Here is a 143,295-nt window from a genome sequence, read left to right on the forward strand (position 1 = left end):
TGATGATGATCTTAAGGTCCGGGCAGGCACATATGGGAGGAGGCGATCCTTCAGGTAACCTGGCCCCAAGCCGTTAAGGGCTTTAAATGTTAACACCAGCACTTTGAATCGGGCCTGGAAATGGACTGGCAGCCTGTGCAGCATGTCTGATGCACTTGCCTCCCAGGTGCGATTGGGTGCAGCTGGGAGTCAGGGTGAGAGGAATGCGACCCACTGGAAGGAAACAAGGAAATGGGTACTCACCAAAGCCTCTTCTGGTTCAGGATCTTTTCCAGGAACATCACATCTTTGGAAGCTTTTTCAGTTTCAGCTTTCTTCCACTTCACTGTGGGGCATGCAGAGACACTTGGCACCTTTTGTAGAGACATCGTTGCCCAAACTTGGGCTTGAGTTCCTCCAAACCTCCCCGACAGTAAATGGAGGGGAAATTTACACACCTGCAGGCACACAGATGCCCCCTCCGCAGGTGTGCAACGTAGCCCCGGTTACTGCAAAAGGGAGCGGCTTGTAGATCTCTATGAAAAAGACATGCTGGAGACCAGAGCAAGAGGGGATTCGAAACAGGGCACCTCCAAGGGTCGGAGCAATACGTAAAACCCTGGGGATCACCCAGCTATGGGGGTGATCTGCACCCTTTCTCCCCACCTCTCGACTATCAAAGGCTGTGAAATGGGCCCATAGACAGTCTCCTCTTTGGACAGTTACCTGGTATGTTCAACAGCTCAAATGTAAAAAGGTATCGGACAAGGCAAACCTATCTGTTTGAGACAGTAGGAGTTGCACACTTACGCAACTCTGAAAATATGACAAAAATAATTTTAAAGCCCCCCAGGACATTTGCGCACATTACTGGGGCCATTTAAAAAAATCGGTCCCTGTTTGTGCAAATGTGGGGTGCAATTTTTTTTAAAGGGGGTTACTGAATGGGTGACACCCCCTCCAAAGTGCTGCTTGCCAAAAGGCTTGCTGGCCAATGCCCGCACCCCATGATGGATTGGCAATTCAACAACTGCTACAACAAGCTATTGGGTGGTTAGGGTGGCTTCTTGCCCACGAACAAGCCACCCTGTGGGAATAGGTCTGGGCTTGCACGACATGACAACCTACCATGGCTCGTCACCCACGATGGGTTATGTCATGCAAACCCAGTCAATAATTAAAAGAATCATGACCCCATTTCTGCATTTTTGAGTCACCAAAAATTTTAAAAAGCCGGGGAACAAAAAGGGGGTAGTGATTGGAGTAGGAAGGGAGCCAGGGAGAGGAGACAAGGCAGGTTCTGCTGCAAAGGTGCTGGGCATATGTGCCAGAGCCGGCTGGAGGACTGAGGGGGGAAGAAAGGGAGAACAAGCCGTGGCACGCCCCATCATCTCTCAGGCATTCCATGGGTTGTTCCGTGAACAACCACCCACTGTGGCTCATTCACAGGGTGGCTTAGTGTGACGTACAAACTTGCCCAATATCTTGGCATCCACATTCATCAAGGAAATAGGCCTATATTGAGAACACAATGCAGGAACTTTTCCCAACTTGGAGAGAACTGTGATTTAACCTTGTTAAAAGGTTTCTCGCCAGGCACCACGTATTATTGCTGTAAGCTGGAGGTCGTCTGCCCTGGAAGGTGGCCAAGAAACATTTTAAAAAATAAATGGTGCCTGCGTGCCCTGCGTTGGGGACCCCTGTTTTAGGGGTGCCGCTATTATTACATTTCTAGACTGCCCCACAGCCAAAGCTCTCTGGCCGGCTTACAAAGGTTAGAAACAGGAGAAAATGCAATATGCAGAATTTTAAAAACGTATAAAACAGACAGTATACACCGAGACAACATCCTTCTAAAAACAATTTTGAGCAAGCCGCCAGACCCAAAGTCTCTTCGTCGTTTTTGCTGCAGCTACGCAGGCAACCCTCTGGGAATTGCCCCCATTGCACACAGCGGAGCTTATTCCGGAATACACGTGCAGACTGGAGATCGCGGTGTAAAAACTCTGCCGGGTTTGCAGTGGAGAGCGGGGGGGGAGAGAAAGAGCACGACATGGAGGGAAGAGCCCGCTGGGGGCGCGCGTCGGCCGCCCAGCGCGGCTGTTCCTCTGCTCCGCCGATCCTCCCTCCGCCGGAAAGGAGAGCGCCTCGCCTGAAGCCCCGCCTTTGCAGGGAGCGCGATGACGTAAGCGCGCACGAGCGCCTGCCCTTGCTGCCCAGGCGAGGAGACCCCGCAGCGAGCTGCCAACGCCCGGCGGAGGAGCCCTGTGAGGCGGAGGTGAGGCTGCTGGGGCGAGAGCGGCCGCGCCGGGCCGGCCCGGGGGTGGGGCGGCGGGCGGCGGGCGAGGGGGCGGCCGTGGGGGGCGCTCCCCGCCGGGCGACCCCGTCCTCCCCGCCCGCCGGGGCGGCGCTCCGCGTCTCTCCGGGCCTCGTTGGGGGCGGGGAGGGAAGCGGTTTCCTGGGGGTGGGGGAGGGGCGGCGGTCTCGCGGCCGGAAGCGCCGCCAGCAGGAAGAGCGCCGCCGCCGCGCCCCCCCGCCGCGCCCCGCCCCGCCCCGCCCGTGGCCCGCCGCGCTCGGGGTGCGTGTGTGCGAGGAGGTGCTCCGGAACCCCCCCACGCCGCCGCCTCTGGGCGGACACCCGGCCGCGTTTCCGCGCCAGCCTAGCCAGCCCCGCCCGCCGCTTTCCTCCTCAGCCCCCCTCTTTGCTCTTCACCCCCATCCACTTCACCCCCCATCTCTCTCTTTGCTCTTCACCCCACCTACCTCTCTTTGCTCTTCTTAACCCCCCATCCACTTCACCCCCCTCTCCCTCTCTTTGCTCTTCTTCACCCCCATCCACTTCACCCCCATCTCTCTCTTTGCTCTTCACCCCACCTACCTCTCTTTGCTCTTCTTCACCCCCATCCATTTCACCCCCCTCTCCCTCTCTTTGCTCTTCTTCACCCCCATCCATTTCACCCCCCTCTCCCTCTCTTTGCTCTTCTTCACCCCCATCCACTTCACCCCCATCTCCCTCTCTTTGCTCTTCTTCACCCCCATCCACTTCACCCCCATCTCTCTCTTTGCTCCTCACCCCACCTACCTCTCTTTGCTCTTCTTAACCCCCCATCCACTTCACCCCCCATCTCTCTCTTTGCTCTTCTTAACCCCCTTCCATTTCATCCTCATCTCCCTGTCTTTGCTCCTCACCCCACCTACCTCTCTTTGCTCTTCTTCACCCCCATCCATTTCACCCCCCTCTCCCTCTCTTTGCTCTTCTTAACCCCCCATCCACTTCACCCCCCATCTCTCTCTTTGCTCCTCACCCCACCTACCTTTCTTTGCTCTTCTTAACCCCCCATCCACTTCACCCCTATCTCTCTCTTTGCTCTTCTTAACCCCCCATCCACTTCACCCCTATCTCTCTCTTTGCTCTTCTTAACCCCCCATCCACTTCACCCCCATCTCCCTGTCTTTGCTCTTCTTAACCCCCCATCCACTTCACCCCTATCTCTCTCTTTGCTCTTCTTCACCCCCCATCTCCCTGTCTTTGCTCTTCTTAACCCCCCATCCACTTCACCCCCATCTCCCTGTCTTTGCTCTTCTTAACCCCCCATCCACTTCACCCCCCATCTCCCTCTCTTTGCTCTTCACCCCCTCACCTCGCCCTCCTTGCTCTTCTTCACCCCCCTCACCTCGCCCTCCTTGCTCTTCTTCACCCCCCTCACCTCGCCCTCCTTGCTCTTCTTCACCCCCCTCACCTCGCCCTCCTTGCTCTTCTTCACCCCCCTCACCTCGCCCTCCTTGCTCTTCTTCACCCCCCTCACCTCGCCCTCCTTGCTCTTCTTCAACTCCCCCTCCCCCATCTCTGCTTCTATCTTTAGCTGCCGCCCTAGTCTTCCTCCCTGCTGGGCGTAGACTGGCCCTTGTGCGCTGGCTGTTGCCTATTACTTCTTGGTGCAGAGTTGGGGGCGGAAAGGGAGAGAAAAGTGGTGACTCTCATGGACAGGGCCTTGCATCCCCTCTCCACCCCCCCCCCCCGTGAAGAGGGCAGGAAGAAGTGGGGGTTCCAGGGCACAGGTCCCTGCCCCTGGGAGGCTTCCAGTGTAGAAATACAAAACTGAAGCAGGAAGATAAAAGGAGGAGGCTCCCATAGACAGGGCCTTGTATCTCTTCCTTCCCCCAGAAGACAGCAGGAAGAAGTGGGGGTTCCCGGGGGCAGGTCCCTGTGCTGGGGAGGGGGGCGGGGAGGCTTACAGTGTAGGAAGACGAAAGGGAAACAGGAGGAGAAACAGATGAAAAGAAAAGGGATTCTCATGGACTGGTCTGTTCCTCGCCCTCCACCCCAGGGGCTTACAGTGTGAGAGGCAGGTCTTTGCCCGAATGTAGTTTACAACGTAGAAAATAGATCTGAGCAAGACAGCAGTAGGGGAGGAAGAGTTGGGGTTCCCATGGACAAGTTCCCTGCCCTGAAGAGGCTTACCATGTAAGGAAGAGATGGGGACCAGCGTGGACAGGTCCTTGTCCTTGAGGGGCTTAAAGTGGATGAGAAGCGCTTCTAATCTAGAAAATGGACATGAAGGAAACTGAAGGCGGGGAGAGGGCTTCCATGGACAGGTCCCTGCTTGGCAGAGGCTTACAATCTAGAAAACAGACGGGAGAAAGACAACTGGCAGATGGAAATGGAGGCCAGGATAAAATGTGCAATTATTTTAGTTACACATACTTTGGCTTAGCTACAGTAGGGGATGATGGTAATAATTCTGCCCTCTCAATTAGGATTGCAACAGTTTCAAATGTGTGTGAAGTGTTGTGGATGCTCAGGGGTGGACAATTTGTGGCCCTCCAGATGTTTTGGCCTCCAACTTGCATCAGCCCTTACTGTTGGCTAACCTGGCTAGGGCTGGTTGATGTTGTAGGCCAAAACATTTGGAAGGCCATAGGTTGCTCACCCCTGCTCTAAAAGCTAGGTGTTGGATCTAGGCAAAAGTAGTTGCATGGAAATCCATGGGACGCTAGTCACAATGTGACTTAGGATGGGGCTTAGGCGTAACTAATTTAGTCTGGACCCAACTCAAATGTTTATCCAACCGAACTGTAGTAGAATAATAATAATAATAATGGCCTAGCTTATGGGACATTCTCTGACTTGAGATTTATTAGTTTTTTGTGAGACCTGGTGGGGCAGCAGAGAAGCTGATCTACTGTTCTGGAAGCCTCCTCTTGCCTCTCCCATTCTGATATTGGCTCTGCTGCCAGGAACTCTTTAGGTGGCCTTTAGTGAGGCTGCTCCAGCTTCTGAGCTCCCCCATTTGTGAAATGTAGGGTTGATACTGTTGGCCTACTTTTTAGGGTTTGGATTGTACTGTGTGTGTGATGGACTACCTGAGTGCCTTAAATATCTTAGATGGTATTCTCCCCCCCCCCCCCCAATATCTGTAGTATGGGAATTGTAATACAACCCTAGTGCAGTGACTACTTGGGATGTCCCTTGTTCAAGTTACACCTCAGTCATGAACTTAATAGGTGGCATTTAGGCAAGCCTCTCTCTTTGTGACATTCCCCCAGTCAGGATTGTTATTACTAGCTGTCCATGTATGTGTTTGTTAACAAAGAATGAGGAGACAGGTGACTGCCCTGATGGGATGCAAGGGGGACAGCCGGGACGGGTGGGTGGGAGTGATTATTTCACTTGCTCTACTATACTAAGCCCAGGTATGTGTATTAGGATTATACTGCTCTGTTAAAATTGCAACAAGTTAATGTAAGTTCTTCGAACATAAAATGCTAAGTATTTTCCTATCTGCGATGTGGGAATAGTAATACTGGCCTACCTTACAGGAATGATGTAGTGTCAGGGCTAAGAGACTCTGCTACAGATCAGGGTATGCGTAATTTGAATTTTATCTCTGCCATAAACTCAAAGGGGCTTCAACTCTCCACCCCATTCACAATATGGCATATTGAATATCCATCTTGATGATTGTTGAGATAGTGCATGTAAAATATATTAAATGCTATAAAGGTATGTTTATAAATGTTAAATACTCATATTATTATTTAGAGAGCTGGCATAGTGTAGTGATTCTTGGTATCCTATGACAATAGTAAGTAGAGGGAATTCGGTACCTCTTAGATCAATATCTTCATTATGCCAATATCTGTTGTTTACATTGTTCTTTTTTTAAGTTAAGAATCCAAAAATCATATCACATGGCATGGAATGTATATCTTACACTAAAGGACTTGGGCATTGCAAATAATTTGCATATGAAGTTGTCTTGATATGCTCAGTCAGTTCTCTGTTCTATGTACAGCTGATGTAGCTTTATTAATGTTTTACTTGCTTTAGAACAGGGGTGCCCAACTTGTGGCCCTCCAGATGTTTTGGCCTACATCTTCCATCCCTCACCATTGGCTATACTGGCTAGGATTGATAAGAGTTGTAAGCCAAAACATCTTGAAGGCCACGAGTTGACCACTCCTGCTTTAGAGGGATGTTTTTAAGGATTACTGAAATACTGTATGTGAAATAACTTGAGCATTCTGAAAGCACTATATAAATGTTTAGCTTTTATTACTTATCCAGAATGGAGGCCCTGGATTCTGTGAGGGAATGGTTATATATGAGCATGATCAGACATTGAGATGATGCAAAGGAGAGGCTGATATCTCCCATGGCTTGAATGCAGGCTCTCAGGTCTCAAACAGGTGGATGATGTAGGCGTGAAGCCCCAGAAAAAAGTCAAATTGAAAAACAAACAAACTCACCACACTATTTTTTCAGGGACTTTTTCTGTCCTGTCAGGGACTTGTTTCTGTCTGAAATGAGTATTTTTAAATGTCTCCATTTTTTTTTCTGGGCCTCCACATCTCTAGAAATGTGTGTGTGTGCATGCCCAGAGTACCATCGTCTCTTGCATCACAGCCATTTATGCATCTGTATACATCTGGGGGTGGGCAAAGTGCCTGTGCCCCCCAGTGCCTCTCCAGTTTTTTAAAAAACAATTTATTCCCCCCAAAATGGCACCTGTATCAGTTTTAGAGTGCCAAAATGGCAAAATTTAGCTTGCTACAGAGCACCAAAGGGGTTAAGTTTAGCTTGTAAATAAGCAAAAATGTAATCATTATAGTGCTCTGTAGCGCTACGGAGTGGTTTGCTACTGAATTTCAGATCTTTTTGTGTGTGGGGGCGGGAACCCATGGACTGTGCAGCCTGTAGCAGGGGCCCAGGGGGCAAAAATGGCTCCCAGAAGTTGTCCACCTCTGGTATACATGGTTACCTGGCAAACGTGAGCGATGTCTTACAATGTGCAGTCTTTTACACAACTTTTTTGAAACCCTGTAAATTCAGGGTTTGTTGTTTTGGCAAAGTGTGCTGGTAATTCCTTCCCATCAGGTACTACTTTGTGATAGTGAGTGGAGGATCAGCATATTGACTTATCCCCAGATTTACTCCTGTGTATTGAGTGATTAGTCTCCAGACCAATTCCTTTGGAAGCATATACTACTGGTGCTCTCTAGGTGCACAGCCAGAAGTATGCCTCCTTTTAAATGCATGTTCTATTGAAATAATGACATCTCCACAGAAATGTTGTTATAGAATCCTTTTAGAGTTTTGTTCTAGCCTGTATGTATGTGGTGAGCAGTTATTTATTCCCGTCATGGATAGATGAGCCATATAAATCATTTTATTTACATTTTATTTTGTAATCTAATTTTGCTGCATATGGCAGATTATAGTATATTTTGTTTTGTTTTTTCTGACATTGGGCTTGTTAAACATTAGCTAGTACTTATTATATATGTTGTGTAGCATCTAGCACAGATTGAATCCCATAATACTCTGTTTTGGTATAGAAAGCATCTTGGGTAGCTTCCTTCATAGTAATTAAGGAGGAAGTGGTGATATCCTTGTTCAAGATCTATCTTTCTATGGTGGCTCACTGTTTGTAGTCTTCCTCCTTGGCTAGGAACTGAAGCACTTAGTCTAACCTTGAAAGTATGTACTGACTCTCAACCATAAATCAAGTCTGTTAATGTATGTGGCCAAGAAAGTTCACCTAGATATTTGGGGTGCATTTATGCTGACAGATGATAGCGTTAGAAAAATTACATCCTGGGGTAGTCAGAAGGTAGATTGTTATTTACTAATAGATTGTGGGTAAAGTGCAGTAGATAAGCAAGTGTTTCCAACTCTCACTTGTTCAACAATAGCAATACCATTTTTCCCATCTAAATGAGGCTGCTGAAATGAAGAAAGGTTCGGATAACCAGGAGTGGATTTTTGTGTAAAAACATGGTGAGCACAGATCAGTTTGGGTACTGAAAAAAAATCCTCAGCTCAGAATGTGCTCAGAGCCATCCTTTTATTCTAAGTGTATGTTTTTGTACCTGGCTCTGGTTGGTGGATCTTGGGATTCTATTTAAAAAAAAAAAGTAGATCCAACAAGCCTGATGTCTGCCCACCGTTGATGTAAGCCATGTCCACACAGAGCAATTATCACTTACTACAGTAGGGCATTTGGAGAACGTTCTGTGGCTCAACTTAGTTGACCTCCTGAAAAACATCCTGCAGACAACACGCTAAGCCATCATCGATTGTTCCGGAAAATAATCCATCATGGGTTAGCGTGTTGTGTGAACCCAGTGCCTGAGTAGGGCAACAAACCATGGGTTAAATAAACCATTGGATAATATTGTGTGTGAACCAGGTCAAGGAGTAAAATATATTGTGGGCTTGATACTGGGTACAGGGGACTGGCAGTCCATCACTGGTGTCTAAACCCTGGTTCCAGGACATGCCATCTTGTTTTTCACCGTTCATCTGCGGAGCCTACTTTCGTGAGCTCATATTCCTGTTTTATGCCCTATACCTCTCTGATTTCAGCAAGCATGCGGACCCTGGCCTGGTCGCATGTAGCGCTAACCCCATGGTTTATTACGGTGTGTCTGGCAGATGATTGAACAACATGTTTTGTTTTCTCAGTCCTTGGGTTGTTTGTTTCCCTCCTTCAGTCTCTCCCTCCCTGAATCCCAACTGCTTTTGCAGTACTGGCATATAAAGTAGCTGTTGTTTTTTACCACTCTTGTCCTCTGCCTCTGTAGTCTGGCAAAACAACTCACAATACTGCGTTTGCGCATAATGAGAACGCATGGTTCAAACCCACAGTTCATGTGGGTTGTTCGTGTTTAACAACCTGTAGTTAACCCATAGTTCTGGATTTGCACATAATGACAACCCAGTATGGTTTGTCGTCATGTGCGAACAAGGTCTCTGTGTGCTAGCTGTTTTTCTGAAATGTGGTTTTTAGTAAATGGTTTTACTTCATGCATTTACACATAGCAAAGGGGGCAAACTGAACTCCGCTAATTTGTTGTTCCATTTTTTTCTAAATAGAATACTGCTGCCTTCAGAGGATAGCAAATGTGGGCTCACCTTGGTAGCCAGTTAAAATTTGTTCATGTCCTGACTCTGTACTAGGGATGTACGAAAGTCACCTTTTCGAAGGGTGACATCCGTGGTGGGGGGGGAGGCGCTCTGTCCCTCCTCCTGAAATTCTCTCCGGCCAGCTCCGCTCTGCAGCAATTCCGCAAAGCCGCCAGCTGGGGCCGCCCGCAGCTGGACATCTGGCCGCTGGGCATCCTGCAGGGATGCAAATGGCGGCTGCCGTAGCTGCCACCATTTGTGTCCCTGTATTTTGCTGTGATAGGCTACAGAAATATTTATGTAGCCTATCACGGCAAACCCCCCCCCCCCCAAAAAAAAAAACAGTGAACGCAAATGGTGGCGGCTATGGCAGTCGCAATTTGCATTCCCTTTTTTTTTTTGGCCGTGATAGGCTACGTAAATATTTATGTAGCCTATTACGGCAAAAGAGATGGGCGCTAAGGTTGGAAAAACTAACAAAGTTCACTTGGTGCTAGGTGTGGTGACGTCTGAGTATTGAAGTACTCAACTCTTGCAGAAACACCTTACGAATTAGGTGAAATGTGACAGTTGTGAGGGAAGGAAAGTCTGCTGATACTATACCACATAGTGGGGTGCATAGCTTGTGCTGGAAGGGATGAAGCTGCATCAGAATGCCCAGTGTAGCTGCTGTTGTGCTGCCATAGCGGAACTACTACGGAAAGACTCAATCTAACAAGGTATATACCTTGATGAGAGGGTGGTGACAAGTGTTAGCAAGGCTTTTTTTTATTGCTGGTTGACTGCTAAAAGGCAAATTAGATGATTGCCATCTTACTTTATCCTGCAGTAGTCCATAATACTTTTCCAGCACTACTTCCTTGTTGGTGTCTCTCTGCAAAACATTTTGGAAAGCACAGAGAGAAAAGGAGCAAGGCAAAGTACAGTGACTCACAGGAGAACACACCCCAACAGTAGGAGGGAGCTGTGACCTCACCAGTCAGTGTATATCTGTGCTGACAAAAGTAAGAACAATGCATTTAGATAAAGGAAGCATGCAGCTGTAAGAAACTCAGTGTTTCTTAAGGGAGGTAGATGCGGAGTGTGTGTGATGTGTCAAAATGCTTCAACGAAACGACTTTTAACCTTTCATCACAGAAATAGCAAGAAGATCTGAATCTGGTTTGTCTTCTTTCATACCTGGAAACTGATGAAGAGCAATGTAGAGTGGAACTGAATGTTAGACCAGTCCATATTGGGGGGCGGGGGATTTTAAATGCGTGTAAGGTTTCAGCACTCTTAACAGGCAAAAAAGAGCTGCTGTGAAATGCATGTTCTTTGTTATGTTGTAGAAATGGTTTCAGGTTTGAAAAATCTTAGTTAATTTGTACATCCAATAGCTTAGGGTTCTTTTTTCTTGGCTGGGATGTGATTGTAAGTTCTGAATGCCTACTTGCAAAACAGGAAGGAAAAGGCTTGTGGTTAGAAGTCTGCCTCTAGCCTTGGTACATGGTATATAGGCTTAAGGTCCCAAGCTCAACAAGAATTAGTAGTTTAGGGCTTATTATGACCTTTGAATTTCTGATTAGATAAACATTATTGATGTGGGTAGAGCTGTATATCGCATCACTGCTTCAGAAACAAAACTGTATAAAATCAAGATACCTGTGCGAATACTAGTTTCCCTGGTCCTGAACTTTGTCTAATCATAAGGAGGTATTAAGGAGTGAATACTTGCTAATCATGCATTAGTACCTTTTGAGTAATGCTTCCTCCACCAAGAGGATCCCTTGTGTTCGCAAGAAACTTCCCTGAGTCTCCAAGCAATGAGGACACAAAGCTAGAACATGACTTGGAAACCTTTATTCAATTGGCTTTTTTTGTAGCAGATACATGGATGAAAATCATTTCTTTTGAAAATCTCTGGTCTCTTTCACCTTCTACTTCAACTGTCATTTGGCCAAAATTCTTGGGGTGCTTGTATTCAAGTTGTGAAAATAGTGGTGAAAAATATTTTCCACTGTTCAAACAGAAATATGACTTGCTATTGTTTCTTTTCTAGATTAATCTTGGACCTGACACATTAGAAGGCTTGAGCTATGCAGACAATTAAGTGCGTAGTTGTGGGAGATGGAGCTGTTGGTAAAACATGTCTTCTCATTTCTTACACAACTAACAAATTCCCATCTGAATATGTACCAACGGTGAGTAAAGGGTGAAATCCCCCCCCCTTTTTTTACTGTTTAATATGAGAAGAGAAATGTCCCTATTAGACACTATGGTGGTACACACATTTCTGATGTTGGGTTGGCACTGTGTTCTGTATGTTCTACCACCCTTTTGTATCAATATTACCGTAACTCTTTGGGGGAACAGTATTCCTCCTAGCTTGCTGCAAGGACAGTCTGTAAGGGAGCAATCCTATGGCTGCCAGCTGGTGGCTAGACAGCCATAGGATATGTCGGTTTCTGGGAACTGACCTTGAAGCCCGCGCTCCGAGGTTGGCTCCCGGAGAATTCACCTTCCCTCCCCTCCTGCGCTGCCTTGCAGGCAGCTCGGAACAGCTCTGCGCTTGGAAGAGGAGCATGGAGCGGTGAAAACGGGGCGCTCCTGGGGGAATTTCGGGGTGGGGAAGGCTGAAATGCTGGTATGACTCATCCTATGTGTCATCTGGCAGCTGCCTCCCCTGCTCCACCTTCCCACAGCTAGACAGCTGAAATTGGCTGTCAGACTGCAAATGCAGAGTGGCTGAAGCATGGAGGGGACGATTCCCTCTGCGCTTCTCCTGCCCTGCATTGGATCCGTGGTTGCCTCCGAGTTCGGAGGCAGCTGCCTATCCCAATAGGATTGTTCCCTAAGCCCCTTTCTGAGACCATTGTTTCTCAGTTTGTATGGATGGGATCTCCAGTTTGCTCTCCCTTGTTGCCATTCAGACACTACGAAGATGTAAAACTTCTGGAAACTTCAAAGCCATAGGGAAACTGTTCAGAGAAAATTTGAAATGTGTTCAATACCCACTTTCATATCAGATCTAAACTTTACTTCCAAAAGAAAATGCATGATGTACACACTAATCTGTAGTTCTTGGTAACTGGTATTTATGAAATTTAAAAGTATAAATGCCTTAGTTTTGTTCAGACAATAAATACAAATGTACCCAGTATTAGAGATGGAGCAGCAAGCTACAGTGCCCAAAGATACCTGAACATACCTTAGTTTTTGCTAGAAACTATCAATATCATGGCAGGTATCTGGAGTGAGAAAAAGCCTACTCTCCATACAGCCAGTTTTACCCCAAAACAATACAAAGATCTGTAACACCAGTATATCAGAGGCAGCTGTGGGAGGAGCATACACATCAAAAGCTATGATCCCTTTTGATACTGATCCCAATTCTCTGGAACAAAAAAACGCAAAACTAGTGACTGCTTCCAGTCACAACTGGTATTCAAGAATATAAGTAAATATGGATGTTGAGTTAAATTTTATAATAACACTGAACTAATTAGTGACTTACCACCACCACACACAGTGAATGTCATAGTAACTGTGGTAAAAAATAGCCACATGAGACTCAGATGTGACTTAAAAATAAACAATATCCTTGAGAATATTGAACTCAAGTCTCTTTCTAATCTGAACCAGTTTCTGAAAGATCAGTAACTTCCAGTTTTGAACTTCCATCTGTATTTCCATAAATTTCAGAGAACTGAAGGCTTTCATAGATTGAAATACACTTAAAAAAAAATTCTAAAGAGTTAGCTGGCTTCTTGAGCTCTTGTGTGTTAATACCATTTTTTCACATGTGAAAGATAATAGACAGAGCTGAATTAGGCAAGATGATATGAGAGATGTACATGGTTACAGAATATTGGAACTGTAATTATCTATCTGTGATTAACTTATTCTGCTGGAGCCCTGCACTATGGGTGGGAAACCTCTTTCAGACTGAAGAACAAACTAAATTTTGGAGATCCTGTTGGGGGCCGCATTCTAGTTGTGAACAGTGCGGAAGGTAAAGAGGGCGGTGCCAAAGACAAACGGGGTGAGGCCAAAAATACAAAAAATACCAGTAATGTTGTGGCTTAAAGCTCTTACTGCCAGTAGCCAAGGTTTACACATGGCATTTTAACCTTTTAGAATGGGGAAAATACACAAAAGCTGGGACACCACCAAATGACTGGTGGCTGGGGAAAGGTGGCATGGCCATCTAGGGAAACCCCAGTGGGCTGGATTTGGCTCCCAGCGGGCTGGATTCAGTCCATGGGCCTGAGGTTCCCCACCCCTGCCCTTCTCCATGTGTGTGTCTTGTCAGATGTGTGCTTGTCTGACAATCACAAAGAAGGGGGCTTTCTCAGTGGTAGCACCCCAGCTTTGGAATGCCCCCCATCCCCCTAAAGTGGTACGTCTGGCACAATCTTTTCAGTGCCAAGTTAAGATGTATCTGTTTATTGAAGCATCTTCACTGGTGTAATCCCCCTGGCTACCTTGTAATTTTTATTTGCTGACTTTTATGATGGTTGTCTGATGTTACTGTGTTATTGTATTAAGTTTTAAATAGTGTATTATCTCTGTCGTTGTACACCACCGTGAAATCTGATTTGATGGAAAGCGCTACAGAAATGCTTTAAGTAAATAAATACAGTAAATACTGAAAACTATCCGAATTGCAAATCTTTGTTTGTGTTAGATTGTGGAAGGCAGTAGCTACTGCTGAACCAAGGAATCATGGCAAGGATACTGGGAATGGAAGGTGGAGGCTAAAGTGTTGTATGATCTGCTCAAATTTGAAAGTTTCACGTTAATTTAGGCAATTGGGAACAATTATATCCTTTAACTGTGTATGTGTGTATGGACACACATGGTGTAGTAGGTAAGTATTGAGCATTGACCGTTGAGAGCTGGATGCTTAGCCGTGACCTAGCTCGTGTTGACCAAAGTTTGTGGATGATCTTGGGCAAATCACAGTCTTTTGGCTCAGCCTACCTCACAAGTTGTTAGTGAAGATAAAATGGGGTGGTTATCCATGTACTCCAGCCTTCCCTAGCCTGGTGCCATCTAGATGTTTTGGACTACAACTCCTATAGTCTCAGACCGGTGGCCATGCTGGCTAGGGACGATGGGAGTTCTAGTACAAAACGTCTGCAGGAAACCAGCTGATGCATGCTGTCCTGAGCTCCTTCAAATGACAGTATACGAACATGTTATAAATGTTTGAAATGTACTGTGCGTCACTACACTGATATATATTGTTGGAGTACTGAGCAAGGAAGATTAATAGTGGCTAAGGATGATGTGAAGTCTGACCAGGCATTGTTTCTCTCCCTGCCTTGTAACTGCCCATTGAGGAACTTGATTCCATTATGCTGTTTATCCTGAAAAATAGAACAACTTTGCAGTTGTTGGCGCTTGTTTTCCGATGAGATCAAAATGACCATGTGTGGCAATAAAAAATACTTGGTTAGTCAAACTGAGCTTGGATGGGCAGCACATGTTGTCAGCATACATTTCCATAGTTTGGTCATTGTATTCATTTCCACATTTTGGGAGCCAAGAAGCCACAGTTCTGCTCACCATGTTGAATGTGCTATTGCCCCCTTCATGAAGGCCTGCCTCTCTAGCTTGGGGCGGGGCAGGAGCTGGGGATTGTCCATGCAGTTATGCTGTACCTGGGGAAAGACACCCACCTTCATCCTCAAGCTGAAGAGGAAGGCTGGGGTTGTTGTTTTGACCCTGGGCAACGAAGATGCTCTGAGCACCAACTGTGGGGAGGGTCCTCATCCTTCTGCTCAAATCAGTGAAGTGGGGATTGTCTTTGGCCTGTGTGCCAAGGTCAGAGACAAGGGGAGGAACAGGGTCCTGGTAATCACAAGGTTTTGCTTGTCTACCAGGACCAGTCAGACATTTTGGAGTTCTCTCAGGAAATGTAGTACTGCAAGTTAAATTTAATCTCTGTGCTTTAGGAATATTTTATCCTTTTGTAACCATCTTATGGATTAAATTTTAAGAAACTACAAACTTAAAAGCAGCTGGTAACTGTTTCACATCTACTCACCTGGTTTAGGGGTTTTTTTCCTTCATTTTTTAATGTATTTTGCCTTGGAGAAGGCTTTTTTTTTTTTTTTTTTTTAAGGTGAACAACTAATGTTTAGTCATTGTTCTTAACTGAGATATCAACGTTTTCCATGATAGGCAGCTATTTATTTTAAGCATTTATCTACCTCTTTCTAGGCATAAAACCTCCCAAAGTGGCTTACAATTTGTTAAAACAAATATTGCGTCAATAAAAATTAGTGCAGTTAAACAGAAGACAGCAGAAGAACGTCTAGAAAGCCAAAGAAACTCATCAGTCAAAATCTCTAAATCTCCTAAATAAAAAGTTAGATGATGAAAATATAAGAGATGGTGTCTGGCAAGTTCCAAAGGCCAGGCACCACAGCAGAAAAGCCCTGTCATGAGTCAACCCACCTCCCCCTTGCTCACTCGGTGCAGGGACCCTGAGAAGGCCTTTGAGGACCTTAATACCTGGATTGTTTTGGCCATGTTGGCATTTTAACTTTCTTTGCCTATAGATTGCATTATTTTGCATGTTGGTTCAGTAGCAGTGGCAGCAGCAACTGCAAACTTTGAGGGAGATAGTTGTTTTTCGCAAGTTTCCCTTCGCTGGCTGGTGTGCTGGTTTAAATGTCACTGCATCCAGAAGTGATCAATGGACTCATCCAGCTGCTTTGCTCCTGAACACAGATTCACATTGTATGGATCATGCTTGGAAGGTTATTTCTTGTTTTTTGCCTCCCAGGTGTTCGATAACTATGCTGTAACAGTGATGATTGGTGGAGAGCCTTATACCTTGGGCCTGTTTGATACAGCAGGTACGTTCTTTTTTCTGTTAATTCAGCCTTGGAGAAAGCAGGTGATAGGCTTGTAGATGCTTATATAAACTCCCAAGACACTGTGGGCCGGTTACATAATGGTAAGCCACTCTGGGTTAATTAATCTGTGGGGCTTCATGGTGTGTGCCGGCCACCATTTTGAATATGCAAGCTGGAGTGGGTGTGCAACGTGGCTTGTCATGTGAACCTGGGTGACATGGGTTATGCAAGGGTTAAACAACCCTCAGATAACCCTAGAACAACCTGTGAGTTAACTCTAGAACAACCTGTGAGTTAACTCTAGAACAACCTGTGAGTTAACTCTAGAACAACCTGTGAGTTAACCCTAGAACAACCTGTGAGTTAACCCATGGTGACTTAGCTTTACGTATGTAACAATTTGACTGGCTTTTGAGGTTTAAATCAAATTCCAGCTGTCAAATGTACCAAAAAAATGCAGAATGTTACTGCATTTACCCAAAACAATATTTTCCAATATTGCTGGAGACCAATCTCTAATTATCCTACATCCTTTCCTTAGGTACTATTTTCCTTAGCCTCTCCTTAGGTGCTATTTGAGGTCAGACCATTCTGTGACTATGTGAAATGGGTTGATAATGTAGGAATGAGACACACATTTTGTACAGGAAGGGATGCTGCTAGGAGTGAGGTGGAACCAATATAGAAAGCACTTCCTTGTGGGGAAATGGGGAGAAAGTGTGATGGACATAGGACAAGACAACGTAGGGAAGTAAGAAAGGAAAGGTAGAGGCTAGGGCATCAGTGTAATGGCAAGAGTAGAAGAGTGGATTTGAATTGTTTGTGTACATGGGGGAAGGCTTATCGTATTGGAGGCATATATCTTTTTTATACACCTCATATTTCACAGCTAGTCAGTGGATATTCTAATCTATTAGTATGTTGATGTCGTCGCCATTTCTTATAAAGAACATATGTCAACTTATCAAGGCGGAAATATTAAATGTGCATACTTCTGTTTCCATCCCAGGAACACCATACTGGTTGCACTCAGTGCACTATTTCTCCTTTTCTGCATTTAGGCAGGGGGAAATACCTGGCCTCCATGATGCTTTACAATATTTCTTGGTTGAAAGATGAAGCACAGGCTGGTTAATGTTACTGGTCCCTGTTTTAAACTACTGGGATGAACACTGAGGATTGGTGCAATACCGGTGGTGCACATGAATAAGCTGCTGTGACCAATAAACAGACATGAAGGGAGGTTATAGTGGAGTTGTGGTTTGCCATGTTCTGCTTGGCAGGGAGCAGTTGCTGTTTGTCACAGGTTGGTTAGCAACTTGTATGGCAGCATCACTTGTACAGTAAGAGGCTCCTTTGTCTCTGGAGGAAGTGGAGAATTGCTGTTGCTTATCTGTTTGGTGTTAGAGCAAGTCAGACTCTTGCCAGTTATGAAATCGGTATTGCAGCTTCATCCTGCCTTGATATGAAAATCTGAAACTTTAGGCTGTATTTTATTCTAGGATTTTTATCCCACAGGTCTATAAAATAATAAAGGCAGCCCCTGGTGTGGTTTCCAGTTGGGACTCAGTGTCCTGGATGGAAAGAGGTTCTCTTCTCTGGTCAGTCCATAGTTGTGAGAGTTGGGGCAGATGAAAGGAAGGAAGATAACTGCGGGCGGGGAGGAGGTGGGTTCTCATCAGTAGTATTATTTTCCTTAAAACTCTCTGCTTATGCAGCACAGGTGTTAGATGTTTAGCCCTTTACATATACTTTTGGCTGCATAGTTATCTGAAAAGATGACATGATTGTAGACACACTGTCCCCATAAAAGGCAACTGATGCTAGTGCTTTCTTTTTTATAGGACAGGAAGACTATGACAGATTACGACCCCTCAGCTATCCACAGACAGATGTGTTTCTGGTCTGTTTCTCTGTGGTCTCACCATCTTCGTTTGAAAATGTGAAAGAAAAGGTGGGTATGTTCTGATCCCAAATTCAGTTCCTTTGGTCTGGTTCACATAACATGACAGCCTGTTGTGGATTAATTTACCTGCAGGGGTTGTTGCATCATGCCATGTCCCATGGGTGCCATTTTTGCATGGTGCCCATGGGTGCCTGGCTTGCTGTGGCATGCCATGTCATGTGAACCCAGGTGGCAGGGGTTGTTTGAGGGTTAAGCCACCCTCAAATAACCCTAAAACAAGCCATTTGTTATTTGAGCATTGTCTAACCCTCAAACAGTCTCTGCCGCCTGAGTTCATACAATAAGCCATGGCAAACGAGGTGCCTGTTGGGGGCTGTGCAAAAATGGCACCCAAGAGTGCCTGGCATAATGTGACAGCCCCCGCAGGTAAATTAACCCATGGTGGGCTGTTGTGATGTGTGAGCAGGCTTGTTAAGTCTTTACAGAATATCTTCTGCTATTCGATCTTACGAATTTTGCATTTTGACCAGTACATTCTATCTTCTCTTCAGTGGGTACCTGAAATCACTCATCATTGTCCAAAGACTCCCTTTTTGCTCGTTGGGACCCAGATTGATCTCAGAGATGACCCCTCAACAATTGAGAAACTTGCCAAGAATAAGCAGAAGCCTATAACTCCTGAGACTGCTGAAAAGCTGGCACGGGACTTGAAGGCTGTCAAATATGTGGAATGCTCTGCACTCACACAGGTAAGGTTTCTCATTTATGGTGTTCTGGACTACTGTTCCTTCCTTTTTTAGCAGTGGGAAGTAGGTGAGTTCTTTCTGTAAGGATCTTATTCCGATTGTCTGCATAGGAAGAATTAAACTGCTAATGACTATGTAGGTTCTAGAAATAACTTTCTGAAAGCTAGCAAGTATTCTGCAGTTACTGTCTTACACAAACCAACATAGGTTTATCATTGAGCAAATGGGACAAACAAGGATCTTGCAAGGAGAGTTATATCTGTTGTCATATACTAATTAGAAATCTAATAACAAATAAGTCTGGCTCATCTCAACATCACAGGGTCTTGGTATTCCATAGATGTTAGAATGAGTAATTCAAATACAAGAGTTACACAGACTAGTTGAAACAAGTGGCTGGTAACATTTGACAACTCAAGAGTGTCCCACATAATCCACATATAAGCATGGCTAGAATTGGATGGGTTTCTCCACCTCAGCTTAAACATTTTAACTTGTTTTCTTAATATAGTATTTGGGCACAGCAGACCCCATTAGTTAAGGTAAACTGACATCTAAAGATGTATAGTTGACCACTTAATAGTTACTCTCTTTTAGTGCATGTTTACTAGTGAAGTATTAATGATAGTATGGAAGTCGGATGGTACTTAATTGCTTGATGGTATATGTGAGCCATAATAGTGAACCTACACAAATAATTAACTGCTTTAAGGTTCTGAGTAGCCCTTTCTGCCTGTTGCAAGGTACTACACCAAAACTATGAAACATTTTCAGAAAATGGGAACACTCAGGGATTTAAGTAGTTACGCATGGTTTATTTTCATGGGGCATACAGGGTTTTTTGCTAGTACTTAAGGAGCAAGGACTGCAGTGGTATAAGGGAAACATGGCTGAAAGACTGAATAATTTGTGTGCCTTGGATAGCACTTTGGGCTTAGAACTGAGATGCTACCAAGAAGAGGATTAGAAATATTTCTGGTTATAATTCTGTGAACAGCATTAGGGTTTGGCATTGACTTTCTTTATCACTTGGTCATGATGATACATAATATAGCTTTGAGCTGTGGCCACCAGGTACTCCCATCCATTGCTGGGTAAGACATTTCTTTGTGAGGATCCTTGCTTGAAGTTTTGGTCGAACCACCTTTCACTACACATTCTAATGGGAATTTTGTGCATAATTCTTCAAGTGGGACTCTTCTTTCACTTGCACTTGGAAATGTTTTGGAGAGGGATGTTGGCATTTTGAAGTGCAAAATATAAAGTAAAGCATGGAAATCTATATTAAGATCGAGATTCTATATGTACATATACTATGATCTTATTCTTTAATTTGGGATTGAAAGGAAAGCCTTAAGGGCTGCGTTTATTGTTCTCTTATGGATAACTAACTTTCCATTGACCTGTATTTCTTGACTGCAGTCATTTTGTCCTTTGACATGACTTTATGCTAGAGGTGGGCAACTTGTGGCCGTCCATATGTTTTGGCCTACAACTCCCAGCATTGGCGATGCTGGCTAGGGCTCATGGGAGTTCTAGGCCAAAACATCTGGAGGGCCACAAGTTGTCCAACCCTGCAGAGTTTATACCATAGCCTGGAGGAAGTTTTAGTGTTAACATCAGTATTGGCCCTTTAAACGTTCTTAACTGTGTTCTTGGGAAAGCCCCTGTACGAAACAGGATGGATGAAAACCTTTTTGTTTTTATTTTAGTTAAATTTGGATTTTTTTTTCAAAGTTTACTTGTAGCAGTCTTCTGTTTAAAAATAACTGGGTCTAAATGGAAGTTTAAAAAAGCACATTAAAGCAGATCTCATGCTTAGAAGTGAATCCTTGTTCCTTTAACACACATGACCCAGGATCAAATAAATTGCATGGGGGAAATAGCTGCCTGCTGGTGCAATAGATTTACTATATTATTATAGTCATGATATGTCATGGGACTGGCAAAAGATTGCAGCAGGCATTAGGATGTACTTTTGGTTGTAGGAAATCTTCTGTGTGTCCCTAGAGGATAATCAGCTAAATTGACCTGGATGATTTTGTAAACCTGTTCCATGACATCTAACCACTTAAACCTCTGCAACTTGCTCAACTCTAAAGTTATGAATATTTGACTGTATGCACCAAACAGTGTAAAATTTACTTCCTATCATGTCAAGGAGTATTAGTTCTCTATTCACTAAGCAATGTTTCATACTGCTTACTGAAAAGAGAACTATTCAGTCTATTTTCTGAAATGATGAAAATACTCAAATATTTAAGAAATCACAGTTAAAATATAGCATAATTTCAGTTATAAATCATATTTTGATGGCTACAGTGAGCAACTACTATGCATTTCTGTTTAGGGGCTATCTGAAATCTAAATGCAACATCTTATTTAAGCTGGTCTTTTCTTTTTTGGTGGTTTAAATTGCTTTGGCTTAAGTCAATTCACCTTGATAAAAATGGGGAGGGGGCAGTTGGATATTTCACATTGTCGTAGGAAATCAGCTTTGTCCCTGGTCTAATTATGAATTTAAAGTACTTTAAAACATACTTGAAAGCTTTCCCTAAAACCACTGTTCAAAGCAAGATGAATGTCTAAAGTAGATAATGGAAGATTCTCTCTTCTGGGGGGGCGGGGATGTCATTCGGTAAGATGCATACTTGCAGGATCTGTGTCTCAGTATTGGCGACTGCATATATCACAGTAGATTTAGGTGAGTCCAATCAGTGCCTCCACTTTCAGTTACAAATATTTATCTTGTCAGTTTGCAGCAGTAGCAATCTGTTAGAATTGCTGTTTCTTTTCTTAGAAGTCCCTCTTGTCATTGCGGATCAGTACTTTGTGCGCTGTTGTAGACAGAAGCATTTGTTTGCTTGATGTTTAGTGCACACAGTCATCTAGAGATTCCATTTCTAATTTCTCACCTTTGTAATCACTTCAGTGGCTATAATTGCTGTAGTTGACATGATAACCAGAATGTACAATTTCATAAGTTGGTGTGCTCATGTGGAAACCAGGGTTTGCAAACTACAGTAATTCTTGCTTCTCTAGACTCAGTAACAATCTCAGAAAACATGTGAGGAGCTGTCTTAACCATGAACATAGACAACATAGTACTGGGGAAATGGTCTCTTGGATGTGAATTACTGAACAGACCTACTGATAGCCAGTCTTCCAACTATGCATGAACACCTCTTAGAAGAATCATCTCTTTCTGCAGCTAAACTTGCATGAATTAGGTGTCTATAGCTGGCAGGACATGCTACTAAACTGTGAGCCGTTTCACATGTGCTGGTGGGAGATTGTGGGTTAATGACCCAAGATTTGCCGGGGTTGTGTGCCTTTGCCATTTTGAATATGCAACCTCCGATTAGAGGTTGCTCTGTGACATGTGAAGCTGGACACTATGGGTTAATCCTGGATTAAACAATCCAAAGTTAACCTACAGTTTGTTGTGAAGTTAATGTTCAGTTGTTTAACCCACAATTAACCCTTACTGTCTGGGTTCGTATGTCACGGAGCGACTCCCAATTGGGTTGATTGGAGGTTGCATATTCAAAATGGTGGTGTTACTTGTGAACGGGGCCTGTGAGTGGAGAGAGATTACCTTGCTGCTCATAAACTGGAGAAATTGGAGCAGTGAGTGAAGAGTTGGGCCATGCTGCACTGTGGCCTGGCTCTATCCATCTCCATCCTTTCCTGAGATGCCAGTGTTGCGAAATACCAACGTTTACATCAGCAGTAAATCTTGCCCAGGGTCTCCTCCATGCTGCATGGACAGGGTCTACTGCTGAAACTAGCCCAGCTGACTTGCAGCAGTAGTTGCTGCCAAATGACAGTGCTGTCATGATGTGAAGGGGCTGCAGCTGAGCTGGCAGGGCGTGGCTTCAGTCAAGAAACTGCCAGGTGGCTTGCTTGGCAGTGGTAGTGTCGGGGGTACGCTCTCCTGAGTGGATAATGCCTCATTTGGAGCAGGGCATGCAGTTTTGAGACGTAACACAAAAGGAGGGAACTCCTTCCCAAGTCTGTCCTAACTTAAGAAGCTTCCTTTGGAAAGAGAGGCAGTATAATATTTCATTCACAGAAATGAGGATCTCAGTTCATGTAGCACTCTTGCTAACTTGCTGCTGTGCCTGTTTCCTCTTTCCCTCAAAATCTACTTTGTAACAAAGTAAATTTGCTTTGCTGACCACTTTTATCCTGAATGCTCTCTCTCTTTCTCTCTTTCTCTCTTTCTCTCTCTAATCCTCTAACCTTGCTGCTATTTTTTTCTCCTCCCCTCTGTCTTATAGAGAGGTCTGAAGAATGTGTTTGATGAGGCTATCCTAGCTGCGCTCGAGCCTCCGGAAACTCAACCCAAACGGAAATGCTGTATATTCTAAACAGTTTCCTCTTTTTCCTTTCTTGTTGCTGCTTCCTCTGTCCTGCTGCTGTAGAAAGTTGGTTGAAAATCAAATAAAACCATCCTGACTGAAAGAAGCTGTGTCTTTACTTAATGTCTTAGAGCAAACTCTGTATTAGCTTTTGAATTGGAAACTGCTTATACAATTTGTTATGGCTATGGAACATGAACTGGACTCACGTAAACCTTTTGCCTCTTGGGTTGCTGGATCTTTAGTAGCTTTCTGAGTTAGGTTATTAAGGGACTAAGGGTCTCATTTAAAAATAAACTTGAACAGAATAAGTGAAGATCTGGTAAGATTTTTCAATATCCAAATGAGAAGTAATGTGCAGTTCACTTTTTCTCTCTTGTGGCTCTGTTAATTGTATTTGCATGATGATTGTACATGACATGGTGACCTGCAAGTGATGCTGAAATGGTGAAGGATTCTCTGGTTTTCCTCTGTGCAGTGGGGCTTGCTGTTGCTTTGGCTTTTTGTGCTGTAGTGGAGTATTTGTTGGTCCTCTGGGGGTGGGGAAGGAACTTCGGTGTACCTGCTACTGCTTGACAGATGTCCAACTTCTGTTTTCAGTGACCTAGTAGCACACATTTTTATTCATTCTCAAAGCTTGCAACTGTACAATGTAAAGCTTTCTTTTAAAACAGTCATACTTTTTGACTTCTGTTGTCTGAAGGAAGGAAAAGACACACAATTGTAGTACCGTACATTTCAAAAATTAAAATTAGTTGTTTATATAAATGCCTGATGAAGCATTATTCCTGTTTGCATTCATTTGCTTCAATTTAACATTGATACACTCTAGTATCTACTTGTTCATTTTCTCATTATTGGACTCTACTACCGTTCACTGCTTCAGAGTCCTCCTTTGCTAGTTCAGTAACATGTGGTATGTCACAGGAGCTTGACTGAATTGTGCTGAAGGGTTCTTCATTCTTGTTTGCTTGCTGATCTAACCTGGGTGTCACTTGTTCCCTTTCTTTGAACCATTTCTTCTTTTTTTTTTCAACATGGTGCATATGCATTTCCATTGGCATATGAAATGTTATATCAGACTAGCACGCACATATGCAGTGGTACATGTGTTTTATCTCTTGATACCCAGGCTGAAAGTGTTATTGAATTATTTTATGGTTTTAAATGTCAGGTGTTCTACATTTTTTTTTTAAAAAACCCAATAAATATGTCAACATAGTTCAGCAATTAAATATCTAGAACACTCAGAAGGGAATGTTGCTTTACTGCAGGAACCTGCTCATCGCTGCTTGATTTGAATTTGTCTTTGTGGGATTTTTTAAAACACGGATTGCTTTTAATAACCCAGAAAATGAGACAGCCCCTTTCTCTTTGCCCCTTTTCAGAAAGGCCTAAAGAATGTATTTGACGAGGCGATATTGGCTGCCTTGGAGCCTCCGGAGCCGAAGAAGAGCCGCAGGTGTGTGCTGCTATGAACATCCCTTCACGGCCCCTTCTGCAAAGCTGGTGTTGATGTCATACTAAAAGCAATGTTGAAATCAAACTAAAGATTCAGATTTTCCAGTTTGTTTTTGCAATAATGACAAATGCCGTGCACCCTCTTCCATACGCTCCCTGTGTGAGATGCAAATGTTAGTGCTCTTCTCCAGTGCCCTTCAGTTAGACTAATTTTTTTTTAAAAAAAATAATGTTGTATTTCAACAAACACTGATCAGTACTAGGATTTTTTTTGTTTACTGTTTAAATTTTTGTTTTTAAAATTCAGGCATGCTTGTGGTGACTTTTTCTCTGTAACAGACTAATTGTTAGGCTGTAGCCTTCAGGCCCTGTCCCATCATGTTAGCTGGCACTACTTGGATTCTGTGATCTTCTGTGGCCAGCTTGCAGTCTGGGGGCGAGCAGGTTTCAGTCCTTGGAACAGATTCGGGAAATGAAAATGTCCCAAACTGGTGCTCCTTTGAAGAGGGATGTAGTGCATCCTTCTAATCTGCATCTCCTCTGAAGTTGCCTTGGATCCATTTACCTTTCTTTCCTCCAAGCAGGTCAGAAATTTCTATCTTTCCCTTTCAAGACACGAAATGTAAATGAGCCCTTTGTTTATGTATTCAGCCAAAAGCTTTTGTGTGTAACACACACCCATGCAAACCCAACTCTGCCAATTACTAATTTTTTGTAGGTAATTTTCAAAACTTGAAAAACATTAGGCATTCATTGAAAGGAGAGAACTGCATAATGTAATGTCAACTCAGTTCGATGGATTTGCTTAACACCCAGCTGCTCGATTGGCAAGCAGAGGTTTCTGATGTTCAGCAACATGAGTGATATATTTGAAACCCATCCTCATGGCCTTTGCCTGTTGCAATGGAAGTCAGAAGCTAATAAGCTGACTGTGCCACAAGACGGTTCAGCATTCTCTTTGAAGAAAAGGGGAATGAGACATGCCTCATCCGGGAAAAAAATATGGAGGGGGAAAGATGTTCAGTATGGCACCTTGGGAACCAGTAGAGAAAGTATCCTAAATGTGCCAGCAGCTCTGGCCTCCCAGGTTGTTGCTCAGTATAACAGATCATGTTAGGGTCTCTGACTCCAGTGTTAGTAGGGATCTTACCAGAACTATACTCCGGCTTAATACTTCTCAATTTTCCCAGACTCTAATTCTTGTAGACTCGTTAGTGTTGAACTGATGCTTTTTTTCCATGTCTAAGTTCTTTGTATATGCATTTTTTCAGATGTATTAAACATAAAAGTATCTTCACAAGTCCGGCTGAGAAAAAATTATTTCCCTTGACTGATGCCTTAGTTTCCATATCTTTTAAAATAAGCACATGCCCACTTAGAAATCATCTTCAGCTGTGACGAGTTCAGGATCTCCTTCCCACAGCCAGTTTAAAACTCTCCTCCTTTCCCTGCTGACAAGAGGATCCTTGGACAGTTTTTTCATGCTCAGAAAGTAGCTGACTGAAATCTTTCCAGTCACTGCCACCAAGGCTCTATAGATAGAGCGGGTTTTTTGCCTTAGTGAACTTGGGGCATTTTATTATTTGTGCATTCCAGAATTCTTCAGCTTAGAAAAAGAAACAATCCCTTGTTTAGTTTTTGCTTGTAGTTTGGATTTAAGAGACTAAATGTGGCATCCTTTCCTCAAAAGAGAAGTTTGGGTTGTCTTGTTGTAAAATACACAGTACAAACAAACCTTTTGGAATGCCCATGAAAAGCCTTTTGCACTCTGGGCTTGAAGGAGACCATTAAAGCATTTTTTAAAGCTTAGTTTGAAGTAACACATCTCGAATGAATTCTGAGAGGAATAGTACATGAGGAAGGCATTCAAAATATAAAATGAGAGGTCTTCTGGCTCTTGTTTCCTACTCTACTGTAATTTTGTGGTAGCATTTTTAAAGTGATTACTTACTGTGATGTCTTTGTATCTTACACCAGTGTTGGTTGCAGTTTGGCCAATTCCTGTATACTAATTCAGCCAAATAGCTAATCATACTCTGGTATTCCAAGCCAACACTGGATTTTTCAGTTAAATATGTTCTAGTAAGGACCTTAGTTTAGCTGATGCTCTATTCAGTGCAGAATACTGACAGCATTACTAGAGAAGTCCAGTTTTGGAGTTTGTAACTGGCACTCCTAAGACCCAACGTTTTCTGACATTTGGAGGCTTTTTTTTTTTTTTTTAGCAAGCAGAGCGACAAACTAGAATTTGTTATTAAATAAGCAGACCTCCTATCTGATTATGCCCTTGCTCCCTTTGGATTTTTGAGTCTTCACTGGGCACTGTCCATACGGTGTATTTTGCTATTTCAAAGTCTGTAAATGCTTGAAAGTCAAGAACTGAGAAAGAGCAGTCTGTCAGATTCTGTGCTTGCACAATTCCCAGATAGCTATATAGACTCTGCTGTGGAAAATGTGTTGTGCTTCTTGAACCCCTCACACGTGATGGGGAACTGTAATCATGTTGGCCAGCAATCATTACATTTCAGAAAACTGGCTTAACTAGAGGAACTGCTACCTGTTCATGCTACCTGTACTGTGACCAGGCTTCAGGTGAATCAGAAGTCGCTGCTTCTGAACGAAGAAGGCACCGTAGCTGTGCTTAGGAGGACCACTGTTTGCTACTGAGCCTGCCTGAGGAACTGATTGCTGCTGACCCTCCTGCGGCCTGAGGAACTGTCACAGGAAAACCTCTGTCCAAAGTGTGGCTATCAAACTAATCCTGGGCTATGATGTCTGCTCTTTAAGAGAACAGGAGGCTGTATAATGGTGCAACCCCCCCCCCCTTTGTTCAACTTCAATAATTGGATAATCACTTAGTCTGGGGATGAAAAACAGAAATGGGGGCTACTACCTCTATGAAATTCCCTCTGTTCCATGGCAAGCATCCCATTCTAGATTGGTTCTGAGTGGCATAGCAGCCACCCTCTGTTAATGGACGCTCAAGTAGAGCTGATTAGAGTCCTGTTTATCCTACAGAAACAGAATGGGGAATGGGAGTTCTGCTTGCTGTGGCTGTCTTCCCACACCTTCCGCTGTTATCACAGAAGGAGTCTCTGAATTTCTGAATCACATTTCAGTTACAAAATTCGCTTCTGATGCTTTTAAGTACATTTATCTAAAAAAACACACACACCCTAACAAACCCTTGCGTGTTGAGGTGTTTTTGTTTTTGGCGTTGAGAGTTGCAGGTGAGTATATTACCAAACCATACACTTTGTGGATTTGAATGGATTTGTGGGTGTGGGCTGATGAGCCTTCTTAAGTAACATGCTTTCAATCCAGATCGAACAGAAGCTAGATATGTTTTCTCTAACCAGCACTCAACAGAAAAAAATATGAAAAGGTGAAGAAAAATGCCAAACATGCTTTATTTGTAAATATTTGCAGTAAGGGTGTGCCTCGGATTCAGCCAAATCCTGAACTGAATTCGGCTGATTTGGGAGTTGTCCGAATCAAAGCAGGACTCCTCTGAAGCAGCCCAAATCTGAACACTCCTGAAGATTCGGATGAGAAGGGACACAAACTGTCCAAAACCTGGTACATTTCTCCCCAAACTCTCCAAATAAGGAAAATGCCAGGGTTGGAATGTAGTTTTATGACAGGCAGCTCTACCGTCCAATCTCAGTGCTCTGGGAGAGTGAAGTTGAAGTCCTGTGTTCAGTGTGCTTTGTAAGTTCTCTATCCTTGGAGCAGGGACGTTTGCAGGTTTGGTGGCGTCTGCGGGGCCTGGTGGGAGGGTTGTAGCATTGGGTGCTTGGTTGGAAAATGCTGGATGTTCAAGCCTTTCATCAACCACCTCTGTGCTGTTTCACTTTCTGGTCCCAATTGAGCAGAAAACACAAAAAGTCCTAAGCTCTTTTTATTCATCATAACTCCCACACCCCTGCATCTATCTTTCTGAAAGTTTACATGTATCTTGCCTAGGGAGAGAACTCTGCGAGAAATGCCATTGTCATACAAATTCCCCCCAAAACATGAAGGGGGGGGGGATAAGGGAAAGTGAATAACCCCCCCCAAATCTTAACATTCCCACAAAAAACACTACTTCTTTCTGAAACTTTGCAGCTGTCTTAACTAGAGCCACCTCTATGCTCTGTCATTTTCAGAACATAGGGGAGTAAGTGGGTTTTTTTTGTTTTTGTTTTGGAAACCTCCAAACTGTAAATGCTGCTCTTGCCAAATCTCCCTGTATTTGGCAGGGTTGCTCCCCTCAGAAGGGGCAACCATCACTGAAAAAGTCATCCAGTTCTGCCAAGAAATAAGAACGTTATTGGTGATTTCCTTTTTTCTCTGAAAGAAATATATTTTAAAAGGTGCATAGCACAGCCCCCCTGCAGCTATTTGTCTGAAATTTGGCACGCACGTTCCCCTCATAAAGAACGGCAGTGCCTGCAAAATTCATCCAGTTCTGACAAAAAGAAAAAAGGTTATAGCTGGGTTTTGTTTTTTTTTTACTTCTAATGATAGTTAATGGGAGGCGTGTAGACTTGGATTTCTGAATTGCACCCAAGTCAAAGCAGGTGGCTTTTGAATTGGTCCGAGCAGAACTGAGCTGTTTTCCAAATCGCTGAATGTTGTGGTTGCAGTAAGGAAACGTGGGCATTTTTTTCAGTACTAGTAATCATTAGTAAAAGTTCCTATAAGTAAAGTTGTACATTGTCCTTCAGCTGTGTGGGTGATTTGGGGGTTACCTTGTGATGCATGTCCTTGGATCCTAATCTTTTTCCTCTACATCTCCCCCCCCCCCCCCAATTGCTCTCTTCCCTTTTCCGGGAACTTCGTTATTTACATCTGTCTGTGAATTCCCTTAAACTGGCTTACAATTTACAATACTAAAATGGAGACAGAACAGTAATAAAGATAATTTCTGTTCCTTGTCTGTCTTTTGTCTGCTTCACAGTAATTGAACAAAGACAATGAATATCAAGGCAGTTGTCTAGTTTTCTTATGCATACTTTCTCCCCCTGTAATGTAAATGGGCAATACCTGTTCCCAGGACACTGTGCTCTGATACGTAGATTTCATTGGTCACAACTTTGGGGAAAGGCCTAGTTGTTAGGTGTGTGGAACTAAACACCCTCTACTTAACTACATAGTATATCATTGTGCTTATTGATGCCTGAAAAGCATATCTTTGGCCTTAGCATGAGCAGTGTACTTCAAACTTGATTGAAAGCACTTCCCCTTGGAGTCCATGTACGGAACCGATGGCCAACACTTCCTACAATTGTTGCATTTTAGCATTAAAATGTGTTGTTTGCTTGGCTTAATAGGTGAGGAGCTGCTCTTGCTTAAATTGCACTGCCTGAATTATGAGCTATTTTTGTACTGAGAGAATTGGAAGGTGGCAAATCAATACGTTGAGCTCTCTCTGGCTTGGTAAACCTTTGGTAATTGATAAGAGGCAGGCTACTGCTGTATACACCAGGTGAAGCCTCCAAAGGTCACCCCATGTAAGGTGCCCATATGAAGCACCACATTGGCAAGTTCATGTAAGAGCTTCTCATGATCTACGGTCTGGCACACAAGTGCTGTTTTCCACCAGTGAAATCAATGCCCTCAAGTGTCTTTAAGCGCTCTGCTTTGGATTGTATTCAATGTCTAAGGTTGTGCAGGTAGGAAGAACTCACGTATAGTGAGTGGATAGCCAGAGAGCAACCTGAGAACCAATTTTATGTGCCCCAACAAATTGGGATGAAGATGTGTTAACCTTCTGCTCACAGTTTTGCTCATAAGGAAAATTTCAAAACATTAAGAGGGATTCTGTGCTTGCCCCTTTGGTGTTTTTTTTTTAGATGCAGCGCTTCATTTGAATCTGGCTTCTCAAATATGGAGTGCACTATTCCTAGGTATTTGATTGTGTGGATCACAACAAACTGGCAAATTCTGAAAGAGATGGGAGTAGCAGACCACCTTACCTGTCTCCTGAGAAACCTGTACGAGGGTCAAGAAGCAACAGTAAGAACCGGACATGGAACAACTGAGTGGTTCAAAATTGGGAAAGGAGTATGACAAGGCTGCATATTGTTGCCCTGCTTATTTAACTTATATGCAGAGTACATCATGAGAAACGCCGGGTTGGATGAATCACAGGTCGGAATTAAGATTGCCGGGAGAATTACCAACAACCTCAGATATGCAGACGATACCACCCTAATGGCAGAAAGCGAAAGGAGCTAAAGAGCCTCTTGTTGAGGGTGAAAGTGGAGAGTGCAAAAGCTGGTTTGAAACTCAACACTAAAAAAAACTAAGATCATGGCATCTGGCCCCATCACTTCCTGGCATATAGAAGGGGAAGAAATGGAAGCAGTGACAGATTTTATTTTCTTGGGCTCCAAGATCACCACAGACGGTGACTGTAGCCATGAAATTAAAAGATGCTTGCTCCTTGGGAGGAAAGCGATAGCAAACCTAGACAGCATAGTAAGAAGCAGAGTCATCACTTGCCGACAAAGGTTTGTATAATCAAAGCTATGGTTTTCCCAGTAGCAATGTATGGCTGTGAGAGCTGGACTATAAGGAAGGCGGAGCGCCGAAGAATCGATGCCTTCAAACTGTGGTGCTGGAGAAGACTCTTACGAGTGCCCTGGACTGCAAGGAGGTCAAATCAGTCCATCCTAAAGGTAATCAACCCTGAGTGCTCATTGGAAGGACAGATACTGAAGCTGAAGCTCAAATATTTTGGCTACCTAATGCGAAGAGAAAACTCTCTGGAAAAGACCCTGATGCTGGGAAAGACTGAAGGCACAAAAGGAGAAAGGGATGGCAGAGGATGAGATGGCTAGATAGCATCACCGATGCAATGAATATGAACTTGAGCACATTCCGGGAGAGAGCGGAGGACAGGAAGGCCTGGCGTGCTATGGTCCATGGTGTCACGAAGAGTCAGACACAACTTAACAACTGAGCAACAACAATTCCTAGGTAAGGCCAGCTTTAGTTAGAGTTGGCCTTACCAACTAATGAACATCGTGTTCTTCAAGGTGAAAGGACTTCTGGCCACTGGACCAGTTTCTGGAAAATACTGTGCACCCCTTGAATATACAAGTTAACCGTCCCTGTTGTGTTAACAACCCATACTACATCTTCAGTGGCAAAACCTTCCAGAGCTTGCTGCAGGGAGCTAGGATCATAGAATCCTAGAAGAGTAGGGTTGGAAGGGGGCTATAAGACCATCGAGTCCAACCCCCTGCTCAATGCTAGGAGCCAATCTCTGCACTTCTGAAAGAGACCACTAGATGGTGAGGTTGTACCAGCTTTGCTAACTCTTCTCCATCCCGCCCCCCCCCCCCCACGCTTCTGTTGCAGGATATTGAGGGGAGGTGTGGCTTGTCTAGAAGTTTCTGGCTGTAGTAATTTACGTTTCCAACATCTTTGTATAACCTTGATGCCAGCTGCATAGAGTGGACAGACTGCTAAGCTGTTTACAAATGTGCTCCAAAGAGCTAAACAGAGGTTCACTGGAAAAGCTGAACAGCTGGGCCCAGGTTGATGCTTCAACCAGTTGCCCTGCTATTCTTGCAGAATCTAAGCGGAGTTGAGCCCTCTGCTGATAAAGGCTCTGTATTGCAGAGACATCAGTGTGTCAAGAGTTGCAGCCTCCTTCTCTTGCCCACTTCTTCACACTGGGACTGGTTCGCACACAGCCCACTGTGGTGCGTGCTGGGTGGCAGTGGTGTGTGCTGGGTGGCGGTGGTGCATTGTGGGTGTTCTTTGAATATTCAAGCCACAGTCGTGGTTTGTCTTGTTGTCCAAACCCAGGCAGCATGGGTTGCACAAAGGTTAAGCAACCCTTGCGTAACTCTAGAACAGGCCATGGCTTATGCAAGGGTTGTTTAACCTTGCACAAACCACATTGCCCGGGTTTGGATGACACGACAAGTCATGGCTGTGGCTTGAATATTGAAAATGACTGCCTGCACATACCCGTATGCTCCACATCCCACCCTGGCTTAAAAAAGCTTTGTTTTCATGATCAAATAAGCCACGGTGGCATAAATAAGCTACCGTGGCTTATTTGAATGTACAAACCAGCCCTCATAGATCTCATAGAATCATAGGGTGGGATGGGGCCTACAAGATCATCGAGTCAAACCCCTGCTCATTGCAGGAAGCCCAATTCCCAGGCGGTCTCCCATCCAGGTACTAACCAGGGCTGACCCTGCTTAGCTTCCGAGATCAGAGGAGGTCAGGCGCATGGTAAAGCACTACTAACCCAGTGTGAGTGTATCTGGTGTGGTGCCCTGGACAGCTGCCCTCGCCACAGTTTAGCATTCCAAGTTTTACCTTATCTGTTCTGTTTCTGGAGTAAGTATAACATTAACTCCTTCACATCTGCCCTTTCTAGTCTTCGTTTTGCCACTAGGAAAAGTAAATAAAGTAAAGGCAAACTTTTGCACAATCTGGGCTTGTAAATGGCCTCTTACTCGTTTACCTGTGCTGAGTAAGGTTTGCTTCCAGGTGACATAGGCCATGAGGGCTAGTAATTTGTTGGTTCATTTGCAAGACTGACTTAATGCCACCATAGGGAGGAAGTTGTTTGCGACTTGCCTTCCTTTTTTCAGACAAAGAATGGAGTGAATGGAAAAGAGCTTTTCTCCTTGAAACCACAAGATTTTTACTTTGATGGTGGGGAGGTTGAGCTGTTCAAGATTCTGAATTCTGTGCACAGTAGTAGAATAAAGCCAAAATTAAGTGAGGGAGGGGGGCAGTGTTCAGGAATGATAGGAGTTGGACTCCATCAAATTTTGGAAGGCCGCAGGCTCCCCACCTCTGCTTTAGTATCAGTAAAAATGCAGTATATATTTGGGAAAAAGACACTTGAAATAGATTGGTCTTTAAAGTCCACTGAATGGCCTGAAAGGAAGGGGCCCATATGCACCTTACTGGGAAGAGAATTCCACAACTGGGGCCACTGCCAAAAAGGCCGCATAATGCCTGTCAGCCAGACGTATCTCACTGGTGGGCATACGAGAAGGGCCTGTGCTGATTTTAAAGCACGGACAGGCTGCTAATTCTGTCTAGAACTTTTTATTGTTTCCCATCTCCGTATTTCAAGTTCATCAGTGTGATCCATTGGAACTGGACTGTCATCCTCTAAATTTGTATTTGGAGGCTATCAAATCAAGAGCTGGATATTTGTATCCTCAAGCCTGCTTGAGCCATTTGGTTAAGCTCTGGGCATCAGAATAAATCCACCTGATTATTATAGCTGAGGGGGTTCCTTTTGAATCCTAACAATGTTAGAAGCAGAACAGAATGTAATAAAGTACATGCATCCATTCCCTTACCGCTTCTCCCAGCAGGTGCAGTCCAGTCTCTTTAGAAATAGTTATTCTACACAGCCCACCTTGGTCTTCATTTGTGCCCTGTGCAGTATTCGATGGGGTGGGGTGGGAGGAAATTTCTAAAGAATGAGAAACTAAAGGGCCAGTTAGAGCAGTGCAGGGTCTTAGATGAGCAATTTTGCAGAAGCAACTTCCTCCTTAGATTTCCATCCCCCTTGACCCCAAAACAACGTCTTGCACTAATGGAGTCATCGTGGAAGCCACAGCAAACCCAAATCTTAGTATGTGCAGTTAGAAGTGTGGTGGGAAAGGTGGTTCTTCGTGCTGAATACGGTTTCGGCAAGTCGTGGGCTCTGCCTATGAAATGGTCCTAAGCATGGCCATGCCCTACTTTGGCCTCAGGGCACCTTGCTTTGGTTGGGGCAGCACAGGGAGAGCTGGTGGTTTCTCACTCCCGAAGCACTTCCTGGCGTTGGGTCCCCGTGGTGCGCTGCTCCGCTGCTCCATCCAGGTTTAGAGACTGGAAACGCCCTTGAGCTTGCTCCCTCCCCCTGTTGTTGTTTCAGCTGTAGGAGCTGAAGCAGCGTTGGCCGGCATGCATGGGTCTTTTGCCACGCAGGTGCTGTTTGCAGAGTATTTATATCATCTCAATGGAGCTCTTCGAAAGCCGGAGCTGTTCTGAAACCACAGCCTGGGACTTCATTGCTTCTTCCCTTCCACCTTAGTCATGATTGGAGGGAGGATGTATGTTTGGAGGGGGGATGCTTCATACACAGGGCCTTGTTGCCTGTTTCTTCCCCTCCCCGCCCTCTTCTTTCTTGACCCCAGGACTTTGAACACAGGCTGCCTTTCTGCCGGCCACTGAGTGGACTCCAGTGTGTGTGTGTGTGAGAGAGAGAGAGAGAGAGAGAGAGAGACTGCCAGGCAGGCAGTTCTGTGCCTCCAAGGCTGCCTCTTAACCTGAAGAAGCCCTGGGTTGTTTGTGTTGTTCTTGGCAGGGGCGGCCTGGCCCTTTTCAAACACAGAGGTGAGTGTGCATGGAGGTGCCGAGTGGAAGCCAGTGCACGCTGTTTGTGTTGGAGCCGCTGCAGAGGGAATTAGTTCAACCCTGCTGCTAATTGCTCCTGAAGTGCAAGGGCTTTGTGAAACACACACAGTAACGTGCTAAAGGAGAGAACAGCCCACTTTCCCAAGCAAGTGACTGTGGAGCTCCTTGCTGCCCTAGACCCTGAGCCAGGAAGACGACAAAGTACTCTGTGCCCCGCCAGACGGCCGTCTTGCTCCTTTTAGCTTGGAGGTGTTCTGGAGCTCGGTTCTGGCTGTACAGACTGGGGAGTGAGGTCTGTTTTCCCATGCTCGGTCACAGCAAAAGCAGGATTCCCTCTGGCCCAGACTGTAGCCTGGGTGAGGGCTGCAGGACTGGCTACTGAACCAAGAGGAGTTCCACCCCAAACTTCAGTAGTTGTGTTGGATGCTGCAGGCCTCTAGGTGTATCCCCATCCCACCCTCTTTCAAGGAACCATCAAAGCCCTTTATTACTTCGAATTCTTCTATCAAGAACGAAGAACCCAGATTTGGCCTAGGAAGCAAGGAGAATTATCCTTTAACATGTCATTTCTTGGGATGGGGGAAGTGGTCTTCCCATTTTGCCCGTTTGGGTGGGGTGGTGCTGTAGTGTGTGTAGGACAGGGATCCTTTCCCAGTACTCTATTCCCTTTCCCAGTACTCTATTCCCTTTCCCTTGATTCAGTTCACAAGCAGCAGCTAACCTTGTAGATTCATATGGGAGGTGTAGTCCAATATGTTTGGAGAGCCCCAGTTGGGTAAGCCTGGGTTTCTGGGCCACTTCTGCTACCTATTCCAGAAGACTTTAATCCAAGTACATAAGAAGAGCCTCGTTGGATCAGACCAAGGGACCATCTAGTCCAGCATTCCGTTCACACAGTGGCCCACCAGCTGTCGACGGGAACCCATAAGCAGGACACAAGTGCAACACACCCTCCCACCCATGTTCCCCAGAAACTGGTGCACATAGGCTCACTGCCTCTGGTATTGGAGGTAGCACATAGCCATTAAGACTAGTAGCCATTAAGGGAGCAATCCTATCTGGGTTGATGGTCATCTCCGAGGCTGGGGGAGACTGCCTATCCAGTGCAGGACAGGAGGAGTGGTGAGGAGCGGATCTCCTCGCTCCCCCCGCCCAGTTTTCGTGGCTAGACAGCCGATTTCAGTTGTCCAGCCGTGGGACCTCGGAGTGCAGGAAGTGGCAGCCGGACGACACGTAGGATGTGTTGTGCCAGCATTTCCGACTTCCCTGCCCCAGGAATGGGGGGTTTATACAAACCCCCACAAACCACAAATTATGCAGTCGAGTTTCCTGTATTTGGGGATACAAATTTGGGGAAATTGGCGGGGTTTTTGCTGTTCCGCACTCCTCTTCCGAGTGCGGAATGCGAGGCCGATCTGCGCTGGAGGGGGTGGAGCCACTGACTAGCAGCCATAGGATTGCTCCCTAATAGCCTTTTTCTCCAGTAGGAAACAATTCTTGATTTCCATGGGGTTGGAAGTGGGAGGAGAAGCCAAGAGATACACCAGCGAGGAGATGACGATGCATGGCAGAGATTAATTTAGTTTGAATGTCGTGAACCTGCTGGTTTTCCCCCCTCTGTGCCCGCCTCCACTGGTGTATGCTGCGAATGGGATCTTCATCGCCTGGCTGTCAAAGGCATTGTTTGTAGATTCCTGAAAGGCATCGCCCTGTGAGTAAAATCCAACATAAATCCTACTTGGAGTAGACCCATTGGACTAACTTGAGCCCCATCCACTTTAATGGGTCTACTCTAAGTAGGTCTTATGTTGGATTTTACCCTGTGAGTGGCCACATACTCTTAAAAAGCAGCTGTTTCCCCTCCCATTTGAAAAGGCAGCTGCTACACGTACCAGTTTTTGTAGTGGGACAAACGTTTGTTGATGGACAAATGTTTGTCCATTTTTGTTGATGGAGGACGATGTATTCTTACACCAAAGCTCAATTCAAAGGTCAGTTCTTACACCAAAGCTCTTGCAGTTTCATAGCCTTGGCCAGGCTGCTGGCTGGTGATGCACCTGTAACGTCTGGCGGAAGGGGGAAGAACGATGTTTGTGTAAATATGCATAGCCCTCGCCTCTGTTCTATTGCTGCAACCCTGTATTAGACCCTTGTGACCTAAGCTGCAGCTACGTTGCTGGGCCTAATAGGAACAAGAGGATAATCTCAGCAGAGAGAGAGAGAGAGAGTTGGAGCAGGAAATAAGGAGGACTTAGAGAAACAATACATGCTTGTCAGGGCGCTGCTGATTAATATAGCTTTACATGCGGTAATCGCCAAAGCTGGGCGATTATAATGCTTCTTGAGGTGGAGAAATGATTAAGGCAGCACTCAAGTAAGATGATCTGAGGCCTTCTCCATCAAGAAAGAAGAGGTAGAGAAAAAGCTTAGTGTGCTTCAACATGGTGAAAAAACAAAGAGTTAAAATGTCACAGAGGGAGTTGGGGTGTTTTTTTTTTAATCTGAAAACAGAGAGGTAGGTGAAAGGGATAAAATAACATCATTTTCAGCGCAATGCAATATGTTAGAATTATCCAAGGATCAGAGGTGGAATTTGGAAGGTAATATTGGAGAGAGAGAAATGGCATATGTAAGACGAATGGAATAGAGAAAGTGGCTTTCAGCGGCTCTACTAATTTTTATAGAGACATTTGTTGAAAGCCCTTTACTGAGTTAGCTTCATGAAAGGGGTGGAGGCTTCCTTGATGCTTGGAGAGATGGATACCGATTGTAAATTTTGGCCACCTCAGCTATGGAAAGTAGGCAGTTTCAGTCTCCATCAGCCACAGAGGAAAAAGCTCTTGCTTCTTGTGGAAGCATTTTCCTTTTTCAACACAGACCTTCAGGCTCCTGAAGTGGGAGAGTAGTAAGCCCCCAGCCCCTCGTAGAAATACACTGAGCTTATTTTTAAAAGATTAGGGGGAAATGACCTAGCACCATGTTGGAAACCCTTTATTTCAAAAACAAAATTGGCTGCAAAAGATGTAATATGCTGTTCTTTCAAGAGTATCTGCCCAGAGCCAGTATTGATGGGAATATTGAGGAACATGCAAGAAGACTATTAACAGCTGTCAAAATGTACATAAAATGTTTGGTTGCCATTGAATTGGCCCTGGGCTCCTTTGGAACAAATGCCTTTTTAGCTATTCTAACATCAATATTAAAATAGCTAGCCCTTTTCTGCAGCCCATTCACAATTTCTGCAATTTTCAGAGACCAATTGTTTTGAAGATGTCCTTATCCCATACCTCTGAGCTGCCGATAAATGTGGCTTGGGTACAATTCAAACTGAGAAAGACACGCATTGTTATACACCAGCACTGGTTGCTAAATACTTTTGCTTTATGGGAAAAAGTTTAGGAATTGCCCTCATTGAAGAATAAATTGCTTTCACAGATATCCCAAAGCTGGTAGATCTGTCCGCTGCAAATCACAGCTTGTGCATCTCTGCCTGGTACAACTGGACAGGCGCGTTGTCATCTCACATACCTCTAGGATTGTGCATGGAGGCATTGGGGGCAGTGGACTGGCTGGCCAGGCTGCCAAGATAGCAACCACTGTGCTTTTAAACATAACAAAAGTTAAGAACATAAGAGCCATGCTGGATCAGACCAAGGGTCCACCTAGTCCAGCAGTCTGTTCAGACAGTGTCCAACCAGCTCTCGACCAGATCCCACAAGCAGGACATGAGTGCAAGAGCACCCTCCTGCCCATGTTCCCCAGCAACTGGTGTATATAAGGTTACTCCCTCTGGTACTGGAGGTAGCACATAGCCATCAGGACTAGTAACCACTGATAGCCTTCACCTCCAAGTATTTAACCCCCTTTTAAAGCCTTGTGATACGTTCCATGGGGTTTTCTTGGCAAGAATACTGGAGTGGGTTGCCATTTCCTTCTCCACTGGACCACATTTTGTCAGAACTCTCTGCCATGACCTGTCCGTCTTGGGTGGCCCTGCACAGCATAGCTTATGGCTTCATTGAGTTACGCAAGCCCCTTCGCCACAACAAGGCAGTGATCCATGAATCCGATGCTGTAAAGAACAATATTGTTTAGGAACCTGGAATGTAAGATCAATGAATCAAGGTAAGCTGGAGGTGGTCAAACATGAGATGGCAAGATTGAACATTGACATCTTGGGAATCAGCGAACTAAAATGGACAAGCATGGGCGAATTTAATTCAGGTGACCATCATATCTATTACTGTGGGCAAGAATTCCTTAGAAGAAATGGAGTAGCACTCATAGTCAACAAAAGGGTGGGAAAAGCAGTACTGGGGTACAATCTCAAAAACGACAGAATGATCTCAGTACGAATCCAAGGCAAACCATTCAACATCACAGGAATTCAAGTCAGTGCCCCAACCACTGATGCCAAAGAAGCTGAGGTTGATCGGTTCTATGAAGACCTACAACACCTTCTAGAACTAACACCAACAAAAGATGTCCTCTTCATCACAGGGGATTGGAATGCTAAAGTAGGAAGTCAAGAAATAGCCAGGATAACAGGCAAGCATGGTCTTGGTGTACAAAATGAAGCAGGACAAAGGCTAATAGAGTTTTGCCAAGAGAACACGCTGATTATAGCAAACACTCTTTTCCAACAGCACAAGAGGTGACTCTACACATGGACATCACCACATGGTCAATATCGAAATCAGATTGATTATGTCCTTTGCAGCCAAAGATGGAGAAGCTCTATACAGTCAGTAAAAACAAGACCTGGAGCTGACTGTGGCTCAGATCATGAGCTGCTTCTTGCAAAATTTCGACTGAAATTGAAGAATGCAGGGAAAACCACTAAACCATTCAGGTATGACCTAAATCATATCCCTTATGAATATACAGTGGAGGTGAGGAATAGATTTCAGGGATTAGACCTGATAGAGTGCCTGAGGAACTATGGACGGAGGTCCGTAACATTGTTCAGGAGGCAGCAACTAAATTCATCCCAAAGAAAAAGAAATGCAAGAAAGCCAAGTCGCTGTTTGATGAGGCTTTACAAGTAGCTGAGGAAAGAAGGGAAGCGAAAAGCAAGGGAGAAAGGGGAAGATATATCTAACTGAATGCAGAGTTCCAGAGAATAGCAAGGAGAGACGAGAAGGCCTTCTTAAATGAACAGTGCAAAGAAATCGAGGAAAACAACAGAATGGGAAAGACTACTACGCTAAAGCCTTTGATTGTGTGGATCACAACAAACTGTGGCAAATTCTTAAAGTGATGGGAGTACCAGACCACCTTACCTGTCTCCTGAGAAACCTGTACGAGGGTCAAGAAGCAACAGTAAGAACTGGACATGGAACAACCAAGTGATTCAAAATTGGGAAAGGAGTACGACAAGGCTGCATATTGTCACCCTGCTTATTTAACTTATATGCAGAGTACATCATGAGAAATGCCGGGTTGGATGAATCAGAGGTCGGAATTAAGATTGCTGGGAGAATTATCAACAACCTCCGATATGCAGACGATACCACCCTAATGGCAGAAAGCGAAGAGGATCTAAAGAGCCTCTTGTTGAGGGTGAAAGAGGAGAGTGCAAAAGCTGGTTTGAAACTCAACATTAAAAAAATGAAGATCATGGCATCTGGCCCCATCACTTCCTGGCAAGTAGAAGGGGAAGAAATGGAAGCAGTGACAGATTTTATTTTCTTGGGCTCCAAGATCACCGCAGACGGTGACTGTAGCCATGAAATTAAAAGACGCTTGCTCCTTGGGAAGAAAGCTATGGCAAACCTAGACAGCATAGTAAGAAGCAGAGACATCACCTTGCCGACAAAGGTCCGTCTAATCAAAGCTATGGTTTTCCCAGTAGTAACGTATGGCTGTGAGAGCTGGACTATAAGGAAGGCTGAGCGCCGAAGAATTGATGCTTTCGAACTGTGGTGCTGGAGAAGACTCTTACGAGTGCCCTGGACTGCAAGGAGGTCCAGTCAGTCAATCCTAAAGGAAATCAACCCTGACTGCTCATTGGAAGGACAGATACTGAAGCTGAAGCTCAAATATTTTGGCCGCCTAATGCGAAGAGAAAACTCTCTGGAAAAGACCGTGATGCTGGGGAAGACTGAAGGCAAAAGGAGAAGGGGACGGCAGAGGATGAGATGGCTAGATAGCATCACCGATGCAATGAATATGGACTGGAGCACGCTCCGGGAGAGAGCGCAGGACAGGGAGGCCTGGCGTGCTCTGGCCCATTGGGTCACGAAGAGTCGGACACGACTGAACGACTGAACAACAACAACTTTTAAAGCCATCCAAATTTGTGGCCATCACTACATCTTGAGGTAAGGAATTCCATAGTTTAACTATGCACTGTGTGAAGAAGTCCTTTCATCTGTCCTGAATCTTCCACCAATCAGCTTCATGTGATGACCCTGGGCTTTAGTATCATGAGAGGAAGAAAAATGTCTCCTTATCCCCATTCTCCACACTGTGCTTAATTTTGTACACCTTTGTCATGTCTCCCCTTACCCTCACTTTATCCAAGCTAAACAAGCCCAGCTGGTGTAACCTTCCTTCATAGGGGAACTGCTCCAGCCCTTTGAACCTTTTAGTTGCCCTTTTCTGCACTCTGTTCAACTTTAAAATATCTTTTTTTTAGGTGTGGTGACAAGACCTGTACACAGTAATTCTTAAGTGTGGTCACACCATAGATTTGTATGAGGGCAGTATGATATTGGCAGTTTTATTCTCAGTTCCTTTGAGAGTCATTCAAGTGACTTCACCCCTATCTTGCAATCCAAGCTGAGGGGCCGATGGCAAGAGCTGTATGAAAGCCAGGCTAACAGTAAACTTCTTGAGTTGAAACCAACACTTTGACTGATGTCAAATGTGTCACTTAAGTGCCAATGGAAGGAATCATACAATAGTAGGGTTGGAAGGGGCCTACAAGACCATCGAGTCCAACCCCCTGCTCAATGCAGAATGCACTGGGCATACAAGGAAGTTATGCTCGCGAAGGATTTAGCACAAGACCCCACAATCAGAATGTGTTTAATTTGGGAACCCCCACTCATTTGCACGCCTTGTATGTCCAGTGTTTCTCTCATGGCGAAATACATGTTTGCTGCAGCACCCATGATTCTCCAGTGTGCAGCAGCAGCCCTTTCTGCGTACCCCGTTCCATGCTCTGAACTTAGTCTCCATTTGGGTGATACGTTGGGCCATGAATCTTATTCAGGTACCTGAGCTCTGTTTGACTAGCTGACCTCTCATTAAAATTGATTGCATTACTGGGAACAAATCGCTGACAAAAGAACTCTCCTGCATTTTCAAGAAGACATGGCGTCATGTCCCAACTGGAGGAGTCCTCAGAGGAGGACCTAGAGGCCCCAGACACCCTGGGTACCTCACACCAGGGACTGTCACCAGGCCCACAGGAGCCTGAACCTTCAGGGGAAGTGGTTGCAGGGCCATCCCTATCAGGAGAAATGGACTCTGCCACTGAGGCAGAGGCTAAGCCACCCCCTGATGTCCAGGAGCGTTGTCACCTCAAGTGACAGGCTAGTAGGAGTCCTGTGCGAAGGAGTGCTTGCCTCCAGAAAAGGCCTCCTTAGTAGACTCTTCAGGAGTAGGATCTGGAAAGGGAGCTCTGATTGCCGCAGCTGAGCTCTGGGTGGGGTCTGGCTGGCTTGGGCTGAAAAGCCTTCATTAGAAACCCAGCCAGTGTTGGCATAACTTGGTCCATCCAGCCTGTGCCATGTACCTTGCTTCCTGAGTCGTGTCCTGTGATGGATACTCTGCTTACTGACCGTCTGGACTGCCTAACAACCCTGCTTCTGGACTACGTAATGTACCTGATTTACTGTGTTGGACCTCTTGCTTGTTACCTTGGCTACTCCTGCTGCTGCCTGGTCCTCATTGACTGACCGACTGACTGTGTCCTGACCTCTGCCTGGATTTTGACCTCTCCTGCTTTAGCCTAAATCTCCCTGGACTGAAACCTGTGTGCATGACCCTTTGCTTGCCCACTTGACTACTCTATTGCATTGCTCCCTGTACTTAGGATCATAAAATCATAGAATAGTAGGGTTGGAAGGGGCCTACAAGACCATCGGGTCCAACTCCCTGCTCAGTGTAGGAATCCAAGTCAAAGCATCCCTGACAGACGGCTGTCCAGCCTCATCTTGAATGCCTCCAGCATGGGAGAGCCCGCCACCTCCCTAGGAAATCGGTTCCACTGTCGTATTGCTCTAACAGTCAGGAAGTTTTCCCTGATGTTCAACGGGAATCTGGCTTCCTATCACTGGAGCCCATTCTTCCGTGTCCTGCACTCTGGGATGATGGAGAAGCGATCCTGGCCTTCCTCTCTATGACAACCTTTCAAGTACTTGAAGAGCGCTATCCTATCTCCCCTCAGTCTTCTCACTTGCTTGCAAACAGCCAAGGCTCGATCTAGAGTAGGACACATGGTGTGTGGAACGGTACGGCCTAGCTGTCACAAGCCTCACTATACTTGCCCAGGGATATCATCTAAGAATATGTATTCTAGACCGCGAAAGTTGTTGGTCTGTGCAGGTAAGGAAGCCTTCCTATGAGATGGAGAGCAATTGCCTTTATGATGGACTCTGGGGGAGCAGGATGAAGAAGTGCCTTACACTTTGAGTAAATTCCCTGCGCATCCTTGGTGGGCGCTTCTGACCCTCTGCTGAAGTAGAAACATTCATCCATATGTTCCATGTCTTTTCATCAAAGATTTTCAAATCAGCGTACATGGTTCTCCCCCCACCCTGCCCTTGCATTTTATCCTGACAACCCTGTGAGGTAGGTCAGGCTGAGAGACAGTGGCTGGCCTCAGACTTCATTTAACAGCTTGTGAGATGCTGAAACTGCTGCCCCACTGCCACATTTCACACCCCTCTGCAAGGGAAAGCAGAAATTCTATTTTGAACGAGGAGGAGAAGCACACCAGCAGAAGCTCAGGACACTTGGTGTCTTCTGATTCCCCTCCATCTGTGCAGTGTTCAAAGGCAAACTCTATGTGCTGCTGGAATAACTGATTAGTAAAGGAGTGGCTCAGAGTGAGACAGTTTACTGTTTATATTTTGTTATGAGCTACATAAAGCTGTTCTTTAGGCTGAGTCAGAGGCCAGGTTCACACAGCACGCCAACCCACCCAGTGTGGCTTGTTGTCGAACCATGAGTGATCTTATTGTCTGAATGCAGCACATTTTCCGCAGGGTGGTTATCGTGTTGTCTGAACACAGTGCTTTTTCTGAAGGGTGGGTTATCGTGTTGTCTGAATGAAGCATGTTTTCTGTGAGGTTGCTCATTAACCATGCGGTGTGGCTCGTTAACTACCCTGAACAACCCAACATCAACCCCGGGTTCTCAAGGTGGCTTGTTTGAGAAAAATAAACCACACTGCATGGTTAACAAGCCACCCTGTGGAAGGTATGCTGCGTTCAGACAACACGATAACACATCCTGAGGAAAGCACAGTGCATTCAGACAAGACAATAACCCATGGTTGGTGAGCATCTTGTGTCAGCTTAGCCGGACTACTGGTCTGTTTAGCTCAGTATTGTCAGCACTGACTGGCAGCATCTCTTCAGGCTCTGATAAGAGCCTTTCTCAGCCCTTCTGGGAGATGCTGGGGACTGAAGACCTTTTGCATGCAGGGTATGTGCTCTACCGTTGAGGTAGCACCCTTCCTCTTAAACTTGGCGGTAGTTCTTAGAAAGAAGAAAAGTGGTGGAAACTACAAACACTGTGATGCAAAAGAAGGCTTCTTGAATATGCTCCCTGCCAGGCCTCCAGGGAGCATCTTCCTGTTCTTATTTGGAGTCGAGAAGCAGCATTAGATCAGGCCAAAGGTCCATTGATTCCAGCTTTCCAACAGGGCCAAGGTTTGGATGTTTTTAGAACTGCACAAGACTGGACTGCCTAGGGACATGCAGGCAAATGCCAAGAGTGGAGTGAGCACCTTCCGGACTGCTCCCAAGTGCATGCCTTGGTAAGGCCAAGAGGCCGACTTTATTTGCCTTACGCTTTATGTTGAGTGGTCCATGCTGAGGAGGAATAGTCTCTCCTCTAGCCCCCTCTCTTCTCAGTTTTATATGTTTGTTCTGCTTTCCGAAGGTTATTTCCCCTGGAAGCTTAGAACGTGCTGGGGGCTCCATGTGGCTTTGTTCCTTGTTCCCTTTGATCTGCTTGTTGCCAGGCTGAGAACATCCTTGGAGAGGCGTAAAGACGCACATGTTTTTGTTTTGCTTTTCGTGCTCAGCCAGCACTCAGTCTTACTCCTGCACTGCAGATGTCCTTCTTGTCTGCCCTGTGAGATGTCCACCCAGGAGCCTTATTACAGATTCCTGTAGCTGTTCACACGTTAAATGAGACACCATATCAACGATGGCACTCTGGATGCCCGTAGTGACTGGCAGGCATTCCAGGAGGCCTCTGTTTGGAGATTTCCTCCTCAAACCCTTGCCTAGTTTTGCTCCCGGGCCAGGAGTGAGCCACCGTCGCCCACTTGCCTTGCTGCCAGCATGTAGCTTTTTCTTGAGCAGCTAGTAAGCAAGTCAAAATGTACACATGAATGAGTAATGGCTTGTGAGAGATCACCCACAAACATTCCATTGTATTTTTGTATTCATAAGGGCTAGAAACCTGTCCTTTTTTTTTTCTTAAAAAATTAAGCTGAGAGTTTCAGGCAGCTGAATTTGATGCCCAGTCCCACATCCTAAGCTTTTCTGTCCTCCAGGAGAATAATCCCCTCTACTCATTACTGATTAGGCCTCATCTGGAGTATGGTGTCCAGTTCTGGGCACCGCACTTTAAGAAGGATGCGGACAAACTGGAGAGGGTTCAGAGGAGGGCGACAAAGATGATCAGGGGACTCAAAACAAAGTCCTATGAAGAGAGACTGAAAGAACTGGGCATGTTTAGCCTTGAGAAGAGTGAGGGGAGATATGATAGGGCTCTTCAAGTACCTGAAAGGCTGTCACAGAGAGGAAGGCCAGGATCTCTTCTTGACATTCAAGATGAAACTGGACAGCCATCTGTCAGGGATGCTTTGACTCGGATTCCTGCCTTGAGCAGGGGGTTGGACTCAAAGGTCTTGTAGGCCCCTTCCAACCCTACTCTTCTAGGATTCTATGAAGTAGGAAGCCAGTGGTGCTGGACACATTTCAGAAAATTAGAGCCTTGCTGGATCAGAACAAAGTCCTATCTAATTCAGCATCTTGCTTCTCACAGGAGGCAGCTCAACGCACAAGCAGGGCATGAGGGTAATATCACTTTCCTGCTGCCTGACCCTAATGCCTAGTAGTTAGGGGTATAGGGCTGACATATGCGGAGGCTGCATACAGCTGTTATGACCAGTAGCCATGGATTGCCTTATCCATCATGAATGTGTCTAATTCCCTTTTAAAACCATTGGAGCCAGTAGCTGGTGATACATCCTATGGCAGAGAATTCCACACTTTATGCGCTGTGTGACAAAGTCCTTCCTTTTGTCTGCCCTGAATCTCCCAACAGTCAGTTTCATCGGATGACCCCAGATTTAGGGGAGATATTTTTTCTTCCTCTCTGCCTTCTCCATGTCATGCATAATAGTATAACCCTCTGTCCTCCATTTTTGGTGAGGGGAGGGGGGTTGCCTTCTTTCTAAACTCAGAAGCCCCAAATCTTGTGGCTTTTCCTCATAGAAGATTTGTTCCAGCCCCCTGATAGTTTTGATTGCCCCTTTTTCCTGCACCTTTTCCAGTATTGTTTCTGGAGATGTGACCAGAATTATGCACTGTATTCCAAATATGGTTGCACCATGCATTTGTATAAAGGTGCAATGACACTGGCAATTTTATGTTCAATCTTTCCACTAATGATTCCTAGCAGAGATGCTTTCATCAAGCTGTTCACCATGATCTCAAGATCCCTTTCCTGGTTAGCTGTATAAGTATCTGTGAAATTAGGATTTAAGTTAGCTGTATCTGTGAAGTATCTGTGTAAGTATCTGAATTTGTGTATGTATCTGTTAGGATTTAGGTTAGCTGTATATGTATGTATCTTTGAAGTATCTGTGTCTGTATCTGTGAAGTATCTGTATCTGTTAGGATTTAGGTTAGCTGTATATGTATCTGTGAAGTTAGGATTTAGGTTAGCTGTATATGTATCTGTGAAGTTAGGATTTTTTGGCCCAATGTGCATCACTTTACACTTAACTTAAATTGAACTACATTTGCCGTTTTGTTGCCCATTCACCCAGTGTGGAGAGAACCTTTTGGAGTGCTCCTGTTTCTCTTTGGCTGGGCTGGTTTCCCCCGTCTTCCCTTTCCAGAAGCAGGGGAAAGCAGCCAAAGTCAATCACAGGAAATGACTCCATTTGGAGAGGGATGTGCATACCCTTTCTTGCTGCATCAATCCTTGCAATCCTTGGATCTGCTACATCACAAGTGGGGAACCTGTGGCCCTCCAGATGCTGGATTCCACCTCCCATCCTCCCTTATCATTGGGGCTGATAGCAGTTGGAACCCTACAATATCTGGGGGGTGGGGCGGGCAGGGAACAGGTTCCCCAGTCATGCACTACATGGATCCAAAGTGCTGCCTCTCACACTGGTACAGTGGTGCTACCTTGTTTAGCTCTTAATTTTGCTGCCTTTTCTAGTCACTCAAGACTCAAGAAGCCACTTCTAGAGACTCAAGTCTGCACAAGTGCATTCTGAGCCATTCCCATGCTTTTTGCCTACAGCCACAAGGGCTAGGCCCATACTTTCAGTTAAATACTTAGATCATAGAATCATAGAATAGTAAGGTTGGAAGGGGCCTACAAGACCATCGAGTCCAGCCCCCAAGATTCAGCGCCCCTGGTCACATAACATGTTATACGAAGTGCAGCACTTACTGAGCATCCCTAATGCAGAACCCGTCTCTGTCCTCCTCCTTGGCTTACGAGAAGCAGAAGGGTTATGCACTTAGCAAGGAATATAAGCTTAAATGAGCAGAACACATAATTGCCAGAACTACAGAATCCCCCCTTTTTTTAATAGGAAAGACCACTAAAATGTGAGTCAGAATACATGGTGGAAATATTGTAGCCAATTGTACAGTATAAAACAAACACAGCAAGGTTCAAAAATGAGAGTCAAAGTACCATGTGGTTTGGAATAGCAGCATCTGAAATCTAAACTGACCCAGCTTCCAAGCAAGAATTTTGTGCCACAAGGAAACATACGAGGGAAGTGGTCAGCCTTGGCCTGCTCCCCTCCTCAACTGCCAACAGAGCTGAAAGCTGTGACAGCCAAAAGCTGATTCAGAGAAATGTATAAGTACGTCTTTGCAACAATTTGATGTTGCTTCCTCCTCCATGGGGTGGAACACTGTAGACCAGGGGACAACAGGGCCAGCACAGTTGCTGCTCTACTGTACAGTTAGTTTTGGAAGGGGATGTTGACTATATGACAGCCTCCGACTCCAGCAAGAAGCTGCCAGTGTGGGTGAAGACTGGTGTGCGAAGGCAATGAAGAGCCAACTACATGAAGAGCAAAAGTTCCTTTCAGGGGATGTTGTCCAGTCGCATGTCTTAAGTGTTAGGATGGAATTTCTTTTGGATTTTTTTGACAATGGAAGACATTTCATGGATTTTTTTTTGACAATGGAAGACATTTCATGGATTTTTTTTGACAATGGAAGACATTTAATGGGACTGATCTGTTATGTCTGAGTGAATAGCTGCACACGGACTTGCCCCTTTTACGAGGAAGACAAATTAAACAAAGGAGGTGTATTGCATCACGTCCACCGCCTCTGTGAGTTAGGTTACTCAATGTTCTTCTTTTTCTGCAACAGGGGCACTGACAGAGTATTACAGGTAGCTGCTTTATACCAAGTCAGATTATTTGTCCCTCTAGCCTGGTATTGCCTACTCTTAATTGGCAGTAGCCCTTCAGTATCTCAGGCAGAGATCTTTCCCGTCACCTGCTCCCTGTTCTTTGTACTGCAGAGGCTGGAGACTGAACCTGGGATGTCCCACGCTCTGCCAGTGAACTATGCTCCCTCCACAACTGGGGCAGTGGAAGGATGTGTACCTCTCTGTGTTATATCATTGTTATCTACATTGTCTTCACAAGTGTGAAAGTCAAGAACGTGCTGTATATGCCACCGGGCACAATACTGCTGAACTCTGCACTTCGCAAACCCACAGCAGCAAATATATGTAGATGTGCCAATGACTCAACCCTGGCGCAAGCTCTCTTGCTGCCCAAGGTGGGGAGAACACGTGATGCTGCCGCTGCATCATCCCTCTTCCTGCCGTGTCACCTCAGAACTCTCCATAGAGCTGATGCCATGGTGGCAGCAAAAGTAAGGCAGGGTGTGTGACAAGGGAAACAGAGGGCGGGTGGCTGCTCCACAGAGCGGCTGGGGGGCCTCTCTGGAGCAGCCACTAGAGGTGGCAGGGCAGTGAGAGTGGGGTGGAGTGGCGCAATTTGCTGCTCCTCCCACTCCATCACCTGACACAGGTGCCTCACCCTACTTCCTGGGAGGGACGGCCCTGCAATAACTCCCTTGTCATGGAAGCTCCCAGGCTGCTTGAGAAGGACACTGGGCTTTTCTGAATTGCTCTGGGCTCTCTACCTGGGTATGTTGTGAACCTTTGACTAGAAGCGCTTCATGTGGGCTGGACTCCAGTTTTCAGTTTTGTTTGTACTTAAGCTGGGATCCTTGCTGGGCCTGGAGTAAGAGGAAATGAACCATGTTTGAATCAGCAGCCTCTGTCTCAAGTGCACCTAGAATCCTAGAATCATAGGGTTGGAAGGGGCCTACAAGGCCATCGAGTCCAATCTCCTGCTCAGTGCAGGAATCCAAGTCAGAGCATCCCTGACAGATGGGCTGTCCAGCTTCATAGAATCATAGCATAGTGGGATTGGAAGGGGCCTACAAGGCCATCGAGTCCAGCCCCCTGCTCAGTGCAGGAATCCAAGTCAGAGCATCCCTGACAGGTGGCCGTCCAGCCTCGTCTTGGATGCCTCCAGTGTGCGAGAGCCCACCTGACTACACCGTGGCTTCAGGGAAATGTTAGATGGTTCTTTTCTCTTAAGAACATAGGTTGCTGTTTATGCCGAGTCAGACCCTTGGTCCATCTAGCTCAGTATTGACTGCCAGTGGCTCCCGGGGGTTTTAGACAGAGGGTTTTCCCCAACTCTAGCGGGAGAGGCCAAGAACGGAACTTGTGATCTTCTGCATGCAATACAGGTGCTCCAACACTGAGCTGTGGCTGCCCCTAGTGAACACAGGAACCTGCATCACATCAAATCAGACTGTTGTCTACACTGACTGGCAGGTTCAGAAAGGGGCCCTACCTGGAGATCGAAGCTGAGACCTTCTGCGTGCAAAGCATGTGTTCTCCCCCTGAGTGCACGTCCCTTCCCCAGGCATTCCACTCCCTCTCTGCGCACAGAGCAAGGGAAGGCTTCTCCATTGAAGCGGCTGTGACAGCCGTTGAAAATTCCAAGGCCATGGCAGGTCCTGCCAGGGTGAAGGAGCCTGCAAATGATGGATGGCTTTGTTTATTTGCAGGCTAGGCCAGCTTTGTTCTAGACCAGAAGGGAAACTGAAATTTAGCTCATTGCTCCCTGTTCCTGGCAAGGTACAACACCATAGAGGCTCTTCCAGTTAGCACCAACCAGCTGGAGCAGCAGAGTGCAGTGTGAACTGCCCAGATCTTTCTCACCTTCCCCTTCCATGTTGCCAGACAGTGCTCCTCTGTGTGGCTTGTGCACATCAAGGGGGCAGGCAGCATTTTTTCACCTCTTGCATTGCGGAACAGCACGAACAGCTGGCCAGGAAATCTATCCCACAGTGACAGCGATGTTTTCCTGGCTCTGTGTGCCCAAGAAACTGCTTCCCTACCCTGCGTTATTTTGCCACCCACCACCAAGACGAATCAGCCAGTGAAGATGTGTGGCTCAAGTCTGGTTCCTGCAGCAGTTTTCCTTTCCTTTTTCAGTTGCTCTTATATGGCAGTGTCACAGCAAACTAGACTCACGAGTGTTGTGACATGATTAGGGCCAGCCCTCTGCTTTCTGCAGCTGGAGGACACACATACAGAATTCACCCCATGAGAGCGGAGTTTGTCTGGAACAGGAAAGTTCCTTGGCCATGTGACAGTAATGAGGAAAGAGTGCAGGCCATACCTTCTGCCATCTCTGCTTCGTGTCCTCAGAAAGATATGATTCATAGATTCATAGGGTGGGAAGGGGCCTACAAGACCATCGAGTCCAACCCCCTGCTCCATGCAGGAAGCCTGATTCCCAGGCGGTCTCCCATCCAAGGACTAACCAGGGCTGACCTTGCTTAGCTTCCGAGATCAGACGAGATCGGGCACATACAGTCCTTTGCTCAAGGTCAAAGAATCCTAGGGTGGAAAGGGGCCTAGAAGACCATCAAGTCCAACCCCCTGCTCCATGCAGGAAGCCTGATTCCGAGGCGGTCTCCCATCTAAGGACTAACCAGGGCTGACCCTGCTTAACTTCCAAGATCAGACGAGGTCGGGCACATCCAGCCCTTTGCTCAAGGTCATAGAATCATAGGGTGGAAAGGGGCCTAGAAGACCATCGAGTCCAACCCCCTGCTCCATGCAGGAAGCCTGATTCTCAGGCGGTCTCCCATCCAAGGACTAACCAGGGCTGACCCTGCTTAGCTTCCGAGATCAGGCACATTTTCTCTGTCCCCTGCCCTGCCGCTCCGTGCTTTTCTTCCACTCTAAGAGCACAAACATGGCCTCGCTGTATTGGAGGCACCTGACTTGGGCGGCAGATTTTAGGCACCACTTAATAGTAGAGCGTGAAACAGAGCTGATCCCTTGAGTTACAATCCACCCAGTGTTCTCCTGCCCAAGCTCCGTCAGAATGAATGAGAGTTGTGCAAGAGCACTACTGTTCTTGGAGGGCAGCTCCTATTCATTTCTGCGGAATGTGGGTGAGAAAACATCTGTGTGGATTGTGCCCATGTGTATTATTGCCTATATGGATGCCAGTTGGAAGGTCTTTCTCACATACCACCTTAAGCTAGCCCTGCCCCAGCGAGCAACCACAGCCATCTCAAGGAGGTTCAGAAGCAGGGTATGGGTGGCTAATCCATAGCATTTAGTACTTTAAAGAGATGCTGGGTAAAATCCAGACACAATTTAGAAGGCTTAAGTCCCCTTGAAAGCAATGCAAGCTGATCATCTAGCTATGCACTGCTTTAAGGCACTAGAATGTTATGCCTCATGTCTTTCAGATTGCTCCTATTCTAAACAATCTGAAAAACGAAGTTATGCTCCTGGTTGGCAGAGCCATGAGCAACCTGCAGGCCCATTATCTCTGTGGATCAGGGTGGGGAACATGTGGCCCTCTGGATCATGATGGATTACAACTCCCAACATCCCTGGTCATTGGCCATGCTGGCTAGGACTGATGAAAGCTGATGTCCAATGCTGTCCTGAAGGCCACAGGTTCCCTACACCTGGTATAGATATTTAATCCCCCTTTTTAAACATCTATTTACACCGGAGGGTATTGTGTTATCTGTATCGATGAGTGTCCTAAGATCTGGGCTTTTAAAAGAGATGAAGAAAGCAAATCAAAGATCCCTGGTTCAGGCATCATTCCTGAGATTGCGGAAAACCTCTTCTGCTTCTTATTGAACTAGCCGAGCTATTGGTCTGACTCCGGATGTTGTTGTTGTGCCTCAAAGATGATGAGTGCAAGGCTCAGTGTCTATTCTGTTTCATGGCAAGAAAAATAAAACCCTGAGTTAATGTAGCTTGGAACTCTGAACGGTCAACATAAATAAAAGCACAAGCAAATCTGGATCGGGCTGACATTTACAAGGGCCAGTCTTCAAGCACTGTGTTTAGGAATTCTAAACTTACATGCTGTTTGTTCTTGGTCGCCTTCTTGGCCCTTGTCCTAGATGGACGCGCGCAGGAAGCCCAACAAGTGTCCTGCTGGCGGATACATCTGTTGGCCTAATATCTGAAAGCCGGAGAAAGTGCCTCAACAAGGCTTAACTTGAGAAGCTGCTGTCTCATCCATGGGCTTGGTAATGAGGGTTCAAACAGGAAGCTGAAGTACAGACCCAGAGTGTGGAACTGTACATGATCCAAAAAGAGATGTCATTCCAAGTGTGGGTGGGAAGGATGCAGGAAAATGGGTTGTATCCTGATGAAAACTATGAGATATGAAGCTGCCTTGTCTCGGAGCACTGTTCCTTCTAGCGAAATATCATCTACAATGACTGGCAATGGCTCTCCAAGGTCTCAAACTGGGTCTTTCCCAGCTCTGCGGTGTGCTTCACATGGAGCTTTTATCCTGAGATTGAGATTGCTCCTCCATGGAAGTTTGCGAGCTCTTTACATGACGCCGTGACCCTCCAGGGCATCTCCTGCACTAAATGCCCTTTGTTCTGTTTTTAAATAGATTGCAGATACTGAGCTATCAAATTGCCCCATTGTGTTCTACTTCAGTTTCCTCCGTGAAAAGAGTTAAAGCGATAAGAAGAGGAGCGAGATCAGTGATAGATAATGGAAGACTCAGATACAGGGAGAAGGAGGGAAGGGGAGGGGGGAAAGGAAGCACATGTAAATGGAGTCCGTTGTGATCCTGCATTTAAAACGGAAGCAGAAAGCCCCATTTTAAATGCAGGATTTTAGGCTGGTGTAGAGATGCCCTGTATGGAGGAGTAAACCTGGGAGTGTCTGCATGCAAAGCATGTGCTCTCCTAATGAACTAGGGTGAAGGAGGGCTAAAATGCAATGAAGGGGCACTGTCCCAGGTTGCAAGGGCGTTGTTGCTAAGGATGTGTCCTCCTCATGGGAGCGGCCAGCCAGGTTTTGGGGTTGGTGCTTTAGCACCAAACTGGGGATGCTCAGAATGTGGGGTTAAAACACACACACACACACACACACACACACACACACACTGACAGCTTCTCCCCAGTTCTGTGAATCTGATGGGATGAATTGCATAGCCTCAGTTCGCTGTCCTTTGGTCATCCTCTTTGATGGTACAGCTGGGCAGAGGTGGAGAGTGTCCAAACTGCCATGAATGGGTAGGCCGCCTTAAAAAGTACATGGGTGCCCTGTTAAGAGATTTGCCTTTCAAAAGGGATACAAGTGCACTCATGCATCCAGGCCATCTTCAGGCACCCGTGGACAGAATTAGAAGTGGCTGTTGCTGCAAAACAGGAGGCTACAGGGAAGAGTGTGGACGGGACGTTGGGTCCAAGCATGCGTCTGCCTCCTTCTGCTGGCAGAGAGCACAGAGGGGCCCATTCTACGCAAACAGCTCAGCTCCCACAGTAGAGATTTTGCTGCTGTATTGCTCAGCAGCCAAAAAGTTCCAGCCGGATCTCATCTGAAGCCTCTTCCAGGGACCACAGCACTCCCCCATCCCATCACTGCCACAGCAGAGACAGCCTTGAATGCATGCCTGCAACCCCCCCCCCCCACCTTTCCCCTCTCGCTCTGTTAGAAAGAAGAAAAACGTGAGGCCTTTGGAACAAAAATATGCTCTGCTGATCCACCAGTCCCAAAAGACACCCTACAGCGAGCAGCAGAAAATAGGAATCCGTGTCCTACTGAGCCCCATCTAAGTCAGTGCTCTGTACATTGACTGGCAACATTTTATAGCTGGTGAGATGCTGGAACTGCTCCCCCGCCCCCTTGCACACCTCTCTGCAAGGGGCAGCAGAAATCCTATTTTGAACAAGGAGAAGCACACCAGCAAGAAGCTCAGGACAGTTGGTGTCTTCTGATTCCCCTCCATCTGTGCAGTGTTCAAAGGCAGACTCTATGTGCTGCTGGAATAACTGATTAGTAGAGGAGGGGCTTGGAGTGAGACGGGCTGTTGTTTATATTTTGCTCTGAGTTACATAAGGCTGTTCTTTAGGCTGAGTCAGAGGCCGGGTTCACACAGCACGCTAACCCACCCAGTGCGGCTTGTTGCTGAACCACAGGTGATCGTATTGTCGGAATGTGGTGCGTTTTTCATAGGGTTGCTTGTTAACCATGGAGTGTGGCTTTTGCATCACAATATGCCAGACATACTGCGATGCAAAAGAAGGCTTCTTGAATATACTCCCTGCCAGGCCATCAGGGAGCATCTTCATGTTCTTATTTGGAGTTCAGAAGCAGCGTTAGATCGTCAGACCAGCTCTTCATGGTTTTGGACAGGAGTCGTTCCCAGTCCTACCTGAAGATGGGAAGGATCGAACCTGGAATGTTCTACATGCAACGTTTGTGCTCCACTGCAGAGCTACGTCAAGACGCTTGGGGTATGTGCATGTGCTGGGGGGTTGTTTTAATGGTACCTTTGGTGGCAAATTTAATAAGGCACGTGCATGTCCCTTATCCAAATGTTCTGTGCACATGTGTGGCAGGTGGGAGATTTAGTGCAATTCTGTGCCTGTCTATTCAGCTGTAGGCCCCATTGGGTTCAGTGGGGTGCACTCCCAGGTGAGTGCATATAGGATTGCAGCCTTAATTGCCCTTTGCCATGGGCTGCCATGTAGCAGTTTGCAGAGAGGCAGATTTCCTGCTTGTGGGGTGTGTGTGACTTCGATGTAGATGCTGACTCCTCCATCTATGCCTGAATCTTCAGCCTGGTGAGAGATTTTCCTGCCTTCACCTGTTCCTCTCCTCCCTGTACCACCATCCACCTATTTAAGTGTTTCCACACTGGTAGCACACTACTTGGCAATAACTGGCCTGCCTCTGGCATCTTTTGTTCGCTGCAAGGGAATACATCAAGGATGGATGGCGATTCTATGGTTCACTGCTGGAAGGCAAATCTTTGCAACTAAGAACCGGATGCCCATGAAGACTAAAACTGGACCAGTGCACCTAGATATACTTTGGGGGTGGCACCACCGGGAGTCAGCCCCAGAGATACTACCTTCAGTGTGATTCTTCTTTTAACACACTCCAGCGTGAATGCAGATTTAGGGGGCTCCCAGACAGACGCTCCTAGCGCTACCAGTCAAAAGGCATCCTGCATCTATTCCATCTTTTCCTCAATTTTTTTTCCCCCCGGAAAGAAAAAAGACGGAAGATGTGGCGGGAGCACACAGGAGGGTTACAAGGGGAAGTTGCAAAATCCTGTGAATGAGGCAGGGTGATGACTGTGGACAGAAAAGGCTGGAATAGAAGCTCTGTTACTCCAAGACCCAATAGGGTACCACGGGAAAGGACAACACCTCTTGTGAGGAAGACCAGCTGCTAAGGGCAAATGGTTTCCTGTCTATATTGAACAAAAGGGTTGAGAAGACAAGAGTGCATTGGAGGTATTCTCTTTCCACTGCAGGGTTTGAAAGAGGCCTGCTCAGAAAAGGCTGATAGATGGAGAAGGAGGCAGGAACTGAAAACAGGGGCAACCCTAAGGCAGGAGTGGGGAAGCTGTAGCCTTGCAGCTGTTGTTGGTCTCCAACTCCCATCAGCCCCTGCCAGGGACTGAATGCCAACAACATTGGGTGGCCCCTCAATTCTGCCCTAAGGCAGGAGCAACCCTCCCTGATTCCAGCACATGTCCCTCAATTCTGCCCTAAGGGCCTGTGCAGGAATCAGGGAGGGAAATCATGTGATTCAGGGACATCCATTTAGGATGGAGGGGAAAGAAAAACCTTGCCTTGTTGCTGCTGCTGCCATTTCAAATGCACAGCACTCAGGGACTGCAATCCAAGTTTGTTTGTTTGAAGACAAATCGGTTTTATCAGCAGTAAAACCTGTGTGGTCCTATACTGTGTTGCACCCGAGTGGAAAATAATGCGGAGACAGTGGATAAGGAGATTAGATTGTAATGCTTAGAACTGGGAATGATCAGTGAGAAATCCAGGACAGACAAAAGGACAGACTTCTTCATACAGCGCGCATTTAAGTTACGAAACTCACTGCCACACGATGCGGTGATGGCCTAGTGGCTTTCAAAGGGGATCTGACAAATTCATGGGAGAGGTGAGGTCTTTCAATGGTTACTAGCCATGATGGCTCTATAGAACCTCCATCTACAGAAGCAGTATACCCCAGAATATAGGGTAAACAGCAGGAAAGGTCTGTTGCCTTTCTGCTCTGCTTATAGGCTTTCAGAGGCATCTGGTTGGCCACTGTGGGAAAACAGGATGCTGGATTAGTTCAGCCTTTGGTCCGATTAGCAGGGCTGTTCTTACGTTTACACTGGCAGCAGCTATGTCAACGGCAAGGCCGCAACGAAGGCCAGTGCTGCTCCTTTTCTTTTGTTGTCTGCGACACCATCTTCTTGGCATTGGGCCCTCAGACTCACTAAATGCATGACTAATTAGAGCGCAACCCTATCGGGATAGCCGGCTGCTTCTGAACTCGGAGGCGGAGCACAGACGGATCCTCTCCTTCACACTCCAGCCACCCTGCCTTTGTGGCTAGATTTTGGCTGTCTAGGTGGGGACATCGGAGCGGGAGGGGGGGAAGATGGCGCTGCGCATAGGAAGCGTAATGACGCTTCGTCCGTCTCATCCCTGCCCTTGGGAATGCCCCCCTTTCACCTGCTCCATGCTGCGTTTACGAGTGCAGAGATGGGGAAGAACTGCGCTGCCTATGAGGCGGCAGGGAGCGTGGTTTCTGTGAATCGAAAAATCCTATGGCCATCTAGACTCGATGGTCTTATAGGCCCCTTCCAACCCTACTATCCTATGATTCTATGACACCCTTTAGCAGCCATAGGATTGCTCTCTAAATGCATTTTAGACTTTCTAAACTGTGGCAGCAGTTATGACCCTGGCTAAGCCACATGAGTTTGTTAGGTTGCCTTGAGATGGATCGCAGCACAAAGCGAGAACAGGAGGAGGGCTACACCAGCAGAGAGGAGAGGACCAGATCCAACTGGAAGGCACTAGAAGACTCTCCACTAACCTTTCCTCCAATTGACTCCAGCTTTCTTACAGGTCCCCTCCTCTTTGCTACTGCTCTCCGAGTTTCTCTTCCCCTCGCAGAATCCGCCTTCTCCTCTTCCAAACCTCTTTTCTTCATTCCCATCCTTCGCCCAGGGAAAGTTCTCTTTGATTTTCTGGGATCGTGCTCACCAGTTCCTCCCCAAACTCATCTCCACAGTGCTAGGGGCTAGAATAGCCTTCCCCAACGTAGTTCCATCTAGACATTTTGGACTACAGCTCCCAACAGCCTCAGCCAGCATGTCCACTGGCCAGGGATGATGGGAGCTGTAGTCCAAAGTATGTGGAGGGCATCATCTTAGGGAAGACAGGGCTAGCAATCGGTAAGGTGGCGGTGCTCGTTCCTATGCGCAGCGGCATTCAAAGACGTACAGAATAGACGCAATGCGACCAAGCTGTCCCCCGCCTCTCCATCGCATTTGCACTTGTTTCCTTGCAAAATTTGGTCTCAGGCCTGGCCACCACTTGGGACGGCACCCCTCAAATGCCCTGTGGTTTCTCTGTAGCCTCCCTGCATGTTGCCATTCAGGACTGGGGCGGCAGGGGGCACTGCTGAGCTATCCCAATTCCAGCACCAGTCTTGACACCCACAGGAAGAGGGACAAACTGGAACGAGGGAGTCCTGGATTGTTTCTGAGTGTTTTTCTTGTTCACCCCCAGTTCCTAGCCAGCCAAAGCTCCCGCTGTGCCTGTGCCACAAAGCACCCCAGCTGCTGGCCTGTAGAGAGAGTTTTAAGACTCTCCATAAGTAAGGCATGCCCATGGCGAACCCCCTGAAAGCACTAGAGGGTTACATATACAGTGAGTGAGTGAGTACATATATAAAGGAAGCTTTGGGAATTCGCACGCTGGCAGAAGTTGGATGTGTCTGCCCAAGGCTGAAGGGAAAGTGTTCTGTATATGGCCAGAGGTGCTTTTCCCATGTTCCAGGGCTGATCCTTGGTGACATCGCTGCTCACTGTGAGAAGCTGGTGAGCTTAGCTGGTCTGAGAGTTAGGGTCCTTTGACATAAAGAGCACAGCAATAGTAGCTATGCGGGGACAACCATGGTTATGTGGTGCCTCTGAGCATGCGTTGAGTGCCCTTCCTTCACCATTCCCCTCTTGATAACTGTTGAGCACAGGACTGCGATCTGCCTCAGCACTGAAAACTACAGCAAATGGTCTCTCGAAACCCTCCACCCTGTTTCTGGTAGAAAAAATGAGGGGTGTGTGGGGAGGTGGAGACACACACCATTTCGGCTAATTTCTCCAGGTAGAGGAAATCAGTTCCTCGAGGGCAGGGCTGAGCAGTAGCAGGAGCACAGGTTATTTTTCTTCTCTCTCCCCCCACCTTCGGGGTATTTTTCTGCTGCTGTGATAGGAGTGTCAGCATCAGCAGCTGTTTTAGCAGCCTGGACACAATTCTGCATCTTCCACAGCGTTGCTCTGGGGCATTGCGGGGAGAGAAATAATGTCCCACCCCCAATGGTGAAGAACATCAGGAGAACGTTCTCTAAAACAGTGGTGGTGGTGGATGAGAAAACGAAGAAAACCGCAGAAATTCTCTCAGAAAAATGTCTATGAAATTTCAGTTCAGCTCTATTGAAAGCATGGTGTGGGGTCTAAATCCAGAGCCCTACTTGACATTAGAAATGGATTTTGGGCAATAAAGCCTCTCTATCTGGGCCTAGTAAGCTCTGGATACAAGTCCTGCCTCACTTGAGGTTTTTCGGAAGGGAATTACACTGGCATTCCAAGCATAACGTGGCAGAGAAATTGGATTCATGGGGCACAATCCGTCAGGATGTTTTCCTGCTCAAGCCCCATGGAAGTAACCCAAAGCTATGTGGGAGCCTGTTCATTTCATTGTGTCTTGTCCTGTAAAACTCCTGATAGATCACAGCCTGTGTTTATAGTGTGAGAGATGCAGGAAGGGAGGGGAAGTTGCCATTTGGATAATCGACCTCAGATTTCCCCAGTGTCTTGTCACATCCAGATAGCCCCTTAATACATCTGTCTGTCTGTCTGTCTGTCTATGTATCTAGGAAACAAAATACCCTCCCCCCATTTCCAGGTTCAGCACTAGATTCAAAGATCTGTCGCTGGCACGGGTTTTGCTGCCAGGCGCGACCTTCCCTGTCCATTTCACGTCTGCAAGGGGAGCCACGAGGGCCTCCGGGACCACCCTTTCCCCATGGCCCCATGGAGTAGAATAGAACCCAGTCCAGAAGAAATGCTTTCTGGTTTGGGCAATAAATAAAGCAGACCGAGAACCAAGACACCTCCACCCCCCCCCCCCAAATACAATCATTACTGGAACTTTAAATACTTTTCCTTTAAAAAAAAAATTTCCTTTTGCAGAGTGTCCTGCTGGGTAACCCCAGGCCCTCTCCCGTGCAGTCTCTGGGCCAGCCTCCGTCAGCCCCAGGGTTCGCTTCCCATGTCACCGACAAGTATGCATTTCCACTACTCGGTGGCACTGTTTACACTTGACAAAGCAGCACCAGTGGAACTTGCAGCTGCACCTCTCCACCACCTCCACCTCGTCCGTGTGGAAGCCGCGGCCGCAGCACATCAGCTCACAGCCATCGATGGCCTTGGAGGTCTTGTTGCACTCCCTCCCACTGGTGCCCAGTATGCCGTTCTTTAAGTCATGGTCACAGAAATCAGGGCTGGAGTCCAGGTAGACCAGATCCTCGTCTGTGTGTGGCTTGAACTGGGAATTCTTGGGGACCAGCACTTTGGTGGAGCCGATCTTCCTCTGTTCGACCTCTGTAGCCCCATCAAACTTCTCCTTCAACACGTTGCCCACCTTGCGGAACGGAGGCATGGCTTTCCAGCAGGTCTTCACCTCACAGGAGCCTGATACGCCATGGCACTTGCATTCCACCCGCATGTTGTTCAGGATGGCCTAGAAAAGAAGGGGCAGAGCTGTTGAGGTTCTCCTAAGGATCAGGGATGATGCCTCACATTACCCTCTTTTCTCCCCACATTTAAAATATTTATCTCCAGAATCTGTAATATGCAATCAACAACCAGTCAAAGCAGAGGACGATCTAAAATGAGGGATATCTGAGGAATCCAGTTGGGGGTGGTGGTGAAGCTTGACACGCTTTCATTGGCTAGGCCCCCCAGTCTCTATTCCATCTTCCACCAGCTGGCCCGACTTGATGGAATTTCCATAATTTTTTTTTGCGTAAAAGAACATTCACGCAAATTACAACGGCAAAAATGCACAAATTTGCCCAAATTGCGCAAATTTCAGCAGCAAATTGTGCAAATTGGCACATTTTGCAGCTGTAATTTGTGCAAATCTCTATTTGTGGAAATTACAGCTGAAGGGCCCACAAGGCCATCGAGTCCAACCCCCTGCTCAGTGCAGGAATCCAAGTCAGAGCATCTCTGACAGGTGGCTGTCCAGCCCCATCTTGAATGCCTCCAGTGTGGGAGAGCCCACCACCTCCCTAGGGAATTGGTTCCATTGTCGTATTGCTCCAACAGTCAGGAAGTTTTTCCTGATGTTCAGCGGGAATCTGGCTTCCTGTCACCTGAGCCCATTATTCTGTGTCCTGCCCTCTGGGATGATGGAGAAGAGATCCTGGCCTTCCTCTCTGTGACAACCTGTCAAGTACTTGAAGAGTGCTATCCTATCTCCGCTTGGTCTTCTCAAGGCTAAACATGCCCAGTTCTTTCAGTCTCTCCTCACAGGGCTTTGTTTCCAGTCCCCTGATCATCTCCATTGCCCTCCTCTGAACCCTCTCCAGTTTGTCTGCATCCTTCTTAAAGTGGGGTGCCCAGAACTTAAAGGGCCAAAGGATGCAATCCATTCTGATACAAACCCCACTGGGATATATCCACAGACCCCACACAACCCAAAGACTGGGCTGTGAATTTGCTATAATCCATAGAATCATAGAATACTAGGGTTGGAAGGGGCCTATAAGACTATTGAGTCCAACCCCCTGCTCAATGCAGGAATCTAAGCCAGAGCATCCCTGACAGATGGCTGTCCAGCCTCGTCTTGAATGCCTCCAGTGTGGGAGAGCCCACCGCCTCCCAAGGTCATGGGTTCCATTGTCGTCTTGCTCTAACAGTCAGGAAGTTTCTCTTGATGTTCAGCCGGAATCTGGCTTCCTGTCGCTTGAGCCCATTCTTCCGTGTCCTGCCCTCTGGGATGATCGAGAAGAGATCCTGGCCTTCGTCTCTGGGACAACCTTTCAAGTTGGCACCTCCTGGAAAATTGCTCAGCTGCTTTCAATGCTATCAAGGCCACTCACTTGTGGTCCGCTACTCCATGCCACATCAGTCTACCTGGCAAGGGCTGATCACTCCTGACTCTCTCTCTCCCCTCCCCACCCACATTTAGGAAGGAAGAGAAACCTTGCCAGGAATAAATTGTACAAACAAATTACACCTGTACTGTTTTCAATTTGGAATCCACCTCCTCCCTTAGGGCACCCTTTTCTTTCTCAATGTAGTGCTCCCCAAATGTCAACAATGTGATGTGGCTGCAAAAAGGGCAAATGCTATTTGGGGCTGCATTAATAGAAGCATAGCTTCCAAATCCCAGGAAGTACTAGTTCCTCTCTACTCAGCAGTGGTTAGGCCTCATCTGGAGTACTGTGTCCAGTTCTGGGCACCACAGAACTGAAGGGGAGATAGGATAGCGTTCTTCAAGTACTTGAAAGGTTGTCCCAGAGACGAAGGCCAGGATCTCTTCTCAATCATCCCAGAGTGCAGGACATGGAATGATGGGCTCAAGTGACAGGAAGCCAGATTCTGGCTGAACATCAGGAAAAATGTCCTGTTAGAGCAATACAACAATGGAACCAATTCCCTAGGGAGGTGGTGGGCTCTCCCGCACTGGAGGCATTCAAGACGACGCTGGACCGCCATCTGTCAGGGATGCTCTGACTTGGATTCCTGCCTTGAGCAGGGGGTTGGACTCAACAGTCTTGTAGGCCCCTTCCAACCCTACTATTCTTTGATTCTATGATACTGGACAGCCATCTGTCAGGGATGCTTTAAACTGGATTCTTGCACAGAGCAGGGGTTTGGAGTCAATGACCTAAATGGCCCCTTCCAGCTCTATGATTCTACAACTCCCATCATCCCCAGTCAGGACCAGCTCCAGGGTTGAGGGGCCCGCCGCCATGATGCCATCCAGTGGCCCCACTTAGGTTCAGGAGCTTACCTTGGAACCTGGAGAGATGTTGTAAAATCAGAGAGCAGGGGCAGCATAAGAGAGAGGCAGAGAGGTGTCCAGGAAATGAACACTCTTTCCTTTGCCCATCTCTGGCATTTGAGAGTTGACCGGATATTTCCAAGCTTTTCTCTGCAGCCTTAAGGGCTAGAAGCTTTCGATTCAATTTTTTCTTTCAATAGCTGATACGCACAGGAAGTGAACGCTGCTATCCCATGGACAAACACACCAGATGCTGTTGTTACCTTCCTTCCAGCTTCATTGTTATGAAGGTTCATGAGTGCTCTGCTGGAAGAAGCCCCTTTGTTCCTCTCCCTTACATCAACGAAAGACTGTGAGAAGGCCACCCCGTAGGCAATGTTGTCGGAACACCCGGACCACTGGAAGCCTAGAGTAGGGCAAGGACCAGAAAGACAATGCATGCCAACACTAACGTGGGAAGGATAACACACTTGTACAGCAATGCAGCCCAATGACAAACCAAGGGACCTCCTTCCTCTTGGGAAGCCCGGTGGGATGGCTGTCTTCAGCTGGCATAGCCAGGGCTCCAGGATTCAGGGGCCTGTTGACATGACACCATCCAGAAGGCCTCATTCAGCTTTGATGGGGGTTACTCTAGTTGCATTGGCAGCTCCCAATGGCTGCCTTATTTCCCCCCCAAAGCTGAGTCAACTTTCAGGGCACTGTGAAAAACAACACGGCAGTTGCCATGTTTCTGCGGCGGCGGCCATGCTTTCCCCCCACACAGTGTCCCCAAATCGCTCAACTTCGGGGCACTGCAGAAAACAAAAGTTGGAAGCCTGGAACTGGCAAATTGGCTTTGTCTGTAAGGAGGGCTCAGGGCTCCACAGCTGCCCAACAACGCTGCGCAGCGGTGCTGGGCCTGGCCAGGTCCAGCAACAAAACCTAACTGTGCTCCATTTACACCCACGTGTGGTAGCTACATTGCTGGGACATAACAGCTGTGCCGTTGGCAAGGAGAGGCATTGTGCAACGTTGCCAATCTTGCAGGCCAGGTTCGAGTCCCAGCTGGCATACACCCACCTTGCTCATTCATTTCTTCACACAACGCATCGTTCATAAGACCTTCACTCCGTCTACTGAAGCGGGTGTCTGATTAACCGTGTGGGTTTTAGCTGATTAATTAAGAAAACAAATCTGCATATGAGAAGCCAGTCGTTCTAAAGAAGAGGGCAGGACAGGCTTCCTTTAGTTCCAGATGACACCGGCCTAGTTCACAGCGGGCACCATCGTCTCAGGAGAGGCATTCCCCAGTCTCAGATGGAGGGGAGGGAAGACCTCTTCCCTCTGCAGTTTTTAATAAGCACTTATCACCCTGCTTCCCGGCCCATGGATATACTTACCCTGCGGGCTGACCCCATGTACTGTGCGGTCACAGCCACATTTATCGAGTTCTCCACTGCTGCATGCCCTGGTCACGGCAAAAGCAACACCGGCAGAGGAAATTGCGTACACAAAGGCAGCTTCTCGCGTCCCTGGTAGAGTAAGCAGAGGAGGCACAATGCGCGTGTGGGTTAGTGAAGTCAGTTAGATGGCAGAGAATCGTCTTGCTCTTGACATGAAACCCCCTGCTCACCCGGATCATTCATTTTCAGTTTGCTGTTCTTTTCCGTTTTGCATTTGCAGGGGTGGTGTGGCTTTTTTAAACAATTGCATGGCAGGCAAACCCCCCCCCCCCCCCAAACGATAAAGCGAGAGGAAATGTTGCCCATCAACTGCATTTCCAGGCAAGGAAAAGCTTGCTCTTCTGTGTTGCTGTCAAGGGCGTGAGAGCCTCTGGCTATATAAAAAGGCCACTATGATACTGCACCCACCTACACATTTGAAACATTTTTTTCTTCTGCTCTCCAACCAAACAGGCTCCCAGAGCAGCTTACGTGATATGAAAGACATCAGATTGCTCACAGGCTCCCAATCTAAGAGGCATGGCACAGAGCGATTGGGGAGGGGAGAGGGAAACAAGCGAGCTAAGGCACGAGTTCTTAAGGTTACAGCGTTGTAGTTTTCAACACCAGGTTGAATGGAAATTGTTCTGCCATTAGAAGCCTCCATATCCTACTGCTTATAAAAATGACAACTGTTTATCTAATAATATCAGATCTGGCATCCGCAATCTACCCGATGAGTTCTACAGCCGTGCAAAATTTCAAAGCACTCTGATAAAATTACCACGGGGACGGCAGGTTTGTGCAGCCAGTGTGGCGTAGTGGCTAGAGTGTTGGACCGGGAGATCCGGGTTCTAGTCCCCACTTGGCCATGGAAGCTCACTGGGTGACTTTGGGCCAGCCACAGACTCTCAGCCTAACCTACCTCACAGGGTTGCTGTTGTGAGGATAAAATGGAGAGGAGGAGGAGGAATATGTATGCCGCCTTGGGTTCCTTGGAGGAAAAAAGGTGGGATATTAATGCAGTCAGTCAGTCGGTCAGTCAGTCAATCAATAAATAAATCAGGGCACAATCCTATCCAATCCAGGGCATGAGAAGCACGGAGGGGATCATCCCTTCCTCGCTTCAGCCGCCCTGCAATTGCGGTTAGACAGCCGATTTTGGCTGTCTAGCCGTGGGAAGGCAAAGCGTGGGAGGTGGCTGCTGGACGACACATAGGATGTGTCGTACTGGCATTTTCACCTTCCCTGCCCCAGAACACCCCGTTTTCGCTGCTCTGCGCTCCTCTTCCAAGTTCAGAGCACGGGGTTGTTCTGAGCTGCCTGCGAGGCAGGGCGGAAGGGGGGGAAGGTTGGTTCTCCAGGAACTGACATATCTGATGGCCATCTTGCCACTGACTAGTGGCCACAGGAATGCTCTCTCCATAAGTTAAAATGTGCTGAAAATTGACGCATTTGTACTTTTTTATTGCACGCTTCAGCCATATATTTCTTCCCAGTTTTAAAAAGTTCCTAGATCACACGGCTCGAAACCTAGGACAGCCTCAGTCAATGAGAGTAGGTAACACTGGGCTGATAAGGAACACTTAGCATTTCTGTAGCACTTAAGATCCATGGTCTTCGTTGTAATCCGTTATGTTCACTGCTCTGAAATCTGTTTTAGATATGGAGCGGTATACAAATATTGTAAATATTTATTTATTTAAAACATTTTTATCCCACCCTATATCATTAAGGTCCCAGGGCGGTGTACAGATAAAATCAATTCAGACAGTATAAAACAGTAATTTAAACAGCTAAAAACATATTAAACATTAAACAAGCTAATACCAATTAAAATCTAAAACAATAAAACAGTTAAAACGGTGTGCTACTTTAGGGAATGCATTTAGCCCTCAAAGGCTTTGGTAAAAGCCATGTGTTTACTTAGTGCCAAAATGAATCCAATCTATACACCAATCAGGCGTCAAAGGGGAGGGCATTCCACAACCGGGGTGCCACAGCAGAGAAGGCCCTCTCCCATCTCCTACCACAGTATATGTCTCACACTGGTGGGACGCAGAGGAGGGCCCCTCCAACAGATCTCAGTCCTTGGGCAGGCATATATAGGGAGAGGTGCTCCTTCAAATATTGAGGGCCCAAGCTGCTTTATTTATTAATAATATAAATAAATAATAATATATAAATAAAATAATAAGTAAATAATCCTTACAACAATGCTTTAAAGCAGGTCACTCTGCTTATTCAATTTTATTTTTATCCTGCCTTCCTCCAAGGAACTCCGGGCATTCTCTCCAGCTCATTTTATCCTCGCAGCAACCCTGCGAAGTAGGTTGGGCTAAGAAATAGCAACTACTCCCAAGTCTACCCAGTGAGCTTCATGGCTGAGGGGGGATTTGAAGCCTAGTCTAACACTCGTCACTACACTGGCTTATTCTTATCCCCTTATTTCAGGTGGGAAACGGGGATTGAGCAAGAGCTGCTTTCCATGACAGAGGCCAGATTTGAATTTGGGACTTGTATGTATGTATGTATGTATGTATGTATTTATTTATTCCCAATAGCTTAGTCTCTTAACCTTTGTGGTCCACACCATCCTTCCCCAACCTGGGGCCCTCTAGATGTGTTGGACTATAACTCTCATCATCCCCAGCCAGCATGGCCATTGGGGATGACAGGAGTTATAGTCCAGTACATCTGGAGCGCACCAGGTTGGGAAAGGCTGTTCTACACAGAGCAGCTATCGAATCCAGTATTAGGTCATGTCCTATGCAAATACTTCCCAGCTCCTGAACTGCACAGGGTAAAATAAGTTCTGTCCTGTGTCATGATTTTAAAATTCAATTTATTTTTAAATGTAAGAATTGGATGTTGGCATAACATAGTTTTGTGATTTAAGAGATGTACCTTGATTTTCCACCCCACTGTTATAATATAATTGTTGTTACAGATTGTCATGCTGCAGTAGCATTAAGATAACCCATGCTGATCTGAAGGAATCTTAATTTGTAGAAATTAAGAGCCATTTGCCTTCTAACAACAATATTGCAGCCATTTTCTTATTGGCCCATTTCAGGAACAAGACCCTGCAGGCAGGTGGATTTGAATTCAAGATGCACCTTCCTTTTGTCTTGGGGTCTTTGAGGGGTGTTTGTCAAATGCAAAATGCCCTAACTTGACAACCACTCCCACTACTTCATCTCAGTGCTCTGTCCATTTCTCTGAAGCTTTACTCAAGAGATCCTAACAGATTGTTTTGTGCACTGGGAGGAAGAGGAGAGGGTTATGGTTTTTGCATTTCATTTCCCTCGGACCTCACTGCTTACCAGCTGGACACTTTCTACAATCTTATTGCCTTGGCTACACGTCAAAGAACATGGAGTTAACGTCTACATTTTCATGTCCTTTTTTATTTGAAATATTCTCCGACCTCAGCCAATATCATGTGGAAATTTTAAAAGGAAAAGACACCTTGAACAGGTCCCAGTTCTCCCTGAGCTATGCATCTCTTCAAATACTGCTGCGTGCACTCAGGGCACGACTTCGGGGCAGAAGTCCAGGCCTCCACTCAGCAGAAAGGGGAGAGCCCCCCAAAGCAGCAGGACTGGCTGACCGTATTTTGAAGTGAAGTAAAACACTTCACTGTTTAAAGGGGAGCGGCATAAGACCATTAAGTCTAGAGTCTCAGCTTACCTGGACACACCGCTGAGATGCAATTTCTTGCACACTGAGTGCCTCCCGCACCCTGTTCAATAAACCACCTTTATCAACACTGAAGAGGTTAGACATTATTTTTGCTCAGTCCTTGCATCACAGCAAGTGACCACGTCTGAAGGGAAAGGTGAGGCAACTCTGCAACATCAGCATCATTTGTGACACCGATGAAACCTGAGCCCTCTTCAGGGGAAGACAGGTATATCGACAGAGATGCCCCCAGCCCCCCCACGTTCTGAGGCAGCGTGAGATGGAATACCAGATCCTGCAGGTGAACGGGAGAAGGACACCTCCTTTGTGCCTATGTGACCTTCCCAGAGGCAACTGGCTGGCTGCTGCTGGGAGAAGCGCAGTTCTGATAAACTAGTAAAGACCACTAGAGAAACTCACAGCGGACAGGCCCATCAGCAGCTATAGAACCTCTGTGTTAGAGGCAGTATACGTCCAAATACTAGGGACAAACGCTAAAGGGAACACCACCGTTTTCCATATCCTGCTTGTGGGCTTCCCCAGGGCGTCTTGCTGGCCTCTGTGCACAGCTCTGCCTTCAGGAGAGATCCTTTAGCAGTGCAGGCTTAACTCTCCTCCTTGTTCACTCTCAGCCCTTCCTTCCCTACCCCAATTCCAGCCCCACCCCGTAAGGTGGTTCAAACTCAACCCTAGCAAGCAGAATTAAACACACACACACACACACACACACACACACACACACACGCGCCATTCCTATTCAAAACCCCTCAGCAGCGTCCATCCAGACAGCTCCCCAATATCTTTCCTGCTCTTTGGCCCCGTGAGGAGCGCCTTCTCTAGAGGAGTATCGTGTTAGCACGAAAGTCTTTTTTTTTCTCCCCAGGAGAAACTCTGGACTCTGCCATGTCTCTCCTGTCTCTCTCCTGTCCCTCCTCTGCAAGCCTGCCAAGGGAATTGCTCTGCTTCCCCCCCCACTGCTCAAGACAAGAAGGGATACAGCCAGAGAGGTGGTGGTGTATGTACTCACGACTACCACTGTCCTCATATGGGTGGGTGGCACGCATGTGCACGCGCGTGCGTGAAACGAAAGAGGAATATTGGTTTAGCAGTTTTCAGTTAAGTCTTGCAACACTCTGTTCTAGCCAAGGGTGGTTAGAGAGTAACAGACCCTTCTGTCTTGGAGGATCCTGGCACCGGCTGGACAGAGGCCTTCACTTTGTTCCCACAGCCAACTGGGGAAGAACACATATGCCCTTGACCCCCGGAGCCTCAGTCCTAGCTCAGCGGGAGAGAGAGAGAAAACACGACTTGGCACTCAAGACCGTGCAGGCACAGGGGACGTGCAGTCAGCTACCCAGCTGGGGCAGCAACTGAACGACCTCCGAGCTAATCGAGGTTAATAGCAGGCTAACGTTAGTCGGTCTCGCTCTGTGGCCGCCTAAAAGAGAGACGACTTCAGTCACTGGTATTCCTGGTATTTCCAGTGCTAAACCTCCGTAAGCACAACTCTTCGTCCTCCCCTTCTGAAGACAAGTAAGGGAAAGTTAAATAAGGAGCTGAGGTGGAGAGAGAAGAGGCTGTGGCTCGGTACCAGAGTGGGGAAGCGAGATGGGGACACTCCACAGAGAACAGCAGAGGCCTCTGGGTTGGTTTTTTGGGGGTGGGTGGGAAGAAGTGCTCATCTGGAGATGGCACCAAAACCAATCCCAGTCCTTATGCTGCACTCTTCTCTTGGTATACAAGTTCATGAACAATAAAGGGGCTAATATTAATAGCTCTTAGCCAACTCACTAAACGGAACCGCCATGACCAGAGGTAGTCTAGCTTTGAGCCCCAGATTCTGGGAACAAGCCACAGGAGAGGACCATCGCTTTCACGCCCTGCTTGCGAGCCAGTTCTCAGAAGGGCCTGCTTGCCTGTTGCTGGAAACAGGATGCCAGATTAAATGGACCCTCAGTATGACAACTCCTCATCAGGGTAGTAGCTAGAAGGGGGGTTCCACCCCTCCACCTAGCAGATTTATTGCTGAGTTACACAGCGATATACTACGCGTGCTCTTGCCCTCCCAGATAGTCCAGCCTGTGGTTCAGTTCATAGAGCACAGCACATGATGCAGCAACCTTGCGGGAGCTAAGCAGGTCTGGGTCTCCTCAGTACCTTGAGCGGAGACCACCTGAGCACTTCATGTATGCCACCTGGAGCTCCATCCGATATAGCCGAGAGTGGGGAGCCTGTGTCCCCCTTGCTGCCTCCATCATCCTCGCCCACAGGGTAGAACAGAATTGCCCCTGAGATGTTGTTGTGCTACATCATCCCTACCATTGGCCATGCTGGCTGGGGCTGATGGACATTGGAGTCCAACAACATCTGCAGGGCCAGAGGTTCTCTCTCCCTGCTGTATACAAATAGCAAACCCTTTATTTATTTATGGCGTGCCATCGATGCACCTGCTGCTGCCCAGAATAAAACAAACAATAAATCCCTGCCACGAAGGCATGCATTCTAATAAAATCTCAATATAAAACCAAAAGGAAGGGAAGGGAATGCACCAAATGGGGACAGGAAACAAAACAAAATAATTTCAACAATACCAAGCGATGGATAAAACCTACGCTAAAGTTCCAAAAGTTTCGGAAAAGAAAGAGAAAAGTTTTGAACTGAGATTCTCCGAGCGCCGATTCTTCTGTAGCTGAACGCACATCCGCGCACAAGGGGAAGGTGTCAGCAGGGCTCTCGGTTTGCAGAAGTACCAAACAAACTTTAGGAAAACAACCCTGCGTGGGGAGAGGGAAACCCCCAAACAGCTCAGTGAAGCAGGGGAGGGTGGTGGCTCCCGGTTCGGTGGTGCGGAGATTCATCCCGGGTTTTAGTCGCAACCAGCCAGAAGCCTAAAGGATCTATCCAAGGTGCTGAATCGCAACCCCTGCCAAATGGGACCAGCACCTTGGATAGCTCCTTTAGGCTTCTGGCTGGTTGGAACTAAAACCCAGAATGGAATCTCCACCCCACTGAAAAGGGAGCCACCAGCCCCCCCCCCTTGCAGTGAACACTGAGCATGCTCAGTAGCTATGGAAGGCTGACTGACTGTTGTGGGGGGCAATCAGATATCCGGAGGGGTGTGCATGTGGAATGGAGTATCCTAGAAGAGGGCGTCGGTGGCTGGAACCCTAAACAGGAGTACGCCATACTGGAACATTTTGTTGCAGGTTTCTTCCCAAGGAAGAAGAGTGGGCAATAAATGAAATAACACTTTTTAAAGGGTTAGAGCAAGAAGAAAGCGTAGGGTTTTTTACAGGAGTTGTTGACTGAGGTGGCCTTTGAAGTGAACATGCCAGTTTGGGGAGAACTCCCCCCGCCCCAGATTTTCCCCATTCCGATCCACTCCCACCTCGAAACTTTCCCCCAATGTCTGCTACACTGCAGGAGTCAGCTTCTCTCCATATCAGCCTTCCCCAACTGGTACCCCCCAGATGCGTCGGACTCCAACTCCTATCAAGCCCAGCCACGATGTTCAATGGCCAGGAAGATGGGAGATGTAGTCCAAAACATCTGGAAGGCACCAGGTTGGGGGGCCCTGCTCCACACTGACCCAGTGCCCTGCCCAGAGAACGTTCTAAACATGGACCAAAGACATGCCCCACGGAAGAGGGGCCCTCACCTTGTGCGACCACCTTGCCAAAGACCGGCAGGCTGTCCAGCGTGGAACAGTTCCAGCGCCGGTTGCGGAACTGGAACTGACACTCTTCGATGGCCAGCTGTGCCCCCCGGCGCACCGAGTCCATGACTTCCAAGTTCCGCTTGCACATCTGCACTTGGCGCTGGATCAGGCCCTTGAGCTTCTCGCAGGTCTCCTCCTCTGAGATGCTTCCCACCGAAGAGAGCTTTGCTAAATATCTGTTAAGGCAATACCCCCCCATCCCGAAAAACAAAAAATCAATGAAGCGGAAGGGGACACGAGCGCAGACATCCGACAGGAAATTCAGTGTCCGAGGGCCAAAATGGACGTGATGTTAAATCCAGCTGATGTTAAACACCATCAAACAACAGGTGATCCATTGACAATATTTGACCAGTCAATTGACCAGCATGCTGACCCTGGGTTCTCAAGGGGATGTTATAAGAACTGGGCATATTTAGCTTCGAGAAGAGAAGACCGAGGAAAGATAGGATAGCGCTCCTCAGGTCCTTGAAAGGTTGTCACAGGGAGGAATGCCAGGATCTCGTCTCGATCATCCCAGAGTGCAGGACACGGAATAATGGGCTCAAGTGACTGGAAGCCGGATTCCGGCTGAACATCAGGAAAAACTTCCTGACTGTTAGAGCAAGATGACAATGGAACCAATTACCCAGGGAGGTGGTGGGCTCTCCCACACTGGAGGCATTCAAGACGAGGCTGGACAGCCACCTGTCAGGGATGCTCTGACTTGGATTCCTGCATTGAGCAGGGAGTTGGACTCAATGGTCTTGTAGGCCCCTTCCAACCCTACTATTCTATGATTCTAATAGGGGCCACCATAGTAAAGTTCCTGCTCCCTGTGCATGTCAATCTGGCTTCCTTAAGTGGCTGACCAGCACTTCATTTGGTTTTCCGAGAGCAATGGGAGGGGGACTCTTGAGTTAGAGAAGATGCTTTAAATCAGCCTTCTCCAACCAGGTGCCCTCCAGAGGTTTTGGACTTCAAATCCCATCAGCTTCAGCCAGCTTGGCCAATGATCAGGAATGCTGGGAGCTGTAGTCCAAAATATTGGGATGGCACCAAGCTGGGGAAGGCTGCTTTTAAAGAGTACCCCCCCAAGCCACATTCCTCTCTCCAGAGCATACTCCATCAACAAGTATCAGTAACCCCACTAGTCACCACATAACTTTGGCCAACTGCTGTTCAAGAGGCTTCTTCGCTAGTCTGGCTGATCACCCTATACTTTACTTCTTCAGGAACTAGAGGGTGCCAGTACACCTCCCCCAATATCCCTCACGCCCCCAGGTTCTGGTTGACAAGAGCCCGGAAGTTGGGAGGTGGAGCTTGAGCCCTTGGATCCCAAGAGCAGAAGCTGAATACATGATGCAAAGGAAGTATTGGAATAATGCCTTCATGTCTTCGAACCTTGGAGTGCTGCTGTACACACAGCTTGGGGTACTCCCCCCCCCGCCCCAGCTCTGCCTGGGAGCCTGTTCCTCTCCCAGCTGAACAGCCGTCCTTTGTCTCCCCAGAATGGAGGGATAGGACTTGCCCTGTCAAGTCTGAGGAGTCCCAGTGTATCCAAGGGCTATTAGGAGAAGCCAAAGTGGTCAAGAGTCAGCCAAAGTCAGCAGAACAAGGACACCGGCTGCCAGCTGTGGCCGCCACAAGGCTCCCTCAGCACGGGCAGTGTTCTGAACACCAGAGGCTCCCTCAAAACCACTTCCCTCCTGAAGACCATGCTTAGCTTTTCCTGGCTCCCTTTGCTTCATGGAATTGGGCCTTTCAGCCACTGGGAACTGCAGTGGCGAAAGTTGAGACAGGAGCTTCTTGCAGACAAACCCGCTGGAGACCGGCACATCCTCTGGGGTCCCTGAGGCCTCAACAAGCTCAAAACTCCTGCCTTGCCTCCCCGTCCCAAGCCAAGCCAGGAGAGCGCGGCCAAGCAGGGCCCGCTTTCTTCATCTGTGGTTGTGCAAAGCCATTGTGATGGGACCACGCCATGAGTCTTTGACGAAGGATAGCGAGAGACAGGGTGAGAACTGTTATAAGGGTGACTTGGGTTGGCCCAAAGGATCTCCTCCCTTTAGACACCTTTGGCCTCAGCTCCTGTCTGCTTTCCTCACTCATTTAATTTTTTAAAGAAGTGCTCCCAAGAACTGTTGCCCACCTCCTTCCAGCCTAACATGTTGCATAGGGCTCCTCAGGTTTCAAAACCAGACACCAAAATACTTCTATTTTCTGCCAGGTGGAGCTATGCTTAAGTGCACAGCCCCAGTTAGCAGGACATCTACATCTTCCTCCCCGTGATTGCTGGCATCTCCACGGTGCATGTCAAGAGATATTGAGGTAGGCATCTTTCCGACGGTGATGGTGAGCAGTTTTATCACCATGGATCTTAGGGTCCATTTCAGATCACCCCCCCTCGCCCTGGAACAGTCAGAAATGCATTGATTTCACATGAAGAGAAAACTCTGTGGCATCTTCAGATGAACAGATGAAGTTGCCACACAGTCCAACAATTGGTCCATCTAGCCCAGTGTTGTCTATGCTGACTTGACCCCACTTAGTCTTCCCCTGTTATCTGATCCCTTTAATTGGAGATACTATGGGTTGAACCTGGGAACTTCTGCAGGCAAAGTATGTGCTCCACAATGAAGAACCCTGAATGTGTCAGGCATGCTTTTCAGAGAGGCAAGCCATTTTCCTGACGTTTGGAGGCAAGTATGCGCATCATCCCTAAACACTCACAAGATGGGAGGCCTGGTGTGCCAAAATCTGGCTCAAGGCTCTTTGGGCATTCTTCTTCTTCTGCACTGTGCAGCCCCCTTCCCCAGGCAATGTCACAAACAAAGCAGATGGCCACAGCCCACCTCTCTTCAGTCCAGCATGGGAGAGTTCCATTTGGCAATGGAAGAGGACGGTTCTTCAAAGACCCAAGATATTTCCCAGATTTTTCCAGATGATGGGAACATCCGAAATTCAAAAGCAGGAGGAGGAGTCAGAGCCCAACAGACCTCTTTCAAACATTTCCAAAGAGATGCTCCAGATAAGAGCCTTTCCAAACAAATGCTTATTACTCTTTGAGGAGGATAACAATGAAGATAAACGTGTTGTTTCAACGATAGAGCCAAGCACCATGGGACTGAAGCACTGGGCTCCAGAAATACGGCTGCCAGATGTCCCTTACAGCAGCTCATGGCAGTTCCATGGAACAAAATGATTGGCCCTTCCTTCAGGGCGTCCCACATGGCACAACTCTCCAAATAGCTACATCAGACTCTCCATGTGTGCCACGGCATGATCTGAAAGACACTTGTCACAGCCCCTTTGCTGAACATAAGCAGGTCTGAGCCATTGCTTGGAGGGGAGACCCACCTAGAAACCCATGTACATCAACCTGCTTTCCATTAGGGAAGAAAGATAAAAAGTAATAATTTACTATGGCTGCGCAGGGCTGCACTGTGCAGGGATACACTGTTGTGTTGCGCCATTTGAAAAGAACGGGCAAAACTCAATTAATTTTGTTAAAATCGCATTTGCTACCACCAATCCCCACCCCCTTTTACTTGTTCTGAGACATTCGGGGGTGGGGGGGGCAGGGGCACCATTGGGGGCTGCCATGTGGTTTCCTAGAATGACACAGTGTTTAGAGCATTCTGGGAAAGTAGAAAGGTGGTCTCTTGGAGGCAGCCGCTGAGAGAACTCTGCTGACACTGGAGAAGGTAGGCTTCTTCCACCCCAAATGACAAATGGAGTCTCCCCCACCTGGTGCTTCCAAGATGTGTTGGACTTCAACTCACATCACCCCCAGCCAGCACTGCATTGGTCACACTGGCTGGGGATGATGAGAGTTATAGTCCAGCACATCTTGGAAGCACCAGGTGGGGGAGACTAGATCAATAGACGGGATAACAAAAAAGATAACAGAAATTAATACCCATCCATCACCTTCAGCATTCATTTTGTATCAAGTGAAAATGGAACCATTCAGTTCAATTTTACAAAAATGGTTACAGTGTGCAAACCTAACTCCAGCGTGGCGTGTTTGTTAGGCTAAAACAAATGAAAGGTTTTATTGGCATGCAAAGTTGCCCAATTCTGCACTCGTTTTTTAAAAAGGAAAATGACACAACCTATATAAGCAGGGCCGGCCCTCCCATGAGGCAGGGTGAATCCCTCGCCTCAGGCAATGGATCTGAAAGGGTGGCAGTTTGTACATGACCTGCTACCGCCACCCCCCTCCCCTGCTTCTGGCAGAAGGATCAGGCTGAAATGGCTGGCCGCTCTGGAGAGCACTGTTGGTGGAAAGCAGCCAGTACAGCTGTCCAGAGCGATGGCCACTGCCTGCCTATTGCCTCACTCTGAGGAGCCCTCAGAGTAAAGGATAAGGTGGGTGGATGCTTCGGGGAGCTCTGCCAGCTGCTCTCCTGCTACGGGATTTGCTGCAACAAGGAAGCAGCTGGCACAACTCTCTGGACTAATGGGCCAGGCCCTTGATCTGAGGACCCCTCAGAGCAAGGTATCAGAAAGGCTCACTGGAAAGCCCCACCACAGTAAACCAGCCAACATGGCTCTCCAGAGGCCCTGCCAGGCCCATATGTGAGGTGTTCTGGGTTAGGTGACCTTGGAGATTGCCTGTGCTGCAGCAGTACAGGTGGTCTCCAGGACCACCTTGCTGCCAATGCTTCCCTGTAGAAGGACCCCTCAGAGCAAGGCATTAATTGTAAGGGAGGAGGCAGCCATAGCTGCAGCTGGGGGGAGGGGACGAGAAGAAGAGGCAGTGGGGGCGCATGGTCCTGCCTCAGCTGGTGGGAAGTCTTGCACAAGCCCTGTACATAAGTTCCTAGAACAAAGGGACTCAACTCATCAAAACGTTCAATTCTATTCATTTGGGCCGGAATAGAAACAATGGTTTCCTGTCCCATTACAGCTGTTAATTTACTCAGCAGTGCTAGGGTGACTGTGTTATCACCAATCACCACAATTATGAAGGGTAATTTTTGCATACATTTAAGCTCGAATTGTTACAGACTGTATTGTTTGCATTCTATTGACATTTAATGCCAGCCTTTACATTTACCCCCTTTACACCCATATCTATCTATCATCTACCCAACAACTGTGAAGATCACATGCCACGCATCCAATGAAGTGGGCTCTAATCTAGTCTATGCCACAATAACGTTTGTTAGTCTTTAAGGTGCCACAAAACTCCTGGTTGTTTTAACCTGAACAAGATGCATGCAAATGATTAATTTTGCACATTTTATTCTACCATAAGCCACATCCAGACCTGACTTTTTCTCCAAGTCCAGCCCATATGCATTTAAGCTTATCTTGGCAGCTGTAAGGGTTTAGAACCTTTGGAGATTCTCGGACTGCTGGATGCTGTGGCAGAATCCAAAAAGCTGCACTCCTCTTTCTCAACCCTGTGTCGACAGGTTATGCATTGCCCCAGCTTTCACTGAAGTATGCTGCTCTGTCACTCCTCTCCCCTCATACCCAGTTCCTTCTGCTTCCCCTTTCACGGTAGGAACTTGCCACCAGTGCGATGTCATTGCCCCTAGAGTGTCGGACTAGATTCGGCGAGACCCAGGTCCAAATTCCCATTCAGCTCACTGGGTGGCCTTGGGGCCAATCACCAGCGTTCAGCCTAGCCTACCTCCCAGGGCTGTTGTGAAGATAAAAGGGGGAGGGGGTGGGCCATGTGAGCCATCACTGAGCTCCTTGGAGGAAGAGTGGAATAAAAGTGTAATAAATAAGAATATCCAGATGGACGAGGATGGCTCCTTTATCGGCAATCCTTTCAACAGTGCTTTGAGGTGCTCACTGGGCATTTATTTGTTTAAAACATTTGCATCCCACCCTATATCATTAGGATCTCAGCACGGTGTACAGATAAAATCAATTTAGACAGTATAGAACAATAAATAATTTGAACAGCTAAAAACATATTAAACCATTAAATAAGCTAATACCAATTTAAAAACTAAAACAATAAAACAGTTAAACAGTGTGCTACTTTAGGGAATGCATTTAGCTCTCAAAGGCTTTGGTAAAAAGCCATGTTTTAACTTGGAACCGAAATGAAACCAGTATCTGCGCCAATCGGGCCTCCAAGGGGAGGGCATTCCACAACCGGGGTGCCACAGCAGAGAAGGCCCTCTCCCACGTCCCACCATAGTGTATGTCTCATACTGGCAGGACGCAGAGGAGGGATCCTCCAACAGATCTCAATCCTCAGGCTGGCATATATAGGGGAGGTGGTCCCTCAAATATCGAGGTCCCAAGCCGCTGAGGGATGTCATCACTAGCACCTTGAATTCCGACTGGAAGCCGTCGGCGTGCACCTCTGCCATCTGGCTCTTCAGAGGTATAGCGCCTCTGAATTTGGTGGGTTGACTTAGCTATCGGGGCTTCTAGCTACTGATCAACCCTTCCTCTGTAACAGGTTTATTCCTCCATGCCCCTGTGCTCATCCTTTGTGCAGTACGAATATTCTACAAAGCCAAATCTCCCTTCTCCCCAAGGAAACAAGGCAGAAGATGGACTGATTAAAAATTTTAGGCTGGCACAGTGGTGTTCGAAGAATGGAGCTACAACGGGGATAACCCACCCTGCAAACAAAGACTGCAAGGCAACCGTGGCCAGCCTCTGGTTTCAGGTGCTTGGCCACCTCTTCCCTTGCTGCGTGCATTGCAAAAAAGCAAGCACAGCGAGAGCATCCCATGCCATTTTCTCATTGGGGGAAGCATAGCATGATGCTACAGCAGCTGCCAGGATTGATGCAAGCTGCTACAATGGAGGGGGCGGGAGGGTTTTTGCCTTTGCCACTTGGCTGATCGCCCCAGCCGAGCAGCAAATGATAAAAAAATAGTCAGCTGAATTCTGAATCGCTATTTCAAAAGAAAAGTGCAATTGAGGAAGCCGAGGGGCATGGTGGGGCGGAGCAGATGTTATCAGCCCTCTCCAAAGAAACAGTTAAGATGGAGGAGCTAAAGGGGGTAAACAGGTAAAATGGAAAAGCTACATGTTACACACCAATATATATAACAGAGCCCCAACACTTTAACAAAAATGAATGGCAGAAGCTTTTGGAGGGTTTGATTTGGAGTGGGGAGAGAAGGGAGTACTTAAACCTTTCCCCTCTTCTCTGCTCCAAATCCCCCAGCCACTACACACACACAGCTTCGAAAAAGATTTGGCCAACTCACATTTGGAACCCTTGAGGGGTGGAGGGAAGCCGTTTGGGACAGGCAATTTGGAGCAGGGACGCAACAGGTGGGGAAAGAGCTGAGCACACCCTTGCCTCTTCTCCGCTCCAAATCGAGCCTTCCTGCAGTGTTTTGAGCTTTCAGCTGTGCTGCAAGACATTATGAGGAAAAAAGGGAACTGCCTCTGCAGGTTGGTAAAGCACTGGCATTTCTGCAGGTAGGAGCAGGTAAATAGCATGGGGGGGGGAAGACGGAGGTGAGCTTTTTCTCTCCAAGGGAACATTGTTTTGAGAGCAAGGTCTGTTAGCTCCCTCTAGGCTGAATTCATTCAAGGCAATTAGGAAAGAATGCTAGTAGGAACATGTCTCTTGAGCTTTCCCCTCTCTTGACAGTTTGTCAAATTCTCCTCCCTTCCTTTATGAACAACAACAAAAAAATGCACGCGGTGGCTTCTCAGGTTTGGAGGAGGCCAAACAAACAAACAAACCCGGCAAAGCAGAGAAAGCATCCTTTTCTCTTCAGAAGCCAATCACGCACCCGTTTGTCTTGGCACACCATTGAAGGGCTTGGGCTCTTACACAGGTTTCCGCCTGCACGGGACAGCCCTGTCCCAGCTGGGCCTCTGTGCCAGCATCCTCGGGCAGCTGCCAGGGCCCCAGCATGGCCTGCCAGCACTGATGTCTGCCCTGGGCCCCCGGCCATCAGCTTCCCTGGGGACAGCAGCAGCCACTGAACTTTCCCATCACGTCCCCAGAACAAAGCTATGTCAGGTGCTTCAGGCCTCCTCCAGCCCCTCTTATCCTTAGTCCTGGTCTCCTGGGTCATTCTCTCTTGCCTGAACTAACTTATCTGTTTTATTAACATTTATGCCCCACATTTTCTCCAAGGAGCCCAAGGTCATGTACATGGTCTTTCCTGTCCTTCCTTTTCATTCTCACAGCAACCCTGTGAGGTAGGTTAGGCTGAAAGAGGACGACGGGGACAAGCTCAGCACAATTCAAGATGAAGCTGGGCAGCCATCTGTCAGGGATGCTTTGACCTGGATTCCTGCACTGAGCAGGGGTTGGACTCGACGGTCTTGTAGGCCCCTTCCAACCCTACTCTTCTATGATTCTATGAGCTTTACAGCTGAATAGGGATTTGAACCCAGGCCTCCCTAGTTCTAGTCTAACACTCTGACCATGCCCCACACTGAGGCACTTATTCTGCCACAGCCAGTAGCAAATTTGTGCTATGCAACAGGACACATGACCCTTTCCACAGCATCAGGCTATATGGCCTGGCTCCGTGCACACCGATTGCTGCTTCTCTTACCTTTGTAGGGCGCAGTGAGAGGCCTTCATGCATTGTGAAAGATTTACTCTGAGAAAACGGTCCCAGGGTACCGCTCAAATTGCTGTGATTCTCAAGAGTGACCCTGACATGCTTGGCTTATTCATTATTAGGCCAAAACAACGGCAAGCAGCTCCCCCAGAGAGACAAAACCCTTCATCACTTTAAGCAGAAATCCACAGGCCTTTTTAGTTGAACATGAACAGCCCTGAACTTCTCCTTGCAATTATATACATACGAACCAAACGCTTTTGATCAAAAAGAGAGGAAGGGGAATGACCCAGGCAGCTCTGAATTAAAACGAATAAATCCAAAGTGTTCATAATCCTCCGGTAGCAACTTGAGTATAACTGGTGCTTTAAAGACTAACAGAGGCAGGATGCTTACTTACAATGTGAATATAGATTTGGGGTGCGGGTGTGGCTGAGTAGGTGAGGAGAGGGGGGGACCCCCCCCAAGAATAACAAGGGAAATGTCAGCAAATGCAGCTTTAGGAATTGTGTTTTATTATCATCTCAGGGTCCTTTGCGTGGAGGGGCAATTCATAAACCTTAAAAGCAACTAACATTAAAATACTCGGACATTTTCACAACCAGTTGCACCTGCCAGCCACACCGGGTTGTACATCCCTGGACCAGCGCTGAAATCCAGGCTGTGGATTTGCCAGTTGCCAGGGGAGTTGCCAATGAGGATGCTGCCCATCAGGATCCCTTCCCTGGAGGTGCTGTTTGCCAGGCTGATTGAGAAGGTTCTGCCAACTCCGAAGAGCAGCTCTGCCCACTTCAGCTCTGCCCAAGAGTTTCTGCTGGCAGGAAATAAGGATCTGTTAAAGCCACTCTTGTTTTTCTTGCAGAACTAAAATTAGCTGTTTGCAGGAATCAACCTGGGTGTGTGTGTGTAATTCCTGTAGTGTTAAGTGGCGGCATTTTCCTTGCTTCTCTCTGCTGTAAGCAGCCCCCCCCCCAATAGTTTTCCCAACTTAAGCAATCAGAAAAATAGTAAGTCTCTCACTCAGACATGGGTATTAAAAAGATGATGTCCAGCCAGAGGTCAGTGGCCAAGATATTGCAGCCCCGTTCTGTTCCCTCTCGCTATAAGCAGGGCCGCGTATCCCTATGCTCAAATGAAGTAAGAATAATTCCACACCAATATATATTTTTTAAAAGTGGAATTCCGAGGATGGTGTAAATGATGAGAACCAGTGAAGTGTAGCGGTTCAACCATAAGACTAGTAACCAGGGGGGCCATCAAGGGGAGCTCGATGCCCAGGTGAGCACAGAGGTACCCGTCTTCTGCGTGTGCCAGGAGAGATTCCAGGCCAGCAGGCCTCGCACGCAGCTTCACCTCCTCCTGTACAGACGCTTCCTCCGGCCATCTGGGAAAGAAAAGCATTTACACAAAGCATCCAGTCCACTTAGCAACCAAAACGGCTGCGCCTGAATCTTTCCAAGTCGAGTCTTCGCCCCGAGGGCTGCATCGCCACACACTTTTCTCAGAAATAAGAGGCGGGAAGAGCGGCTGGCTCCACACCCTGATCCGGGGCATCGTGAAACTCCACTTGGCACCTACCTGTCCTGCAGTGGCCTACACCAGAACAGGAGAGGAGCAGTTCTTTGAAATTTACAGAAAGGCAGATCTCAGCTGAACGTTGGGAGGAACTTCTTGACGGTCAGAGCACGGAGGAGCTGTGGCGCAGTGGTAGAGCCCCTGCTTTGCATGCAGAAGGCCCCGGGTTCGATCCCTAGCATCTCCAGGTAGGGCTAGGAAAGAATCCTGCCTGAAACCCTGGAGAGCCGCTGCTGCCAGTCAGTGTCGACAATACCGAGCTAGATGGACCCAGGATCTGACTCAGTATAGGGCAGCTTCCTATGATAATGGAACCAACGACCTCGGGCTCTCCTTCTCTGGAGGTTTTCAAGCAGATCTGTTAGAGATGTTCTAGTCCTATGTCCCAGGGCACAGTCTGGAGGCACAGGAGGCAGCCACCTTGCTGAAGCTAAGCAGGTTTGGGTCTGGTCAGTGCTTGGAGGGGAGACCACTTGGGAACCCCATGTATGCAGGGTACCCTTGAAGACGGTTCGGAAGTTGCAGCTGGTGCAGAATGCGGCGGACCACCCGATTAAAGGCAGCCATCGGCGAGACCACATCACTCCAGTGCTGAAGGAGTTGCACTAGTTGCCAGTTGTTTTCCAGGCCCAATTCCGGGTGTTGGCATTGACCTTTAAAACCCTATACGGGTCCGGCCCAGTCTATCTTAAGGAGCTCCTCCAGCAACACCAGGGACGCCACTCAACGAGATTGGCCTCGGTAGGCCTTCTGTCTGTCCCATCAGCCAGGACAGCTAGGCTGGGGAGGACTAGGGAGAGGGCCTTCACAGTGGTGGCCCCCACTCTGTGGAATTCCCCCCCCTACTGACCTCTGCCATGCCCCCTCTTTGATAAGCTTCTGCCAGGTTTGAAAACCTGGCTGTTCAGGCAGGCATTTGGGGTGGTTAGGGTTTTTTTAGAGCAATGTTGTTTGGTTCAGTTGTATATTGTGCTGTTGTTTGTATTGTATGCCACCTAGAGTGGCTGGGTAGCCGGCCAGATGGGTGGCTAAAAAATCTAATAAATAAAATAAATGTAGCCACCTTGAGTTCCGTGATGGAAGAAAGGTGGGATATAAATGTAATAAAGAAGGAGAAGAAGAAATTTTCTGCATCAAGCAGCTGGTTGGACTAGATGGCTTCCAAGGCCCCCCTCCAATTCAGGACTGTTAGGTAGGCAGGGCTTAATGCATATTGCCCTTTGACCTTTCTTCCTCTGCCTAGGGTCATTCATCCAGATCACTGAAGCATAATGGTTAAGAAACTGAGATATGATTTGGGCAGCCCTCAGTTCAAATTTCAGCATTGCTATGAAGTCCTAAGGTGGCCTTAGGCAAACATCTCTCTCTCTCTCTCTCTCTCTCTGAACTTCCTATCTGCAATGTGGGGATAAAAATACTGACTTCCCTTACAGGGTTGTTGTAAGAATTGCAAGATGAAGCACCGTAAACGTATAAAAGTGCTATATGTGAACATGGAGGATTAAGAATTATTAGCAGCAAACCCATGAGTTGGGATGGTATATGTCTAAAGAAATTCTTGAGTAAAGGATTAATAAAGGCATGGAACAAATATTCAGTTCAGCTTCACTGGTTTTTAATGATGTTTGACCCCTTGGAATTGCTCTCTGTTGTTTTTATCTGCTTCTATCTGGGTTTTTCTTTAACTTTTGCTGGCTCTGTCATCCTTTTATTTACCAGTGATTTTATCTGCTGCTGTTCTATTTCTACACATTTTTGAGCTTTTGTTTTGTGGATTTTACTGTATTTTTGTCTTGCCTTGAAGCAATTTTACAAGTGCGTATTAAAATGAATACATAAAACCAACAACTTTGGTTAGAATTAGAGAAGGAAGGAGATTATTATTATTACTATTAGTCATAGCAGTAGTAGTAGAAATATGTTTTCTAATATACGAAAATATTTTTCCTTCTATATGTCTGAGTAGCACGGCTTTGGGAATACTGAGAATAATTCATATTTATAGGGCACTTTATAGTAAGTGCTCAAAAACACTTTATATACATGATCTCATTAGCCACTACAACAGCCTTGCAAGTATTAAATAATTGTTTTATAGCAGGGTGGGCTGAAAGTAGCTCTCCAGATGTTTTGGACTATAACTCCCAGGATTTCCGACCATCGGCCATGGTGACAGGGGCTTCTGAGAGCTGAAGTTGAAAACATCTGGAGAGCTACATTCTGCCCAACCGTTTTATAGCCATGGAAGAAGGGCTGACACTGGAAGATATTAAGGGAGCAATCCTATCTAGATAGGCAGCTGCCTCCGAACTCGGAGGCGACCGCCTATCCAATGCAGGGCAGGAGAAGCATGGAGGGGATCGTTCCCTCTGTGCTTCTCCTGCCCTGCTTTTTCGGCTAGACAGCTGATTGCGGCTGTCTAGCCACGGGAGGACAGAGCAAGGAAGGAGGCTGCTGTACGACGCATTGGATGAGTCCTACAGGCAGTTATGCCCTCCCTGCCCCAGAACGCCCCCAGCCACGCCTCTTTTCGGCCACTCTGCACTCCTCTTGCGAGCGCAGAGAATGGGGCTGTTCCACACTGCCTCTGAGGCAGTGCGGAAGTGGGGAGAGGTCGGTTCTCCAGGAACCGACCGGAGAGTGCGGGCTCCAAGGTCGGTTCCCGGAAAACAACATATCCTGTGGCCATCTAGCTGCTGTCTAGTGGCCATAGGATCGCTCCCTAAAAGCCCAATCCTGTGCTTCTTCACTCAGAAGTAAGCCACAATGAGTTCAGTGTTCATAGGATTGCCCAAATAACTGGCTTCAGGAAAGCTACTGAGTAAATTCCTGGCAGAGGCAACATGACATTCAAACCTCCAATTCCCCAGTTTAGAGCTGATGCCCTTAAGTAGGATGCAGTATTGATGATCTATTGTGGTTAAGTAAGTGCTTCTGGTTCTATTCTGGCTCTTTTTCATAATAATTCTGTTATTTTTCAATGCTTCGCCCCAATAGAAAGAATCCATTAAAAAAAAAAAAAAGCTACTTCTAGATTAGGTGTCAACTTACACATTGCCAAAAGAGAGGAAATGCATCACTGAAAAAGAGGACGTATATATACAGAGGTGCAAATTCAGAAAGAATGAAAATAATTTAAAAAGAAATACAATACGTCTCACTATAGTGGGAAAGACGGCAACCTGTGTGACTGCTTAACTCTGCTGTTCAGGTGTTAAGTACTGATGAACAACTTCAAGTCCCCTTCTCTCTTCTTATGGGTTTTTAAATCTTTAAATAGAGGACAAAGGGCTGGATGCGCCTGGTCTCGGAAGCTAAGCAGGGTCAGCCCTGGTTGGTCCTTGGATGGGAGACCGCCTGGGAATCAGGCTTCCTGCACTGAGCAGGGTGTTGGACTCCATGGTCTTGTAGGCCCCTTCCCACCCTATGAGTCTATCATTCTATGACACCTTCAAACAGAAGACTGATCTCTGTAAAACAGGATATCCATGCTACTTCCAGAGGAGTAGCTGTGTTAATCCATTGCCGCAAAAACAACAGTTAAAGACTAATATCTGTTGTGGCATGAGCTTTTGTGGACTACAGTCCACATCCCGAGTCCATATCCTCAGTTGGCACACACATTTACACAGAAGGAGGTCCATGATGGATCAGACAAAGGCCTGTTTAGGAATTCCGTTCCCATAGTGGCCAACCAGCTGCCTACGGAAACCCACAAGCAAGACATGAAGACCCTCCTCTATACGCATGGGGGGTATTATATGATGATGGTGATTATACAAGAAGTCTAACGATTTGGTCACGAAGGGTCACTTCACTTCACATAGAATTGTCAGAGATGGTATTTTTTGTATTCCATATCCATCTTCCCCCACTGTTTACCATGTTTCCCCCTTCTATATCCATTCTCCACACCTGCCAACTGAGGAGAAATATTTCATGCCATCTAACAGTCTTTAACAGTGCCAAACACTTTTGTTTGTGTTTTAAAAGTAAGAAACCAAGTGGAAAAGGGTGGCAAGGAAGAAAGATTTAGTCGAGGGGAAAGCAGAGAGAGTTCAAACAGATAGGGACAACCAGGGTTCAGCTCCAGTGCCCATTTGAGTGCCAGGGCCCTCCTGAACATGCACAGAAAGCGTATGCCTCCACATTTAGGGCACAGTTTGCTCCTGGCTCAGCCATCGTGTACTCATTGGCAAAGTGCTGGAGCAGTTCAGTTCAAACACAGATCCCAATTCCGTTTGCTGCCAAACAGCTGTGGTGTAGGGTGGCCAAGTGTCCTACTTTTCCAAGGACAGTCCTCTATTTTGAAGGTATCCTCTATTGGAAGGAGTGTGCAATCCAGGTCTGGTTTAAAAGATAAAGACCCGTAAGAAGGGAGAGCAGGGCGGCCTTCAAGTTGGCCATCAGCAATCAACACCTGAAGTACTATCATAGCTCTCCCTAAGCCCAGATAGTTTTGTGGGGATGCCAAGAAGTGTTAATTATACACGCACACACGTACACACTTCCCTTGTAGAATTACTGAAGCTAACTGTGCCCTAGTCATGATGGCTATATGCTATCTTCAAGATCAGAAGCAGCAGGGCTCTGAATTCCAGTTGCTAGGGAACAATATTTGGGGCTTTTTAGCTTATAAAAAAAAGGCAACTGGAAGCAAGGGGGTGGGGTGGGGGAACACGATAGTGCTATGTAAAATTATGCATGGGGTGGATAATTTTTCTCCCTTTCTCATAATATTTGAATCTGGCGTCATCCAATGAAGCTGAATGGTGGGTTATTTAGGACAGATAAAAGGAAGGATTTTCACACAGCACATAGTTTAACTGTGGAACTTGCTACCACAAGATGTGGAGTTGTCATGAACATAAGAACATAAAAACATAAGAAGAGCCCTGCTGGATCAGACCAAGGGTCCATCTAGTCCAACATTCTGTTCACACAGTGGCCGACCAGCTGTCGACTGGGAACCCACAAGCAGGACATGAGTGCAACAGCACCCTCCCGCCCATGTTCCCCAGCAACTGGTGTACATAGGCTTATTGCCTTGGATAGTGCAGGTGGTAGAACCATTAGGACTAGTAGCCATTGATAGCCTTCTCCTCCTGGAATTTGTCTAATCTCCTTTTAAAGCCATCCAAATGGGTGGCCGTCACTACGCCTTGTGGAAGTGAATTTCATAGTCTGACTATGCGCTGTGTGAAGAAGTCCGTCCTTTTATCTGTCCTGAATCTCCCACCACTCAGCTTCATGGGATGGCCCCTCTGGGTTCTAGTATTATGAGAGAGGGAAATAAATGTCTCCCTATCCTCTGTCTCCACACCATGCATAATTTTGCACACCTCTATCATGTCTTCCCTTACCCTCCTTTTTTCCAAGCTAAACAATCCCTTCCCTCATAGGGGAGTTTCTCCATCCCCTTGATCATTTTAATTGCCCTCCTCTGCACTTTGTCCAGCTCTACAATATCTTTTTTTAGGTGCAGTGACCAGAACTGTACTCCATATTCTAAGTGTGGTCAGACCATAGATTTGTAAAAGGGCAGTATGATATTGTCAGTTTTATTCTCAGTTCCTTTTCTAATTATGCCTAATGTGGAATTTGCCTCTTTCACAGCAGCTGCACATTGGGTTGACATTTTCATTCAAATGCCAACCACAACCTCAAGATCTCGTCTGATCTCAGCAGCTAAGCAGGGTCAGTCCTGGGTAGCCCTTGGATGAGAGACTGCCTGGGAATCAGGCTTCCTGCACTGAGCAGGGGGTTGGACTCAATGGTCTTGTAAGCCCCTTCCCACCCTATGATTCTATGGTTCTATTATTAGAACCATAGAATCATAGAATAGTAGGGTTGGAAGGGGCCTACAAGGCCATCGAGTCCAACCCCCTGCTCAATGCAGGAATCCAAGTCAGAGCATCCCTGACAAATGGCTGTCCAGCCTCGTCTTGAAGGCCTCCAGTGTGGGAGAGCCCACCACCTCCCCAGGTAATTGGTTCCATTGTCGTATTGCTCTGACAGTCAGGAAGTTTTTCCTGATGTTCAGCCGGAATCTGGCTTCCTGTAACTTGAGCCCATTATTCCGTGTCCTGCACTCTGGGATGATCAAGAAGAGATCCTGGCCTTCTTCTCTGTGACAACCTTTCAAGTACTTGAAGAGTGCTATCATATCTCCCCTCAGTCTTCTCTTCTCAAGGCTAAACAGGCCCAGTTCTTTCAGTCTCTCTTCATAGGGCTTTGTTTCCAGTCCCCTGATCATCTTTGTTGCCCTCCTCTGAACCCTCTCCAGTTTGTCTGCATCCTTCTTAAAGTGTGGTGCCCAGAACTGGACACAGTACTCCAGATGAGGCCTAACCAGTGCTGAGTAGAGGGGAACTAGTACTTCCCGGGATTTGGAAGCGATGCTTCTATGAATGCAGCCCAAAATAGCATTTGCCTTTTTTGCAGCCACATCACATTGTTGGCTCATATTCAGCTTGTGATCGACAACAATTCCAAGATCCTTCTCGCTTGTAGTGTGGTTGAGCCACGTATCCCCCATCTTGTAACTGTGCATTTGGTTTCTTTTTCCTAGGTGCAGAACTTGGCATTTGTCCCTATTAAATGTCATTCTGTTGTTTTCTGCCCAGCGCTCCAGTCTATCCAGATCACTTTGAATTTTGTTTTTGTCTTCCAAAGTATTAGCTATCCCTCCCAATTTTGTGTCATCTGCAAATTTGATCAGCATTCCCTGCACCTCCTCCTCCAAGTCATTAATAAAAATGTGGAAGAGCACTGGGCCCAGGACTGAGCCCTGTGGTACCCCACTCGTTACCTCTCCCCAGCTTGAGAAGGTCCCATTGAGAAGCACTCTTTGAGTCCGATTCTGTAGCCAACTGTGGATCCACCGGATCGTTGTTTCATCTAGCCCAGTTTGAGCTAGTTTGCTCATCAGGATATCATGGGGCACTTTGTCGAAAGCTTTGCTGAAGTCGAGGTATATGATGTCTACAGCATTCCCACGGTCTACAAGGGAGGTTACTTGATCAAAAAATGAGATCAGATTTGTCTGGCAGGACTTGTTTTTGACAAATCCATGTTGGCTTCGAGTAATCACGGCATTGTTGTCAAGGTGCTTTATGATCTGCTCCAGAATTTTCCCAGGGATTGATGTCAGACTGACTGGTCTGTAGTTCCCAGGTTCCTCCTTTTTACCCTTTTTGAAGATAGGGACAACGTTAGCCCTCCTCCAGTCATCTGGCACTTCCCCCGTCCTCCATGATTTCTCAAAGAGAATAGACAGCAGTTCTGAGAGTTCTTCTGCCAGTTCCTTTATGACTCTAGGATGCAGTTCATCTGGCCCTGGAGATTTGAACTCATTCAAAGTAATGAGGTGTTCCTTGACCATATGCCTGTCGATCTCAAGCTGCAATCCTGCCCCTTCAGCCTGTACTTCGCCTTTGTCAGGGGGGTCATAGACCCTCTTTTGGGAGAAGACTGAGCCAAAGTAGGAATTGAGCACCTCTGCCTTTTCTTTGTCATCTGTTATCGTTTTGCCATCCTTATTTAATAGCTGAACCACCATTTCTTTCCTCTGCCTTTTACTATGCCCGTAGCTGAAGAAAGCCTTTTTGTTGTTTTTAACATCCCTTGCTAACCTCAGCTCATTCTCAGCTTTAGCCTTCCTGACGCCATCCCTGCAATTCTGTGCTATCTGCCTGTACTCTTCCTTTGTTGCTTGGCCTTCTTTCCACTTCCTATATGTGTCCTTTTTTGTTTTCAGGTCATCCCTAAGCTTTTTGTGAAGCCACATTGGCTTCTTCTGTTGTCTTCCACCTTTTCTTCTTGTTGGAATTGCTTGTGATTGTGCCTTGAGAATTTCCTTTTTTAAAAGCTCCCACCCATCTTGGACTCCTTTTCTCGCTAGCATCGCTTGCCATGGGACCTTACTGATCATTGTTCTGAGTTTATGAAAATCAGCTTTCCTAAAATCCAGGGTACACGTTTGACTACACTCGGCTTTTGCTTCCCTTAGAACCAAGAACTCAAGTACAACATGGTCGCTTTCCCCCAGAGTTCCTGTAACTGCTACTTTATCCACTAAGTCATCTCTGTTGGTTAGGATCAAGTCAAGGATAGCCGATCCTCTAGTTCCTTCCTCTACTTTCTGTAGGAGGAAGTTATCCGCCACACAAGTCAGGAATTTCCCGGAGGGGCCATGTTTTGCAGAATTTGTCTCCCAACAAATATCGGGGAAATTGAAGTCCCCCATTACTACTACATCATGCTTCCTTAAAACATTGGCTATTTGCTTTACAAAAGTTTCATCCTTGTCTTCTCCTTGATTGGGTGGCCGGTAGTAGACTCCGACCACCAGGTTCCTTTTATTCTTTGCTCCATTTATTTCAACCCAGATGCTCTCGGTGGGGCTACCAAGCTCCTCCTCCTGTATTTCTGTGCAGAGATATGTATTTTTCACATACAGTGCAACCCCACCTCCCTTTCTGTTCCTCCTGTTCTTTTTGAACAAGTTATATCCTTCAATTGCTGTATTCCAGTCATGAGAGTCATCCCACCAAGTCTCATTTATACCTATCAGGTCATAATTTCCCTCTTGTATTAAGAGTTCAAGTTCGTTCTGTTTGTTTCCCATACTCTGGGCATTACTATATAGACATCGAAGACCATGTGCTTCATAGTCTGGCTTTCTTCCTACATCTGTCTGAAGACTATTATTGGGCGTTATCAGAGCTGTTCTCTCCATTGCAGTGCATGCGCCTATGTCCATTGTTACCCCCAACATTACATCTCCCTTCCCCGATATTCCAAGAAAGAATATTCTTTCTTGGTCAGTCACTGCTAGATCAGATCCCATCCGCTTATACCTGAAGTTGGGATTTTTCGCCCCAGCATGCATGACTTTACACTTGCTTTTGCACTCGTGTCCTGCTTGTGGGTTCCTGATTGACAGGTAGTTGGCCACTGTGGAAACAGAATGCTGGACTAGATGGACCCTTGGTCTGAATGCGACTCATGGTGGCTATATAATACTTCCAGTATCAGAAGCACTATGCCTCTCCATACCAGTTGCTGAGGAACACAAGCGGGAAGATGCTATGGCACTCATGTCCTGCTTATGGGCTTCCCATAAATAGGCATTCGGTCTGATCTTGTGTGACTCTTTTTAGGTTATTAGGTTTTTTTAATCAGTTGCCAGTTTACACACCATAAGATGTTGTTCCACAGATTTCATTCAACTGATTACCCATTACACTTTCCTGCCATAAATATAGTCAGAGATTGCATGGCAGGAAAGTGTAACTTCTTCATTACAGAACCTGTTCCTAACTACGATTGTGCACTCCCACTTGAAGGCAGTTTCCAAGTGAATTCTAGCCGGCTGGTGGAAGACCAGGTCATTTACTTTAGTACATGTCCAGCTAATTTGGTCAGTATGCCAGATGTGTGTGTTTGGGGGACAAAGCTGGTATAGTAGACTTCCATTACTAATGTGAACATGCAGACTTCTGTGTTTGCTAGATGTTGAGACAAAGCTACATTTTGAACCTGAGATTTCAATAAAGAAAGAAAGAAAGAAAAAGAAAGAAAGAAAGAAAGAAAGAAAGGAAGGAAGCTCAGTGTAGAAGGCCAATCACGCCCCCATTTTTATCTTTTATTTTTTTAATATCCTATGATAGGCTCATTTGCACCATGTCAGGTTGTGGGGAGTAAGTGGTTTGGAATCAGCAGCCCAAATAAATTCCTCCTACAGAACGGAACTGAACCTATGGGCCCTTGCAGTCTTTCCCCTGTAGTGTAAAAACAGCTGGGGAAGTAGGTGATTTTGAGCAGAAATATGGCTGGAAGAGAAAGGGTTAAGTACCCTTCCCAACCCCCCCAGCCCCAATTCCCCCAGAGGCTGCTTTCATTTTTAAAAAAGGGGCAAAGAAAATGTAAGGTTGCACTTAACAGGTAGTTTGGCTTGGGCATTTGACAGAACGTTCCCTTCTGTGTTTGATTTCTCCAAAGCGCTGGGGGATGCAAGTTCCAACAGGCTAAAAAGGCTTTTGGGAGGGGGAAAGAAAGAAAGAAAGGGGATCCCCCCCCAGCACCCTCTTGTCTTGTTGTGAAATGCTCCCTGAGCTTAACCACTAATCCATCTGGTTTTCTGAAACAGTAAAACTCCACCAAGCTGCCTGTGGAGAAAGCGAACACCAAACCACCAGCCTAAAGCAACAGAGAATGCCACACACACCTGGGCACGCAACAAGCCGGAGCCAGGCCAAAGGCAGTGAACACACCCCACATGACATGCGCAGGCCTATTGCAACGCAGAGCATAAGTAGTCCGACAGTGAAGCAAAGGGGGGGGGGAGAGAATGCTACAGGACAAGACGCATTCCAGCGCGGAAACCTTCCAAGTATTTGCTATCTCGTGAAAGTCATCTAACTACACTTACTGCCCTCTGGCAATCTCTCATCTCCTAGATGTGGAAAAAAACACACACCCTCAATCTAATAAGCCAAAATGTAATAAGGCTGCCTTCTTCTGACCTTTTCATCTGCAGCCTTCAAAACTCCTACTCAGTCAGAAAAAGGTCCCAAATGCAATCCTAGGCATGTCAAGATTTTTTTTTTTTTAATTATTGTAGTTCCGTACCGCCTTTCTGGAACCAACCGAGGTGGTTTACAAAAGTTCAGGAAACAAAAATAATAAATGAATAAAGACATAGCAAAACATTAAGAACAACCTTAGTAACTCAGCAGATTTGTATGGAGATGGGCGCTCCATCAGATAGCAAGGCCTAAGCCATACAGAGCTTTCGTTAAAACCAACACCTTGAATCGAGCCTGGACAAGAATATCAGTCCAGATCCTGCAGTATTGGGGTGATTTAGGGTGCAATCCTATTCATGTTTAGATAGAAAAATGTCCTGCAACTCTCAGCATGCTGGGAGTCGTAGGACTTTTTTCAGTCTAAACATGCATAGGAGTGTGTCTTTAACTGCAATTCCATGCACCAGTTAGCAGCCTAGTTGCTGCAGTTTGCACAAACTGAAGCTTCTGGAAGAAGGTAGCAGTGCTGGAAGAAACTGCCAGAGACCTTGCGAGTCTCTAACAATCAAAATAGACACGACTGAGCTAGGTAGGCCTAATGGTGTGACTCCAGAGAAGTCACCTTCACATGTTCAATTCCCATGATAACGGGGGAGAGGTCAGTTGGCGCAGCTGTGTGAGACATAATATGCATCTATAAAGGCAGCTTCTTAAAAAATACAACTACCACCAGTAATGTGGGTTCTCCAGAAAATTCTGGACTGGGAATTTTTTCCAATGCAAATTAGGTTAATTTACATAAGGTCATTTGCATAGGAAGATTCTCAGTTTGCATCCGAAAATGTTCTGATGCCTTAGAAGCAGGGGTGGGCAATGCTGGCTAGAGCGGATGGGAGCTGTAACCCAACACATCTGGAGGGCTACAAGTTGTCCATGCCTTTGTAGCTGGGTTGCAGTTAAACCTCAAAAAAACCAAGATTATGGCAACCAGCTTGATTGATAACTGGCAAATAGAGGGAGAAAACGTGGAGGCAGTGACAGACTTTGGCTTTCTAGGCGCAAAGATTACTGCAGATGCTGACTGCAGCCAGGAAATCAGAAGATGTTTACTTCCTGGGAGGAGAGCAATGACAAATCTTGATAAAATAGTTAAGAGCAGAGACATCACACTGACAACAAAGGTCCACATAGTTCAAGCAGTGGTATTCCCCGTAGTAACCTATGGCTGCGAGAGCTGGACCATAAGGAAGGCTGAGCGAAGGAAGATAGATACTTTTGAACTGTGGTGCAAGAGGAAAATTCTGAGAGTGCCTTGGACTGCAAGAAGATCCAGCCAGTCAATACTCCAGGAAATAAAGCCAGACTGCTCACTTGAGGGAATGATCTTAAAGGCAAAACGGAAGTACTTTGGCCACATCATGAGAAGACAGGACACCCTGGAGAAGATGCCGAGGCTAGGGAAAGTGGAAGGCCAAAGGAAGAGGGGCCGACCAAGGACAAGATGGATGGATGATATTCTGGAGGTGACGGACTCGACCTAGGGGGAGCTGGGGGTGGTGACGGCCGACAGGGAGCTCTGGCGTGGGCTGGTCCATGAAGTCACGAAGAGTCGGAAGCGACTGACCGAATAAACAACAGCAAAAGCTTAAAAGAAAGGACCCCGTGTTAATTCCCCCCCCCCATACACTGCAAGTATTTGACCTGAAATATTTGAGGGGGAAAATTAATGCATACTTAATGTGACTTAAATGTTATATTATGTCAATTTTTTACTGGAATGCTTGTACAAATTTGAAGACGTGTACTTTCTTTTGGGAGGGGCCGTGGCCGGGAGGGGTCGTGGCTCAGTGGTAGAGCACCTGCTTTGCATGCAGAAGGCCCCGGGTTCGATCCCTAGCATCTCCAGGTAGGGCTAGGAAAGAATCCTGCCTGAAACCCTGGAGAGCTGCTGCCAGTCAGTGTCGACAATACTGGGCCCAATGGACCAAGGGCCTGACCCAGTATAAGGCAGCTTCCTATGTTCCTACATTGTTTAAACTTAAGGGAAAAAAGGTACTGAAAATGTTGGCACACTAATTTTGAACAACTCCCCCAAATGTGCATGATATACTATCAACCACTCAGCTATTTCAGGAGAGTTCAACTCTCTTCCACGACGGTCGTTGGGGGACCTTCAGTTTCACTGTCACTGTGTATTATTTACATTTCACTTTGAGATGTATATATACATTTCAGTGACATGTATGTATTCTCTCACATACTTGTTAGGGATAATCACCTAAAAAACATTAATAACAACTTTGAAACGGACAATCCTGCCTAATATTGTATTTGCAATTGACATACGTTCATTTTTTTTACTAATGAACTTATGAAATGGAAAATTTTCCATGAAACAAATAAAGCGCTGGAAAATCTTCCAGAACATTTTCCATCCCATGTCTACTAATCTAATATTATCCCACCTTTCCCCCAAGGAACTCAGGGCTGCATAACTGGCTCTCCCTCCGTTTTGTCCTAACAACAGCCCCGTAAGGTAGCTTAGGCTGAGAGATTGTGATTGGGTTCAAGGTTACCCAGTGAGATTCACAGATGAGTAGGGATTTGAACCTAGACCCCCTCGGTCCTAGTCCAGTAATCTACCCACTATGTCACACTGCCATATGATAAGGCCTAGAAGCCATGGAGCCAACAGTCTCTCCTTGTGTTCTATTCCCAGGAAGCTCAGAAGCGTTGTGGATGAATGGGCAGGGGGAAGAAGGGCAGCTCCTACAGGACTCACACTGCCCCAATGCTCCCAGTTAAGGGGGCGGGGGAGGAACTGGTATGCGTTGTCTGAGGGCCCTCAGGATCCTGGAGCATTTTCATGGGAGCCACTGCAGCTGCTGCTACTCTGGTGTAGTGACAGGCTTGGGCCTCAGAGACATGGCTTGGAGTCCCCACTATGAAGTCCACAGGACAATGCTGGCGCCAGCCAGGGCTGGCCCTACCGTTGGGCAGGGTGAAGCTGCCACCTCTGGGTGCTGACCACGAGTGTCATAAAGGGCAGCAAAGTGTTATTTTTTCAGTCACGAAATTTAATTTTATTTTGAAACACGGTTAACAAGATAAAGGCATCAAGAAAGAAGAAGAACGTGCATAATAATAAATCGCCATCGCTAAAGAAACAAAGGAATTATAGAATAGTAGGACTGGAAGGGGCCTACAAGGCCATCGAGTCCAACCCCCTGCTCAGTGCAGGAATCCAAGTCAGAGCATCCCTGGCAGATGGCTGTCCAGTCTCGTCTTGAACGCCTCCAGTGTGGGAGAGCCCACCGCCTCCCTAGGCAATCAGTTCCCTTGTCATATTGCTCTAACAGTCAGGAATACACTAATTAAAAATCTAAGTAGGAGCTCAATATCTGATGAAAGTAAAAATGCAAGTTCTACAACATAAGAAAGCAGCATGTGTAGACGTACTCCATTTTGCGTGTTTGTGCATAGTAATCCAAAAAAATATAGGCAACTGTATTTTGTTGGAACTTCATCGAAAGTTTGAAGAGCTCAGCATAGGAAATGAATGGAAACCAGGGTGCCATGATATGCTTCAAGTTTGGATTCCTTGCTCGCTGTACTTGCTGAGTAAGTTTAATGCATACACATTGTCTCCCAAGTTTTATTAATCCACTGCTCTTTAGTTGGTTGCTTTGGAGACTTCCCGTTGCAAGCTATACACAACAACAACAATTATTATTATACTTAAGTGTTATTTAGGGCGCAATCCTATGGGCTTCGCCGCCTCCGAACTCAGAAGTGACCACCTATCCAATGCAGGGCAGGAGAAGCACGGAGGGGTTCGTTCCCCCTTGGCACGTCTCCTGCCCTGCATTTGTGGCTAGACAGCTGATTTCGGCTGTCTAGCCACAGGAAGGCGGAGCGGGGGAGGAGGCTGCGGGATGACACATAGGATGTGTTGTACCAGCATTTCCGCCTTCCCTGCCCTGGAATGCCCCGTTTTGGCTACTCTGCGCTCCTCTTCCGAGCGCACAGTGTGGGGCTGTTCCACGCTGCCTGCAAGGCAGTGTGGAAGGGGGGAAGGTTGGTTCTCCGGGAACTGACCTCGGAGTGTGGGCTCCAAGGTCAGATGCCAGAAAACCACATATCCTGCGGCCGTCTAGCTGCTGACTAGTAGCCATAGGATTGCTCCCTTGATGTATTATTATTGTATTTTCACTGCCAGGGAGCGGGGAGAGGTGTTTATGGGATTTGTTAGCCCAGGTGCCTAACTTGGCTTGGGTGCATCTCGACTTGTGCAGGGTGGTATTTACTGCTCTGCCACAGCAGCAAATTGTCTGGGGGGAAGGGCTGGTTTGGGGAGTAGGGCTTGGGCATGACACCTGCAATGCCCCCCCTTCTTCTTGCCACTGTGAAGAGTGCACATAGAATCATAGAATCAGAAGGGGCCTACAAGACCATGGAGTCCCACCCCCTGCTCAGTGCAGGACGCCTGATCCCCAGGTGGTCTCCCATTCAAGGACTAACCAGGGCTGACCCTGCTTAGCTTCCGAGATCAGACAAGATTAGGCACATCCAGCAAGTTCGCTTGCCCTTTCCCTCTGAGCCTGATCTGCACACCCAGAGGGAGAGTATGGGGCAAGTGGAGGATGCTGTTCCATCTCCTCACTCGGAGAGGGGAGGTGAACAGGCAGAGGGATCAAGCAGGAGCAGCAGCAGGGCCAAGAGTCTTCAGAAGTCTGTGGTGGGGCCCCGAAACTGGTGCGGGCCTCAGCAACTGTCCAGCAATGCTGCCTGCTGCCACCCTCCTCGCCATGGGGATCGCTTGTGCTCTCTTAGCCTAAATGGCTTAATACTCCACATGCTCCTGTCAAGCTTGGCGTACAAAGATCACAGATAACGTCCTGCTCCAGCAACTTGGCAAGTCACTATTTAGGGAAGAGATGGCCAATATTTGTGTCCACAGCAGGCTGTATTCTCCGGTGAGCGGGGTCTAGGGGCTAGAAATGCATTTTACTCCACAACAAAACCTTTGCTCCTTACAGCTAAACAGGCTCCTGGCCAACGCGGGTGCCCTCTTGCTGTAAGGGGCTTTGCAGATATGAAGCACACCAAACTTAGGTGCCGTGCAGGAAACAAAAGGACGACCTTGGAGATGGGGTCACCCCTCAAGAACTCCAAAATAAGGAATACATTGCGGGACCACCGAAAACCCACTTTGGCCGCCGTGACAGTAAACCTTTTAGAGCAGCTGTTCCCAATCCGTTCCGTCTGTGTTTCACGGATCGTCAAGCACCTTTTGTTCCGTTGTCTGCCCATCCACGGAATTGGATTTCTCCCCAAATTTGCAAAAATGCGCATTTGCGCGATTTAGCACGTGCAAAAATGCACAAATTCCCCCCCCCCATGTGCATTTTCGCGCTTTAGCCTATGGGGGAACTGCACAGTTTGGGCCAGGTTTTTTTTTATTTTGCGTATTTTTCTGCCACAGAATTTGCGCAAAGTGCAGGAAAGTTAGAAAACTGCTCTGCACGTCTGTGGAATCCGCCCGATGGGAAAAGCCAGTCTGCTGCGGAATCCATGGGTTGGATTCATTTGGTTCCATGGCAGATTTCTTCAACACCCTATTCCCAACCTGGTGCCCTCAAGATGTGTAGGCCAACTTCCACCATCTTCAGCCATCCTGGCCATCGTCTAAAACATCTGGAGGGCACCAGAGTTGGGGATGGCTGCTTTAGAGAGATCAGGGCTGGCGTCAGAGGTCAGCACCATTGGCAACCTCCTGAGGCCCACCTAGGGACCCCTGCCAACCAACCCCCAGCGCCTGTTCATCTGCCTGTTCATCTGCCTTCTCCAAGCATGTAAACAGCGACAAGAGCAAGAAGGAGTAGCTTCCTCTCCTTGGGGGCAGTCTTGCAAATCGTGCCTAACAGGAGAAGGCAAGCAGATGGACTATAACACAGAGGGTGGGCCGCTGACTGCATCTTGCCCAAGCCAGCCTCCCCAAATCTGGAGCCCAGAAGAAGAACCTTCAAAGGCCTGATTGCCCTGTTCCTCAAGGCTCAGCCCCCTCCCTCTATAGAGGTGGTGGTGGGGGGAGTTTTAGCATCATGGGAGTTGTAATCCCCACCTCAGTGCAACATGCTCTCTATCCTGGCCCTCAGGGCTGAGGGCTGGCCTCCATATGCCTGCAACCTGGAGGCTCTCCCTTGGTGTGTGTGCCGTGCCATCTGGGGCCAAAAAGAACACAACATTTTCATACTGAATAAAGAGCCATTTCTTGACCTAAGGAAGAGGTGGCAAGCCTACTTGGAGCATACACAGAGTGCCTTTCCCTCAGTCATGAATAACAGCCTATTCCAGCTTGGGGGCAGAAAAGGCTTTTGGCTTCAGGGACAGGCCTGAGTTCCAGCACTGCCGTTTATTTTCCATATTAATGGCTAGATGCCATGTGGAGGGAGGCCCTAAAGGAGCCATCCCAAGTCAGGGGCCAAAAGCATCACCGGGACTAGCACCTCTGAAACACAGGGTGAGTGACAGGTCATGGTGTGTGTTCCATTTTGTAAGCGGCATATTCTTTATGTCCACTAACCGTTTTTCCGTCTTGAAGAGGGTAGTTAGAGACATGCTTCTGTTCTTCCCAACCTGCAAAGCGTGGACAGCAGGCCCCAAACCACAAAACACATTGGCACAGGCTTAACTCCCAGCCTGAGACCACTGCCACTGCAACCGGCCTACACAGTTTTGCCATGTCCTCTGCAGCTAGACGCGGAAGACCGAGACTAAGGATGCCTCTGGCACATTTTCCTCAAGCTTGCACCCAGGACGAGTCACAACAGTTACACTGCTCCAGTAATGCACATGGTATGCAGTGCCCCTCACCCCCACCCCGCCCTGGGGCTGGAGTTTTATCTAGGTAAGGCACTGGAAGTCTAATTGCAAGGTAAAGTCAACCCAGTTAATAGGATCCCACCCAGTTGCTGAAACCCACTCTGTGCTTTGCAGTCCCCCTGCGCACAGGCACGCGCACACTTTGCTTTTTTCCTTTCAGAAGTTCTTCATCACAGTGGCTGTACTTAAGAGCCATTTCCATTAATAAAGCCGCCCTCCCCTTTCCGGCACACAACACCCCCTCCTCCCTCTGTGCACAGCTGTAGCCCTGCACATCCAGCTGGATACAGCGAATAAGCCAAGCATTCCACTCCATAGGAACTGATAAATAAGCATCTCTCCCCCGACCCCCTGACCCCCCCGCATCCCATTCCCATCCCCTCCAAAGGACAAGCTCAAAGAACAGAGCCTGGCGACTCACACACACACTTCGGGGGAATCCCAACTTGGGGTCACAGGCGGAAGGACATCAAAGGACAGCTGTGCTGGGAAGCCCAGCATTGTCATTTCGAGGGCAGCCCGAGCCTTCAGATACCAGCCCCACGACCACTTTTCAGCCGGGGCTCATACAATAATACAAAAGCATTGTCCTGTGTTTATTTTATCGTACTGTCATCCTGCTTGGATTCCTGCACTGAGCAGGGGGTTCGACTCGATGGCCTTGTAGGCCCCTTCCAACCCTACCATTCTATGATTCTATGCTTTTCGGACAAAGGGGGCCTCCCACAGCAGCTCACGCCAATTAAACATTAAAATCAATCTAGACCCCCAAGAGAAAGAAGCGTTCATTCAGAAAATACCAACGATACAGTGAGCTGTAAAGAGGCATTTATATCTGCTCAGAGCCAAGCTGATCCTCCTTCGCTGGCAGTCTTGTTTGGACAGAATGCGTGCAAACTACATGTTCATTTAACTGGATTTATTTTTGCTATTTATATGCTGCATTTTGGCAAAGCCACCAAAGCAGTGTCCAGTAAAATATCAAAGTGTGATAAAAACAGCAAGTAAGAACAAAAACATCAAATAAACTGCCCAGCGGCCCTTCCTCTGTTCACTGGTACAGGTTAGAATGGCTTTCCCCTTATTTTTCCCTGCAGTCCCAGGTCACCTGGCAGTTTGGGCAGGAAGGGAGAAGAACACAGGGACATAAGAAGAGCCCTGCTGGAACAGACCAAAGGTCCATCTAGCCCAGCACACAGTGGCCAACCTGCTGCCTATGGGAAACTCACAAGCAGGACGTGAGTGCAACAGCACCCTTCCTGCGACTGCTCCTTCTCCCTTGCTGACAAATGGGACTAGGGATGTATGAACCCAGCCCCGTCTGTGTTCTCCGGGTGCTTGCCCAGCCTCTGCCCCAGCTAACTGCTCCCGGGACCACACTCGAGCCCCGTACCCACGCTCGGCGAGCAGCCCACACTCACCCCGGCGGCCTCATCGAGCTCTGCGGTCGCCATTTTTTGGAAAAATAAAATGGCAACAGCAAAAACGTGCGTATTTGCATATGTGTGGAATGCGCATTGTCGCAAAATGTGCATTTTGCGCACATAAATATGCATTTCACATGCGCAAATATGAGCATGGGTTGGGGGCAGGGGCTCGGTGAGCGGGGCTCGGGGGTGTGGGCTCGGGGGTTCTGCCAGATTCCTGGATGGAATTGGGCACCCACGCCATCCCTAAATGGAACCCTCCCTTGAAGGCTAGGAGTTTCAGCCTTCCGTTAGCCCTTAGTCCTCTGGCCGATTGCAGAGGCTACAGAGCATGCTTCCCCTCACTTCTGCAGTCCCAGGGCAACTTGAATCACCGTACAGCACAATCCTTCACATGTCTTCTCAGAGGCCTCAGCAAGTTGAGCACAGGGGTTGATTCCCAGACAGAGGCAGTGCACAGGATTACAGCTTTATAGCACAGTCCTAAACACGTCCACTCATAAATAAGTCCCAATGGGACTTACTCCCAGATAAGTATGTATTGCAGGGTTGTTGAACCTCAGACCCACAGGCTGAATCCGGCCCTCCAGTGTTCCTCAGATGGCTTTCCCTCCTTTCCTTGGCCCCATCCTTTCCCCCAGTCGTTCAGTGGTTTCCTGGCCATTGCACAGTTACAACCCCAACCCTTCTCAAAGGCTGAAATGCCTCTCCTAAAGCTAGGAGCTTCAAGCGGAACTATGCTGCATTTTTGGCATTTCTGGCCCCGCCCCATTTTGCATGCAGCCCCGCCCACCACAGAAATGCAGCCCCTGAAGCCCAAGATTTAATTAGGCCTCTGGGCTGAAAAAGGTTCCCCACCCCTGGTGTATAGGGTCACAACAGCAGCCGATTAAATTAGTGAAATTGATCGATTCAGAACCTTTTTGGTCAGTTCGAAAGATGTCCACAATTAACTGAGCAGCAGCATACAGTCTTACGTTAATTATTTTTAACTTATTGACAAAAACATACAAACATTAAGAAGAGCCTTGCTGGATCAGACCAAGGGTTCATCTAGTCCAGCATTCTGTTCACACAGTGGCCGACCAGCTGTTGATTGGAAACACACAAGGAGGACATGAGTGCAGCAGCACCCTCCTGCCCATGTTCCCCAGCAACTGGTGTACATAGGTTCACTGCCTCTGGTACTGGAGGTAGCACATAGCCATCAGGACTATTAGCCATTGCCAGCCATCTCCTCTAGGAATTTGTCCAACCCCCTTTTAAAGCCATCCCAGTGGGTGGCCATCACTCCATCCTGTGGTAGCAAATTCCGTAGTTTAAGTATGTGCTGTGTGGAGTCCTTCCTTTTATCTGTCCTGAATCTCCCACCAATCAGTTTCATAAGATGACTCCAGGTTCTAGTATTTTGAGAGAGGGAAAAAAATGTCTCCCTATCCACTTCTCCACACCGTGCAGAGTTTTGTACACCTCTATCATGTCTCCCCTCACTTGCCTCTTTTCCAAGCTAAACAATCCCAGCTGTTCATAGGGGAGATGCTCCAGCCCGTTGATCATGTCAGTTGCCCTTTTCTGCACTTTCCCCAGCTGGCAGGCAGCATCTTAGAAGAGGAATCCCTCCGTCCTTTCTCTCATAGCAAGGGGCACTGGAACTGTTAGGGCCAGACCACGGGGCCCAGGTCCAGGGCCCCATGGCCCAGGAGGGCCCCCCAATGGGTGGCTGTTGGCAGAGCAACGCTGCGGGTGGCGGCAGTGGCAGGGACGGGATGCCTCTGCTAAGATCCTAGCTGTGGCACATACAAGCACCATGTAATTGTAGGTACAGGCACCATCCAAATACATCAAAAGCTTCTGGGAGAACTGTCACTTTATTCAAATAGAGATTTCTGCAGATTTTAACTGATTCATTCGCCAATTAAAAAATCAGACAACTACTTGACTGACCGGGCAAACCTAGGCATGTTTTCTCAGAAGGAAGTCCCACTACGCTCAATAGGAGTTACTGCTAGGTAAGCGTGTATAAGGTTGCAGCCTTTAAAGGTTCCTTTAGTGGGATGACCACAGCCCTAATGATAGCACCGACATAGCAAATTAGAAGAAATTCACATACATGATCTGAGAAGGTCCAAAAAACAGCCCTGCAGAGCATGTTAATATTATTATAATCCCCATAACGCAGGTGGCGGCGGCGGCGAGGGGGGATGGCGGGGCTGAGGGAGGAAGAGTTAAAAGCTTTCCTAAGGCCCCTGAGTGAATTCAGGGCATTGTCTGAAGGCACATGAGGCAGCCGCCTTGCTGAAGTTAAGCAGGTTTGGGTCTGGTCAGTGCTTGGAGGGGAGACCGCCTGGGAACCACATGTAGCCACCTTGAGTTCCATGATGGAAGGAAGGTGGGATATAAGTGTAATGAATAAAATAAATAATTCATGGCAGAGTTAATATCCAAACCTTTTGCTCCCAGCATAGAATCATATAATTAAAGGGGGCCTTTAAAGTCATCTAATCCATCCTTCGGCTCCATGTGGGCTGAATTACAGCAACCCTGAGAGGTGGCCGTCCAGCCTCTGCTGAAATACCACCAGCGAAAGAGAACTTGCTACATCCCAGAGGAGTCTGTTCCATTGCTGAACAGCACCTTCCATTAGGAAGCCTCTTCTAACAACTCTGCTCCCTCTTCTGCCTGATATCGACAGCTTTAAAAAGGGATTCGACAAATTCATGGAGGATAGGGCGACCAATGGCTGCTGGCCATGATGTCTGTATGCTGCCTCCAGGATCAGAAGTGGCATGTCTCTGAAAACTAGTAGCGGCTGGTGGTTGGAACACGCGGGAGGGTGCTTGTGGCAAGTCCTGCTTGTGGACTTCCCATGGGCACCTGGTTGGCAACTGTGGGAAGAAAGTGCTGGACTAGCGAGGCCTTCGGTACGAGCCAGCAGGTTTCTCCTCGTGTTCTTATCAAAGCATGGTGCCCTCGTCGTTGCTCAGCCCCTTAGCAACTATACCACACACCAGCTCCCTGCATTTCGTTAATCCGAAATTGCGTCCAGAGCCACAGTTTCGCCATCACCGATGAGAATTCCCGTTTTGCCCCTGTGTATTGATCACACCAATCGCAAGAGTAAGGATGCAGTGTGATGGGAGATGGGGTGGGTGGGGCTTGGATAATCCACATTAAGGGCGCCATCCTATGGGTGGCACCCTGGGTACATGTTGGCTTACGAGAATCCTATGCAGAGGATATCCTATGCCTTCCGTGCTGCGTTTAAGCTAGATGGGTGATTTCGCCTGTCTGGTGCAGGCACTGGGGAGGGGAAGGGAAGGAGACTGGGGCAGCAATAGAAAAAGGCATAAACCAGCCACTCTGGTCTACTCCCTTCTCCACTTCACCCCAGAACACGGCTTTTCTGGAGTCTCCATGCTCCGTTTACCGAGCATGGAGAGGTAGCTAGCGCGGTTCTCTCTGTGCCGGCTACGAGGGGAAGGGAAGCATGGTTTCCTGGCTACAAGGTTGGAGCCCTGTCTCCGACCTCGTATCCAGGAAACTGAAGAATCCTATTCCCCCCTAGTGGGACATAGCATTGCTCTCTAAGCAACTTTTAATATACACGTGCCAAAAGCATGTAGCGTATTTACGCTTTGGCACCAATCTACTCGAGAGACTGCCTCGTCCCTTACGGATCTGCCAGTCTGTTAAGACCAGTTGATGTGTGCCATTAGCTTCTGAGGTATGGTCGGTGGGAAGGCGTGACAGGGCCTTTTCTGCGGCAGCACCCAGTCTGTGAAACTCACTGCCTCAAGTGCTTGAGGAGCTCTCTCATTATTTGGCTTTCTCAGCAAGCCTTTGATTATGTTGCTGTTTCAGTTGTTATATGTTTGCTCTAGCACTCTGGATTCCTTTTGCTGCTTTTCCGTTGGTTATGTGTTTGTTATTACCTTAGGTGTTTTGAAACTGGATTTTTATTGTTTTAAAGTTGTATTAAAAACATAAGAGGATCACACCAAAGGATTATCCAGTCCAGCGTCCTGTTTCCCACAGTGGACAACCAGATGCCACTGGGAAGCCCACAAGCAGGAGCTGAAAGCAACAGCCCTTTCCTGCTGTTGCTAGGCCTGGCAATTCATACAGCCATCATGACTAGTAGCCATGCATAGCCTTTATCCTCTTAGAATTTCTCTAATCCCCTTTCAAAGCCATCTCAGTTGGTGGCCTTCTACACGTGCATTGCCTTGTCGTATTGTGAACCGCTTGCTGAAGATGTTGGGCTCGAAAAGCGGTACATAAGTATCTAGATAACTACATTAAAAAAAAAATGGCTCAAGCTACTTGTAGTTTCATCCTAAAACACGCCAGTGAGTCTTCGAAGGTCATAAGGGCTTCGCTTCCTAGGCCTCTTTCTCATTGAGGTGATAAACCTGTGTTTGGCTTGTACCACTTCAGAGATGCAATATTCTTCTATACCACAATAAATAACAACTTCAACGCTGGCATGACAAGGAAAAGCCTAGGGCAGAACCGTTCTCTGTAATGTGCTCATTTTTTACATGGAGGGATCTTTCCCCTTGGAAAAGCATTCAGTCATATAAGCCTTCACCTGTGGTTTAAGGTGGTTCAGCCCAGACAGAGATGGAACTCCTCCGTGAGGACAAAGCTCTTGTCTGGTATGCTGTATCTAAACAGGACTACACATTTGTTCCACCAGCATCTTTCAAGGACCCCCTCAATGCGTGCTGCTGATTTAGTGTGTGTCCTTGGAAAGTTTGCCCATATAAGATCTTTCCTCAACAACAGCACGCCTCTGCATTGCTTGATAATTGCAGCCTAGAATCATAGAATCGAAGGGTGGGAAGGGGCCTACAAGGCCATTGAGTCCAACCCCCTGCTGCATGCAGGAAGCCTGATTCCCACGTGGTCTCCCATCCAAGTACTAACCAGGGCTGACCCTGCTTAGCTTCTGAGATCAGACGTGATTGGGTTCATCCAGCCTTTGCTCAACATCATAGAATCATAGGGTGGGAAGGGGCCTACAAGAGCATCGAGCCCAACCCCCTGCTCAATGCAGGAAGCCTGATTCCCAGGCGGTCTCCCATCAAAGTACTAACCAGGGCTGACCCTGCTTAGCTCCTGAGATCAGACGTGATTGGGTTCATCCAGCCTTTGCTCAACATCATAGAATCATAGGGTGGGAAGGGGCCTACAAGAGCATCGAGTCCAACCCCCTGCTCAATGCAGGAAGCCTGATTCCCACGTGGTCTCCCATCCAAGTACTAACCAGGGCTGACCCTGCTTAGCTTCTGAGATCAGACGTGATTGGGTTCATCCAGCCTTTGCTCAACATCATAGAATCATAGGGTGGGAAGGGGCCTACAAGAGCATCGAGTCCAACCCCCTGCTCAATGCAGGAAGCCTGATTCCCAGGCGGTCTCCCATCCAAGTACTAACCAGGGCTGACCCTGCTTAGCTCCTGAGATCAGACGTGATTGGGTTCATCCAGCCTTTGCTCAACATCATAGAATCATAGGGTGGGAAGGGGCCTACAAGAGCATCGAGTCCAACCCCCTGCTCAATGCAGGAAGCCTGATTCCCACGTGGTCTCCCATCCAAATACCAACCAGGGCTGACCCTGCTTAGTTTCCGAGATCAGGCACATCCAGCCCTTTCACAGAATGCATTCATGCAGTCATCGTATTGTCTAGTTCGGCCCCCAAACGGATTGCGTTCGAAATCAAACAAAAGCTCTGCTTGTAGCATTTGATCTGGGATAGCGCGTACACGCACACACACACACACAAATGGGGTCGCTCAGTGCAGAAACCACTTTGGTGGCATCTCCAGATGTTTAGTTAAGAGTCCCTGACTCATTCGCTCCCCCTGGGAAAACCCACACCCATTCAGCACCGCACATATAGCACCGAACCACAGCACCCCAACTTTCAACACCTCCCCCACACAGCCCCCTCCTCATATAGCTTCATGTCAGGCATGCACACAGCCAGGAAATCACTGTTTTAAAATTATAGAATCAAAGAGTTGAAAGGGACCTCACAGGGGGAGGAAGCAAGTGACTGGTCACGAAAAATCCACAACACTGTGTAATAATGTTACAGAAGCCATTTTCAGCTGTTGTGTCAAGAGCTAAGTAACTCTCTGCAGATACAGGGTTAGATCCAGCCTTAGTCATACTTGGTGTAGACACAGTGAAATCCACCGGACTTAAGTTAAATCCTTTAGACTTCAGTGGGTCTGCTCTAAGGATGACCGAGTCTCGATCCAACCCACAAAATTCACCACCATAAGGAAACTCAACAAAAGACAACTCTGTATTATGTGCGAACACATGCAATGGAAAAATCAAGATGTAAGAAAAGCTTCAAGGGGAATTGGAACATAGAATCAGCAATGGGGAGATAGCATTTAACAGTTTCTCTTTCCCCAGCTTCTTTGCTGTAAATTGACCCCCCCCCCCCCCAGGAGAGTTCTTCCTGCAGAATTCCAAAACATGATTGGAACGGTAAATGCACATTTGTATGGGGAAAAGCAGCAGGAAGGTGGCTTGGAAAAAGGAGGCAGCAAGCGAGGGAAAGGGTTAAGCACATACAGCTCTTGCTTCCGCATTCCAGATCCACCGCCCAAAGCTGCTTTTCTTATTTAAGAATGTGGACATGTATACCCCATCTTTCTATGTTAAAAAAAAAAAAATCACACCCAAAGCAGCTTGCAAATAAAAAAGTTTAAAAAATAATATCACACAACATGAGAAACAATCCCAACAATAAAAACAAAATCTACAAACAGCTGCAAAAATAGCATCAATAAAAACACACACAGCAAACATTAGCAACAGCAAACTAAAAATATCATCACGAAAGCTTTAACTAAAACATGCTGGAACAGAAGAATCTTAAGGACCCATTTGAAAGTGGGCAAAGAGGGGGCTCAAAAAACTTCTTGTAGAAGGTTATTCAATACTTTTAACGTATAAATTGTTCATCACCTCATCCAGGCGTCTCCTCCAAAAGAGACTTGGAAAGCGGCAGTAAGGGAGAAGGCCTTCTTGGTGGTGGCCCCCCAATTGTGGAATGATCTCCCCAACAAGGCCCACCATGGTTATCTTTTTGGCGCCAGGTTAAAACCCTCCTCTTCTCTCAGGCATTTGGCAGCATATGATAAGGTTTTAATCAGGTCTTGGATTTTTCTTACTGGTGATTGTTTAAAACTGTTTTAGATATATGCGTGTCTCTCTGTGTGTTGTCTGTTTATATGTTTGTATGTAAATGCTTTTTTATTTTTGAGGTTTTAATGTTTGTAAACCAGAGAGCTTCAGCTGTTGGGCGGCATAGGAATGTAATGGATGAAATGAAATAAATTAATACGCACTACATATTATATCCAAGATCCAAAACAAATGCCAACAAAAATACATGATTTTGCACCAAGAAAACCGAATGATTCAACCTGTATAAGTTATGCAGCTGAATTCTGTACCTGTATCAATTACGCAAATCATAAACCAAATCCTGCAATCGGTATAAAATGTAAAAGTTAAACGAAAGCTCAAGCCTGGAAGCTGTAGAAAGTAAGCAACTCAAGTGTGTATATGCCATTACTCTGAGTTTGTGTTGTACCAGTTCTGAGGAGAAGCAAGAAGCTAAGCACATGGTACACTACCGCTCCATGACCTTTGGAAAGCTTATGCATCCATTTCCCTGACTCCTGAGGTTTTGCCATGCTCCTTTCCACCCACTCTTAAGCATAAGGACCAGAAACTTGGCTGCTGGTTGTTGTTTAAATGAAAACTCAACTGAATTCTGCACTCTATAATACAGTGTGCATGTGGAATCATGACAAAAACGCAGCTCTGCAAGACAGACAGACCCTCCATCAGGGGTGAGGAACCTATGGCCAGATGATGATGAATTATTATTCCTATCATCTCTCACCATTGGCCAGGCTGGTTGGGGGCTGATGGGAACTGTTCAACAACATCTGGAGGCCCTCAGGTTCCACTGCCCACATCTAGAAGTAGCCTGCAGTCCCACAACGCCCTCCCTCAAAGCAGGCATCAAACCAGGCAAATCAAAGTTGCTCACACCTTTCATCTGACCATCACAACAGCACACCCAAGTTCAACGGGGGGCCGAGAGTGAACTAAGCCAGGCTGCAGTCCTAGGAACACTGAACATGGGAGAAAGTCCCACTGAACTCAGTGGGACTGCTGAGTAAAAAATCAAGTACATTTGGACAGAGCAGCACAAAAGAGCAGAACTTTAACTCAAAGGGGAAAGGTAGCAAAAGCAGCCCGTGTCAGTCAGGGTCTCTCCAAACGCCACACAGTGGAACCCTTGGCCAATATCCTTACATGCCGTAAGATGTCACAGTTTTCAGCTTGGCTTCTCTTAATGCATTAACATCCTACGTTGAACAAACCAGCAAACCCCTCGAGCCCAGCAAAAATCTCTAGCACCTTGAGGCCTCACTAACACTGCTTTCAGACGGAATGGGCTTCCGTCTACAGGGCCAGGCGGAGTTGGCGAAAACCGAACATCATGGCTGTTCTAGAGTTGTGCAAAATGGTACCCACAACCAGTTAAGAGGACTTCACGGTTCAGATTGCAGTATCTGGAGTGGTGTTAAGCCTTGAACGTTTGGGGATGCAGAACTTCACAGTGCAACACACAGGCACCCAGGTCTTGTCTATTATCTCTCGCCTCCCTCCCCAGGAGAAATGACCTCCCATAGTGTATCAGGTGATGGGGCCACTGGGGTTGATGCTGTTTGCACAGCATCTTTTTTATTTTCTAAAAATGTTTCATACTTATGGGGCAGCTGGCCAGGCATGTACATAGTTACAGATGCTCATGTTATTATTTTTACTTTAAAAACGTATTTTCCTTTTCTACAACAAAATCGGGCTTCTTCCCAAGTAAATGTGTTTAACATTAGTGCAACAGACACAAACTCCATTTTATTCATGTCATCACGATGATGCTGTGATTTGAGTTTAAAATGTGAAACTGCACATGCTCAGAGTATATCTTGCTTCTTTTAATTGGGCCACGCAAACAATTTTTGCTTGGGTCTTTTTTTTTTTTGCTGTAACGTACCAGGAATGCAGAAGCAATTGTAAAGCACAGAATGGTGGTGGGAGTGGAAATATTGTCTGCTTCACAATTGAATGCACACAGCCGTCTAATGGGGGCTTCCTGTAAGACCACGAAGGCTGCAATCGTATGCATGTTTAGACAGAAAAAAGTCCTACCGCTCCCAGCATTCCCCAATCAGCCAATCTGGCTGGGGAATGCTGGGAGTTGTAGGACTTCCTTTCCATCTAAATGGGCATAGAATTGCACCCTATATCCAGGATCTAATATTACCTAGTTGCACCATTGCCCTTCACCCCGGACTGCTGCAAGAATGGAACACATAGAGGTCCTCTCCCCTCTTGCACTGCGCACAGTGCAAAGCGCACCGGAGTTCATACACATTGAACACAATTTATAACCACCAAGAGAATGAGTGGGGAGTGCATACTATTTACAAAGTCGGAAGTACAGCAGGTGGCCATAAGATTTAAAATGTTATTGGCACTGGTGATGCCTCAGTTATCAAACGCCCTGCCCAGGGAAGCGGGCTTGGCATCTTTCCTTCTGGCCTTCAGGAGGCAAGTAAAAAATAAAATGAAACCTTATTTCAGAAAGCTTTAAACTAAGTTGGTTTTAAACTTAACGTCTTGATTTTAATCCTTGAAGAAGAAGAATGATAGAGGTATTGTTTTTACAGGCTAAGACGTGTGCTCAGAGAACTTGCATTATATACAGCAGTATTATTTATTTACTATATTTTTGGGTTGTCCCACCACTCAATTAGCATGTGAGACAATGCACACATGAAAGTAATCATGTTACACAGTCGATCACATTTAGGCAAGAATAAAAATATCAGCTTAATTTCTGGAGTGGGGGGAGGAGTCGGAATTTCCCGTGAAATCACACCCTTTGCTTGGACAGCGTTGCTCTATAGCAACAACAAATCAATATTGATTTGACCAGTCATGGATACCTGTGGATGAGGAGAGGTGCTTCGAGTCATGCTCGTTGATTTTTAAACATATTTCTCAGTGTTGTATTCAGCCCTTTCTCTAAGGAGCTCAACATGGCATACATGAGGCTATATTTCATTTTATCCTCACAACAACCCCACGAGGTAGGCCATGCTGCAAAATAACATCAGCCAGGTCTGAGCGGTGCATGCAGTGCACTACACACATCCGAGGGCCGAGCACCGTAGCCAAAAACAGGTTCTGGGATGAACCTTCTCAGGATTGCGGCCTGAGAGAGAACCCTACAGTTTAACACTCCTTAGACTGAGGCTAGGGCTCAGTTTCAGAAAGGGCTTTTAAGGCCAAGAATCAGAGGATGAGACAACCAGAGGCTGGGTTCACACCACACGCTAACCCACACTCAGTGGTTAAGTCAGTGTGGGTTGTTTTGAACAGAGGGTTGTTTGTTGAACCATGGTTAGTATTGTCCAAACCCAGGGCATTTTCTGCAGGGTGGCTTGTTAACCGTGCAGCGTGGCCTATTTTTCTCGAACAGGCCACCTTGAGAACCCATCCTGCGGAAAAAGTCCCAGGTTCGGTTCGAAACTACCCACACTCAACCCCTGAGCATGGGTCAGCGTGTGCTGCAAACCCAGCCAATGCCACGGTGCCGAAAACACGCGTGCCCTTGATCGTGCGCAGAGGGCTTCGCCACAGCCCATGCAGCAGCCCGCCTCCAACAAAAAAGATGGGGATGGTGGGGGGGGGGGCAGCATCGCAAGGCTAGGCAGGGCCGCGGACAACTTCCCCTTAGAATTCCCCCCGGGCGCAAGGAAGGGCGCGAAGGGCAGCCTTGCGCGCGGGTCTCTCGCCTCTCCCACGGGAGCGCTCAGACTCGTCCCGTCCTCGCGGGAGGCCAGGCGCGCCTCCCGTGCCAGAGACCCTCGGGGAAGGCGAGGGGGCGAGCCTGGGGCCCCGCCGCCCCCTCCCGGGGCAGGCGAAACGCGGCCCGCCGTCGAGAGCCCCGGGAGGGAGGGAGGGGGCCGTCGAGAGCCCCGGGAGGGAGGGAGGGGGCCGTCGACAGCGCCGTGCGCCTCTGCGGAGGCCGGGCCGCCGCCGCCGGCACCTGCTGCTAGCGCAGGCGGCGGCGGCGGCGGCAGCCCGGCCCTGGCTCGGCTTCGGCTTCGCCTGCCCTCCCACCCCGTCGCGGCGCCCGCACTCACAGCCAGTTGCTGGCGTTGGCCGAGAAGGCGGCGAGGATGAGCAGCAGGAGCGAGCGCAGGAAGTAGCGCGGGGTCATCCTGGACGGCGCGGCCGGGGCGCGCGGAGCGGGCGCCGAGCCTCCGACGGCGCGCGGGCAGGACGGCGGGGCCCGGCCCGGCCCGCGCCGGCTCAGGTGCCGCCGCCGCCGCCGCCCGCCCGCCCGCCGACGGCCAGACCAGCGGGGCGCAGCCGGGCTGATGCGCCCGCGGCAGCTGCCGAGCCGGACTGTCAGCTCGGCCGGGCGCTCCCGGGACGGAGCGGCAGGCGGGCGGGGCGCGGCCCCAGGAGGCGGCTCCCGGGGCGGGGCGGGGACACCCCCGAGGCGGAGCGCACGCGGCGGCCGAGAGCCGCCTCGCCTCGCCTCGCCTCGCCACGCCCGGGGCCGTCCGCCCCGCGAGCCGGCGAGGCGGGGCCCGGGCCGTGTCCGCCGCGCGGAAGAGCGCGCGGGCTCCGCCGGGCGCGGCTGCCGCCCTCCGCGCCCGCGGGAAGGCCCGTGGCGCGCCGCCGGGCTTGCTTGCCAGCGGGCGCGCCGCGCCTCGCCCTGCCAGGCGCGGCGCGGGGCGCAAGGGCCCTGCCGCCCCAAGTACGCGCCTCGCCTGAGCGGGGTGAAGGGTGCCCGAGGCTGCGCCCTCGCAGCCCGCCCTGCGTGGCAGGACGACCCGCCCTGTTCGTGGTGGCTCCCTCCGTCCGGCGGAGGCAGCAGTCTTATGCACGCTTACGCAGGAGGCGTCTATAGATGCATTTCTCTCATTTCAGTTCTGTGCCGTCCAGTAGCCGAAGCTCTCCGGGCGGTTCACAGAAATTAAAACCAAAAAGCACAGGATAAAACAATATAAAACATAAAAGCATTGCAACCACAATATAACAATGCAACCAGGATAAAACCTAGCAGCAATGCAGAGATTTAAACTACAGATTTAGAACAGCAAAGCTAAAAGACTACGAAGCTGAAACGCCTGAGAGGATAGAAAGGTCTTCATCCCGCGTAGGAAGGACTACAACGTAGGTGCCAGGTAGGTGCAGGCGAACCTCCCCAGGGAGCTCATTCCGCAGCAGGGGGGCCGCAACAGAAAAGGCCCTCTTCCCGCCTCATTTCCTTTGGCAGGGGCTCCCAGAGAAGGACCCTCCGTGCACTCACACTTTTCCTGGTCTTTCAGGCCCAAATCCAGATGAGGAGGATGCAGTGCCTGGGACCAGCAAAGATGTCCCACATTTTCCTGGTCCTGTATGTTTTATGAAGCATATGAACCTTACTGTATTACTAGTAGGGATGGCAGAGAATTCCGCCACGGATCTCAGTGAGGCCGAATGCCAGTGCATTCGGCCCCCCGAAATCCGTGGCGGAATGACCCTCCCCGCCCCACGAAAGGTGCGCAAAACGAAGCAGGTACCTGGTGCCATTCGCGCTGCTTTGCGAATGGCGGCCGCATCTGCAGCCACCATTTGCTTCACGATTTTTCCCATGATAGGCTATGTAAATACGTAGCCTATCATGGCTAACGCAGAGACGCCATTTGCGTCCCTGCAGAGGCCGTGTTAGGCTACGCAAATATTTACTCAGCCTATCACAGGAAAAAAACGGGAACGTAAATGGTGGTGGCTACAGCGGCCACCATTTGCGTCCCTGTGCAGCCTAGCAGCAGCTGGATGTCGCTGTGGGCAGCCCCGGCTGATGGCTCCGTGGAGTCGCCGTGCAGCGGAGCCGGCCGGTGAGGATTTCGGGGGGAGGGATGGCGCGCCTCCCCCCCACCGCAGATGTCACGAAACGAAACAGGTAAGTAATTTCGTACATCCCTAAATTTGCTAGAGAAAGCCTCCTGTGAGTTGACCCGTACCTGTTTGTTGCTTGTAAGCAAGCACAGTTTGTGGCATCACACAACATGTCTGTTAAGGCATCAGCCAGGGTGGCGTAGTGGTGAGAGTGTTGGACTGCGAGCCAGGAGATCCAGGTTCTAGTCCCCACTCGGCCAAGGAAGCTCACTGGGCGACTTTGGGCCAGACACAGACTCTCAGCTCAACCTACCTCACAGGGTTGTTGTTGTGAGGATAAAACGGAGAGGAGGAGGTTTATGTGCAACGCCTTGAGTTCCTTAAAGAGGAAAAAAGGCAGGATATAATGTAATAAATATAAATATCAGCCTTCGCTTCCAATTTCCTGCCTTTGTGGAGCCAACATGAGATAGCCTTAACTCTGGCTTTAAGTGGGCCAGAGTGCACTCTACAGCTCCTCCCATCTCATTCTGCCATGCGCATAGACCAGGCCGAGGTTTGACTCGGCAAGACAGTTCTTAGGTTTTCATGAGAGGCTTGTCCCAGGATATCTTTTGGATCACGTGCCGCGCTTGCTCGACATGGCGTGCTTGAAATGTCTTGGGCTGGCCAAGCCGCCACAAATTCAATTTCCCCTGTACTTACTTCCAAACCACACTTTCCATCTGGGAAGCCCAGATCCCTAACCCCACAGTGGGGTCACTCTGGAAACGCACTCTGCATTAGCTCAAAGATACTCTCTTCCTTTATGTTGTGCAAGGTTCTGTGGCGTGTAATTTCACAACAGAGAAATACTGGGGCTTTGGCCTGCCTGGAAACCTTGACATCTCTTTGCCCTTGGAGACTAGATTTTCTGGTCCCAGGCGGCTTAGTTAAGGGAGGGTGGGGAGGCAGAGAGGTGGGAGGCAGTAGCACTCTGCAAATGGCTAGAGATAGTCTTTTTTAAAAAAAAAATCTGGTTGTTTCATATGATCTAGGGTTTACTGAGCTCTGGCAATGAGCACTGGTTTTAAGGTTGAGATGTTGAATGAAATGAAGGACTGAGCATGAGGCGTTTGTTAAGGGTTTACAAGATAATTCTACAACCTCACTGGTGAAAAAGAATTGTTGGGTATAGAACTCTTCACAAATATTTATTTCTGGCTTTGTTTCTTTTAAAATCAAGCTTCTAGCCCATATGACCAAAAATATAGGTCTGCAAGTATGTTCAGAATAACAGGTGACGTTTCAGAAGTAAGGGAGGGGGGCTGGATAGGTGGGTCTTCAGGGACAGCCCTAACTCCCTGGCCCTCACCAGGATTAGCAGAACCAGCAATTCATGCAAAATAAGCAAAATTCACCTAAACTGGATATCTCCAAAGACAGAACAAGGGACTGGCATTGGCTGAAATAACGGACAGGCTTGACCTGCCCTACGGTTCTCCATTTTGACTGGATTTGCCCTCATTCAGCTCCCTGCATTATTTAGACAATTTAATTCCACACGGAGAATACCTGTTTTCCATCCATTGTGCACCCACCAGCCTGCCTTGCTTGGAGAGAGTAGCTGTAGCAGTTAATGTCGTCGTCATTGTTGGGTTGTTGTTCTCAAAGTTCCAAAATGATAAAATTGCACCCCTTTCCCAAATGCCTACATTTGAACGTAGGTTGTTAATTTGTTATAAGGGGATTCGCTCTAGACAGAAGTCTGAGCAGAAAACAGTTTCTCTTGTCCTTTAACGAGAGAGAGAAGAGGAGGAGGAAGAAGAAGTTGAAAAAGAGATTTTATAGCAGTTTCTCTTGTCCTTTAACGAGAGAGAGAGGAGGAGGAGGAAGAAGTTGAAAAAGAGATTTTATAGCAGTTTCTCTTGTCCTTTAACGAGAGAGAGAGGAGGAGGAGGAAGAAGAAGTTGAAAAAGAGATTTTATAGCCGTTTCTCTTGTCCTTTAACGAGAGAGAGAAGAGGAGGAGGAGGAAGAAGTTGAAAAAGAGATTTTATAGCAGTTTCTCTTGTCCTTTAACGAGAGAGAGAGGAGGAGGAGGAAGTTGAAAAAGAGATTTTATAGCAGTTTCTCTTGTCCTTTAACGAGAGAGAGAAGAGGAGGAGGAAGAAGAAGTTGAAAAAGAGATTTTATAGCAGTTTCTCTTGTCCTTTAACGAGAGAGGGAGGAGGAGGAGGAAGAAGTTGAAAAAGAGATTTTATAGCAGTTTCTCTTGTCCTTTAACGAGAGAGAGAGGAGGAGGAGGAAGAAGTTGAAAAAGAGATTTTATAGCAGTTTCTCTTGTCCTTTAACGAGAGAGAGAAGAGGAGGAGGAAGAAGAAGTTGAAAAAGAGATTTTATAGCAGTTTCTCTTGTCCTTTAACGAGAGAGAGAGGAGGAGGAGGAAGAAGTTGAAAAAGAGATTTTATAGCAGTTTCTCTTGTCCTTTAACGAGAGAGAGAAGAGGAGGAGGAAGAAGAAGTTGAAAAAGAGATTTTATAGCAGTTTCTCTTGTCCTTTAACGAGAGAGAGAGGAGGAGGAGGAAGAAGTTGAAAAAGAGATTTTATAGCAGTTTCTCTTGTCCTTTAACGAGAGAGAGAAGAGGAGGAGGAAGAAGTTGAAAAAGAGATTTTATAGCAGTTTCTCTTGTCCTTTAACGAGAGAGAGAGGAGGAGGAGGAAGAAGAAGTTGAGAAAGAGATTTTATAGCAGTTTCTCTTGTCCTTTAACGAGAGAGAGAAGAGGAGGAGGAAGAAGAAGTTGAAAAAGAGATTTTATAGCAATTTCTCTTGTCCTTTAACGAGAGAGAGAGGAGGAGGAGGAAGAAGTTGAAAAAGAGATTTTATAGCAGTTTCTCTTGTCCTTTAACGAGAGAGAGAAGAGGAGGAGGAAGAAGAAGTTGAAAAAGAGATTTTATAGCAGTTTCTCTTGTCCTTTAACGAGAGAGAGAGGAGGAGGAGGAAGAAGTTGAAAAAGAGATTTTATAGCAGTTTCTCTTGTCCTTTAACGAGAGAGAGAAGAGGAGGAGGAAGAAGTTGAAAAAGAGATTTTATAGCAGTTTCTCTTGTCCTTTAACGAGAGAGAGAAGAGGAGGAGGAAGAAGAAGTTGAAAAAGAGATTTTATAGCAGTTTCTCTTGTCCTTTAACGAGAGAGAGAAGAGGAGGAGGAAGAAGAAGTTGAAAAAGAGATTTTATAGCAGTTTCTCTTGTCCTTTAACGAGAGAGAGAGGAGGAGGAGGAAGAAGTTGAAAAAGAGATTTTATAGCAGTTTCTCTTGTCCTTTAACGAGAGAGAGAGGAGGAGGAGGAAGAAGTTGAAAAAGAGATTTTATAGCAGTTTCTCTTGTCCTTTAACGAGAGAGAGAAGAGGAGGAGGAAGAAGTTGAAAAAGAGATTTTATAGCAGTTTCTCTTGTCCTTTAACGAGAGAGAGAGGAGGAGGCGGAAGAAGTTGAAAAAGAGATTTTATAGCAGTTTCTCTTGTCCTTTAACGAGAGAGAGAGGAGGAGGAGGAAGAAGTTGAAAAAGAGATTTTATAGCAGTTTCTCTTGTCCTTTAACGAGAGAGAGAAGAGGAGGAGGAAGAAGTTGAAAAAGAGATTTTATAGCAGTTTCTCTTGTCCTTTAACGAGAGAGAGAAGAGGAGGAGGAAGAAGAAGTTGAAAAAGAGATTTTATAGCAGTTTCTCTTGTCCTTTAACGAGAGAGAGAGGAGGAGGAGGAAGAAGTTGAAAAAGAGATTTTATAGCAGTTTCTCTTGTCCTTTAACGAGAGAGAGAAGAGGAGGAGGAAGAAGAAGTTGAAAAAGAGATTTTATAGCAGTTTCTCTTGTCCTTTAACGAGAGAGAGAGGAGGAGGAGGAAGAAGTTGAAAAAGAGATTTTATAGCAGTTTCTCTTGTCCTTTAACGAGAGAGAGAAGAGGAGGAGGAGGAAGAAGTTGAAAAAGAGATTTTATAGCAGTTTCTCTTGTCCTTTAACGAGAGAGAGAAGAGGAGGAGGAAGAAGAAGTTGAAAAAGAGATTTTATAGCAGTTTCTCTTGTCCTTTAACGAGAGAGAGAAGAGGAGGAGGAAGAAGTTGAAAAAGAGATTTTATAGCAGTTTCTCTTGTCCTTTAACGAGAGAGAGAAGAGGAGGAGGAAGAAGAAGTTGAAAAAGAGATTTTATAGCAGTTTCTCTTGTCCTTTAACGAGAGAGAGAAGAGGAGGAGGAAGAAGAAGTTGAAAAAGAGATTTTATAGCAGTTTCTCTTGTCCTTTAACGAGAGAGAGAAGAGGAGGAGGAAGAAGTTGAAAAAGAGATTTTATAGCAGTTTCTCTTGTCCTTTAACGAGAGAGAGAAGAGGAGGAGGAGGAAGAAGTTGAAAAAGAGATTTTATAGCAGTTTCTCTTGTCCTTTAACGAGAGAGAGAAGAGGAGGAGGAAGAAGAAGTTGAAAAAGAGATTTTATAGCAGTTTCTCTTGTCCTTTAACGAGAGAGAGAGGAGGAGGAGGAAGAAGTTGAAAAAGAGATTTTATAGCAGTTTCTCTTGTCCTTTAACGAGAGAGAGAGGAGGAGGAGGAAGAAGTTGAAAAAGAGATTTTATAGCAGTTTCTCTTGTCCTTTAACGAGAGAGAGAAGAGGAGGAGGAAGAAGAAGTTGAAAAAGAGATTTTATAGCAGTTTCTCTTGTCCTTTAACGAGAGAGAGAGGAGGAGGAGGAAGAAGTTGAAAAAGAGATTTTATAGCAGTTTCTCTTGTCCTTTAATGAGAGAGAGAAGAGGAGGAGGAGGAAGAAGTTGAAAAAGAGATTTTATAGCAGTTTCTCTTGTCCTTTAACGAGAGAGAGAGGAGGAGGAGGAAGAAGTTGAAAAAGAGATTTTATAGCAGTTTCTCTTGTCCTTTAACGAGAGAGAGAAGAGGAGGAGGAAGAAGTTGAAAAAGAGATTTTATAGCAGTTTCTCTTGTCCTTTAACGAGAGAGAGAAGAGGAGGAGGAAGAAGAAGTTGAAAAAGAGATTTTATAGCAGTTTCTCTTGTCCTTTAACGAGAGAGAGAGGAGGAGGAGGAAGAAGTTGAAAAAGAGATTTTATAGCAGTTTCTCTTGTCCTTTAACGAGAGAGAGAGGAGGAGGAGGAAGAAGTTGAAAAAGAGATTTTATAGCAGTTTCTCTTGTCCTTTAACGAGAGAGAGAAGAGGAGGAGGAAGAAGTTGAAAAAGAGATTTTATAGCAGTTTCTCTTGTCCTTTAACGAGAGAGAGAAGAGGAGGAGGAAGAAGTTGAAAAAGAGATTTTATAGCAGTTTCTCTTGTCCTTTAACGAGAGAGAGAAGAGGAGGAGGAAGAAGAAGTTGAAAAAGAGATTTTATAGCAGTTTCTCTTGTCCTTTAACGAGAGAGAGAGGAGGAGGAGGAAGAAGTTGAAAAAGAGATTTTATAGCAGTTTCTCTTGTCCTTTAACGAGAGAGAGAGGAGGAGGAGGAAGAAGAAGTTGAAAAAGAGATTTTATAGCAGTTTCTCTTGTCCTTTAACGAGAGTGAGAAGAGGAGGAGGAAGAAGAAGTTGAAAAAGAGATTTTATAGCAGTTTGTCTTGTCCTTTAACGAGAGAGAGAAGAGGAGGAGGAAGAAGAAGTTGAAAAAGAGATTTTATAGCAGTTTCTCTTGTCCTTTAACGAGAGAGAGAGGAGGAGGAGGAAGAAGAAGTTGAGAAAGAGATTTTATAGCAGTTTCTCTTGTCCTTTAACGAGAGAGAGAGGAGGAGGAGGAAGAAGAAGTTGAAAAAGAGATTTTATAGCAGTTTCTCTTGTCCTTTAACGAGAGAGAGAAGAGGAGGAGGAAGAAGTTGAAAAAGAGATTTTATAGCAGTTTCTCTTGTCCTTTAACGAGAGAGAGAAGAGGAGGAGGAAGAAGTTGAAAAAGAGATTTTATAGCAGTTTCTCTTGTCCTTTAACGAGAGAGAGAGGAGGAGGAGGAGGAAGAAGTTGAAAAAGAGATTTTATAGCAGTTTCTCTTGTCCTTTAACGAGAGAGAGAAGAGGAGGAGGAAGAAGTTGAAAAAGAAGTTTTATAGCAGTTTCTCTTGTCCTTTAACGAGAGAGAGAAGAGGAGGAGGAAGAAGTTGAAAAAGAGATTTTATAGCAGTTTCTCTTGTCCTTTAACGAGAGAGAGAAGAGGAGGAGGAAGAAGTTGAAAAAGAGATTTTATAGCAGTTTCTCTTGTCCTTTAACGAGAGAGAGAAGAGGAGGAGGAAGAAGTTGAAAAAGAGATTTTATAGCAGTTTCTCTTGTCCTTTAACGAGAGAGAGAAGAGGAGGAGGAAGAAGTTGAAAAAGAGATTTTATAGCAGTTTCTCTTGTCCTTTAACGAGAGAGAGAGGAGGAGGAGGAGGAAGAAGTTGAAAAAGAGATTTTATAGCAGTTTCTCTTGTCCTTTAACGAGAGAGAGAAGAGGAGGAGGAAGAAGTTGAAAAAGAAGTTTTATAGCAGTTTCTCTTGTCCTTTAACGAGAGAGAGAAGAGGAGGAGGAAGAAGTTGAAAAAGAGATTTTATAGCAGTTTCTCTTGTCCTTTAACGAGAGAGAGAAGAGGAGGAGGAAGAAGTTGAAAAAGAGATTTTATAGCAGTTTCTCTTGTCCTTTAACGAGAGAGAGAAGAGGAGGAGGAAGAAGTTGAAAAAGAGATTTTATAGCAGTTTCTCTTGTCCTTTAACGAGAGAGAGAAGAGGAGGAGGAAGAAGAAGTTGAAAAAGAGATTTTATAGCAGTTTCTCTTGTCCTTTAACGAGAGAGAGAAGAGGAGGAGGAAGAAGAAGTTGAAAAAGAGATTTTATAGCAGTTTCTCTTGTCCTTTAACGAGAGAGAGAAGAGGAGGAGGAAGAAGAAGTTGAAAAAGAGATTTTATAGCAGTTTCTCTTGTCCTTTAACGAGAGAGAGAAGAGGAGGAGGAAGAAGAAGTTGAAAAAGAGATTTTATAGGAGTTTCTCTTGTCCTTTAACAAGAGAGAGAAGAGGAGGAAGAAGTAGAAGTTGAAAAAGAGATTTTATAGCAGTTTCTCTTGTCCTTTAATGAGAGAGAGAAGAGGAGGAAGAAGAAGAAGTTGAAAAAGAGATTTTATAACCATTTCTCTTGTCCTTAACAAGAGAAGTAGGAGGAGGAGGAGGAGGAGATTTTGCACAAGGTCTTCCTAGGTACATAAGAATGGCTGTCACACTGAGTTAAATCAATGGTCCATCTAGCTGAGTAATCTGTCTGCTGACAGTGGGAAGTCAAATGCTCTTGGGAGGGACACCGGCAGTAACCTTCCTTTGTAGTTAAGGCTACAGCTGGTGGTCAGAGCTGACCCAAGACATTTTGCCAGGCCCAAAGCAGCTGCAGAGCACCATCCAAGCAGTGCTGCTTTTATAAGGATCCAGTTATAATGCTGCAAACGGAGCTCCAGGTTGTGTGGGCCTGCAAACGATCGACCGCTGGCATAGCACTGTCCTGTATGTTTCAGGAAACACCCTGGCAGCAATCTGCACTTGCCATTAGATCTAACGAATTGTGGTTTGCCCCCGAGAGGGCCCATTTCTGCCACAGGAGGGCTTCTACCTGGATTTTGCTCAGGGGCTTTTCCGGGATTTGGGGGGTGGGGAAGAAGAGGCCTGTAGACCCACTTCCATGGGGGATATGTCTCAGACTGCTGCTCCCTTTCGTGGGAGGCTAAATGTAGGCAGCTGGACATCCTTCTCAAGGGGCAATCAGCCCAGTGGACTCTGTGTCATCACCAGGGCCTCCAGAGCAATTTCTAAATGGGAGGGACACGTGGTGGTTCCATAAGGGACAGTGGCTGGTTTGAGCTCGTCCTCAACATGCCCAGTCAGTGGGGAGCGCCCCTGGTGGTCCTTAGGCCTCCGCTGGTGCACACTCATGCCAACCACTGACACTGGGCCTCATTTTGCTTCCTTGGAAGCGGGACCCTTCCTTGCACCAAGCTGCAATAGTGTGTCCTATTTGTCATCCATTTTCTTATCCCTTCCTTGCCACCACCCAAGTTTCTCTTCTTATTGTAGCTCCATTCCTGCGACTCTGCCACAGCCCTCAACACAGGAAATGAAAAAGGCGGCGTAGCCATCTCCTTTGCCCTCCACTCCGATCACCATCGCCTTCTGTTCCCCTCCAAAAAACTATGGTGTGGAGAAGGTGGTAGTAACTTTATTGCTTGGAGCCATAGGCCACCACAATATACGTACATCGAAAAGAAAAGAAAAACAGCATATGCACATATCCAGCTGGATCACACACACACACACGCACACACACACCTATAAGCTGTTTGGGGTTTGGCACGTATTTTCCTTGCTGCCAACGAGGCAAATTTTGCTACCTGGACAATGGTAAAGACATCAGTGCCAGAAAGAGAGTAATAGCAAGAAATTGATGCTTAGGATGGTTATAGAGGGGACATCTTAGTAAGCAGAGGGAGGCATCCTCAACCTGTCCAGACCCAGAGAGTCTGTGGAGAGAGTTGGGAGAGAGACAGAGGTCTTCCTTCCATCTCTCATGAGAATTCAGGGTTACCCAATGAATCTGAGGCATGCTCATCTCTTGATGACTGTAGCATCAAGTGACAAATTGGATGATCTGGAAGTCAAGCATCGTAAATCGAGAGCTGCATATCTCCTCAAATGATAATGTGGTGGTGTACGTACATGAATGAACTACTTCGAAGAATTTAAGAGCCCTGCGGGATCAGACCAAGGGTCCATCTAGTCCAGCATTCTGTTCACATAGTGGCCAACCAGCTGTCGACCAGGAACCCGCAAGCAGGGCAGGAGCGCAACAGCACCCTCCCACCCATGTTCCCCAGCAACTGGTGTACAGAGGCTCACTGCCTCTGGTACTGGAGGTAGCACATAGCCATCAAGACTAGTAGCTATTGATAGCCTTTTCCTCCAGGAATTTGTTTAACCCCCTTTTAAAGCCATCCAAACTGGTGGCCATCCCTACTTCTGTGGTAGCAAATTCCATAGTTTAACTATGCACTGTCTGAAGAAATTCTTCCTTCTTCTGTCCTTCTCTCTCTCTTTCTCTCTCCTTCTCCCCGCCCCCCCCCCGAAATCTTGGACGATTCAGACTTTTATAACATCATTTGCCTCAATCCAAATTGTTCCCATGTGTCTGACTGTTCAGATGGAACGGTCACAACTGGATATCATACTCTAGTTGGAAGGTAACTAGGGGCGCAATCCTATGCATGTTTAGGGAAAAAAAGTCCTACAACTCCCAGCATTCCCCAGCCAGCATGGCTGGCTGGGGAATGCTGGGAGTTGTAGGACTTTTTTTCTGTCTAAGCGTACATAGGATTGTGCCCTAGGTTGCTATTACAATCACTTCTTCTATTTCCAGTGTTCAGAGGTGAGTGCCACTGTGTATGTAGCCAAAATGACACCATCCATACACAAGAGAGGGGCATTAGCAGGTTGGGGAAACCCCGAAGTTTGCAGAAGTACAAAAGTATTGGGCGGCAGGGGGGGAACACTGTAAGGGGGTTTGGAAACCCCCCAAACATCCCAAATGAGTGGTCATGGAAGGCGGACTGTTGGAGGGGAAGGGAGATGAAAGAGTGGGTGGGAGGGCTATTGGAATGGAATATCCTAGAAAAACTTGGCTGGCTGATGGAAACACTTAACAGGAGCATTCCACTCTGCAATATTCCACTCTGCACTGTATTGTTGCAGGCCCCACTTCTTCCTCATTTTATTTACCTCATTGGTACCTTGCATTTCCTCCAAGGAGCTAGCAGTGGTATACATAGGACTCCCGCGTTTTCTCAGCCGTGTAAGGTAGACCAGGCAGAGAGACGATGAGTCACCAAAGGTTCCTCAGTGAGTAAGGATTTGAACCCAGGTCTCTCCAGTCAAAGCCCAGCACTCTTTCTGTACTGGCTCCGAAGGAATCCAGGTTGGCTATCGCTATGGAGGTGGCTGGGACCCAAAGGACCTTCCCATCCGAGGGAAGAGTCAGAACAGATTCTGACTGATGCATCCTCATGCAAAGGCACCCCTCTCCCAGGTAAACTATCGCGGATGGTTTAGGCTGTCAGCAGTTGCTGGACCAGCCAGCAGAGGGAGACATGATCACATGTAACAGACTTCCTCAACCCGGTGCCCTCCATATGTTTTGGACTACAACTCCCATCAGCCCCAGTCACTGTGGTCAATGGATGATGGGCGCTGCAGTCGAGACATCTGGAGGGTGCCAGGTTGGAGGAAGGCTGGGTTAGAATTCGAGACTAGGACTGGGGTGGGGAAGGACCTGAGTTCAAATCCTAGTTCAGCCATGAAGCCCACCTTGATCCAGTCACTACCTCTCAGCCTAACATATTCCATAGGTTAGTTGTATACTACTTTGAGCTCCTTGAAAGAAAGGTGGAATATAAATGTAATAAATAAACAACTTTGCACACACACACGTGCGCGTGCGCACACACACACACACACACACACACATGTGAAAGTAATTAATCACCCATCCCGGTGTTGGCGCTACAAGAAAATGACTGGTGTAGGTATGTATAAAGTGCCTTTCCTTCAGCTCTGTGAACTGCAATTCACTGCAATCCTATCTACTCAGAAGTAGGGCTATCGGAGGAATCCGTGGGGGGAGGTGACGCTCAATAAGCATCCCTTGGTTCGGCCCCCCGGTCTTTGGCCTGCTTTCCGCCGCCGATCCTGACTCTGTCTGCTTTGAGTTAGGCCAGTTTGTGGGTTTTTTGTATTTTTTTAAGTTGCAGAAATTACGGCTGAATTTTCTGCAAATGTGTGTAATTTGTGCAAATTCCGCCTGCAATTTGCACAAATTGCGGCCAAAATTTGCCCAAATTACCCAAATTGCGGCTGCAATTTGTGCAGATCTCTGAGCAAATTGCAACCCCTGGACAACACACAAAACAAATACTCAAAAAGTTCCTGGAGTTCAGGAAGAAACTGAGGCTTGGCCTGCAAATGCGAGCCGAGTTGGGCACATCATGGAACTCTGTCGAGTGTGGATTTCCCAGCAACGGACATCCCTACTCAGAAGTAAGTCCCATTGAAGCTAGTGGGGCTTACTCCCAGGTAAGTGGGTAAGGGATGGCAGCAGCAGCAGTCTCACACAAAGCTTTGATCAGCAAAGCTTTTTTTGGGGAAACCTATTATGTACATGATAGGGCTGCGGTGGCTTAGTGGTTAAGACGCTGAACTGCAGACTGGAAGGTCGGCAGGACAGCAGTTCGAGACCTGAGTGCCGCGTGACGGAGTGAGCTCCCGTCTTCAGTCCCAGCTTCTGCCAACCTAGCAGTTCGAAAGCAAGAAATTGCAAGTAGATAAATAGGTGCTGCCTCGGCGGGAAAGGTAACAGCGTTCCGTGCGCCTCGGTGTTCAGTCATGCCGGCCACATGACCACGGAAGCGTCTTCGGACAGCGCTGGCTCTTCGGCTTAGAAACGGGGATGAGCACCGCACCCTAGAGTTGGACACAACTGGTTGGGGACACCTTTACCACCTTTAGTATGTACATAGCACCAATGCTCCTTGTATATATTACTTTTTGGTGATAAAAATCAAGAACCCTGTGCATATGCAGAGTGCATTTTATTCAGACTCTGACCAGGCAGAAATACTGTCTGGGTATGTATGCAGAATCCAGGGTGTAGCAGTTCTATCAGCTCATTCTTTCATCTCATCAACTAGGCTCAGCTCAGGGCAAACAATCAGATTGGGGATTGTCTTTATGCCCTGCCAGGGAGTTTCTGTGAAGCTTGCTACTGTTTGAAAGCGATGAATTGGATCCAGCAAGGCCATTCTTGTGTTCATCTGTGGTCACCTCACATCCTCCCTACCTGATAGTTGATAGAGAACATAAGAACATAAGAAGAGCCCTGCTGGATCAGACCAAGGGCCCATCTAGTCCAGCATTCTGTTAAGAACATAAGAAGAGTCCTGCTGCATCAGACCAAGGGCCCATCTAGTCCAGCATTCTGTTCACACAGTGGCCGACCAGCTGTCGACCAGGAACCCACAAGCAGGGCATGAGTGGAACAGCACCCTCCGACCCATGTTCCCCAGCAATAGGCATACACAGGCTCACTGCCTGTGGTCCTGGAGGTAGCATATAGCCATCAGGGCTAGTAGCCATTGAGCAGGGGTGGGAAACCTGGAGTAGTTCTCCAACACCCAACAGCCTCAGCCAGCATGGCTGATGGTAAGGGGATGACAGGAGTTGTAGTCCAACAGCATCTAGAAGGCACCAGGTTCCACACTCTTGTCACAGAGAAAGATTTGATTTGTAGGGAAATCTCTCCCTACATAGGAAATAGCAGCTATAAATGGAATGAGGAAGAAAATGTTGCAGCGTGGGGTGCTCTCGTTCAGGATTTTGGCCAGCCATACCCTCTTCCAGGATATTCCATCCCATCCCATCCCATTCTCTCCCTCCCCTCCCACCTCATGGGTTTTTTTGGTTCCTCCAACAGTCAGCCAACATTTCTTGGCCACTGAGTCTGTTCACTCCTCATTGGGCTTTTTTAGGATGGGGGAACCACCTGCAGGGCTTTTCCCCTTAGAGTTAGTTTGTACTTCCCCAAATTGTGAGGCTCCCCGGAACCTGCGGAGGCCTCCCTATCGTGCGTGGAGGGTGCCATTTTGGTTATGGATTGCCACAGGGAGAGATTCGTTCACAATTAGCATATAGTAGGTATAAAGCAGCTACTGTGTTATTAGGTGTATCTTTGGTGGAATTTTAATATTTCAGTACTGAGGTGCTGACAAACCTAAGGAGATTTTAATAGGGGAGGGGGCAGGAAAGCCCAGGTAAGGTATTGGGGTCAAGAGACCCCTCCCAGAAATAGCCTGTTAAGCAGCACAAAAGTGGCTTCATGTCAATGCAGCAGGCAGGCTAAGCTAAGAATAGACTCGCCTTTCATTACTGCTTTTTAAACATTTATTTATAGGAAGAATACACAGCCAGAAGGAAGCACAGGAAAGTCACCTCTAGGAGAATGTGACTAAAGTGTGTATGCGTGTGCACACATGTGCACACTATGTATGATTTATTTGCCTCTCTATATAACATATATCCCCCCTCTCATTCTTGCCTCCATTTCTCTCCATTTATTTATTTGTTTGTTTGTTTGTTTGTTTGTTACATTTATATCCCGCCTTTTTTCCTCCTTAAGGAACCCAAGGCAGCGTACATAATCCTCCTCCTCTCCATTTTATCCTCACAACGAAAGCCCTGTGAGGTGGGTTGGACTGAGAGCTTGTGACTGGCCCAAAGTCACCCAGTGAGCTTCCATGGCCGAGTGGGGACTAGAACCCGGATCTCCCGACTCCCAGTCCAACACTCTCGCAGGCTAATGTAGGTGGTGCAGAGTAGGCTGCAAGTTCTCCTTGAGCGCCTTGCTGCTGCCTCCCAGCGTCTGCCGCCTCTGAGGCGACTGCCTCACCCTGCCTAATGGTAGGCCGGCCCTTCCTATGGCCTGCCTATATCTTCAGCAACAGCTGCCTTCTGCCTCTGTGTGTGCTGCAGTGTGCACGCTTAGGACGCACTTGGGGATTTAAAGCAGAAATTGGTGGTATTCTTGCTTCAGAGGAAACATGCATATTTAGATAGAAAATGTCCTACAACTCCCAGCATTCCCCAGCCAGTCAGTGCTAGGAGTTGCAGGGCTTTTTTCTGTCTAAACATGGATAAGATTGCTCCTGTAGTGTTGCACTTTTAGCCACAAAGGGCGAGTGGCAGCACCGTGGTACATAGGGATGTACGGATTCCCCACCGTCTGTTCCGGTGGGGAATCCGCCCAGGGGGCAGGGGAGGCGATCCGTTCCTCTCCCCCCAGAATCCTCCAGAGTGGCTCCGCTCCATGAGGATTCTGTTGAGCCGCCCAGCTTGAGGGCTGCCTACCTGGACCCGTTCGCCTCTGTGCCGATTGCCATGTTGCTTAAAACAATGGCGATTGGCAGGATGTGCCCATAGACTTATATGCAAAATAGAGCTGTGAATCTTGCGTATAAGCCTTAAAAAAATGGTGATCGGCAGGATGTGCCCATAGACTTATACTCAAGATTCACGGCTCTATTTTGCATATAAGTCTATGGGCACATCCTGCCGATCGCCACTTTTGAAAGACTAATACGCAAGATTCACGGCTCTATTTTGCATATAAGTCTATGGGCACATCCTGCCGATCGCCACTTTTGAAAGACTAATACGCAAGATTCACGGCTCTATTTTGCATATAAGTCTATGGGCACATCCTGCCGATCGCCACTTTTGAAAGACTAATACGCAAGATTCACGGCTCTATTTCGCATATAAGTCTATGGGCACATCCTGCCGATCGCCACTTTTGAAAGACTAATACGCAAGATTCACGGCTCTATTTTGCATATAAGTCTATGGGCACATCCTGCCGATCGCCACTTTTGAAAGACTAATACGCAAGATTCACGGCTCTATTTTGCATATAAGTCTATGGGCACATCCTGCCGATCGCCACTTTTGAAAGACTAATACGCAAGATTCACGGCTCTATTTTGCATATAAGTCTATGGGCACATCCTGCCGATCGCCACTTTTGAAAGACTAATACGCAAGATTCACGGCTCTATTTTGCATATAAGTCTATGGGCACATCCTGCCGATCGCCACTTTTGAAAGACTAATACGCAAGATTCACGGCTCTATTTCGCATATAAGTCTATGGGCACATCCTGCCGATCGCCACTTTTGAAAGACTAATACGCAAGATTCACGGCTCTATTTCGCATATAAGTCTATGGGCACATCCTGCCGATCGCCACTTTTGAAAGACTAATACGCAAGATTCACGGCTCTATTTTGCATATAAGTCTATGGGCACATCCTGCCGATCGCCACTTTTGAAAGACTAATACGCAAGATTCACGGCTCTATTTTGCATATAAGTCTATGGGCACATCCTGCCGATCGCCACTTTTGAAAGACTAATACGCAAGATTCACGGCTCTATTTTGCATATAAGTCTATGGGCACATCCTGCCGATCGCCACTTTTGAAAGACTAATACGCAAGATTCACGGCTCTATTTTGCATATAAGTCTATGGGCACATCCTGCCGATCGCCACTTTTGAAAGACTAATGCGCAAGATTCACGGCTCTATTTTGCATATAAGTCTATGGGCACATCCTGCCGATCGCCACTTTTGAAAGACTAATACGCAAGATTCACGGCTCTATTTTGCATATAAGTCTATGGGCACATCCTGCCGATCGCCACTTTTGAAAGACTAATACGCAAGATTCACGGCTCTATTTTGCATATAAGTCTATGGGCACATCCTGCCGATCGCCACTTTTGAAAGACTAATACGCAAGATTCACGGCTCTATTTTGCATATAAGTCTATGGGCACATCCTGCCGATCGCCACTTTTGAAAGACTAATACGCAAGATTCACGGCTCTATTTTGCATATAAGTCTATGGGCACATCCTGCCGATCGCCACTTTTGAAAGACTAATACGCAAGATTCACGGCTCTATTTTGCATATAAGTCTATGGGCACATCCTGCCGATCGTCATTTTTTAAGCAACATGGTGGTCAGCGCAGAGGCGAACCGGTCTGGTTAAGCCTAAAGCCGAGTGCTGTTCCATGGAGAATCCTCCTGGAGCAGAGGTAAGTGGGGCCGTTCCGCCATGGATTCTGGAGGCCGAATTCCAAAGAATCCGGCCTTATTTGAATCCGCAGTGGATTTCTCTGACATCCCTAATGGTACACAGTGTGAGCTTTGAGTCAGGAAGTCCTCAACAGAGCCAGCTCCCCATCTGCGATGGAGCGAACAGTGCCAAATAGCCTTCCACAGTCATTGTATAGAATACGTAAGCACTCTGACCATTCTAAAGCACTTCATGAATGTATTCCAAGTATCAACATGTGAAGGTTTGAGGCCTACAGAGGCAAAGGGAAAAAGGGTCAGGCATAGAGGCCTGCAGTTTTCTGTTGGGAGGGGGTATCCCTGAGAAGACTAGTTTCATTTCTCCGGTGAAGTTTCTGTTTCATTTCCCCAGTTAAGTTTCATTTCTTCAGGGTTGAAACAGTACTTTCGGTTTTGAGGGAGGAGGGTATATATAAAGAGAGCGCGATAGCCAGTAAGAGCTGAGACAGTCAGAGCCTGAAGTGAGAGCAGAGTCTGGAGAGTGAGCAGGAAGAAGCAGCCTAGAAAAGTCTAAATACAGCTAGGGTAAAGGAAGTTGCATTTTGCAAGTTTTATTTTGTTTTAATGCCTTTTGTATCACTCAGCTCTGTTGTGTAACTACCTTTAGTTGTGATTGTTTGCTTTAAATTTACCAGTAAACTGTTGTGGTTAAACCCTGTGTCTAGAGTGTCAGTCATTCCACATCTACAGCCTAAACCCCACACTACTGGGAAGAGAAAGCTTAAAAGAAGGAAGGTGGGACTCTTAAGGAGGCAAGAGAACCTTAAGGAGTTGCTCAGGGGGTCCAGGTCATAAGGGGAACCTTGACACACCATAACAGTGGTTTTGCCAAAGGGTATCCGTGAAAAGAGTTGTGGTTCAGCTCCTTCTCTGGTTGGCATGCCATCTAGCCAACTCCAGCATCTGATACCAGATGCAATCGCCCTTTGTCAGCGGTTTCATGCACTGGGGAAAGATCCACCTCATCTGTTTCACTTGGGGTTGATTCAAAAGGTATGAAGGAAAGGAATAATTAACTCAGTAGCCAAATGAATATGCCCGAATTGCCACAGGCTCTGTACAAGGCAGGTTTCTAGATTAGGGGAGATCAGAATACAGATACATTTAAATGTATGGCTATAAATAAAGCGACTGTGTTTGAAGCACCACATTTATGCTGATGGTATTTATTTTAGTTTTGCATTCTTCCGTTCTTCCTGTTATATTACTAACGTCCTATCTGTAATCTAGGTTTTGGATGTTGCAACACAATCGTGGGCAAAAATGGAACGTATTCCATTTCTGGCATTTTCTCTCTCTCCTGGCATTCCAGTTACACTTACTGTTGTTCCTGGTAGTTTTTGTAGCAGTTCTCCTGCTGCCAGCATGCTAGTGAATGGCAGTCTATCTTTCCCTCCCCGCTTTAATTCTGTTGCGAAGGCTTCAGTGTTATTAGCCTTACAAAGATGCACCCACTTCTTTCTTCTGACATTGCGAAGACTCCGGTTCAGGCTTTGGTTCCTTCTTGCCTTGATGGTGCTAATATTCTTTTTATCAGTCTCCCAACTGCCGAACTCCCTCCTCTTGCTTTGATTCTGCTCATCTTGTTTTCGTAGATCAGGGCCGGGCAACGTGTGTAGGGATGTACGAAAGTCACTTACCTTTTCGAAGGGTGACATTCTCTGTGGGGGGGGGGTGCTCCGTCCCTCCCCCCGAAATTCTCTCTGGCCTGCTCCGCTCCACGGAGATTCTGCGGAGCCGCCAGCCGGGGCCGCCCGCAGCCAGACATCCGGCCACTGGGCAGCCTGCAGGGACGCAAATGGCGGCGGCCGTAGCCTCCGCCATTTGCGTCCCTGTATTTTGCCATGATAAGCTACGTAAATATTTACATAGCCTATCATGGCAAAAAACAAACAAACAGCAAACGCAAATGGCGGCGGCTATGGCGGCCACCATTTGCGTCCCCCTTTTTTTTGCCGTTTTAGCCTACGTAAATATTTACGTAGGCTATTACGGCAAAAAAAAAAAAAAAAGGGTTCCGCCGCCATTTGCATTCCCTTAGTTTTGCTGTGATAGGCTATGTAAATGCGTCCCTGCGTTAGCTGTGTTAGGCTACGTATTTATGTAGCCTATCACAGCTACATGGAAGAAGCAAATGGCGGCCGCAGGTGCGGCCGCCATTCACAAGTCAGCGCAGACAGCAGCAGGTAGGTGCTCCGTTTCGGGCTCATTTCATGGAGTGGGGGGGTGGGGGGGCTTCGTTCCGCCATGGATTTCAGGGGGCTGAATGCACTGGCATTCAGCCTCACCAAGATCCGTGGCGGAATTCTCTGACATCCCTAAACGTGTGGCCCTCAGCCCTCATTTCATGCAACCCTCAGTCTGATTCCAAAAGCCCTCTGGAAGCAATCGGTTCAGACCATTGGCAAGAGTGCTCTGCCACTCCACCAGCAGCCTACTGGGCAAGGGGAAAATAGTGTGTGTGTGTGTGTGTGTGTGAGCAAGAGTGAAAAGAGGGGTTGGCAGAAAGAGAGAGAAAGAGAGAAAAGCGGTGGCTCCTGCCATGCCCACCTTGGGCACTGGTCCTGCTCACCACCGGTCTGAGATTGCCATGGAGGGAATGTGACCCTTGACAGAAAGAAGGTGCTCTTTCCCTGTCATAGATGGTTGCTCAGGTCACACATGGCCTCTCTATTTTTCTCTTCACTGGTTCCTTTTTCCTCTCCATGCTAGTCACTTTTCCAGCTGCAATGGCTGCCAGTCCATTTCCAGGCCCGATTCAAAGTGCCGGTATTAACATTCAAAGCCCTAAACAGTTTGGGGCCAGGTTATTTGGAGGATCATCTCCTTACATATGTACCTGCCCAGACCCTAAGTTCATCTTCAGGGGTCCTTCTCCAGTAGCCAAAGGAAGTGAGGCTACAAGGAAGAGGGCCTTTTCTGCTGTGGCCCCCCTGCTGTGAAACGAGCTCCTTAGAGAGGTTTACCTGGTGCCTACATTGCACTCCTTTCGGGGCCAGGTGAAGACCTTTTTATTTCTCCACTATTTTAGCATTTTAGCGCTCTCATCTTTTAACTCTGCATTTTAAACCTCTGCATTGCTGCTATGTTTTATTCTGGTTGTACTTTTCTACTGTGGTTTTAAACTTTTATATTTTATATTGTTTCATGCTGTACCTTGATACTGTAATTTTTGTGAACTGCCCAGAGATCTTTGGCTATTGGGCAGTATACAAATAAATAAATCTGGAGAGCACCTTCTTCTTTACCAACCTGCCCGGTCACTGGGGTCATTAGAGGGCATGTGATGGCCCTGGTGGTTCTGCCCAGTTGGAGTCCACCAGGAAAAGAGCCTTCAGTGTGGTGGCCCCCTTCCTGTGGAACTCCCTGCCCTTGGAGGGAAGGCAGGCGCCAACATTGTGTTGCTTTCAGCGCCTCCTGAAGACATTGTTATTTCGAGAGGCCTTCCCTGAGTGACCAGCTGCAGTTTATTAAGTTTGGAATATGTTTTTTTTAAAATGTGTTAATGGTTTTAATATTGTGTTTTATTCTTTTATCTGTTGTTCACCACTCCAAAATCTTTGATGTGGAGTCATATATAAATATTGTAAATAAATATTTGGTGTCCCCGCCCCGCCCCGGGAGCCGCCTCCTGGGGCCGCGCCCCGCCCGCCTGCCGCTCCATCCCGGGAGCGCCCGGCCGAGCTGACAGTCATCATCACCACCACCACCTTGTCTTTCTACCAAAGAAATGGTGCTCCAGGTGGCTAACACTAATAAAACCAGGATTAAAATAAACTTAGTTAAAACAATCATTAAATGTCCTTCAATCCTATGCATGTTTAGACAGAAAAAAGGTCCTTCAATCCTATGCATGTTTAGACAGAAAAAAGGTCCTTCAATCCTATGCATGTTTAGACAGAAAAAAGGTCCTTCAATCCTATGCATGTTTAGACAGAAAAAAGGTCCTTCAATCCTATGCATGTTTAGACAGAAAAAAGGTCCTTCAATCCTATGCATGTTTAGACAGAAAAAAGGTCCTTCAATCCTATGCATGTTTAGACAGAAAAAAAGTCCTGCAATGCCCAGCCTTCCCCAGCCAGCCTGAATCCTCTTACTTTGTCAAGCAGCACACAGAGGGGGAGTTGGTGCTGCACACGGTAACCTCTAGGTGAATGGGGACAGGGTGACAGTCAAAGAACCAGTGGAATCAGTGGGACGGACTTCTGAGTAAACCTGCATAGGATTGGGCTGTAAAACACCAAAATTTCAGGATGTGAACTCCACAAACATTTTTTATCACGTGATGAGGCCTTCACTGGGGAGCCTGAAAAGCTGGTGATTGCTATACTCTTTCCTTCTCTTTGGCTTCCCCGTTTTTCTTGCTTCAACCCAAACTATTTTAGGACTTTTATAGCTGCAATTTGTTTATGAACACGGTAAACAGTCCATGGCGGCCGAGGCATGTGCAAGCGTATCTGTGGCCATCAGAAAGGCAAGTTGGGTCTGGGCCATTCGGATAGGGACAGCACAGCTGGCAGGCAGCATGTGGATGTCCTTTCCAGAGGTTACAGATGTGTGCGGGACATTATGGGAGAGTATTTTTTTTAACAAGAGTAATTGGTTTATTCCTGAGGTAAGCTGTATAAATAGGAGGGGAAAAATGTTTCCTGTTCCAAGGCAAATAACGAACTGGCAGTCCGTTGGCTTTGGGCCATTGAACAGCAAAAGGCCAACAAGCATCAGTGTTTGGTCTGCATCCGCCTCTTGCTGGCTGGTAAGAGAGAGTGTGACACTTTAGGTTGCTCGCATTTTCTGGGTAACATTTCTTCTTTGGTGGCTCATTCAAATGATGGCGAGGCACTGAGCGGCCATGTCAATAGGTGGTACACATGGATGTACGGTTACCACTTATGCATCACCCCCAAAAGGAAATGCATCACTTTAAAAAAAAGCCCTCCTGATTGAGGCACAGCCCGTGGATGGTGTGAGGCCAGTAGAAGCCCTTGGTGTGCCAGGACCGGGTCTTCTCAGAGTCGGATTGTTTGGGAATGCAGCCTGAAGTGGGTGGTAAAGCCCATCTAAGGCTAAATACCAGCATGAGACTGATAGTCAACAAGTACTGTAAGGGAAGGTTGAAAAGAACTTTGAAGAGAGCATTCAAGAGGGTGTGAAGCCATTAAGAGGTAAGTGAATGGGGTCTGCGCAGTCTGCCCAGAGGATTCAACCCGGCTGGGGTCTAACCATTAAGAGGTAAATTGGTGGGGTCTGCGCAATCCGCCCGGAGGATTCAACCCAGCTGGGGTCTAACCATTAAGAGGTACAGTAAATGGGTGGGGCCTGTGCAGTCCGGAGGATTCAACCTAGCTGGGGTCTAACCATTAAGAGGTAAATGGCTGGGGTCTGCGCAGTCCGTCCGGAGAATTCAGTCCTGCTGGGGTCTAACCATTAAGAGGTAAACGGGTGGGGTCCGCGCAGTCTTCCCAGAGGATTCAACCTGGCTGGGGTCTAACCGTTAAGAGGTAAATGGATGAGATATGTGGAGTCTGCCTGGAGAATTCAACCCGGCTGGGGTCTAACCGTTAAGAGGTAAACCGGTGGGGTAACATTTCTTCTGTGGTGGCTCATTGAAACGATGGCTAAGCACTGAGGTGTCATGTCAGTGGGTGGCACACATGGATATATGGTGACCACTTACACATCACCCAAAAAGAAATGCATCACTAAAAAAAAGAGGATAAAAGAGGACACAGGTTTGCATGTGTTAATGTATGTGTATAGGTGCAAATTAGAATCACTAGAATCAAAATAAAAATACAACACGTCTCACCATAGTGGGGAAGACTTGTGACCAGGTGACCTGGGTGTCTGCTCAGACTACTGTCCAGGCGTCAACTGAGGACGGGCAACTTCAAGGCCCCCGCTGCTCTCCATTATTATGGTTCCTTATCAACCCTGAGTGCTCATTGGAAGGACAGATACTGAAGCTGAAGCTCAAATATTTTGGCCACCTAATGCGAAGAGAAAACTCCCTGGAAAAAACCCTGATGCTGGGAAAGATTGAAGGCAAAAGGAGAAGGGGATGGCAGAGGATGAGATGGCTAGATAGCATCACCGATGCAATGAATATGGGCTTGAGCACGCTCTGGGAGAGAGCGCAGGACAGGAAGGCCTGGCATGCTGTGGTCCACAGGGTCACGAAGAGTCGGACATGACTGAACAACTGAACAACAAAATCTTTAAACCAGACTTGGACAGCCATTCAAACAGAGGACCATTTGACTGTTCTCAGTAAAGTAGGACACTTAGAGAGCAATACTATGGCCACTAGACACTGTCTAGATGGCCATAGGATTTTTAGGTTTCTGGAAACGGAGATCGTCCGGCCTCAAATGCAGGGCGGCTGGAGCATGGAGGGGATCCCATCCATGCTGTAGGGATGTACGGATTCCCCACTCTCCGTTCCAGTGGGGAATCTGTGGGCGGGGGGAGGCGATCCGTTCCTCCCCCAGAATCCTCGCAGAGCGGCTCCAATCCACGAGGATTCTGCAGAGCCAAGGGCCGCCCTGTTCCGCTGTCTGCATGCCCGGGATTCCCGTTGTTTTCCGGCTCCCTGAACTTAAAAAATTCCATAAGTACCGCAGAAAAATCCTTTTCGCGTGCCCGCCATCGGTCTCTGTAAGCCTCGGGTCATAGGGAAAATGCCTATTTATTTTCGTAAAAAGGGTAAAGCCCTTCACGGGGATTCCCCACGTAACTTCCGGTCACCTGACCTCACCGGACCTGTCCTGACCTGAGCTGACCTCACCGGACCTGACCTGACCTCACCGGACCTCACCTCACCTCACCGGACCTCACCTCACCTCACCGGACCTCACCTCACCAGACCTCACCTCACCTCACTGGACCTCACCTCACCTCACCTCACCGGACCTCACCTCACCTCACCGGACCTCACCTCCACAGACAATAAAGAGAAAAGATGGAGGACTTCCATGGACTTCGCGACTCAGCACCAGCAAAAGAAAGCCTTGGGTCACAGGGAAAATGCCTATCATAAAAAGGGTAAAGCCATTTGAGTTCTTCCATTTCCGATTTACGGATTTCTTTTCATGATTATTTTCGTAAAATCCGCCGTTTGGCGGCCAAAAGAAAGGATCCACATGAGCTCCGTTCTGGGTAGACCAGGCCGCCCCGTTCCGAGGAGGATTCTGTGGACCGGATTTGTCAGAATTCGATCCCATTTAAGATTTGTGCGGAATTCTCTGACATCCCTATCATGCTTCGTCTGTCCTGCATTGGATAGGCATCAGCCTCCAAGTTCAGAGGCTGATGTCTATCTTGATAGAATTGCACCCTTAGTTACCCTAGATGGATGTCTTCTGTAATTCTTACCACAATCTTCAGGTTCCTTTTTTTTTTCTCATGACATTTTATTTTATTTTGAAAGAAGGTTAACAAAACAAAGGCAAAGAAGAAGAATGTACATCATAATAAATCAAAATCACTAAAGAAACAAAAGAATTAGCTAATTATAAAACTTAGTCTTCTATATGCTGATGGAACATCTACAATGAAATGACCTAAGTAGGAGCTCAATATCTAATGAACATAAAAATACAAGTTCTACAACATATACAAGGAGCATGCACAAGTGTGTGTCATTTTGTGTGTTTGTGCGTATTAATCAGAAAAAAGACAGGCCACTGGACTTTATTGGAACTTCATCAAAAGTTTGGAGTGCCTCAACACAGGAAATGAATGGAAACTATGGTGCCATGATATCATTCTTCAAGTTAGGGTTCTTTGCTCGCTGCACTTGCTGAGTAAGTTTATACATACTCAGAGTCTCCCAAATTTTATTAACCCACTGCTCTTTAATTGGTTGCTTTGTAGTCTTCCACTTACGTGCTATACAGGACTTTGCAGCTGCACACAATTGCTTAAGAAGGTCTTTATGCAGGAATTCAGGATGATTAGGTTCAAAAAGATGAAGCAGCGTTGCTTTAGTAATCTTCAGATGTCTTCATAAATGAGACAGAAAGAATTTGAGATTTAAAAAATTCAAATGTGGGAGAAAGCGAAACTGTCAGATTCATTGTCAGTATGCTGATGACACTCAGCTCTGTTTCTCTGTAACATTTGTATCAGGTGGAGATCCTGGATGTTCTGAACCGGTGCCTGGATGGGGTTACGACCCAGGTGAAGGCTAACAAATTGAAACTCAGTCCTGACAAGACAAAGACACTATTGGGTGGTTTCCAGGTCCGGGAACTGGGTAGTTTCCCTGTTCTGGATGGGGTTGCACTCCCTGTGAAGGAGCAGGTACGTAGTTTGGGGGTTGCCCCTGGATCAATTATGGCCACTAGAGGCCCAGATGACCTCAGTGGCTCAAAATGCCCATTAAATTCATAGAATCATAGGGTTGGAAGGAGCCTACAAGACCATCGAGTCCAACCCTCTGCTCAGTGCAGGAAGCCTGATTCCCAGTAGGGATATCAGACAATTCCGTGACGGATCTCGGTGAGGCCGAATGCCAGTGCATTCGCCCCCCCGAAATCCATCGCGGAACGGCCTGCCCCCCCCACCCCCCGCGGATCCCCCCTGGGACGAGACTTACCTGGGGTGGATGTTTCGGATGGCGGCGGCTCCAGCAGCGGCTTCGGCGGCGGCTGGTCTTCCGACTGGCTGCCGCCGCCGCCATTTGCAGTCTGTTTTTTTCTCCCCCCCCCCAGACGTGATAGGCTACGTAAAGACTTACATAGCCTATCACATCTGGGTAAAACAAAAAACAAAGAAAAAACGCGTATGCAAATGGTGGCGGCTACGGCCGCCGCCATTTGTGTTCCTTATTTTTCGCTGTCGTAGTCTACGTAAATATTTACGTAGACTAAGACGAAGACAAGAAAGGGGAACTCAAATAGCACCCAGTATGCTATTTGCGTTCCCCTTTCTTTTCTTCGTCTTAGTCTACGTAAATATTTACGTAGACTAAGATGGCGAAAAATAAGGAACGCAAATGTATGCCATTTGCACACGTGTTTGTTTGTTTTTTTACCCAGAGCCCTCCATGGCTGGAAATCCTGCTGCGGACGGCCCTGGCCTGGGCCTGGCCGGCTGCTCCACGGAGCTGCCGCAGAGCACAGCCGGCCATCGAGGATTCCGGGGGGGGAGGACCGGATCACCTCCCCCCCGTCGAGGATTCCGGGGGGAGGGATGGAACGCCTCCCCCCCACCATGAAGAGAATCCGCGAAAAGGTAAGTGACTTTCGTACATCCCTAATTCCCAGACAGTCTCCCATCCAAGTACTAACCAGGGCTGACCCTGCTTAGTTTCCGAGATCAGATGAGATCAGTCACATCTAGTGGACAACATTAACTAATGCAACTCTTCATATATGTTCAGTTTCTTGGGAGTATTATAAAACGTTAACAATGTTTTATGGTGGAATTTTAATTGCAGCCCCTGAGGAAGGACATTTCTGCTGGGCAGAATTAAAAAAAAAAACTTTTAAGGTTCCTGAGATTTTTATATCTTTTGTGACACAGAAGGGCCTTCCCCTGTTGCTGTTTCTAGCACCAGCTTCAGCTGGTGAACCAACTACACCTATTCCTGGATTTTGATAGCCTAGCCACTAGTGACCTCACAGTTAGACTACTGTAATGTGCTCTACATGGGGCTGCCTTTGCATGTGGCTTGGAAGCAGAATGCAGCAGCTAAGATGCTCAGAGGGATATCCAGCCATGCTTACATTAAAGGTAAAGGTGTCCCCAACCAGTTGTGTCCGACTCTAGGGTGCGGTGCTCATCCCCGTTTCTAAGCCGAAGAGCCAGCGCTGCCCGAAGACGCTTCCGTGGTCATGTGGCCGGCATGACTGAACACCGAGGTGCACGGAACGCGGTTACCTTTCCCGCCGAGGCGGTACCTATTTATCTACTTGCAATTTCTTGCTTTCGAACTGCTAGGTTGGCAGGAGCTGGGATTGAAGACGGGAGCTCACTCCATCACGCAGCACTCGGGTCTCGAACTGCTGACCTGCCGACCTTCCAGTCTGCAGTTCAGCGTCTTAACCACTAAGCCACCGCGGCCCATGCTTACATTACACCTGTGTTAAAAGAACTGCACTGGCTGTCTATTAGCTACTGAGCCACGTATAAGGTTTTGTTGTTGACATACAAAGCTGTAAATGACCCAGGACCAGGATACCTAGCTGGCTGTTGTCCTGGTCAACCCGTGAGAACTTCTGAGGAGGCCTTACTGGTCATTTTGTGGCCAACACAGTAGTTTTTGTGAACCGCCCAGAGAGCTTCGGCTATTGGGCGGTATAGAAATGAAATAAATAAAATAAATAAATATTGCCAGGTAGTGGTGAGTAAGCGGGCCTTCTAAGTGGTAGCACCCACCCTTTGGAACACTCTCCCACAAGTGGTTCAAGAGACAGAAATGGTGGCAAGTTTTAAATGCCTCTTGAAAACACACCTATTCACACAGGCTTTCCCTGACCCGTGAGGGACTCTGTTACTACCCTGTTGTTATTGTTATAGTAGCGTTAATCTTTTTGAAATGTGTTAATTATTTATTATTTTATCTGGGTTGCGATATGATTATGTTGCACTTCAATGTGAACTGCTTAGGGATTTTAATATATTAAAGGCGCAATCCTATGGCTGCTAGACACTGGCTAGACAGCCATAAGATTGGTTGGTTCCTGGAAACTGACCTCGGAGCCTGCATTCCGAGGTCAGTTCCCGGAGAACCACCCTCCCCCCCCGCCACCTCATAGGCAGCGTGGATCAGCCCCATGCCTGGTGCTTGGAAGAGCAGTGCAGAGCAGGGAAAATGGGGTGTTCCGGGGGGAACAGAGTCCAGAAGTGCTGGTATGACACTTCCTATGTGTCGTCAGGCCTTCCCAACCCATGATCCGAGGTCCCGCGGCTAGGCAGCTGAAATCGGCTGTCTAGCCATGAAAGCAGGGCAGCTGGAGCATGGAGGAGATGCGCTCCTCAGTGCTCCTCCCATCCACCGGTGGATAGGTGGTCGCCTCCGAGTTCAAAGGTGGCTGTCTCTCCCATAAGATCGCTCTCTACATGGCACAGAAGTGTTTCAATTAATTAATAAATAAAATCGCCAAGGATATCCAACACAGTCACATTCAAAAGAGGAAACTTTTCTAAAATGAGGGAACTGATAAAAAAAAAAAGGAAGACGAAGGGGACAACCAAGAAGGCTAAATCTCTCCAAAATGCTTGGAAGTTACTCAAAACCACAATAACAGAAGCTCAGCTAGCATGTATACTGCAGGCCAGGAAAGGTAGCACCAACTCCGAGAGGTTACCAGCATAGTTAACAAGCAGCATCAACGAACATTTTTGAGAAAAGAAGGCTTCCTTCAGAAATCTGAAGTCTTGCCCAAATGAGGAGAACAAAAAGGAACACAAACTTGCAAGCAAGAAATGCAAGCAGACAACAAGAGATGCAACAAAAGCACATTTTGAGTAGCAGGATAACGCTACTATCACTAATAACGTCAAGGCTAACAATAAATAATTCTGTAATATATCAGAAGCAGGAAACCAGCTAGGAAGGCAGTCAGACTGTTGGATGACCATGGAGTTAAAGAAGTACCAAAGAAGGATAAGGAGACTGAATTAATGCTTTTCATCTGTCTTTACTGCAGAAGGTATAGGACAGAAAACTGTGCTTGGACTGATGTTTTCAGGAAGGGAGTCTGAGGAACTGAGGCAGATAATATTGACAAAAGATTAAGTTTTTGACCTTCTTGTCAAATAGAAAGCTAACACATCACCAGACCCTGATGATATCCATCCTAGACTTCTTAAAGAACTCAATGTGAAATCGCTGAACATCTAACAAAAATGTGCAACGTGTCCCTAAGATCAGCCTCTACCAGAGAACAATGTAACACCATTTTTTTTAAAGGGATGTGGGGGGGGGATCTAGGAAATGACAGCACAGTTAGCTTAACATCTTTTCCTGGTACATTGGTGGAAAGCATTATTAGAGATAAAATTAGTAAGCATATAGAAGGACAAGCCCTGCTAGAAAAGAATTGACATGGCTTCTGCAAAAGCGAGTCCTGTCTCACTAACTTTTAGAGTTCTTTGAGAGTGTCAATAAACATGTGGACATGGTTTACTTGGACTTCCAAAATGTATTTGACAAAGTCCTTTATTGAAGACGCCTGAGCAAACTTAGCAGTCTTGGAATAAGAGGAGAGGTCCTCCTATGGATCAGTAACTGGTTAAAGGACAAAAAGCAAAGAGTAGTAATAAGTCAGTTCTCACAATGAAGGGATGTAAACAGTGGGGTCCTACAAGGATCTGTTTTGGGACCAGTGCTTTTAAACCTGTTCGTAAATGATCTGGAATTAGCAGTGAAGCGGCCAAGATTGCAGATGGCACCAAATTATTTAGAGTGGTTAAAACAAAAAGAGATTGCAAGGTGCTCCCAGGGGCTGGAGCAACTCCCCTATGAGGAAAAATTATAACGTTTAGGGTGCAATCCTATGGCCGCTAGTCAGTAGCTAGATGGCCATAGGATAGGTCGGTTCCGGGGAATCGACCTTGGAGCCTGCACTCTGAGGTTGGTTCCCTGAGAACCGACCTTCACCCCCTCCCGTGCTGCCTTGTGGGCAGTGTGGAACGGCTCTGCACCCGGAAGAGGAGCACAGGCAAAAATGGGGCATTCCGGGGGGCGTGCCAGGGCAGAGAAGTTGGAAATCTGGTACGATACATCCTGTGTGTCGTCTGGCCACTGCTTCCCCCACTCTGACTTCCTGCAGCTAGACAGCCAAAATTGGCTGTCTAGCTGCAAATGCAGGGTGGCTGAAGTGCGGAGGGGACAATCTCCTCTGTGCTTCTCCTGCCCTGCATTGGATAGGCAGTCGCCTCTGAGTTTGGAGGCAACCACCTATCCCGGTAGGATTGCTCCCTCCGTTTAGAAAAAAGGCAAGTAAGGGGAGACCTAATAGAGGTGTACAAAATTATGCATGGTGTGAAGAAGCTTTCAGAGCGAAGTACATGTATGCATTTTGTTATTATATTTGCTAGAAGCCTGCTAAAATGGGTGTTGTACAGTGCAATTTAAAACATAATAACAACTGCATAAAAATACCACAAAATCACAATAGAACAATAAAATCCAACACAGCATAAAACTGATAGATATACTTCGACACAGCATGAAAAATAACATGGATACAAAACCCCAAGCCACCATCAGGAGCAACAGTTAAAGACATATCTCGGGGACTAGAATATTAGATCTTTCACACCAAAACACTTTAAATGCCTGAGAAAATAGCAAACGCTTTGCCTGGTGCTGAAAGGGTAGGAGGTTTGGCACAGAGGGGCTCTCAGGCTCAGCCCTGAAAGCTGAGCTAGGGCGCGCGTGTGTGTGTGTGTGTGTGTGTGTGCGCACGTGCATGCATACGCACAGCATCTTTCTCCTGCTGGCCTTTTCTTCATCTTGTTTTGCAATGAACATAAAGGGAACATCAATAGCATCAGCGGGATGCTGGAAAGCCAAACCGTTCTCCCTGCTGGGGTTCCTTATCATTCATTTGCTTTCTGAAGGCAAAGGAGCTTCAAGGGGGGAAATTACTCCTGAGTATTTCAAGCCCAACACAATATATTGCTTTGTTTTGGA

The 143,295-nt window shown here is 47.1% G+C and overlaps 2 protein-coding genes across 5 annotated transcripts; one reads left to right on the plus strand and one right to left on the minus strand.

The window, feature by feature from the left end:
• Positions 1-2,190: 2,190 nt before the first annotated feature.
• CDC42 (cell division cycle 42) lies at positions 2,191-29,634 on the plus strand. 3 transcript variants are annotated; one of them, XM_084822203.1, is made up of 6 exons: positions 2,191-2,257; positions 11,430-11,571; positions 16,167-16,239; positions 18,084-18,193; positions 18,697-18,894; positions 24,644-29,634. In XM_084822203.1, the coding sequence occupies exons 2-6, from the start codon at positions 11,467-11,469 to the stop codon at positions 24,731-24,733; spliced, it is 576 nt and encodes a 191-aa protein (XP_084678329.1). In that variant the 5' UTR covers positions 2,191-2,257; positions 11,430-11,466; the 3' UTR covers positions 24,734-29,634. The 3 variants fall into 3 exon arrangements, with proteins under 3 accessions (XP_084678329.1, XP_084678331.1, XP_084678330.1); XM_084822205.1 differs by lacking the exon at positions 2,191-2,257 and adding an exon at positions 10,218-10,392 and having other exon boundaries at positions 24,644-28,085; XM_084822204.1 differs by lacking the exon at positions 2,191-2,257 and having other exon boundaries at positions 11,428-11,571; positions 24,644-28,085.
• A 27,257-nt stretch (positions 29,635-56,891) lies between these two features.
• WNT4 (Wnt family member 4) lies at positions 56,892-112,275 on the minus strand. Of its 2 annotated transcripts, XM_084822199.1 has the most exons (5): positions 112,199-112,275; positions 71,963-72,198; positions 64,579-64,710; positions 63,460-63,602; positions 59,601-60,922 (listed from the first exon to the last, which is right to left on the minus strand). In XM_084822199.1, the coding sequence occupies exons 1-5, from the start codon at positions 112,273-112,275 to the stop codon at positions 60,455-60,457; spliced, it is 1,056 nt and encodes a 351-aa protein (XP_084678325.1). In that variant the 3' UTR covers positions 59,601-60,454. The 2 variants fall into 2 exon arrangements, with proteins under 2 accessions (XP_084678326.1, XP_084678325.1); XM_084822200.1 differs by lacking the exons at positions 71,963-72,198; positions 112,199-112,275 and adding an exon at positions 64,812-66,754 and having other exon boundaries at positions 56,892-60,922.
• Between the last annotated feature and the right edge of the window lie 31,020 nt (positions 112,276-143,295).

This window comes from Heloderma suspectum, chromosome 15 (assembly GCF_057233095.1).
Source record: "Heloderma suspectum isolate Gila_16-S chromosome 15, 16-S_ref, whole genome shotgun sequence".
In the NCBI taxonomy this organism is placed as follows: domain Eukaryota; kingdom Metazoa; phylum Chordata; class Lepidosauria; order Squamata; family Helodermatidae; genus Heloderma; species Heloderma suspectum.

Coding starts and splice junctions, on each gene's coding strand:
- WNT4 (XM_084822199.1), bottom strand. CDS start 112,275: ATGACCCCGCGCTACTTCCTGCGCTCGCTCCTGCTGCTCATCCTCGCC. Junction 72,199..112,198: donor GCCAACGCCAGCAACTGGCT/GTGAGTGCGGGC, acceptor TTGCCTTAACAG/ATATTTAGCAAAGCTCTCTT. Junction 60,923..63,459: donor ACAATGAAGCTGGAAGGAAG/GTAACAACAGCA, acceptor CTTCTTTTCTAG/GCCATCCTGAACAACATGCG.
- CDC42 (XM_084822203.1), top strand. CDS start 11,467: ATGCAGACAATTAAGTGCGTAGTTGTGGGAGATGGAGCTGTTGGTAAA. Junction 16,240..18,083: donor GGGCCTGTTTGATACAGCAG/GTACGTTCTTTT, acceptor TCTTTTTTATAG/GACAGGAAGACTATGACAGA. Junction 18,194..18,696: donor TTGAAAATGTGAAAGAAAAG/GTGGGTATGTTC, acceptor TCTTCTCTTCAG/TGGGTACCTGAAATCACTCA.